Below are 144,179 nucleotides of genomic sequence, written 5' to 3'. Positions count from 1 at the left end.
GCTGTACATCTTACAGCGAGTACTTGTACAACCCAAACTAGCAGAAGTATTATTACTGCTACCATGTAAGCAGTAGATGTCTATAGTGAGACTGAGGCGACTTAACCTGATAATTAGAGTGGGTGTCCACATAATTTTGTTAATGGTGGACCTGTTGATCACTAAACCATCTAAACTGTGTTGCTGCTGAACTCGCTCTGATGACTCAATAACAGACAGAAATGGCTTTAGGACTCGTGTTGTAACAAATGATTCTGGTGTACACTGTTTACATAAACTATACCTTGCTGACTTTGCTGCTACTAATCACACCACTGTGTCACTCTTACCTTGTCATTTCACAGTTTTTATTTTATTTCTATTCAAATCTCTTTTTTACTTACTTGCTTATCTTGGATTTTCACTGTACCATTAACCTGTTCATTTATGAGCCTTACCGTTAACATCTAGACAATTCTGGCATAGTGTATTTTTTTTTTGCACCTTATTGATAATCTTTACAGTTTATTTTTTAGCTTTATTTGCACGTTATATATTTGCACCCTCTTCTTCTTCTTTATAGTACAACTGTTGTACAACAAATTCCCTCTGAATAAACAAAATACTATCTTTTTACCTTCTCTATATATCTGTAGCTATGACTTTCTTTCTGCTGCTGCAACACCTGAATATCCCCTCTGGGAATCAATAGAGGCTTATCTAATGCATCATTTTATTATGGACATTATATGTAGAGTAAATTATCAACAGCTTGTTCAGCTAATCACTTGGTTTATAAATGCAATGCATCATTTTATCAGGAGGATTCTGGCAGCAGCAGCTGATCAGCACAGAGACACACAGACAGGTGAGCTGCAGGCTCTCAGGTGAGCTCTGATGTCATCAGCTACCTTCAGACTGCAGGAAAATCACATTTGTTTCTCAAATCAGATCCTGAAGACAGACTGTCTACACTGTAATCTGACACTAATCAGATTTAAAACTACAAGAGCCAGTAACTAAGTGCCACGCTCCTCGATTTGCCATCCATCCAATTTTTACCGCTTATCCGGGGTCGGGTCGCAGGGCCAGCATCCTAAGCAGGGAAGCACAGACTTCTCTCTCCCCAGCCACTTCGTTCAGCTCTTTCTGTGGGATCCGGAGGCATTCCCAGGCCAGCTGGGAGACAAAGTCTCTCCAGCGTGTCCTGGGTCTTCTCCGGGGTCTCTTACAGGTGGGACGTGCTCACACTCGGCTGCGAACCGATCCAGTGAGAGCTGAAGGTCACGGCCTGATGAAACCAACAGGACCACATCATCTGCAAAGAGCAGAGACCCAATCCTGAGGTCACCAAACCGGACTCCCTCAACATCCTGGCTGCGCCTAGAAATTCTGTCCATAAAAGTTATAAACAGAATCGGTGACAAAGGGCAGCCCTGGCGGAGTCCAACCCTCACCGGAAACGAGTTTGACTTACTGCCGGCAATGTGGACCAAGCCCTGGCACCGGTCATACAGGGAACAGACAGCCCGTATCAGGGGGTCCGAAACCCCATATTCCCGGAGAACCCCCCACAGGACACCCTGAGGGACACGGTCGAATGCCTTCTCCAAGTCCACAAAGCACATGTGGACTGTTTGGGCAAACTCCCATGCACCCTCAAGGACCCTGCCAAGGGTCCAGAGCTGGTCTGCAGTTCCACGACTGGGGCAAAAACCGCATTGCTCCTGCTGAATCCGGAGTTCGACTATCCGGCGGACCCTCCTCTCTAGTACCACCAAATAGACCTTACCAGGGAGGCTGAGGAGTGTGATCCCCCTATAGTTGGAACACACCCTCCAGTCCCCCTTCTTAAAAAGAGGGACCGCCACCCCAGTCTGCCAATCCAAGGGCACTGCCCCCGATGTCCACACAATGTTGCAGAGTCGTGTCAGCAACGACAGCCCCACAACATCCAGGGCCTTGGGGAACTCCGAGCGGACCTCGTCCACCCCCGGGGCCCTGCCACCGAGGAGCTTTTTGACCACCTTGGCAACCTCAGCCCCAGAGATAGAGGAGCCCACCCCCGAGTCCCCAGGCCCTGCTTCCTCACCGGAAGGCGTGTCGGTGGGATTGAGGAGGTCTTCGAAGTATTCCTTCCACCGATCCACAACATCCTGAGTCGAGGTCAGCAGCACCCCGTCCCCACCATACACAGTGTTGACAGAGCACTGCTTCCCCCTCCTGAGACGCCGGATGGTGGTCAAGAACCTCTTCCAAGCCGTCTGGAAGTCGTTCTCCATGGCCTTACCGAACTCCTCCCACGCCCAGGTTTTCACCTTGGCGACCGCCGCAGCTGCATTCCGCTTGGCCTGTCGGTACCTGTCTGCTGCCTCCGGAGTCCCACAGGCCAAGAAGGCCCGATAGGACTCCTTCTTCAGCTTGAAGCCACCCCTTACCGCTGGTGTCCACCAGCAGGTTCGGGTGTTGCCGCCCCGACAGGCACTGACCACCTTACGGCCACAGCACCGGTCGGCCGCCTCAGCAATGGAGGCACGGAACATGGCCCACTTGGACTCATTGTCTCCCGCCTCCTCCGGGACATGGTCGAAGCTCTGCCAGAGGTGGGAGTTGAAGCTCCTTCTGACGGGAGACTCTGCCAGACATTCCCAGCAGACTTTCACAATACGTTTGGGTCTGCCAGGTTTGACCGGCGTCCTCCCCCACCATCGGAGCCAGCTCACCACCAGGTGGTGATCGTCCGACAGCTCCGCCCCCCTCTTCACCTGAGTGTCCAAGACATACGGCCGCAAGTCCAACGATACAACTACAAGTCGATCATTGAACTGCGGCCTAGGGTGTCCTTATGCCAAGTGCACATATGGACACCCTTATGCTTGAACATGGTGTTCGTTATGGACAATCTGTGGCGAGCACAGAAGTCCAATAGCAAAACACCACTCGGGCACAGATCGGGGGGGCCATTCCTCCCGATCACGCCCGTCCAGGTCTCACTGTCGTTGCCAACATGAGCGTTGAAGTCCCCCAGCAAAATGAGGGAGTCCCCAGAAGGAGCACTCTCCAGCACCCCCTCTAAGGACTCCAAAAAGGGTGAATACTCTGAACTGCCGTTCAGAAGGCAGAGGGAGGCTACCCTCTCATTGACCGGGTAACTCAATGTACAGGCACCGAGCCGGGGGCAATAAGCATTGCCACCCCTGCCCGGGCGCCTCTCACCAGTCACAACTCCAGAGTGGAAGAGAGTCCATCCCTCTCGAGAAGACTGGTTCCGGAGCCCAAGCTGCGTCGAGGTGAGGCCGACTATATCTAGTCGGAACTTCTCAACCTCGCGCACCAGCTCAGGCTCCATCCCCACCAGAGAGGTGACATTCAGCCCCCAGAGCTAGCTTCTGCAGCCGAGGATCAGACCACCAAGGTCCCCACCTTCGGCTGCCGCCCAACTCACATGGCACCCGAACCCTATGGCCCCTCCTATGGGTGGTGAGCCCATGTGCAGGAGATCCCATGTCACCTCTTCGGGCTGTGCCCGGCCGGGCCCCATGGGTAAAGGCCCGGCTACCAGGCGCTCACCATCAAGCCCCACCCCCAGGCCTGGCTCCAGCGGGGGGGCCCCGGTGACCCACATCCGGACGAGGGAAACTCTGGACCATTTGTTTTCTTCATCATAGGGGTCTTGTGAGCTACACTTTGTCTGGTCCCTCCCCTAGGATCTGTTTGCCATGGGTGACCCTACCAGGGGCATAAAGCCCCCGACAACTGAGCTCCTAGGATCACTGGGACACGCAAACCCCTCCACCACAATGAGGTGGTAGCTCAGGGAGGGGCCTCGATTTGCCCTCCAAACAATTTATTCTGACTGAGTGATGTCACAGTAAAGTTGACCTTTGATTGTAGCATATCTGTTCTACCTCGCCTTTTATTGTTTGTTATTTATTTGATCACTGCTTTTATCTCACAATAGTTGCACGTGTTTTTATCTGTTTTAATTTTCTCATGTTTCTGCACATTTTTTAGTTACACCCCTGTATAAAGAGTGCTTAATAAATAAAAAATTGATTAATTTTATCATTACTTAGCTTAAAAAAAACGGCTAGTGAATTTACTGTAGTACTTGACAAATATATGCTTCCTGCTGTTCACATACTAGTTTTACAATCTAACACTGGCCTGTACTTTTTACTGTAGCAACAGAAAAAAAACTATACATTTTAAACTTTTTTCTTTTTTAAAGAAAACATAAAAAGAAAAAACTTGATGGCATACTTATCATAATTTATGTAAGATAAGATATTTTATTTATTAGATTCTAAAATTTGAAGATGCTGTAAAATAAACTTTTCAAAACATGTGTTAAGAAATTAGGGAAGTTTTATGAATGATGAATATGCTAATGCGTTTTAATTGTTTTTGTAGATGGGTTGTAACTACTGAGTAACAGTTACAGAAGTAACAGAAGAAAAACGCTTTGAGTTGGTCTAACCCACCATAACCAAGACTTATCATGACTCAGTCACAGTAACAAGAGTAAGAGAAGGAAAGAGCTTCAGGAGGCTCCGCCCACCCTAACCCTAACCCTTCAGAAATGTTACATCCAAACATGGTTCTTGTTGTTTAGATGATAATTAGCTATCAAACACTAGTTTATTATCTAGTGTTATATTGTCTCTAAAAACAAATGAATATCAAAGTAACAAATGAATTAGATATTGTAAATGACAGCATTAGAAGAATTACTTCAGCTTAAGTTAAAAGGGTTTTGAATGTAACATTTTATTAAGACCTTCCTGAAGCCTTCTCCTTCTTTTACACTCTTCTAATATATATTTGAAGACATATATTTTGGGTTTTTTTTTAAGAAACAGAGTGATATGACAAAGGACATTTCATTACTTGTGGACATCCTAAAGCTTTTAATATAAACCCTTAAATTTGTAAAATTAAATGCTTTTTATTTAAGAAACAGTAAAAGAAATGGCAGAGAGGACTTATGATAACTCAATAACAGTAACAAGAGTAAAAGAAGGAAAGGGTTTTAGGAGGCTCCGCCCACCCTAACCCTAACCCTCTGGAAATGTTCCATCCAAATACAACAAACCAACAACAATGTAAAACTGATCTGTAAACTTTTAAAATTGCTTTGAACTTATTTTTAATTCAAACACTGAGATGTCAATTTAAATAAAGACTATAGATACGTATTTTGAAAGAATATTTCTTGTCCTTTCTTGAGTAATTATAATAACCTAAATGGTGCTTTTAAGTTGAAAGAATAAATGGAACATTTCCTGGAGACCCTCCTGAAGCCTTTCCTTCTTTGACACTTTTCAAATTTATTTTTGATGAAACTTTTAAAGAAAGGGGAAGAGGATTAAACAGTTATGACACTTATCTTTACTATCTACATTTTTTTAAAAGAGGAAAGACGAAGACTTCAAAGTCTTTCAATAACTTACGTCTTAAACACACCATTACTTATCTATAAACTCAACTCATCATTTATCTATATCCTTAACTAATAAATACTTTAAAATAAATACAAAAAATACCATTACTTATTGATAACCCAAACTTAACAAATGTCCATATCCTAAACTTAACACAATCTTATTAATAATCACACTAATACTTATGAATTTTGTTAACATTTATGGCACTGTGTACTTTTTGGACCTTACTGATAATCTGTATTATATTTTAATTTCTTTGCACTTTACATATTTGGACTCTTTCCTACTTTTCAATGCAACTGCTGCAAAACAATTTCCCTCTGGAGAAAGTACAATCTCATATTACTTTTATTAATTTATTGTTTAGTTTCTCTGTTTACCTGTAATAATTAGACTTATCTGATCGCATTTTATTTGTATGGGTCATTATGTTATGGGAATGATTTGTAAGGTAAATTAACAACAGCTAACCCATTGTTCTTGATATACCTGTTATGCTATTTGTTGCTTTGTTATTTATTTAATAATTGGTTTTATAGCACAGTTTTTGCCCTAGTTTTGAATATTCTTTTTTTCTGACTTACGTTATATTTTCATTAATAATGTGCAGTGTAAAATATATACAGTCAAACAAAAATGACTACACCTCCATCAGAAACAATGGAAGGAGGAGCTCTGGAGTAAGCCAAAACTCAGAAATTATGTTCAAATTAAAGAAAATCACTACACAGAACCTTATTTAACATCAAACTTAAGAAAGGGGACAGAGGCCCCTGTGTGCTCAGTTAAGATCTGGTAGCTTGCCTCTGGGTGTGATATGTTGAGTTGGCTCTTTAAGGACAAGATTTACGCCTTAGCCAGATTCATTGAAATGCATGGACATTACTCCAGAAAACACTGTATCCGGTATAATTGTCTATGACTGGTTTGTATATTAAGAAATGCTCCTTGTATAATATATATTTTGTTCTGTGGACGTATTAGAAAGGGCTACGCGACCATCTTTGTATTGTTTTTGTTCTGTATTGTTATCGGCACAATTAAGTCACAACACTTAAATTAACTAATCAATCAATAAATATCAATATTACATGTACTATTATGCACAGATTACTTTTGTGTTTTCCTCAGTTCAGTGTAAGCTGTTTTCTGTGCTGGTGAACTCGCTCTAATGTCTCAGTAACAGAAGCAAAAGGGCTTTAGGAGGGTCCAACCTCCCTAACCCAAACCCTTTGGCAATGTTCCATCCAAATATCTGCTTCCTGTTGTTCAAAATGCAATACTTGATACCAACCAGGGAAGAAAATGCCAGAAGCAAAGCAGCCAATCAAAGTGGTTTTTACAAGTTTCAGCCACAAGAGGTCAGGAGTGCTCGGTACAAGCTCCATAACAGGTTCCCAGTGGAGTTACTGGTCACTGGTGGAACTATGGAGCATGTTTTGATCACTGGGCTCCAGTTTAGTTTGTGTCTTGTGCTCTACTAGCATGTGTAAAAGTACATATATGTACGTGAGTGACACCATACACATTTCTATCGTCCAAAAAAACAAATCAATTCATATTACTGACCTGTTGTGTAAACATGGATGTAAAAAAGTGCAAATTCACTACAATCAATTATTCAGTTCCCAAATATATCTTAATATCCAAATTTACATTCTCTGTGATGATGATGACTGAGGGTGACAAGACTCGGAGCTGTTTATTTAGTCTCTGAGTCAGCTGCACAGCTCAGTATCCTGATGACTTTCACAATAAACTGCTAAGATTGAACTCTACTCTGACAAAAGAGTGCAGGCTGTGATATTAGTGAATGAGACCTGTGAACTCCTGACCTCTTGTGGCTGAAATCAGACTAACATCAGATCAAATACACATCAAATTTGTTGCATCATGGGAAATGATTTCTGTTCAGTCATGACATGAACATAATGCAGTGTAGACGATCCTAAAGTCCTTTGACTCTCTTTTTGAAGTCAATCTTCAGGTTTCTATTTCTGTTTTTGTAGTTTTTTGTAATTACAATTTTCTACATGTAAACTAATCTCAGATTGATGACGTATGTCCCAGTAACACGGAACAAGGTTTTAAAGTTATACAGATCTAATTCTATTATTATTAGAATAACAAAAAATATCATATTATTAACACCTTTTGGTAATGTTCTATCCAAATATCTGTTTCCTGTTGTTCACACACTAGTTTTACAATCTAACACCGGTCTGTACTTTTTACTATCTTTAACAGAAAAAAAACTCATTTATATAAATCTAAAAGATCTAATTTATAGTTAAATATATGTATATATATATATATAAATATATATATAAGATTATAATTTTATTAAGACATTTTACACTCTATTTTTAAAGATGTTAAATAAACTTAAATAAACAAAATATGTGTTAAGAAATTAGGTAAGTTTCATTAATGATGTATATGCTAATGCTTTTTAATTGTTTTTGTAGATGGGTTGTAACTACTGAGTGACAGTTACAGAAGTAACAGAAGAAAAACGCTTTGAGTGGGTCTAACCCACCATAACCAAGACTTATCATGACTCACCGTACCGTACGTCACAGTAATAAGAGTAAGAGAAGGAAAGAGCTTCAGGAGGCTCCGCCCACCCTAACCCTAACCCTCTGGAAATGTTACATCCAAACATGGTGCTTGTTGTTTAGATGATAATTAGATATCAAACACTAGTTTATCTTCTCTAAAACCAAATTAATAACAAAGTAACAAATGAATTAGATATTGTAAATAACAGCATTAGAAGAATTACATCAGCTTAAGTTAAAAGGGTTTTGATGGATGAACATGGTGCTTGTTGTTTCGAAAATTATTTGCTATCATATGCTTAGTCTGTAGTTTCTGAAAATTGTTTTCAATTAATCATCAATAAAAATGAAAAAATGCTATTTATTTCAACAAATTAATTTAATATTGTAAATAATGACTCCGGAGGAATTACATCAACTACAGTGAAAAGAGGTTTGAATGAAACATTTCCTTGAGACCGTCCTGAAGTCTTTTCCTTCTTTTACACTTTTAATCAATATGTTTTAATATATACATTTTTAAACCAGTTAAGTTAAAGATTTCCTTTTACCTGCAAAAATCCTAAAGTTTTAACAAATATATGTACATTTGTGAGGAGTGAACTGAAAGAAATGGCAGAGGAGACTTATGATAACTCAGTAACAGTAACAAGAGTTAGACAAAGAAAGGGTTTTAGGAGGGTCCCCCCACCCTAACCCTGACCCTCTGGAAATGCTCCATTTAAATTTAACAAACCAACAACAATATGAAACTGCTCTGCAAACTCTTAAAATTGCGTTCAACCTATTTTTAATTCAAAACCTGAGATTTAAATTTAAAAAAGACTACAAACAAAGATTGTAAAAGAGTATTTCTTTCTTAATTAAAATAGCCAAGACATAGCTTTAAAATTAAAAAATGAATGAAACATTTCCTGGGGACCCTCCCAAAGCCTTTCAGTCTTTTATATTTTTGAATTTTTAATTTTTAAAAACTTTTCAAAGAAAGTGGAGAAAAAAAGATTAACAACGCTTAACTTTACAATCTACAAAGAAGTTTCTTGTTTTTGGTGAGAGGAAAGGGAAAGAGTTGAAAGCCTTATAAGTAGTTACTTATATCCTAAACTTACCATTACTTATTAATGACCTAAACTTAACACTTCACACACAACAATATCTAAACTTATCATGATGTATTTACAACCTACACTTTTCTATACTTGTCAATATCTTATACTTAACCTTACTTAGTATTTACAACCTGCACTTATCACTTATCTATAACCTAAAATAATCAATACTTATCCTTAAACTTACCCTTAGTTACTTTAGTTCTTATCCAAAACTTATCAGTAACTTATACTTACTTATATATACTTATACTTGTCACAACTTACAGCATAAACTTATCACTTATCTATAACCTAATCTATATTTATATCTTAAACTTACTATTGAAAATTTTATACATATCAATATCTTAAACGCATTGTTACTTATTTAGAACTTAAACTTATCCCTTACCAATAACTTAAACTAATCTATACTTGTCTCTTTAACTTACATTACTTATCTATAATTAAAATTTAACAGTTATCTATGTCCTAAAGATACCTATTAATATCTTAAACTTATCATTATTTATCTACGACCTAAACTTATCACAACTTATCATAAACATATTACTACTTATTAACATCTTATCTTATTAAATTATCAATACATCGACATACTTTTTTTTTTTTTTTTTTTTTTTTTTATAAAGCAGGAAAACAAAGAGCTGTAGAGGAAGATTTATAAACGTGTGTGTGTGTGTGTGTGTGTGTGTGTGTGGCGGTGGAATTGCCACTAAGTATACTTTACCTGATGGTGCAGTAACGCACGCCCTTTACCTGAGAGGAGTTTCACAGCTCCACACTGTAAGGAGAGTTAACCCACCAACCCCAAACCTCAGACATCACCTGAGACTGACTAGCAAGTGGAACCCATGTGGGCATGGCCACAGTAGGCCTGCCCAACACGGAGAGTGTTACCTGCACATCAAAGCGGGCGGTCGCGAGGTCTGCGTCGTCCTCCGGCAGGTGGCTGGTGGCGTTGGGCGCCTCTGAGGCGCTCTCTCTCTGACTCGGCCCAAAAGGACGCAGCTTTTAGAAAGATGGGCAGAGGGGAAAAGAGTCAGAAAAAGCTCCAACGAGTTCAGTAAGAAGAATCAGACGAGTCATTTGGGTCGAGGCAGGTCGTGGAGGTCACTCTGCCGACAGAAACACCACGACCATTCACAAGTCAGCCCTATTTTCTTGAAGGAAAAGTAATCCCTCCACACGAACTTTCTCACGTTAAACCATGTGCTCGAAAAATGCCTACTGGAATTCTTCTATGAGTGATTTCCTGTATTTTCACAATCACTGTATTACTCCACAGAAGGCACTTCTCTGTGTGTGTGCACATTTACAGCAGAGTGTTAGGATGGACTACTTACTCCCGTCGGGGCAGCCTCCTGCTCTCCACCCTGTGGGCCTGAGGTGGACGGCTGGGGGGTGGAGCTCCTCTCTGGCGGGGCAGCGTTCACCTGATGGCCGGAGGTGGACGGCTGAGGACTGGAGCTCCTCTCTGGCTGAACAGGGTGCACCTGTGAGCAGGGGTGGGGAAAAGAAAAGGTTTTCTACATGTCTTGCAATAAAAACATGGATGATTTGGCACAGATTCACAAATGTCAAAAATCAGAATTTAAATTTTTCATTCAGTCGAAAATCATTTTGAATTCAAGCCTACACCAACTAAACAGAATCAAACCGAGTCTTGAGGCTCCTTTAAGATTCCCATCCTTACCTGTGAGCCAGAGGTGGAGGGCTGGGGTCTGGAGGCCGGGGGCTCCTCGCTGGATCCAGAGCTGCTGTCCTGCTCCCTCTTCCTCTTGTTGGTTGGCTGTTATTGAGACAGACAGAGAGAAAAAAGGAAGGTTAGGTTAGGTTGAACTCTTTAAGTTAAATCCCTTTGAGACTGATGCAGTAGAGTGGCACAAATCAAACTGATCATCATGTTAGGATAGAGCAGGTCTGACTGTACTGACTTTGTATTTTTTATGCTATCAGGCTCTGCTTGTTCCAGTTTGTTATTTGCCATCAGCTCCTTTCTGAAACATTTGATTGTTTTCTGTTTTCTTAAATATTTACAATTAAAAGTAACTGGTACTGCAATAAAATCAAAAATATATTCTACAAAGCTTTGTTACATCCAATCCAGTCCAATTATTAGCTTCAAACAAAGGTGTGTTGTGTATTTTTGTTTTTAGGATTACAACAACTATGAGAAAATGAATATTTTTTGTGACCAGCCGCAAAGAAAAATCAAGCCACAAAATACATCTATTAATTTTCGGGCAAGATACTCCAGACATCCGTCTCCCCGGCAGCGCCTTCCAGCTCCCTCTGGGGATCCTGAGGCGCTCCCACACCAGATGAGGAGCTATATAATCCCTGTTCTGGCTCTAACCCTGAGTCTCCTACCAGTTTAATGTGCCCAGAAAACCTCTAACAGGAGGCACCCAGGACTGTCAGGACGCATCCTGATCAGATGCCTGAACCACCAAACGCATTGCTTTGATTTCTGTGGCTGTCAAACAAGACTTATAACAAAGTTTAACATCACACATCTGATACAAAAACCACACAGTAATACAACTGAGCTGAACTGAGATTTAAAATACACTTGTTTATCTTCATTGCAGGAACCATCACAGATATCATCCAGTATCGGATAAACCGGTGGTTTCAGTTAAAAACAAAAAAAATCACTGGTTTCTTTTCTGCGAAACCACAAGGCATAGCATTAAAAGTGGTAATATGAAAATTAGATACTTGTCTAACAGGAAAGTTTTTTAGGAAAAAATCCTGTGATGCATAAAACATTTTATGTTCCAACAATTTCATACCACTTTCTTTTCTTGATAAAAGTACTGTTATTTACAATATGCTTACCATACACGCATGATTTTTTTTCTTGTCATTAAAAGGTGCCAAAGTAAAATTAATACTGTTATTTGCAAAATGATCATTCATTTACCCAAAGTGGTGATAAAATTTACACTGTCAGTTTACTTGTTCAGTTATTTTTGCAGGCTTGTTTTGTCTTTTTTCAAATTTCAGTTTTGTTCTTAATGTTAGCTTATTAATAGTGACACTACAAATTGAGTAGAAACTTGAAATTTAAAAAGCCTTAAAGGACTTTCAAAGCGTTTAAAATGAATAATCCTTGTCTTTTAACTCTATCTTAATTATTTTATGTTAGGGTTGGACTGAAATATGCTAAATAGAAACTAGAATTCATGAATTCCGAGCTAAAATTAAGTTAAAAACCAACTTTACACAACGAACATGGGACTAGCTAATGAAAAAAGACCTGCAAAAAGCATTACATTTATTTAAAGCGGTTATATACTTATATTTTCCATGTTGACATTGTACCGCTGAGATTGTTCGCGGAGGTTGTTTTTGCAGTTGAAGCTTTAAGCTAGCAAGTATGAAACTTTGTCACCTGCTAGCTAAAATAAAGTTAGCAAACAAACTTTACACAACGACCATGGGAATATCTAAGGAAAAGAAACCAATTACATTAATTATGACTGTTAGATACTTATATTTCCCATGTTGAAATAATACAAATTAGATCATTCAGTGGTCTGTGGCGGTTGTTTTTGCATTTGAAGATTTAAGCTAGCGAGTATGGAACTTTGTCTCCTGCTAGCTAAAATTAGGTTAGCAAATAAGCTTTACTTGAAACAAGCATATTTAATGAAAACAAAACTGCGAAAAGCTTTAAAACGATTTAAAATGGTTATTTCTTACAGTTTTCGGTGCAATTTAAGTCTGTCACTGGTCCTTTGCGGTCGTTTTTGTGGTTGAACGTTTTAGCTAGCCAGCCTGAACTTTGTTAATGCTAGCTAAAATTAGGTTAGCTAACAAGCTTTGCTCGACGAATAAAGGCAAAACTAAAGAAAAGTTTCAATTTATTTATAACGGTGCATATTCTTACCTTTTCCATGGTGAAAAGTAAAACTGGTATCAGTTTCTGGTGTCTTTGGGGTTGTCGCTGTGGTCTTTGGTTTTATCTCGCTAGCTCAGTACTTCTCTCTCTGAAATCAGGAGTGAAATGGTGCCGAATGTTAGAACCTCCAGTATATATATGCATTCCATAGAATCCCAGAATCCCACATCAAAGCAACTATGATGACGCGCTATTGATGTTTTATTTTTATCTGAACACCACAGAGGTTTTACAATAATTGTACAAATGATTCCCTCACTAATATAAAATATTTAACAGTAACACTGTGTGTTGCATACAATCGTTAATATATGTATTGTTCAACATGTTTTCTCGTGCTGCATTCAGACACCTTTCATAGGCTATTTATTTAACCCTTTGAAACCTGAGCAAATTGGTGTGCTTTCTTCTAGAAACATGGGAAAAAGGCAATGAACAAGCCAGAAATGTCGCAAAAATTGCAAGAAATAAGTAAAAGTTGATGAAGAAGAGTAGTTTTAAGGGGGGTGTTAGAACCTAAAAAAAGAGAAAAAATCAACCAGACAAATGTCCAAAAAACTTAAAGTTATTATGATATATTTACAATGATGTTTCAGGAAAGAAGCATACTTTTTAAATGTTTTGCACTTTTTCCTGAGGGGTGAGGAATTATATAGTTGTTTTTTTATTTTACCTTCTTTGCTCTTAGGTATTTTCTTGTTGTTGTTTTGTTGTCATTTTATGCCATTTTTGGGCTATGTCTTGTTAAGTTGCTTATTGCCGTCTCCTTGTTTTTTGAGAGAAATCATACCAATTTGCTCAGGTTTCAAAGGGTTACGCAAAACTTGTACTAGAATCCCACAAACGGATCATTTTGTAATCGCTTGACAATTTGAAGTCATGTCAAACATTAGTTTTGCTCCCAAATACTGTATTACGAGGAAAAATCCCATTAAAAAACAACTTAATTTGTGAATCTTCAGTGTCTCTTTAAAGCTCAAGTTCACACCTTGATCTGAAGCTGGATTTTTCATGTGTCTGATGACCAAAGGTACACACTGTTTCTCAAGTTCCCAGCCCACATCTGTCAAGGATCACTAGTCTGGAACAGAAAACATTTCTACACAAACAGCCTTAACCCCACAAGAGCTTCAGAAACATAGGCTGGCATACTGTGGGATAGTGTATGTTAAAACATGATTCAATAAACATGGCCCTTTACATTCAGATGACATTACAACCATCATACCATATAAAAATCTTCCACAATATGTCTGATGCTCATACTGCCCCCCAGAGGTGACTACACTACAGTACACTGACTCCTAATTCATGCTGCTGTCAAAGCCATATTTTAGTGTTATAGGATACCAGTCACTCCTGTGGAAACTTTGATAGAAATACATTTCATTTTTTTCTGTTTTGTTTTAAGTCAAATGTTTGTATTGTACCTTGCTTGTGTTGTATGTTTTTCTCTAATGGAGTTTGAGTCTGACAATAAACATGAACTTAACTGAACTCATAAATTTGGCAGTCTGGGAAACTGTTGTGAGGTGAGCTTAGCTTTTAGCAGGAGGGCTTCACTTTCTGCTCTGTCCTTGTTTAACCCTGATACTTAATCATTTAATGCCTAATTCTGACCTTTAACCTTACCCTGATGGAGGCAGAAATATGTAGAAATAGAAAGCAAATCCAAGCTGAGGACCTCAAGGTTTTCATTTGATTATCAGGAAACTTCAACTGCAGCCATCAGGTTGAAATTCAAACTTTTCCTAAAGTGGAAAATATTGAATGACATGTTTTAGATGAGAAACACACACAAACTTATTAATGAAAGCTCACAAGACCAGGTTAATCATTTGGCTTGATTTCTTTCGCAAACACTGGGAGAAGGCAATGAGTAACTTGACATGGAACTACTCAAGATTAGACAGAAATTTGTTCAAAGAAAATTCAAGAAAACCACCTAAAAATAACAAAAAAAGGAAAAATAAGTGAACACGTAAAATAGTCAATGCACTTAAAAAGTGCTAATATACACAAACATATACATATTTCTGTTACATTTATGGACACTTCCCCCAATTTTAAAAATGAATACTTTTTAATAACTTTATCTCTCCTAAATTAATCTTCAGGTTGTTTTCATCTTCTCACTGTTTTCTAATTTCTTGCAAAATTAGGAGACAAACTTCACCGTCTTGTGAGGCATTTGCTGCTCATTGCCTTTTTCCCATGTTTTAAAAGAAACCAAATGAACACAAGAAAACAATGTCAACCTAGGTTTCGAAGGGTTAAAAACTAATATTAAGCCTTTGGTTCCTCTTTAAAAAACGAACACTTTTCCTCCTTTCACGGAAAGAAATGCATGTCCATCAATAAACTGCCATAAAAATATGATGGACTAACATTTCTTTATGATTTTCTTTGTTAAATATTTTAACCAACTTCAGTGCTGATCATACCAAACGTTAGTTTTCAGAATGTTAACTCTTTAAATGCCAGTTTTTTGTGGATACCACTGATGTTTTTAATGAAAAAAAAAACCCACACACACAAAAATGATTTTTTAAAAAAATACTTAAGTCATGTCAGGTTTTTATTTTTATTTTTTTGCAGGCTTGAATATATTATTAATTAGCAGTATCGTTGATTTTGATGATTTAATATTTTGTGTGCCATGTCAGCTTTTCAAAAATACTTTACACTCTTCCCCCTTACATGCAAAAATGCGCCTGTCAATAAACCACCATAAAATGTTATGGATTCATATTTTCTGATGATTTATTTTGTAAAATGTTTTAAACAACTTCAGTCCTGATATAACTACCAAATGTTTGTTCATTTTAAGAAGATGAACCCTTTAAATGCCAGTTTTTGTGATGATACCACTATATTTATCGGAGGAAAATATAATATACTGGAAATCTATTAATATGCTTGAGGGTAGGGGGATTTCTCTTTCATAATTGAAGGTTTGATTATTTTTCTGATTAACAACCAAGTATTTGTTAATATATTCAGAATTTTGACCATTTTTATTGTAGTATTTGGGACGCCCTCTAAGAGTATGTTACCTTATTTGTCACTGGAAATAAATACATCATTAAAAAAGACAAAGATTTGTTCTTTCAACATTTAACATGAAATTCAACACACGAAAAATTCAACCTGAATAAATCCAGAACAGAAACTGTAGTCTATGTTAAACAAAGTGAGGAGCAGGCTGACTTTTTTATAGTTTGTCTCCATGCTGTGCCTTTGCAGCACTGCAGGTTCCCCTGCTGCTCTAATGGTTGCAGAGGTCATGTTGATATGCATATGACTAATTCAAAGGACTATCAATATATGCATCAACCACTGTTTCATTTAGGGGATTTGACTTTACTCTTTACAGGCAACCTGATAGAATCAGGACTGAAAAAACATGTAGGACTATCGTAACCACACTCGCTTTTTTCTGTCTTTCTCTTTCTCTCACAAACACATATACACACACAAACACACACCATTGAATCAACTAAAAATGAGCAAATATCTTGAAGTAAATATAAGGCATGACTTTATTTTGCAAGGACCACAGCATAACAAAATACAGATTTTTATATGGGTTTATGTTAATTAAGCATAGAGGATTTGAGTGTCTGTATTATAGCTACAAACACACACACTCACTAATTTATCAATACACACATACACACCACACTCTAACACTCATACCAACACACCCACACAGTTGAATATAGTGTTACTTATCATATTAACCTGCAGTAGACAATAAAACAGCAAAACTGGTAACCCTAAGTAACTTCAGCACAGCCGGCCCAGGTGGACTGAGTTACTAATTAGTGGAGCTGCAAGAGAAGCACAGGTTAGACGCCCCTACTCCTACCACAAATCCCCATGATGACGCCTCAGGGGAATCCAAGCGGCCATGTTTTCGGTCGGCCTGCCCAACTCGGAGAGTGTTGCCTGCACGCCCAAGTACAAGTTGCCAGGTCTGCAGCATCACTCCTGCTCCTTCCTCCCTCCTTGCAGCGGGCCAGAAGCAGATGGCTCGTGGCGTTCCAGCTGCTCCCCCGGTTCCTCCGTCTCCATCTCAGCCTCCTCGCACGAGGCTGTTAGAGAGAGGGGCAGAGGAGGAAAAGGTACAAACAAGTCAAACAACTTCAGTGAGAAGAATGAGACAAGTCATTTGGGTTGTGGCAGGTCCATGAGGTCACTCTGACAACAGAAGACCATTCACAAGTCGGTCGTGTTTTTTTTTTCAAGGACATAAATACATCCACGTCAACTTTCTCATGTTCAAAGTCTGTGCACTAAAAATGCCGACTGGGATTCTTCAGTTAGTCATTTCCTGTATTGTGCTGGAGAGGATACTTCTCAATCTGAAAGACATTAAACATCGCAAATACTACTGCAATACAAAATTCACATGTACTACAAAGTGTTTGCTAGAACCTGTGTTAAAATTCACAGTTTTACCTTCTGATAAAGATATTTTCTTCTGTCTTGATACTGGCCTGTTTCCAGCTTCAGAGAGTCAAATTCCTGTGGCAGCAAACCTCCTGCGCCTCGCCGTCCACTCATCATCAGAACCATTATTATTAAAATAACATTTAAAATGACCTTGCTAGAAAATGCTGTCCACTTTTTGTTGCAATAATGTCAGGATTTAAGATTTGCCATTAAATAGAGTCAGCTAGCAAGTGTCATTTTAATCACTCAAAGCGACAGTAAGTGCCTGTAAAATATATAAAGCTACCTCTATGTTTTGGACAGTGCTGCTCGCTAAAAAGAAAGAGATAAACAAGAGTTTAAATTTGTTGGAACATGGTTAAATTATCACATCAATTAATATAATATAATATATATAAGAAATAGTTTTCAGACATTATATTAACAAAATGACTGTAAGAGAAAAGTAGAACAGAGTCAGGGTTGGAAATTAACTCAAATGTGGATATCAAAATCTAGCAGCCTCTCCATAGATTACCATTGTTTTTTTGTCTGATGAGTAAAGCAAATCTAGCAGCCACTTGTATATTTTGCCAGCATTTGGCTGGTGGCTGGTGCTAATTTCCATCCCTGGAGTGTAGCCAGCAGAGCGTCCTAAAGTCCTTTCCCTCTGTTATAAAGCCATTACAACAGCCTCTCTTACTGCCAACACTGCTCCTTCACAGCTTCTATTGATTTTACTACCAGGACTAACTCTGCTGTTAACTTGATACCAGTGTTATTAGCTCTTATACTTAGCTCTGATGCCGTACATCTTACAGCGAGTACTTCTACAACCCAAACTAGCAGAAGTATTATTACTGCTACCATGTAAGCAGTAGATGTCTATACTGAGACTGAGGCGACCTAACCTGAGTATTAGAGTGGGTGTCCACATAATTTTGTTCATGGTGGACCTGTTAATGGTGGACCTGTTGATCACTAAACCATCTAAACTGTGTTGCTGCTGAACTCGCTCTGATGACTCAATAACAGACAGAAATGGCTTTAGGACTTGTGTTGTAACAAATGATTCTGGTGTACACTGTTTACATAAACTATATCTGACTTTGCTGCTACTAATCACACCACTGTGTCACTCTTGCCTTGTCATTTCACAGTTTTTATTTTATTTCTATTCAAATCTCTTTTTTACTTACTTGCTTATCTTGGATTTTCACTGTACCATTAACCTGTTCATTTATGAGCCTTACCGTCAACATCTAGACAATTCTGCCATAGTGCATTTTTTTTGCACCTTATTGATAATCTTTACAGTTTATTTTTTAGCTTTATTTGCACGTTATATATTTGCACCCTCTTCTTCTTCTTTATAGTGCAACTGTTGTACAACAAATTCCCTTTGAAAAAACAAAATACTATCCTTTTAGCGTCTTTATATATCTGTAGCTATGACTTTCTTTCTGCTGCTGCAACACCTGAATATCCCCTCTGGGAATCAATAGAGGCTTATCTAATGCATCATTTTATTATGGACATTATATGTAGAGTAAATTATCAACAGCTTGTTCAGCTAATCACTTGGTTTGTAAATGCAATGCATCCTTTTATCAGGAGGATTCTGGCAGCAGCAGCTGATCAGCACAGAGACACACAGACAGGTGAGCTGCAGGCTCTCAGGTGAGCTCTGATGTCATCAGCTACCTTCAGACTGCAGGAAAATCACATATGTTTCTCAAATCAGATCCTGAAGACAGACTGTCTACACTGTAATCTGACACTAATCAGATTTAAAACTACAAGAGCCAGTAACTAAGTGCCACGCTCCTCGATTTGCCATCCATCCAATTTTTACTGCTTATCCGGGGTCGGGTCGCAGGGGCAGCATCCTTAGCAGGGAAGCACAGACTTCCCTCTCCCCAGCCACTTCGTTCAGCTCTTTCCGGGGGATCCGGAGGCATTCCCAGGCCAGCTGGGAGACATAGTTTCTCCAGCATGTCCTGGGTCTTCTCCGGGGTCTCTTACAGGTGGGACGTGCACTGAACACCTCACCAGGGAGGTGTCTGGGAGGCATCCTAATTAGATGCCCGAGCCACCTCATCTGGCTCTTCTCAACGCAGAGGAGCAGCGGCTCTACTCCAAGCTCCTCCCGGATGACTGAGCTTCTCACCCTATCTCTAAGGGAGAGCCCAGCCACCCTACGGTGGAAGCTCATTTCGGCCGCTTGCACCCGCAATCTTGTTCTTTCGGTCACTACCCAAAGCTCGTGACCATAGGTGAGGGTAGGAACGAAGATCGACCGGTAAATCGAGAGCTTTGCCTTTTGGCTCAGCTCCCTCTTCACCACGACAGATCAGTGCAGAGTCCGTGACACTGCAGACGCTGCACCGATCCGCCTGTCGATCTCCAGCTCCATCCTTCCCCAACTCGTGAACAAGACTCCGAGGTACTTAAACTACTCCACTTGGGGCAGGACTTCGTCCCCAGTCCGGAGGGGGCACTCCATCCTTTTCCGGCTGAGAACCATGGCCTCGGATTTGGAGGTGCTGATTCTCATCCCAGCCGCTTCACACTCTGCGAACCGATCCAGTGAGAGCTGAAGGTCACGGCCTGATGAAATCAACAGGACCACATCATCTGCAAAGAGCAGAGACCCAATCCTGAGGTCACCAAACCGGACTCCCTCAACATCCTGGCTGCGCCTAGAAATTCTGTCCATAAAAGTTATGAACAGAATCAGTGACAAAGGGCCGCCCTGGCGGAGTCCAACCCTCACCAGAAACGAGCTCGACTTACTGCCGGCAATGTGGACCAAGCCCTGGCACCGGCCATACAGGGAACGGACAGCCCGTATCAGGGGGTCCGAAACCCCATATTCCTGGAGAACCCCCCACAGGACACCCTGAGGGACACGGTCGAATGCCTTCTCCAAGTCCACAAAGCACATATGGACTGTTTGGGCAAACTCCTATGCACCCTCAAGGACCCTGCCAAGGGTCCAGAGCTGGTCTACAGTTCCACGACCGGGGCAAAAACCGCATTGCTCCTCCTGAATCCGGAGTTCGACTATCTGGCAGACCCTCCTCTCTAGTACCCCCGAATAGACCTTACCAGGGAGGCTGAGGAGTGTGATCCCCCTATAGTTGGAATACATCCTCCGGTCCCCCTTCTTAAAATGAGGGACCACCACCCCAGTCTGCCAATCCAAGGGCACTGCACCCGATGTCCACGCAATGTTGCAGAGTCGTGTCAGCAACGACAGCCTCACAACATCCAGGGCCTTGAGGAACTCCGGGCGGACCTCGTCCACCCCCGGGGCCCTGCCACCGAGGAGCTTTTTGAACCTTGGCAACCTCAGCCCCAGAGATAGAGGAGCCCACCCCCGAGTCCCCAGGCCCTGCTTCCTCATCGAAAGGCATGTCGGTGGGATTTAGGAGGTCTTCGAAATATTCCTTCCACTGATCCACAACATCCTGAGTCAAGGTCAGCAGCACCCCGTCCCCACCATACACAGTGTTGACAGAGCACTGCTTCCCCCTCATGAGATGCCGGATGGTGGTCAAGAACCTCTTCGAAGCCGTCTGGAAGTCGTTCTCCATGGCCTTACCGAACTCCTCCCACGCCCGGGTTTTCACCTTGGCGACCGCCACAGCTGCATTCCGCTTGGCCTGTCGGTACCTGTCTGCTGCCTCCGAGTCCCACAGGCCAAGAAGGCCTGATGGGACTCCTTCTTCAGCTTGAAGCCACCTCACCGCTGGTGTCCACCAGCAGGTTCGGTGTTGCCGCCCGACAGGCACTGACCACCTTACGGCCACAGCACCGTCGGCCGCCTCAGCAATGGAGGCACGGAACATGGCCCACTTGGACTCATTGTCCCCTGCCTCCCCCGGGACATGGTCGAAGCTCTGCTGGAGGTGGGAGTTGAAGCTCCTTCTGATGGGAGACTCTGCCAGACGTTCCCAGCAGACTTTCACAGTGCGTTTGGGTCTGCCAGGTTTGACGGGCGTCCTCCCCCACCATCAGAGCCAACTCACCACCAGGTGGTGATCGTCTGACAGCTCCGCCCCCCTCTTCCAATAGCAAAACACCACTCGGGCTCAGATCGGGGGGCCCAATCCTCCCGATCATGCCCCTCCAGGTCTCACTGTCATTGCCAACGTGAGCGTTGAAGTCCCCCAGCAGAACGAGGGAGTCCCCAGAAGGAGCACTCTCCAGCACCCCCTCTAAGGACTCCAAAAAGGGTGAATACTCTGAACTGACGTTCAGAAGGCAGAGGGAGGCTACCCTCTCATTCACCGGGGTAAACTCCAACGTACAGGCACCGAGCCGGGGGGCAATAAGCATTGCCACCCCTGCCCGGCACCTCTCACCAGTCACAACTCCAGAGTGGAAGAGAGTCCATCCCCTCTCGAGAAGACTGGTTCCGGAGCCCAAGCCGTGCGTCGAGGTGAGGCTGACTATATCTAGTCGGAACTTCTCAACCTCGCGCACCAGCTCAGGCTCCATCCCCACCAGAGAGGTGACATTCAGCCGAGAATCAGACCACCAAGGTCCCCACCTTTGGCTGCCGCCCAACTCACATGGCACCCGAACCCTATGGCCCCTCCTACGGGTGGTGAGCCCATGGGCAGGAGGTCCCATGTCACCTCTTCCGGCTGTGCCCGGCTGGGCCCCATGGGTAAAGGCCCGGCTACCAGGTGCTCACCATCGAGCCCCACCCCCAGGCCTGGCTCCAGGGGGGGGCCCCGGTGACCCACGTCCAGACGAGGGAAACTCTGGACCATTTGTTTTCTTCATCATAAGGTTCTTGTGAGCTACACTTTGTCTGGTCCCTCCCCTAGGACCTGTTTGCCATGGGTGACCCTACCAGGGGCATAAAGCCCCCAACAACTGAGCTCCTAGGATCACTGGGACACGCAAACCCCTCCACCACGATAAGGTGGTAGCTCAGGGAGGGGCCTCGATTTGCCCTCCAAACAATTTATTCTGACTGAGTGATGTCACAGTAAAGTTGACCTTTGATTGTAGCATACCTGTTCGACCTCACCTTTTATTGTTTGTTATTTATTTGATCACTGCTTTTATCGCACAATAGTTGCACTTGTTTTTATCTGTTTTAATTTTCTCATGTTTCTGCACATTTTTAGTTACACCCCTGTATAAAGAGTGCTTAATAAATAAAAAATGTATTAATTTTATCATTACTTAGCTTAAAAAGAAACGGCTAGTGAATTTACTGTAGTACTTGACAAATATATGCTTCCTGCTGTTCACATACTAGTTTTACAATCTAACACTGGCCTGTACTTTTTACTGTAGCAACAGAAAAAAAACTATACATTTTAAACTTTTTTCTTTTTTAAAGAAAACATAAAAAGAAAAAACTTGATGGCATACTTATCATAATTTATGTAAGATAAGATATTTTATTTATTAGATTCTAAAATTTGAAGATGCTGTAAAATAAACTTTTCAAAACATATGTGTTAAGAAATTAGGGAAGTTTTATGAATGATGAATATGCTAATGCATTTTAATTGTTTTTGTAGATGGGTTGTAACTACTGAGTAACAGTTACAGAAGTAACAGAAGAAAAACACTTTGAGTTGGTCTAACCCACCATAACCAAGACTTATCATGACTCAGTCACAGTAACAAGAGTAAGAGAAGGAAAGAGCTTCAGGAGGCTCCGCCCACCCTAACCCTAACCCTTCAGAAATGTTACATCCAAACGTGGTTCTTGTTGTTTAGATGATAATTAGCTATCAAACACTAGTTTATTATCTAGTGTTATATTGTCTCTAAAAACAAATGAATATCAAAGTAACAAATGAATTAGACATTGTAAATGACAGCATTAGAAGAATTACTTCAGCTTAAGTTAAAAGGGTTTTGAATGTAACATTTTATTAAGACCTTCCTGAAGCCTTCTCCTTCTTTTACACTCTTCTAATGAATACATATTTGAAGATATATATTTTGGGTTTTTTTTTAAGAAACAGAGTGATATGACAAAGGACATTTCATTACTTATGGATATCCTAAAGCTTTTAATATAAATCCTTAAATTTGTAAAATTAAATGCTTTTTATTTAAGAAACAGTAAAAGAAATGGCAGAGAGGACTTATGATAACTCAATAACAGTAACAAGAGTAAAAGAAGGAAAGGGTTTTAGGAGGCTCCGCCCACCCTAACCCTAACCCTCTGGAAATGTTCCATCCAAATACAACAAACCAACAACAATGTAAAACTGATCTGTAAACTTTTAAAATTGCTTTGAACTTATTTTTAATTCAAACACTGAGATGTACATTTAAATAAAGACTATAAATACGTATTTTGAAAGAATATTTCTTGTCCTTTCTTGAGTAATTATAATAACCTAAATGGTGCTTTTAAGTTGAAAGAATAAATGGAACATTTCCTGGAGACCCTCCTGAAGCCTTTCCTTCTTTGACACTTTTCAAATTTATTTTTGATGAAACTTTTGAAGAAAGTGGAAGAGGATTAAACAGTTATAACACTTATCTTTACTATCTACATTTTTTGAAAAGAGGAAAGAAGACTTCAAAGTCTTTCAATAACTTGTCTACGTCTTAAATACACCATTACTTATCTATAAACTCAACTCATCATTTATCTATTTCCTTAACTAATAAATACTTTAAAATAAATACAAAAAATACCATTACTTATTGATAACCCATACTTAACAAATGTCCATATCCTAAACTTAACACAATCTTATTAATAATCACACTAATACTTATGAATTTTGTTAACATTTATGGCACTGTGTACTTTTTGCACCTTACTGATAATCTGTATTATATTTTAATTTCTTTGCACTTTACATATTTGGACTCTTTCCTACTTTTCAATGCAACTGCTGCAAAACAATTTCCCTCTGGAGAAAGTACAATCTCATATTACTTTTATTAATTTATTGTTTAGTTTCTCTGTTTACCTGTAATAATTAGACTTATCTGATCGCATTTTATTTGTATGGGTCATTATGTTATGGGAATGATTTGTAAGGTAAATTAACAACAGCTAACCCATTGTTCTCGATATACCCGTTATGGTATTTGTTGCTTTGTCTTGTTATTTATTTAATAATTGGTTTTATAGCACAGTTTTTGCCCTAGTTTTGAATATTCTTTTTTTCTGACTTACGTTATATTTTCATTAATAATGTGCAGTGTAAAATATATACAGTCAAACAAAAATGACTACACCTCCATCAGAAACAATGGAAGGAGGAGCTCTGGAGTAAGCCAAAACTCAGAAATTATGTTCAAATTAAAGAAAATCACTACACAGAACCTTATTTAACATCAAACTTAAGAAAGGGGACAGAGGCCCCTGTGTGCTCAGTTAAGATCTGGTAGCTTGCCTCTGGGTGTGATATGTTGAGTTGGCTCTTTAAGGACAAGATTTACGCCTTAGCCAGATTCATTGAAATGCATGGACATTACTCCAGAAAACACTGTATCCGGTATAATTGTCTATGACTGGTTTGTATATTAAGAAATGCTCCTTGTATAATATATATTTTGTTCTGTGGACGTATTAGAAAGGGCTACGCGACCATCTTTGTATTGTTTTTGTTCTGCATTGTTATCGGCACAATTAAGTCACAACACTTAAATTAACTAATCAATTGATAAATCAATCAATATGATCAATATTACATGTACTATTATGCACAGATTACTTTTGTGTTTCCCTCAGTTCAGTGTAAGCTGTTTTCTGTGCTGGTGAACTCGCTCTAATGTCTCAGTAACAGAAGCAAAGGGCTTTAGGAGGGTCCAACCCTCCCTAACCCAAACCCTTTGGCAATGTTCCATCCAAATATCTGCTTCCTGTTGTTCAAAATGCAATACTTGATACCAACCAGGGAAGAAAATGCCAGAAGCAAAGCAGCCAATCAAAGTGGTTTTTACAAGTTTCAGCCACAAGAGGTCAGGAGTGCTCGGTACAAGCTCCATAACAGGTTCCCAGTGGAGTTACTGGTCACTGGTGGAACTATGGAGCATGTTTTGATCACTGGGCTCCAGTTTAGTTTGTGTCTTGTGCTCTACTAGCATGTGTAAAAGTACATATATGTACGTGAGTGACACCATACACATTTCTATCGTCCAAAAAAACAAATCAATTCATATTACTGACCTGTTGTGTAAACATGGATGTAAAAAAGTGCAAATTCACTACAATCAATTATTCAGTTCCCAAATATATCTTAATATCCAAATTTACATTCTCTGTGATGATGATGACTGAGGGTGACAAGACTCGGAGCTGTTTATTTAGTCTCTGAGTCAGCTGCACAGCTCAGTATCCTGATGACTTTCACAATAAACTGCTAAGATTGAACTCTACTCTGACAAAAGAGTGCAGGCTGTGATATTAGTGAATGAGACCTGTGAACTCCTGACCTCTTGTGGCTGAAATCAGACTAACATCAGATCAAATACACATCAAATTTGTTGCATCATGGGAAATGATTTCTGTTCAGTCATGACATGAACATAATGCAGTGTAGACGATCCTAAAGTCCTTTGACTCTCTTTTGAAGTCAATCTTCAGGTTTCTATTTCTGTTTTTGTAGTTTTTGTAATTACAATTTTCTACATGTAAACTAATCTCAGATTGATGACGTATGTCCCAGTAACACGGAACAAGGTTTTAAAGTTATACAGATCTAATTCTATTATTATTAGAATAACAAAAAATATCATATTATTAACACCTTTTGGTAATGTTCTATCCAAATATCTGTTTCCTGTTGTTCACACACTAGTTTTACAATCTAACACCGGTCTGTACTTTTTACTATCTTTAACAGAAAAAAAACTCATTTATATAAATCTAAAAAATCTAATTTATAGTTAAAAAAAAACTTTATTAATATAAGATTATAATTTTATCAAGACATTTTACACTCTATTTTTAAAGATGTTAAATAAACTTAAATAAACAAAATATGTGTTAAGAAATTAGGGAAGTTTCATTAATGATGTATATGCTAATGCTTTTTAATTGTTTTTGTAGATGGGTTGTAACTACTGAGTGACAGTTACAGAAGTAACAGAAGAAAAACGCTTTGAGTGGGTCTAACCCACCATAACTAAGACTTATCATGACTCACCGTACCGTACGTCACAGTAATAAGAGTAAGAGAAGGAAAGAGCTTCAGGAGGCTCCTACCACCCTAACCCTAACCCTCTGGAAATGTTACATCCAAACATGGTGCTTGTTGTTTAGATGATAATTAGATATCAAACACTAGTTTATCTTCTCTAAAACCAAATTAATAACAAAGTAACAAATGAATTAGATATTGTAAATAACAGCATTAGAAGAATTACATCAGCTTAAGTTAAAAGGGTTTTGATGGCTGAACATGGTGCTTGTTGTTTCAAAAATTATTTGCTATCATATGCTTAGTCTGTAGTTTCTGAAAATTGTTTTCAATTACTCATCAATAAAAATGAAAAAATGCTATTTATTTCAACAAATTAATTTAATATTGTAAATAACGACTTCAGAGGAATTACATGAACTACAGTGAAAAGAGGTTTGAATGAAACATTTCCTTGAGACCGTCCTGAAGTCTTTTCCTTCTTTTACACTTTTAATCAATATGTTTTAATATATACATTTTTAAACCAGTTAAGTTAAAGATTTCCTTTTACCTGAAAAAATCCTAAAGTTTTAACAAATATATGTACATTTGTGAGGAGTGAACTGAAAGAAATGGCAGAGGAGACTGATGATAACTCAGTAACAGTAACAAGAGTTAGACAAAGAAAGGGTTTTAGGAGGGTCCCCCCACCCTAACCCTGACCCTCTGGAAATGCTCCATTTAAATTTAACAAACCAACAACAATATGAAACTGCTCTGCAAACTCTTAAAATTGCGTTCAACCTATTTTTAATTCAAAAGTGGAAATTTAAATTTAAAAAAGACTACAAACAAAGATTGTAAAAGAGTATTTCTTTCTTAATTAAAATAGCCAAGACATAGCTTTAAAATTAAAAAAATGAATGAAACATTTCCTGGGGACCCTCCCAAAGCCTTTCAGTCTTTTATATTTTTGAATTTTTAATTTTTAAAAACTTTTCAAAGAAAGTGGAGAAAAAAAGATTAACAACGCTTAACTTTACAATCTACAAAGAAGTTTCTTGTTTTTCGTGAGAGGAAAGGGAAAGAGTTGAAAGCCTTATAAGTAGTTACTTATATCCTAAACTTACCATTACTTATTAATGACCTAAACTTAACACTTCACACACAACAATATCTAAACTTATCATGATGTATTTACAACCTACACTTTTCTATATTTGTCAATATCTTATACTTAACCTTACTTAGTATTTACAACCTGCACTTATCACTTATCTATAACCTAAAATAATCAATACTTATCCTTAAACTTACCCTTAGTTACTTTAGTTCTTATCCGAAACTTAATAGTAACTTATACTGACTTATATATACTTATACTTGTCACAACTTACAGCATAAACTTATCACTTATCTATAACCTAATCTATATTTATATCTTAAACTTACTATTGAAAATTTTATACATATCAATATCTTAAACGCATCGTTACTTATTTAGAACCTAAACTTATCCCTTATCAATAACTTAAACTAATCTATACTTGTCTCTTTAACTTACATTACTTATCTATAATTAAAATTTAACAGTTATCTATGTCCTAAAGATACCTATTAATATCTTAAACTTATCATTATTTATCTACGACCTAAACTTATCACAACTTATCATAAACATATTACTACTTATTAACATCTTATCTTATTAAATTATCAATACATCGACATACTTTTTTTTTTTTTTTTTTTTTTTTATAAAGCAGGAAAACAAAGAGCTGTAGAGGAAGATTTATAAACGTGTGTGTGTGTGTGTGTGTGTGTGTGTGGCGGTGGAATTGCCACTAAGTATACTTTACCTGATGGTGCAGTAACTCACGCTCTTTACCTGAGAGGAGTTTCACAGCTCCACACTGTAAGGAGAGTTAACCCACCAACCCCAAACCTCAGACATCACCTGAGACTGACTAGCAAGTGGAACCCATGTGGGCATGGCCACAGTAGGCCTGCCCAACACGGAGAGTGTTACCTGCACATCAAAGCGGCGGTCGCGAGGTCTGCGTCGTCCTCCGGCAGGTGGCTGGTGGCGTTCGGGGCGTCTCTGAGGCGCTCTCTCTCTCTGACTCGGCCCAAAAGGACGCAGCTTTTAGAAAGATGGGCAGAGGGGAAAAGAGTCAGAAAAAGCTCCAACGAGTTCAGTAAGAAGAATGAGACGAGTCATTTGGGTCGAGGCAGGTCGTGGAGGTCACTCTGCCGACAGAAACACCACGACCACTCACAAGTCAGCCCTATTTTCTTGAAGGAAAAGTAATCCCTCCACACCAACTTTCTCACGTTAAACCATGTGCTCGAAAAATGCCTACTGGAATTCTTCTATGAGTGATTTCCTGTATTTTCACAATCACTGTATTACTCCACAGAAGGCACTTCTCTGTGTGTGCACATTTACAGCAGAGTGTTAGGATGGACTACTTACTCCCGTCGGGGCAGCCTCCTGCTCTCCACCCTGTGGGCCTGAGGTGGACGGCTGGGGGGTGGAGCTCCTCTCTGGCGGGGCAGCGTTCACCTGATGGCCGGAGGTGGACGGCTGAGGACTGGAGCTCCTCTCTGGCTGAACAGGGTGCACCTGTGAGCAGGGGTGGGGAAAAGAAAAGGTTTTCTACATGTCTTGCAATAAAAACATGGATGATTTGGCACAGATTCACAAATGTCAAAAATCAGAATTTAAATTTTTCATTCAGTCGAAAATCATTTTGAATTCAAGCCTACACCAACTAAACAGAATCAAACCGAGTCTTGAGGCTCCTTTAAGATTCCCATCCTTACCTGTGAGCCAGAGGTGGAGGGCTGGGGTCTGGAGGCCGGGGGCTCCTCGCTGGATCCAGAGCTGCTGTCCTGCTCCCTCTTCCTCTTGTTGGTTGGCTGTTAGTGAGATGGACAGAGAGAGAAAAGGAAGGTTAGGTTAGGTTGAACTCTTTAAGTTAAATCCCTTTGAGACTGATGCAGTAGAGTGGCACAAATCAAACTGATCATCATGTTAGGATAGAGCAGGTCTGACTGTACTGACTTTGTATTTTTATGATATCAGGCTCTGCTTGTTCCAGTTTGTTATTTGCCATCAGCTCCTTTCTGAAACATTTGATTGTTTTCTGTTTTCTTAAATATTTACAATTAAAAGTAACTGGTATTGCAATAAAATCAAAAATATATTCTACAAAGCTTTGTTACATCCAATCCAGTCCAATTATTAGCTTCAAACAAAGGTGTGTTGTGTATTTTTGTTTTTAGGATTACAACAACTATGAGAAAATGAATATTTTTTGTGACCAGCCGCAAAGAAAAATCAAGCCACAAAATACATCTATTAATTTTCGGGCAAGATACTCCAGACATCCGTCTCCCCGGCAGCGCCTTCCAGCTCCCTCTGGGGGATCCTGAGGCGCTCCCACACCAGATGAGGAGATATATAATCCCTGTTCTGGCTCTAACCCTGGGTCTCCTACCAGTTTAATGTGCCCAGAAAACCTCTAACAGGAGGCACCCAGGACTGTCAGGACGCATCCTGATCAGATGCCTGAACCACCAAACGCATTGCTTTGATTTCTGTGGCTGTCAAACAAGACTTATAACAAAGTTTAACATCACACATCTGATACAAAAACCACACAGTAATACAACTGAGCTGAACTGAGATTTAAAATACACTTGTTTATCTTCATTGCAGGAACCATCACAGATATCATCCAGTATCGGATAAACCGGTGGTTTCAGTTAAAAACAAAAAAAATCACTGGTTTCTTTTCTGCGAAACCACAAGGCATAGCATTAAAAGTAGTAATATGAAAATTAGATACTTGTCTAACAGGAAAGTTTTTTAGGAAAAAATCCTGTGATGCATAAACGCGCATGATTTTTTTTCTTGTCATTAAAAGGTGCCAAAGTGAAATTAATACTGTTATTTGCAAAATGATCATTCATTTACCCAAAGTGGTGATAAAATTTACACTGTCAGTTTACTTGTTCAGTTATTTTTGCAGGCTTGTTTTGTCTTTTTTCAAATTTCAGTTTTGTTCTTAATGTTAGCTTATTAATAGTGACACTACAAATTGAGTAGAAACTTGAAATTTAAAAAAGCCTTAAAGGACTTTCAAAGTGTTTAAAATGAATAATCCTTGTCTTTTAACTCTATCTTAATTATTTTATGTTAGGGTTGGACTGAAATATGCTAAATAGAAACTAGAATTCATGAATTCCGAGCTAAAATTAAGTTAAAAACCAACTTTACACAACGAACATGGGACTAGCTAATGAAAAAAGACCTGCAAAAAGTATTACATTTATTTAAAGCGGTTATATACTTATATTTTCCATGTTGACATTGTACCGCTGAGATTATTCACTGAGGTTGTTTTTGCAGCTGAAGCTTTAAGCTAGCAAGTATGAAACTTTGTCACCTGCTAGCTAAAATAAAGTTAGCAAACAAACTTTACACAACGACCATGGGAATATCTAAGGAAAAGAAACCAATTACATTAATTATGACTGTTAGATACTTATATTTCCCATGTTGAAATAATACAAATTAGATCATTCAGTGGTCTGTGGCGGTTGTTTTTGCATTTGAAGATTTAAGCTAGCGAGTATGGAACTTTGTCACCTGCTAGCTAAAATTAGGTTAGCAAATAAGCTTTACTTGAAACAAGCATATTTAATGAAAACAAAACTGCGAAAAGCTTTAAAACGATTTAAAATGGTTATTTCTTACAGTTTTCGGTGCAATTTAAGTCTGTCACTGGTCCTTTGCGGTCGTTTTTGTGGTTGAACGTTTTAGCTAGCCAGCCTGAACTTTGTTAATGCTAGCTAAAATTAGGTTAGCTAACAAGCTTTGCTCGACGAATAAAGGCAAAACTAAAGAAAAGTTTCAATTTATTTATGACGGTGCATATTCTTACCTTTTCCATGGTGAAAAGTAAAACTGGTATCAGTTTCTGGTGTCTTTGGGGTTGTCGCTGTGGTCTTTGGTTTTATCTCGCTAGCTCAGTACTTCTCTCTCTGAAATCAGGAGTGAAATGGTGCCGAATGTTAGAACCTCCAGTATATATATGCATTCCATAGAATCCCAGAATCCCACATCAAAGCAACTATGATGACGCGCTATTGATGTTTTTTTGCATATTTTTATCTGAACACCACAGAGGTTTCACAATAATTGTACAAATGATTCCCTCACTAATATAAAAATATTTTACAGTAACACTGTGTGTTGCATACAATCGTTAATATATGTATTGTTCAACATGTTTTCTCATGCTACATTCAGACACCTTTCATAGGCTATTTAACCCTTTGAAACCTGAGCAAATTGGTGTGCTTTCTTCTAGAAACATGGGAAAAAGGCAATGAACAAGCCAGAAATGTCGCAAAAATTGCAAGAAATAAGTAAAAGTTGATGAAGAAGAGTAGTTTTAAGGGGGGGTGTTAGAACCTAAAAAAAACCAACCAGACAAATGTCCAAAAAACTTGAAGTTATTATGATATATTTACAATGATGTTTCAGGGAAGAAGCATACTTTTTAAATGTTTTGCACTTTTTCCTGAGGGGTGAGGAATTATATAGTTGTTTTTTTATTTTTCTTTCTTTACTCTTAGGTATTTTCTTGTTGTTGTTTTGTTGTAATTTTATGCCATTTTTGGGCTATATCTTGTTAAGTTGCTTGTTGCCGTCTCCTTGTTTTTTGAGAGAAATCATACCAATTTGCTCAGGTTTCAAAGGGTTACGCAAAACTTGTACTAGAATCCCACAAACGGATCATTTTGTAATCGCTTGACAATTTGAAGTCATGTCAAACATTAGTTTTGCACGCAAATACTGTATTACGAGGAAAAATCCCATTAAAAAAACAACTTAATTTGTGAATCTTCAGTGTCTCTTTAAAGCTCAAGTTCACACCTTGATCTGAAGCTGGATTTTTCATGTGTCTGATGACCAAAGGTACACACTGTTTCTCAAGTTCCCAGCCCACATCTGTCAAGGATCACTAGTCTGGAACAGAAAACATTTCTATACAAACAGCCTTAACCCCACAAGTGCTTCAGCAAACATAGGCTGGCATACTGTGGGATAGTGTATGTTAAAACATGATTCAATAAACATGGCCCTTTACATTCAGATGACATTACAACCATCATACCATATAAAAATCTTCCACAATATGTCTGATGCTCATACTGCCCCCCAGAGGTGACTACACTACAATTCAATTCAATTCAATTCAAAAAACTTTATTTGTCCCCAGGGGGCAATTCAAGGCACACAGAGCAGCATGACAAGCAATAAGGTAAAGATGAAAGTAAGACGGAGAGAAAAAATAGAAATCATAATAAAGATAATTTAAATATTTGTGTATATACAGTATATAGGTGAATAAAGTATAATAATAATATAATAATAATAATAAGGTGCATGTAAAGGAGGTAATTGTGCTTAAAAACAATTTCACAGCACAATTACCTCCTTTACACTACAGTACACTGACTCCTAATTCATGCTGTTGTCAAAGCCATATTTTTAGTGTTATAGGATACCAGTCACTCCTGTGGAAACTTTGATATAATGTGTTTAACATTTTTTATGTTTTTGTCTTAATTCAAATGTTTGTATTGTACCTTGCTTGTGTTGTATGTTTTTCTAATGGAGTTTGAGTCTGACGATAAACATGAACTTAACTGAACTAATACATTTGGCAGTCTGGGAAACTGTTGTGAGGTGAGCTTAGCTTTTAGCAGGAGGGCTTCACTTTCTGCTCTGTATGAGAGGGAGATCCTTGTTTAACCCTAGTACTTAATAATCCTTTGGCCTGATTTCTTTCTAAAACACTGGGGGGAGGCAATGAGCAACTTGACATGAAATTACTCAAAAAAAGCAAGAAATTTGAGAAAAAAAAAATTTAAGAAAATGACCTGAAAATAAGCCAAAAGAACAGTAACAAGAAAATTACCTAAAATATAAAAAAAGGACAAAGAAATAATAAATTAAATAATCAAAGAAAGAAAGAAAATAATATTAACTAGAAAAGTGCTAATCTACACAAACATATATATATCTCTGTAACATTGCAGGTCATTTTCCCCAATTATAAAAAAAAAAAACCATTATTTTAAATAATTGTATCTCTCTCTAACTAATCTCCAGGTCATCTTGTAACTATTTCCTAATTTCTTGCAAAGTTAGGAGACAGACCTTATTTTCTTGTGACGGATCTGTTACTCATTGCTTTCCCCCCGTGTTTTAAAAGAAACCAAATGAACTTTCTCCAGTCTTACACTTTTTTACCTTTAAATCATCACATCTTCTGTGTGTTGGTAAGTACAACCGTAAATGTACAAGCTTACCAAACTACATACACAAAATAAGTTTAAAAGGACAGGTTTGTCACACTTCAGAGCATAACGTCTGTGCAGCTGCTGGGCAGCTCTCAGGCATCCTCATCCTCCTCCCAACAAGAAGACTGCCTCCTCAGCCCCGCCCACATTTTTGTATGTGTGCGCCTTGGATGACATCACGGCTTTAAATATTCCCGTTGCTCCTTCCCACCCGTCCTCATCACCACTACTCAACCAGCGTAAATAGCCTCGCACTTCAACGATGTTTTTGTAGCTCAGCTTAGTTTTAAGTTATACAGCAACGAGACAGTAGTATCTGGCAGACACCGCTGCCTCCTCGTCCGCTTTGTTAAACAGACTTTTGTGCTAGAGCACCGGGTCCTCCTTGGGGAGAAAAGGCGCCGACTGGGCTCCAGTGCGGAAAAAAAGAAGAGAGGTGGAGAAGAGGACCGAGCTAACTCGGGCGTGGTAGCGAGAAGAAAAACTCATCTTTGTTAGCAAAACTTGAAAAAGTAGCACCCATAATGTCGCTGTCGGTACCGCAGAACGGAGTAAAGGCGGATAACGAGCCCGTTATCGAGCTGTTTGTGAAGGTAAGACCTCAACACGAGCCGCATGGGACAAGTTTTTTTTTTTACATTGTGAGTAACTGAAATAAGCAGTTTATTGTGGTTGTGAATACTCGTTTGTGTCGCAGAAAGAAGAGTAATGCTCGATATTCTCTTTACAAATTAGTTTTTTGTTTAGCTAAAACAGCAAGCGAACGTTTCAGTCATGGGGCTTTCTGACAAACAAACAAAAAAACAGAAGAGGATTTCATGTCGCATTGAGTTTAATTTTTAGGGTTTACATCCATAACCCACTTTGCCATTGTGGCCATGTGGAGCCTGCAGTGTCACAGGCAGGGCGGAGGCAGCTTTGCTCCCATCGTGGGGAAAAAGAGGCTGCCATGCTGAGAACTGGGCGCTAATTCGTCCACTAAAGCTCTGTAGTAGTGGACTATAACAGGCGATTCAACACTGGCACATGTGCTCTTACTGTATTATAAGTTGATGCTTGGCTTCCCAGAGTGGTGGATTATAGTAAACGTGCTCATATTCGTTAAATCCAGCCATACGTGGATACTGGTGAATACTCAAACCAGCCATTTGAATGTTGAGTTTGATGTTTGGTCATCTTGTCATCACTCAGTCTGCCATCAAAGATATCTGCAAGTTTGGTGGTGATGTTGCATGCAGAAATTCCCACGTTATTTTACTTATGGATTATGAAAGAGAGTTGTGGGCTACTGTATATTGCATGTGTCATCAGTGGTGTTCTTGGTACTTGTTATTAAATGCCATGCAAGCTTATTATCATTCAGAATTGATGATAGATCAGGGATCTGGATGGATGATCATATAATTGTTATTATTTTTTTATATCAGCTCAACAGCATCACTGTGCCTTCCATTAAACTGTAATCTTTCATCCAATTTTGCCTCAGCAGTGAGGATGGTGATGGTGTAGGGTTGTGAATGGCTGTTTTCCTTTCTTCAGCCTGCTGCTTTACAGGGCGGGAAAATGGCAAAGAAAAGAAAAAAGGGGGAGCCTGTGGCTGGGGACAGGGGGAGTGGGAGGGAGTTGTAGTGGGGTTCTTTTTTGGGAGAGGGTTGTGGGCGATGGTGCAGTGGGGTGTTATTGACTGGAGGAGTGAACACTTTATGGTAATGGTGGATAGTTGCAGTAGTAGATAGATTTTGAATTCTACAGATCGGAGTAATTATGGCAAGTCCAATAAAAAAAGAGGTTATTTGAAAATCTACTTTTATTTGAACTTAGTCGAACCATGCTTGTAGTAAGAGACTGTTCAATATTCACGAGAGGTAGGAGTGGGGGATAGGATCGCAATATTTTGCATTGTAATATTATATCAATCCACAAACACCAAGCAGCGATTTTCTGGAATAATAAAATCTTTTTTTATTATTCAAACACATACAATTTTCTGTAATAAAAATGATTTAAGTGAGGATCTTTATCTTATTAGATACAACAGATGACAGATGCTGACTTAATTTTACTTTGGGGCATAATTTACATTTTTTAAAAAGGTTGTAAATCGTATTATATTGCAAATTATGATATCACAATATTCAACATATTGTGAATCATTTAAAATTGGATTAATATTGTATCATGACAAAAGTATCAAGATTATATTATATTTTGGGGCCTGTTGTGATTGCCACCCTTTAATGACAGGGAGGATGTGGGGCAAAACACAGCACTAAGGAGGGAGTTATGCTTTTTCATTTGGCTCAGGGGAAGGACGTACAGCGTGAAATGGTTGCATTTTGTATTTATTTTAAATACCATCAGAAACCCAAAAGCAGCATGTGAGTTTGAAAGGCATTTTTTCTCTATAAATCTCCAAAATCACATAATTCATCACAGCGATAAACTGTGAAATATGCTTATTTATGGAAAAAGCAGGGCGACGCACTTTCCCCCAGTCACTCAGCAAGGCTTAAGGAAATGATATATACATATGAAAAAATAAAGTCACACCACAGCCACCTCCCTACTTTGATAAAGTACTGTCCCTAACCGTGTGGACCTAACCACTGTCTTGTTAGCACAGGCCTTTAAAAGTTGTACACTTCAGTTTCAGTAACTGAATTAGTCATAGCCAGTTTTTCTGATTCAATGGAGTCACAAAAACCCTCTGTCCTGCTTGTTTGTACTTTGTCCTTGTTGACTCCTTTAAGAGAAGCCTTTGTAGTCAGACATTGATGAGACTGAACAGCAGGCCCCCACAGTGTAGCAGCCGAACAAACGGAGCTATACTGGCCAGCACCATTTCTTCTAACTACCCCTCTAAGCCTGCAGGAGAGGTTACATCATCCTCAGGCCTGGAAGGTTTACACATGTGGACAGCTCTTCCCTCTCAGCCCCTCCCTTACTCTGGACTGTGTTGCCTTTTGTCTACAGAAGTTTCTTCCATTCTGTGTCTGTGTGCAAGACAGCCTTTCGTCTCCATGGCTCTAACATTGCTCTGTGTTGTGTGTGCCAGCGTCCGTCATGTCCACATCTATTATTGAGGCCGTTGTTCTCACCGTGCTGCGTTAAACACAGTCATGGGAGACAATGGCAGGCATGCAGGTTGCCATAGGCACGCCGCTGTGAGCTGGGCCTCTGGGAACAGCTGATAACGAACTGAGTGTGCTCTCTACACACAGCAGTGTCAGATCTGTTAAGGCACCGCCACATATCAAAGCTGATTAATTATGTTTCTACAACACGAGTTGTCTGTAAAAATTTAGCAGTGACAACAGTTTACCCATTGAAAGTAGCTGACTGTGCCAGTTTAGAGTTACTTGGATGATCTTGCAACCTTTCTACCTGTAGTGTTTATAGCTGCAGTTGTCATATTGCTATGGGAACACTTTACATTGCGTTCATCTTTTAGGGTGTGGACATGAAGTTTGCCATCGTCAGTTTATATTGCTCTCAGTTGCAAATGAGCATGATATAATGACTTTTTTTAAGAGGGAGGATCGACCCTTGACCTCATCACAGTGCTGCAGTTTAGATATTGTTTTGCACACATGAGTAGTAATCCATGCTTGTGTGCTGCAGAGGTAACTTTTTAGCATCCACCCATGTCTGTTTCACTTGGCGCTTCCACACATCACATGGCTAAGTGGTAATATGAAACCCTAAATCTGATTTTCTTATGTGCTGTGACAGTCGGGAAATGTATTACATGAAGCTAAAGGGAATGAAAGGGCGCAGTTGCATATAATTATGTAGAATTAGTGAGTAACTGAAATATCTCTTCTTCTAAACCGAGGTTCATCTATCCTTCTCTATTGATTACAGCACTACCTTATTGAATCAGTGATTTCCTCGAAAACCATTCTGACATCATGTTGGGGGTTGTCTTGGTTACCTCTAAAGCAGGTATACTCAATTTGCTTTGCTGAGGGTCCCCTTTTACAAAATGACAGGAGGCCAGGAGCCAGTTAATACACAAACATTATGATATTATCAGTACATACAATAAATGAAATGCCTGGTTTCAGCCTTTTATTATTTCACTTGTTATATATCGGATATTGTCAAAAAATCCTATTTCGTGCATCCCTACATAATTTACATTAAAATTGCAAGGAAAATTCAGTGTCAATCAGTGTGTTTTATTTTATTATAAATTAGAAAATAGTTTATGTGCCACCTGGCACCCTATAGCGGGCAGTAATTTGAGTATCACTGCTCTACGGGATGGGATGGTGTTGTTGTTAATATGCATTATTGCTTGTTTTCGTTCAGTTTTCCCCCAAATTTACAAAGCTTCTTGGTGAGTCAGTCTCCACCAGCATATGACTGGAATGTTTGATGTTGAGCAGAATATAGATGAGTCAAGACAAGCAGACAGGCTCTTCTTGTGTATGCGTCTCTTGGCTGCAAGTGTGCCAAGGTCACGCTACCGGGTACAAAACCTTCTGCTGCCTCCAGACTTCCACAGTGCTGCCAGCAGTAAGGAGCAGAGCCAGTAAACATGTTGAAGAAGTGCTTTCAAGTCTGCAGCCTGCCTGTGTTTGTGTATGTCCTCTAGGACAATTCCAGGGGATCCATGGAGATGGAAATGTGCAACATGCCAAATACAGGTTGCAACAAAACAGCACCTCTGCAGGGATGATCAGGGTCTATTCTCTGTAGAATAATTCAGTGCTGAACAGTAAACCCACATCACAAAGCCCACTCAGATTCTCAAGTCTCCGTTCCCTTGACATGAGAAAAGATCTCATGCTTCATGTGTCACACCCTGAACTCCCAGTAGACATGACTCTGTCCCTTTTAAGTTTATTCTAAAGGCCTTGGGAAGAGCTGCATGTGTCATTGTACTATCACTTGCAACATGTGACAATCAGATGTGTGCCTTGTGATGCACTGTTTTATGAAAACACAGTGACCTTTTTCAGAAAATACTGTGCTCTATCAATGCTGTCACATGAAATAACATGCAAGGAAATGTGTTCCCCTCCCCTTGGGTGATATTCTAAGCAACTGAGTACAGTTTCTTTTATAGTAAAATCAATAGAGCAGTTTATTTTCCTAAGCATATAGCAGTGCTGCAGTCAGCATCATGAGTTAGGGGACAAAGATTAATGGCTTGTTACTGTTGCAGAGTGCTGTGCTGTTGCTGAGAGCTGTTGTTTCTACAGCACCTGGCCTGTCACTGTTTCTTCATTGTATGTGTGGTTGAGTGACTCTGGACACCGGCCTAATCGATCTGGCATTGTGTTATTACACAGTTTGAAGAGGAGCTATGCGATCAGTCTTTGCGTTTTATGGGTCCATTTCATGTTCTTGTTAATAGAATAAATGCTGGGTCGTTTCTGGTTGTGTCTGAATAAATATGTGCCGTATAAAGTCATGTTTTTGTAATATATCCTGAGGAAAAGTTTACTTCACCATGTAAGGAGGAGGAAGTGCTTGTCTCGTTTGTGCTGCCCGACCAGGAAGCTAGTGGCTAATGAGGCATTTCTCCTGTAAGCTCAAGGACAGGAAGTGAGGCCACCCTAGAACAACACGGATCTGAGACTTTGAAGGTTTAATCCCAACAGAGAGTCTCGTTAGTACATGGATTGCTGCATTTTACTTGTGAACTATTAGGGCTGTCAGGTTACTGCTGCAATTATAACCTAACCAGATCAGGATTCAGAGGGAAAACGAACCTCTGACTCCTTCTTTCTGTTACATCATCCTCACTGTCAGCAGAGGTGTGTGACCTCTTAAATGAGGAGAATCTGCTCTGCTCGCACATGTAACTCAATCAGTCTCAACATGATCCAGTCTGCTTGTGTTTCACGTGCCAGAGGAGCCAGCTAATGCGGGTATAACCCAAAGTGTACTACCTGAAAGTGGAGGATAGGATGACATAAGCATCTTTCCTGACTCATCATCAAGGTGCACAGTGTACTGTCCCAAATACAGTTATATACATATGTATAATAATAGTTTTAGTTCTTGTGTATTGATGTTGATTAATGTACATCGTAGCCTGCGATTCTGCAGGAGTTGTCATCATACAGTCTGCATACACGTAAATTCACACAGTGTAATTTGTATTAAACTTGTAAAATTTCTAAAATCTCACAGTCTGTAGGAGGCTTATTGGAGTACACTTGTTAATGTTAACATTTAAATCATGGCTGCACAAGGGCTAAAAATAATGATTTATTGAAATTATAGCTGAAATTAATTTAAAGAGATAATTTAACTGCATCATAAAGGCTACTTACATTGCCACTATTTCTACTGCAGAAATACCAAATAACATGTCTCAATACAAGTCTGTTACGCCACCTTATATCATACATGTGGTCATATATACATAAATGTACAGTCCACACCCATGCAAACGCAAAGGCTTGTGCGTGAGCTGTTCCTCAACGGTTTTGCATGTTTGATTTTTATGATGTGGAAAGCCAGGCAGCACGTTTGTTCCAGGCTGGTACTAAAAAGCAACTCGACTGCATGTCAGAGTGGACGCAGCCAGAGAGTTGCCAGAGAGAGACGCACTGTCTGCTCAGAATTACTGATCAGGCCCGTGTTTGTGTGGCCACAGGGCAGGCTTTCGCTGCCATGCATATCTGGCATGTGTGGTAACAGCTTGGTGGCATTGTGTCTGTGCCAAAGGGTGGTTCACAGCTGTCTAGACGAGACATATGTCCTGAAGGAATTGCTCCAGGATACACTTAGGCTCAAGATGATTTTTTTTAAATTTATGCACAGAGAAATTGGATTTCGAAGAAGTTTTAGATATTTTTTGGTCAGCATGTGGAGGCTGGTTTTCATGTTATTTCCTATGCAAATATGAGGAAAAACAAGGAGGTGCAGGTTTTGTGTATGCAAGTGTGAATACGTGAGTCTGCCCCAGTCATCACCCCGGGGTCTATGAATGTGTAAGTGGATGGAGAGTTAGAGCTGTTGCAGACCTCAGTATGCAGCACGGTGTTTGTGTTGGACACTTGAAACAACAGTGAGAGCAGAGGGTGATTGTTGGTTCATTCTGAGCTCACACATGGCTGTCTGTTTGTTTTTCCATCATTTTGGATCTGTATTACTCATCACCAAACACCCGTCCCATGCCTTTAGAAACCCTATCTGGCTGTTTGTCTTATCTTTCCCACTCTGAGGCTAAATACAGTAGTTATAAAATCATTGACTTGGCTTACATCATTACTGTAGGATGGTCATGCAGTAAGCCTCTTTTAGACTTTAGTCTCCAACTTTCCACAGAAACTGCTGGTACTTAGACAGCGCTCCTGCACTCCAGCACAGTAGGCCTGTGTCTGACGGGAAGTGTCGAGGTTTCCACTGAGTGATGTCAGCTTGAATCAGAGCCACACCAAGGATGTGATGACGTTTCCATATTCCAGCTAGATCTGACTCCTCTGTACACTCATCTCTGAATGTGGTTGGACTCAGGCTCTCTCGCCTGAGTCACTCAGACATGGGGCCTAAATACCTTTTTGCAAATGACTGAAATCTACCCATAGGACCGAGTATTGAAAACTTTTGCATATCAGATGTAGCATTTAGATAATTGGGTGAATTTTTGCTTAGGCAGATTCCTTAAAAGGCCACTTGGTGTTTAGATAAGATAAGGATAAGGCTTTTTTTGTAGAAAATCATCCTTGTATTCCTCAATAAGTTAAGTTAAGATAGAGAGAAAATAAGTTTTGTTTCTGTATAGGTACTGTAACTTATTTGCACTAGTGTAGCACATTTTCAAGTGATACCCAGCCAGGCCTGCAACCAAGGCTCATTTGTAATTTATATTCATATGCTGATTTGCCCAATAAATTGATAAATTGCTCGGTTAGTAAATTGTCAGAAGATTTACTATCCCATTAGGCATTGTTTCCCAACCATTCTACTTGTGAACCATTGAAATAAAGCTTCACCTACATACAGCCTCTCAACACAGGAGTACTCGGTATGTCAACAGTCAACCAAGGGGAATGTGTTTGATCGGTTACACATGTTGGCTATTGGTTATTTTGGCAAATGAGCAGGACCAGTAGCTAGCTCCCACCTGACTGCGGTGGTGCGCAGTGCAGAGCAGTCAAGGCTAACCTTGGCCAACCAGTGGAGACTGAACGGTGGGCATGGGTTCTATGTTCCCATATGTTCATGTTCTAGCCATCCACGTGTTGGTCAGCGAGGCCAAAATAAACTAAAATAAAAGGTAAAACATTTACATCACAAAACATCAACATTTTATCACCTGTAAATGGATAGCACTTTGAAACACAGTGCTAAAGCTCACTGAATCAGTGGAGCACCAGAAAAAGAAAAGAAAAGAAAAGGCCACGTCATTTCCGACTTTTTTTTTTTTAAGCAGTTAGTTCACTAGCTGATGGATGTCAGAAAATCGAAAGCAAAAGTAACTGAAACTTACATCTCTAATTTTAAGTCATACGTCTTAGCCACTAAACTTCCCAGATTGTTTTTTTCAATACATTTTCCTAGCACCTATTAGAAGGGGTCTTGACCTCCAGGTTGGGAGTCGCTGACACAGGATAGCAAATCTTCACAATCGAGAAGCTGCAACCAGAGAATGGATGGCATTTTTGCTTGAAGAATGACTTCAAGGAGTGATTGATTATCAGAATAGTGAACAGTTATTTTGTTTTTGATTGATTAATCGACTGTCAGCTCTATACTCAGTCCTTTGAAAGCTTGTTTTTAGTCTGGTTGTGTTTTCTCGTGGCCTGAAATTCTGAATATTTGTCTTTATTCAGGTGTGTAAACACTGGAAATACATCAGCAGCTTGAGCCTAAAATATTGTTAGCGGCCTTCAAAAACAATGTACCCTGCTGAAGTGCCTTTTAGCAAGGCATTGTAGGTTTAGGGCTGCTGTTCTGTGGCTTGTCTTGATCTCAGATCGGCCTTTGGTGTCAGACAAATGAAGTATAGGTACTTATTCTCTCAACCTGGTTCAGTTCAGCAAAGTCGACCACAGCAGGCCGCGTAAGCATTCAGCTGCTCAGTATCGTTACAGTCCGAACTCAGGTCCGGACTGTGTACTTGTCCAGCACACAGGGAGAGGCGTTGCCATGATGTTACCATGGCTGCCTCCTCTCCAGCAGACATTCCTGCTGTGCGTCAGAGCAGGACAGGAGGAGGAAAGCTGCGGCGCTCGTTACATCGTCAATTCCTTATTCGGTCAAAGTGTGGCTTGAACTTGCTGAGCAGCCCACCCAAATTAGAATATGAAGTGTGCTGGGGAGGGGAAGGCACGGCGGCCACGTTACTAAAATTAGACTGTGAGCAGAGCCTGGGAGGACCGGGCTCAGCCTGAACAGAATCCATTGTCCCTGAACGCTGACTACTGTAACTGTGGTCTCACATCACCCATCTCAAAAAAAAGTAAACTTCTGTCATAAAGAAAGATCTTTTGTAGAAGTATCTGTGAATGGCTGAGAAAGTGGGAGGATAACAGAAGTAGAGGTTTAGTTGAACAGCTCTTGGGTTTTATGTGCCTGCTTGTAAATTGTTATAGGACTGGACTTGTGAGGAGGGAACCTTTTGTGCTTGTTGAAAGTGCACATACCTTAAAGTGCTTTTATTATGTTCAAGCTAATCAGTTAAGGTGTAGCATATACTCATTTCTCCTGATATATGTTAACTTGGTCATTACATCATGAGCACAGTCATAGGGGAAGTGATAAAGAGGTATGACGACCTCCCTGTTGTGTATGTGTTTTGAAAAGGAAAAAGTGTTTTAAAGACACTGGCCCCCTTGCTGACTGAGGTCTCATTGTTCTGCTGCGGGGCCACGCCGTCCTGGACACAGACTCCTAGATAACATCCGACTGGAGCATGACTCACACCCTCCACTGGACAGCTGTGTGTGTTTGGCATTAAATAAACAAGCATCTGTTGACTTACGGTCCGTCCATTGAGCCCTAAATAAAACTTGAGAGCCTGTTAGCAGTAGTCAGCTGTCGTTGCTACTGTGCCCCGGACTTTATTATAACCGCCTCACATCCAGGGAAATCTCTGTACCAATCTCTGTGGAAGATGGTGCAACCGTCTGCAAGAAGTGAGTCATTTTTGACACAGGAGGCAAAATAGCAGGCTCTGCACTGGGTACTATTAGTGTTCCTGTGAAAACCTGCCTTACTTCTTGGAAAAAAAGGGGAATTTTTTCAACTGATGTGCTTTGCCTTATAAGGGCCCAGTCAAAATAATTTCTTGCCTTGCTTATGTGTTTTATTGGGGCGTTTTTCCCCCCTGTTGCTAACTGGTGACGTGCCTCAAACTCTACAAACAAAAACGGCTTTGTGTTGTTGCTGTATAGAAGGTTCTCCAGCAGCCCTTTCCTGAATGTCACACTGTAATAGTGGCACTCTGGAAACTTGCTTTCCTTTGGGGCCACTTTTGCAAAATGGCAGGTGGCCAGGGGCCAGTCGCAGCAGCCCCATACATCTTTCTAGGATTTTAAGATGTTTCTAGGATTTAAGTGCATTTCTGGGATTTTTAGGACATTTCAAGGATTTTAGCATGTTTCTAGAATTTTAGACAATGTAGGATTTTAGCACATTTATAGGGTTCTAGAACTTTTCTAGGTTTTTACGATGTTTCTGGTATTTTAGGATGTTTCTAGAATTTTTGGACATATCTAGGATTGTAGGATGTTTGTAGCATTTTAGGACATTAGGGGCTTAGCTAAAACCTCAGGGGATACAGGGGATCCTCCATTGGAACTTTATTGATGAACAAACTCTATTTTGATTTATGCACTGTTTTTATTGTGAATTTAAAAAATGGTTGGGGAGCCACACATCACCCTGTCAGGGACCAGATTTGGCTTGCGTGCCATAAGTTGAATATGACTGGTTTAGAGGTCTGCTTTTCTACTCATTTTGTGTTGTTCATGCCAAACTGTTGTTTTCATTTTCATTGACCCACTGAGGTTATTCTTCAAGGTGCTACCTTGAAGTGTTATACAGCACAATAACTGCTGAATACCACTTTGGTTGTGAAATGTAGGACAGCCCTGCCTTAACAGAGCAGCAGTTTATGTCAGCAGAAACGCAGCTCCACCAGCATCATCACTTAAACTAAACAAAGCCCCCTCTTCCGCGGGAGTAACAGGACATTTCTGGAATAGTTTCTCCCTCCTCCCAAAATGCCCCCCCCCCCCGACTCTACAGAGGGGCCCAGGATAAGGGGAGAAGGATAAAGGGGAAGGAGGAAGACACAAGCAGCGTGCCAAACAGCGCGCAGCCTCTGAAGCTTGCTATCTTAAATGCTATCTCCCACTTAAAGCATCGATTACTGCTTGTTCTCCTTCACGTCTATCATGATCCATAGTTTCCTCCTTATTTACTGTAATATCACTCTCTCTAGCTGTCTGTCTTCCCCTGCAGCAGATAGTTGCTTTCAGTGTCTTGGCAGGAAGCTGCGGTCTGCGCTGCTGCAGACTCCAGAGGGTAGGAGCACTGCCATGGCTCTGAGGACAGACTGGGAGAGAAACAAAAGTGTGAAATGTCTTTCTCAGCTGCTATGGCCTTCTTCTTTCCCACTTGAGACATAAAACTTGAGCTCAAAATGCAGCTCGTTGTGTTGAAGTACAGTAAATGTCTTTTGATTCACAATGACATTGTGTCGTGTGGTTTTTGTCACTACAGAAAGGGAGCTCACTTCAGGCGGTTCACCTGTGAATTGGTAACCCCGTACACACTGTGTGCTCTGCTTTCCATGTCATATTAGTCTGGCCATTGCCATGGGAACCGTTGCTGCGCTGCATTGCCACCCTTAATCCTGGAGTGAATGGCTCTCTGTAGGTGCAGCACTGTGGGGGAAATGGAGTAATCATCCCACTGATGTCTTTCTGATCCGCTATGGATCAGCTAATGCTAGTTTAGCCTAGTGATGGCCGTGAACCATGATACCCCCCAACACTTCATGGCTGAAGCTTTATTTTCGAATTGAATCATGTAAGGTGAAAAGAGGACTTTCATTTGCTGAACAAAGGCAGTGATCTAATCCAAGCTTTTCAGATATTGAATTCAGAGGGAGGGAAGAGGGAGAAGGAGAGGGACAGCCGCAGTACAATGGGAGCCAGCAGGCAGATCAAACAGAGCCATCCCACTGGGCGTCACACAGAGGACAACAGCAACCAGCCTGTCCACACCAGCAGGGAGCTGCCGGACTGACTGAACACTCCAGAACAATGTCCACTATTGAAGACGGTGCAGAACCTGCACTTCAGATAGTGTTCTGTCAAGATAGCGTTTGAGTTAAAACTGATTTGGATCTTATTTTCATTCAGTGCTCTTTGCAAGTCTGTGTGAAAACAGGTAATTTGTGTAGGCTTTTTTGCCTTACACAAATTACCTGTTTTCTTTTGCATTACACATACCGTATATTCACACTTTGCATATCACCTCTGCAGGATGATGCAGGAGTGCAAGGGGAATGAGGAGAGACTGACAACATTAGAGGCAGAGATATTCAGAGGCTCTGCTGCAGTTATACACTGAATGAAGACGTGCATTCCAGAGCACCGATACTTGAATGACCTCCATGCTTGTCCTTGTGAATAGATGAATAAGGTGCATTCTTTTTTGGCCTGCCTTGCCGGGATAATGGCATACCTCAACAGGCTTGGTATCCACAGGGCCACGGAGCTCTGCACCAAGTCTGTAGCTCTCTTCACACAGAGATCACATTATAGGGGTCCCTTCTTTATGCTTTCTTTGCACTTTTACACAGAAGCAAACAACCAAAGTCTCATGCCACTCCAGTGTGTGATTTTAGACAGTGAGCTGGCATCACAGAATCGAAAGAGGTGTGGCATTAAGAACAACAGCATTGGCCTCTCGTGTGACATAGGACATACATGTCAGCAGCGCCTTCTAGAGGGTAAATAGTCCTGAATCACATCTTTCCCACAACTTGCAGACATTTTCGGCCACTGTTCCTCTTTTTTGAGTTAGCCATTACCTGCTACTAGCTGACTTTTATATCTCCAGCTGTGGTTCACACACATAGACTGTAGATATGGGCACTGCCATCTTGAAATGGTGATGTCATTGAGAGCCTCAGTCTGCGCAGTATACCAATATACTCCTTCAGTGACAAAAACCATTTTTTGGAAAAATATATATGGTGTGTACTTTTAGTTTTTGGTTTGACCAATGACCCATTCATTAACATGAAGGGGTGCTCTTAATAACCTATATTGCAGGCAGACACCAGGGGGCGATCAAGATTAAAAAGCTACACTTTGGGGGAACTGTAATGTTGTCCATCTTTATCTACAGACTAAGGTTGCATGCATAACATGTAGTCACACCTGGGTGACTGCCAACGGTCGTTATTACAAAGACACTGTTTTGGCACTGTTTTACACACACACACACACACACATACACTATCATACCTTATATACAGAATGGCGAGGTTGAATAGTGGTACAGTATTCCTGTCCTGAACAGGCAAAGTAAAAGGGGGCTTATTATAAAGGTTGTGATATATGTCTGGTGGTGCATTTAAGAAGTAAATCAGATTGTCATCATTGCACCAAGAATGAAAAAGTAGAAATAATAACAATATCTGATTTTAGTTTCACAGTGATTACTCAATTTTGCCATTTTGTGGCTTAACTAGAAATTAATTAGGTTTTCTTGGCGCAGACGTTACTGTGCCGCAGTCAGCATGGCAGATTTCATTAAGATACCGAGCAAAGCTCTGTTAATCAAATGAAATGCCAATTCTGCCTTCTGATGTTGAATCCAAACCATATTTGTCCTCTGCTACACCCTCCTAACTCCATACATGGCTGTAATTTAGAGAGTTGGAAAAGAAAGAAGAGAGCGTGACAAAGAGATGGATGGTTGTGGGGAAGGCAGGCGATATCTCTGAGAGTTTGCAGCACCCCTCCCTTTGCCTTTCTGTTTACTGCTGTGTGTGTGGCAGTGAGACAAAAATCACAGCTATTGTTTTTTTTCTCATCCTGCATGGAGTGATTGGACTGTTCTGTCACTTCAAAAAGAACATTTACACGTTGTGTTTGAAATCTCAAAATGACCTTTCAGTCTCCTGCTGATGAGCGTCCATCATTAATTTGGAGGACACGCGCCTCTTCCATTGATACAGTTCCCAGCGCCACAGCTCAGCCTTGTGTTTGTGCAGTCTAGCAAAAGAGGAAACAAGAGGCAGTCTGAAGTTTAATCACTCCAGAAGTTTCCTCTTACACTTAGACAGTAGTTCTGCAGATTAATGGAGGGGAAGTGTGCTGAAGTATTAAAGACAAGGGGGTCAGTTCTCCACTTTCTCCCTCCTACTTAAGTCTTTTCCAGGGCAGCTTGTAATGTTTATGAAAGAGTCATTGTCTGAAATGGGCCCTCTTTGGGTGAGTGCAGTAAAATGCAGCGGGCTGTAAAGGTTGATGTGATCTCTGTCGAGATTGTCGGGTTGTTTCAGTCTCAGCCTCTAGCCAAGTGCTATCAAGACTAGAAACTTGTTGCAGATGTTTTTAAAATCTTTGTCTGCTGTCTTGTTTTTTTATGCTTGCAGTAAATAGAAATCTGGGATGCTTCTAACCCGTGTTTAATGTTCTCCTTAAGACACTAACTAGGGGTGGACAGATTATCTGCCTGGCCGATTATCGGGGCAGATATTTGTCATTTTGCAGATAATCTGTATCAGAGTTAGTGTTGGCATGGGAGGAACTTTTACTTTGTAAAACCTCAGAGTGCTATTTGTATTTATTCTTTTTTTTTAATTTAAATTTTCACTTTATTTAAAAAAAGTTGCTGTGAACTTGCTGTATATGATGTTGAAAGTTTTAGTTTTGGTTAAACATTGGCCAAAGGCATTTAAACAGAGTTTTGTGTTAGAGTTTGTTATATTCTAAATTTTAAATTTTGACAGGAATATTTTCATTTTTATTGAAAATACATGTCGGTTACAAATATCTTACTGACTACTCATAATTGGTATTTGCCTTGAAAAACCAATATCGGTCGCCCCAAATAAAAACTGGTGCCATCTTATGTGTACTCTTCAGTAATGTTTCCTTCATATTGCTGATAGTTTATCTAATCTAACTGTGCTATCTGTGTGTTTATTTAAGGCGGGAAGTGATGGAGAGAGCATCGGGAACTGCCCCTTCTCCCAGAGACTCTTCATGATCCTTTGGCTTAAAGGAGTCGTCTTCAACGTCACCACAGTGGACCTCAAGAGGTGAGTCCGACTCCCATTCCCCAACCTCCTCTCTCCTCTTCTTATCTTCCTCCTCTGCAGACTTCATTGACTTTTCTTTGAAGAGTTGAAAAAAAAAAATAAATACATTTTTTTCCAATCTTTTTTCCCTTTGATATCCTCCTCCTGTTTTCTGGGCGTTTCCACAAAGGTCTTAGCGGCTTCGTTACGCTTTGATCCAGCCCCACCTCTGACACGCTCACTGCTTCCCCACTGCTTATTTGGTTTTCCCATGACCCTTTCTCAGGCTGGAGAAAATCAGAGGAAAATAAACATACAGACTCCTGAGAAGCTATTTTAGGCTCTGCTCACTTCCTGTCCAAATTTTGGTGGGCAACATGTTATTTTTCACCACAGGCTTAAAAAAAGTTGCAATTCTGACTGCAAGGGAACGTGCTTTCCCACGTGTATTCCTGCACCAGAAGATCTTTACCAAAACCCACTGTTTCTGTGTGCATGATTCATCTAAATGCTCCTTAAATGTTTTTCCACGTGTTACAGGCAAGTGCCAGTTTATTTTCAGACACGGTCAGATGGATGTTTGGTTTATATGGTCTTTCTTTGTCATGTGTGACTCAGACTCGAGATTTTTGCCGTTTTTGTTCCAAAGCGTGGTTCATCAGTATGGCAGCTGGTTCCTCGCCGGGTGCCTCCTCCCCTGGGACATGGAGACCACTGCTTGTTGGCAAAACACTACAGATGTACTTGATAAATAGCAGGCCTCCTTTATACAGCTAAAAAAGGAAAGCAGTGTCCATTTGACTAGTCCTTTCCCGCTTGCCTGCAGATTCAAGATGAGTGTGTTTGGTTTGGGTATATTTGCATATATTTTGCCTAGAAGAGGGAGAATGGACTTAGAACCGAGCTTGCCGATGTCCTCCAAAAGGCAATGCAGGATGTCCACCTGCTAAGCAGTGTCTGTTTACCCTGCGTTCCTCAAACAACCCTTTGTTCAGCTGAAGTCAATAGTTCGTGCTTCATTTCTTTAATTTTGATCCAGGATTTGCCTTTTCCGGGCTATATTTAGAGTATCTGCAGGTCTTTAAAATGTCTTAAGTTAAATTATATGAATGTTAGGCCAAGAAATAATAAGTAGTCTTAAATTTGAATTTCTGAGGCCTTAATTTCCATCAACATTTTATTTAAATTAATTTATCCATCTTTTAATTTCTTTTTTCTTTAAATGAGTTTAGCTATTTTATGCAAAAGTCCACATTTCTGATGTTACAAATGTTTAAACGTACCACAGAACATGATACTTTGTAATTGCACTTACCTGTTGATAATTGTAGATTAACTTCCTTTTTTTATCCTTTGTACCTTTTTTTTCATTCTGTGTCTCATCCTTAAATTGGGACGTTTTTGCGCATCCGTGAACGCAGTACAGGCTGAACCTGTCATGGGTTCTTTTATTTCCTCAGCAGCAGTTTAAGGAGTCTAAGTTATTGATATGTCGATCACGGCTGATGAGATCAATGGATGAGAGGAGCAGCTGCTACAGAGGTGTGGAAGTTTTAGGCCTAGCGCAAAGAATGGTAAAGTTTCATTTTCATTGCGCGTGACGTTCAACTGCTTTGTCTGTGCCCAGAGTATACTCTGCGCTCGGAGAATGTGGTACAATAAATAACCAAATGCCGTATATATTCCAACGGAGCTCCTAATAAACTGTCTGGCTCTAAAACTGTAAAATCATTACGTGGCAGAAAATAATTTAACTGTGACGGGCTGCCATAAAAATATGAATGTGTGGGGAAATCCTGCTAACTTACCACTACTTACTTTTATTTAATCTGCAATGCTGTACTAACAAAAAGATGATCTGTATTAAAATCAGTCTTAAATTTGCTCAAAAATTTTCTTGAAATTTGCTTTTAAGGCATAAATTTAAAGGGCTGTTACTTGCAGCCACCATATACGTAGTGTTTGTAACCCTAAGCAAATATAAAGCATTTGTGTATTGCAAAAAAAAAAAGGTGTGTGTTGCCATATTTATGGCTTTTTTATTGCAGTATTTATATGGAAGAACAGTGCACATTGTTACACCTGTGGAAGGACATGAGTGTCACATTTCACGACCATAAGTCAGAATGTTTTATCCTGCCTGAGTCTACATCTTGTCTTGGGTTAAGGCTGTCATGTTAATATTCATTTCTGTGATGAAAGCCTTTTATTCAGAAGGCAGTTTGCCACCCACTCCTCGATGATATCACTGGGGTAGGGTGCCACTTCCCTTTTGCACGCCAAAGAGTTGAAGTCATTTCCCCTTTTTTTATTTTTTGGTGCCCTCAGATGGCTTGTCCCAAAACTCAGTCACCATGGGAATAATTTTCATACTAAAAACCTGGATTATTTCAGGGTCTCTACAGATGCATGTTGTTGCTAGTTACATGACATCAAAGAGGATTCACACCGTCTGCTGGCTTCTGCCAGCCTGTTAGACTCTAACTGACACTGCTGTGTGTTTAGTTGTCTTCATGCTCAAGGGGTTTCAGCGTCTGGACTCTGTCGATTTCACAAGGCAGTTGTGTTCACACTACTCATTCAACACATGCTCATTTTTGTTTATGTGTGCGTCAGTGTCATCTGCCTGCCAGAGACATCTGGTACATAATGTGCTGGTTCGAAGGCCGCAGAGAGAAAGGGACAAAAAAACACTCATGGAGACAGACAAACACACACGTGCACAGTTAAAGACAGAGCACTGAGTGGCTGTAGCTGGAGAAGAGGGCTGGATGGCTCTGAAAAATGTGCTTTAAGTGCAGCAGATTGTCAAAGAGTCACAGCACTGTTGACCGTTGATCTTGCTTGAAATCTTTGAAGTGAATAAACAGTTTATACATGTTTTATCAGGAAACAGCAAATCAGTAATGACTCCTGTGTCTTATTTACATTGCTTTAATCTCTTATTTGTGAGATTAAAGGCTACTGCTACTAGCTATGAATTATAAACAAATATTGATTGCATGGCTTCATTCTGTTTGCTTTTATCCACTAAAGTGCCTCGTCTTCTCTTCCAGGAAGCCCGCAGACCTCCAGAACCTGGCCCCGGGAACACACCCACCCTTTATCACCTTCAACGGCGAGGTCAAAACTGACGTCAACAAGATAGAGGAGTTCCTTGAGGATGTCCTCTGCCCACCCAAGTTAGTGTTTTCTCATCCCCGTGATAACACTTCAACACGCCTAAACTCAGAGCAGCCCACACTGCTGTCATGAGTACACTATTGGCTTTTAACTGCTGTTAGCACCTAATGAATGGTAGAGGCCTTATATGAATTTTAATACAAATGTTTGCAATATTTCAGATTTTTTTTATTGTCGGCAAATCCCATGACCAAAGCAAAGTGGCACTCAGTCTCTCTGTGTCCATTTGTTTCTACTTTAAAATAAAAAAGCTGCATTTTTGGGCTAAAACAGCTTGGCACTATATGATTTTTTAGCAAACTTAACTGAAACAGGAGTAACTATTTTCTGCAGGGAAATAATAGACATTTGGTGCTCTCGTAAATATTTGCAGCTGCAGGATGTGTTTGTCGTATTTACCCCAAACAACCTATTGTTATAATGTTCATGGTAATTTTTGGACAATGACTCAGGCCTGTGACATAGAGAAATATGTTATACTAGGTAGTGTTGAGTATCGGCACTCTATGCCTTTGAGGTATCAGCTGAAATAACCCAGGACCAAGCATTAAGCACCAAGTACGAAACATTTCTAGTCAAACCATACCTCCATCTGATTCTTTTTGCACTGGGAGTCTGGTCCCAGACAGTCCAGACTTCTCACCAGATCAGCAAACTTTCTATAGCTGCAGTCTGTGGAGCAGCAGGTATCCTCCTGGTAAGCTGTCAGTTCAACACCTGGCTGGTTAACACGAGGTAGCTCACCAGTCCTGGCTAACATCCACCAACGAGCAGTTCTTCAAACTTACATGGAAATGGCTCGACTCTGTCGATAAATCCGTTAATTGTAAGGTAGTGTTAGCTGTTTGATGATAACACATACCCTGTCAATGTGTATGTGCAGCCGGGCATGTTCTCTTTCACCAACTCCTTTGCAAAAAGCTCACACTCCTGTGGCAGCAGCTACAGCCCATATGCAGTCTGCAGTGTGGTGAAGTCGACTGCGGCGAATTGACAGAGTTGGCATCTCAACGTTCCAAGATGCCACCAAAACATTTGACAGTTTGGCCGCTCAGTTCACATTATGGGTATTGAATCACGTATTCTATTGGCATCTACTAGTTACTAGTTTTGGCACTGGTATTGTAGGTTTTGAGACAATACCCAGCCCTAATACGAGGGTTTGGCTCTACAACTAAAAATTAATTAATAGGATTAAGTTATTGCTCATTTTGGTCTTTTCTTTGTAATTGGGTTTGTTTACAGTAACAAAAATACACAATATCACCAGAATTATCCTTTAAGCTTAATACATACATACATACATAAATACATGTATACAGTATATTCAACATACATACATACATACATATATATGCTCAACATACATGCATCCATCCATCCATGCATACATATGTGTATTTACTTGTGTGTGCTTGTGTGCAGGTACATCAAGCTTGCTGCAAGACACCCAGAGTCAAACACATCTGGTATGGACATCTTTGCCAAGTTTTCAGCATTCATTAAGAACTCAAAACCAGATGCAAATGAAGGTAAGTTACCTGTATTTTTCTTTGACGCCCACACACACACACACACACACACACACACACACACACACACACACACACGCTGGTAAAGGCCACAGATACAGAAACCTTCCATTTGTGTCGGCAGAGCGCTGGCTGCTAGGTGACATCGGTAGCCCAGCCCTGATTGGTGGTTTACAGCCTCACTCAGGAACACAGAGCTATTGTTCCTGTTGTCCTCATGCTCCCATCTCACCTGGTGGAGCTCTCTGGAAAACCACAGAGCAGCTTTCCTGAGAATAAACCCACAATCTCATCCTTCCTGTTTTTGATTCATGTACCTCGGACCCCGCTGCAAGAGAGGGCGCCATATCACAAACTCAACAAATAAGATTATGGCAATGATATGTGAAGTATGTAATCTATTGTCCCATTGATTCTCTAACATCTTGGGTGAAACTGTTTTGTACAATTGTTTCCCTTTAAGGATGTTTATAGTGCTCATAAAATTCCAAGATTTAGTATCATGTTTTAGTTGGCTGTTCTCCACCCTGGGAAAATATTGAACCACGGGGAGCTCGATGTGAAAGTCAAGGCTGTGTCAACAGAGTTTGAGGCTGAATCTCATGGTTCAATGATAAAAGCTTTCCCAAGTAACTACTGTTGAAACACTGGATCGAACATTCATGTAATATTTTTTAACAATGCAATGAATTGTTCATGAATGATCTACAGAAGGATGGCTATAGGGTGAGGTCAAAGTATACCACCTATACTAACTTATGCAATCCACTGACACATGGAGGGTAATAAGCCTTAAATCAGGCATTATTTGTGACAGCAGAACACCACTGAATTGCAATCTATTGGGCTGGTGTCCATGATGTGCTTGTTTCCTGTATTTATGCTGCACATACTGTACATTTACACAGAGCTATCTCCTTATCAAATGCTGCCCCCATGTGGTTGATCAGCATATAGGCGTAAGGGGAAAACCAACATAATTTAACACTGTTGAAGGTTCTTTGCTTATACAGAATATACATTTAAAGTAAAATGAAAACTATTGTGTCGTTTTCTCATATCTCTTGTGTCACTTTTTAGCTCTGGAGCGCGGCCTTTTGAAGACACTGCAGAAGCTGGACGAGTACCTTCGCTCACCACTGCCTGACGAGATCGACCACAACAGCATCGAGGACGTCAAAGTGTCCAACCGCAAATTCTTGGACGGTGATGAAATGACCCTGGCTGACTGTAACCTGCTACCCAAGCTGCATATAGTCAAGGTGAGCAAGGGAGTGTTTGAAAACATCACTGAATCATGGTCTTGTTATCTGTGATATGTTGCCATTGAACACTTAACTTTGGCTGAGTTGGTATGCAAGGTCTTAATAGGCATAAGGTCACTTAAATTTATGAACTGACAAAGGCATGGTAACTCATCAACAAATGTATCATTGGAAAATATTTACCTACTTGGAGGATGGGGCACGAAAAAACATTTACTTCCAATGGCCAAGCAAATTCACATATTTGCATCGCGTGGAGTTCAGTTATTTGACCGGCCAAATCACAGCCTCAACCAACAGTAAAGACGTATGTATGATGTTGGCCATGCAGCATGCGAACTACCAGACATGAGATATGTTGCCTGGCTGGCAGTGAGTCAGGAGAGAGGCATGGAATGTAAGAAAAAAGAAAATGTACAGATATTTCTCTTTATTTACAAGAAATAAATGACCGACTTTTATTAGGAAGCAAGCTAGCTATCAAATACAACTGTCACCTGCAGCACTGCCTGCATTCAGCATGAATGTTGCCTCAACAGGCTATGATCACTCGTGTGTGGCCATGCCCTAAGAATGATAAAGGCAGGCGTTCTCTCACCCAAACTGGTGCAACAAACCAGTAGGAGGGTGGGGGCAATATTAGTCAAGAAATTGAGTCATCACACACCCACATTCTCCCTAGAGGGAATTTAATTAGGCAAAATATGTGAAAAATCCCTGTGTTAGTGGACATGTGTTACTACAGGTAAAAATGTAGAAAAGTCTTTCTTAAAATAATGTTTTATCAAATGATCAGTTATACATTTGTTTTTAAATAAATAAATAGTGATTATAATCATTCCAGCCCTGCAAATACATGAGAAGAGCGAGATGAAGTACTCAGGTCTTGGTGATCACTACATTACAAATATAATAAATACCTTTTTTTTCGGATTTTATGCAGTTTTTATTTGTGTGCAGTGAAACTGAACTGAACTTTACAGTCCACAGGAAAAATAAATATTTAAAGAAATGCCTTGAGGACTTTAAATAAAAAATATATAATTAAAATATTAAAATTACAATTTTTTTTCCCAGTCTCCCAGTTAAAGCTTTCAGATATCTTGTTTTGTTTAAACTGCAGTCTTAAACTCAAAAGATATTCAGTTTACTATCATAACAACAAAGAAAAGAAGCATATCTTCACCCTGGAGCTGGAACTAGTCAGTCGTTTGCATTTTCTTCTTCATAATTGACTTAAACAATTACCCATCTGTCAAAATTGTTTGTTGATTAATTTTCCCTTGATTGACTACTTCATTAAATGATTAATATCTAACAATAGTGGTGCCATGTTAGCAATTTTGAGTATATTTAATGATTAGTTAACAAAATATTAGTAAAATAAATATATTTATCATTAGTTAAATATGTCACATATTTAAAATTCTTCCAAATATTAAACAAGTTTAATTTCTTGATGGATGATTTTTGTCTTAGGTCTTATTTTTTCTGATGCTCTGAGTTTATGAAAGAGTTCTTCATTCAGCTGGTGAGATTTCTAACTTGTACTGTCTTTCATCAGGTGGTGGCCAAGAAGTACAGAGGCTTTGAGATCCCCAAAGAGATGACTGCCGTCTGGAAGTACCTGAACAACGCCTACACACGCGAGGAGTTCACCAACACCTGCCCCAGCGACAAAGAGATCGAGATCGCCTATGGAGACGTAGCCAAGAGGCTGGTCAAATAAACTCCTTGACCCCGACCTCTTCCCTCCCCTCCATCCCTCACCCCGCCACCCCACGCCCTCTCTACACACCCCTACACCTCCCCCTCCCCAGCACCGGGACTGATGTGCTCGTTCACGAGAAAGAAAAAACTCTGGACTTCTTTTCCTTCTCTCCTCATCTAGAGCAAACCCCCAATGCATGAACGTTTCTCGATTCTCTTTTTCTTTTTTCCCCTGCGATTTTTACAAAGACCTATTTTTAGTTGATTCGGCAATGTTGTTCACCTTTCATCATTAAGTGCTTTTGCTTTTCATTTGCTGATGAAATGTTGTGAGGCGTTGCAAGACGGCAAGGCGACGGAGAAGCAGCCAGACTAGTATCAGCGCTTATCAATGTCAGGAGCCTCGTCAAACACACTCCCTGATAAGTGACCTTCAAGCTGACCTCCTGTCTGCGTGCGTGCAGAGGGAAAGGTCACACAAGCTGTTGTCGACTGTGTGTTTATTATTGAAATAGCTCTTTCTAGGATCGCTTTAAATGAACACTGAGAAGCCGTTTATTTTCCTTGTCTTTTGGCTTATTAAGAGGCATTGTAAACAGTGTTGAAGCTTCAGTGTTTTTTGGCTCAAGTATTTGACAGGTTTAAGTAGAAGCTAATCCAAACCTGACATATCAAGTGAGAGATGCTTTATTTTAATGTCAAGCTGTTTAAAATAAATCAAACGAATTGTAACTGCAGGTAAAAGCTACCTGGCATCTATGCTCTGATTTTCTCGTCGCCTCAAATAGGCAAAAGTAGCTCAGCTCAGTAGAATTTTAGGGAATTTCCTGTCCCGGCTGCAGAATAACAACTCAGGACAAATCTAACCTGAGAAATATTCAACTATATGTAGCGCACAGATGTTCGAGGAGGTGTAGATGTCTAGGATGCCCTTTTGTTAATCAACCACAGAAAAGCTCACTGACTCTTTCTTCTCTTGTGAAGCATGAAGGAAAGTCGGTCGTGCTGACTGTAGCGATAGTTTAGATTACACATGGCGGACCAAAAAGGGGCACATTATACTGATCTCACTGTGGATAGGATGACTCCGGCTATGTAAACGGGGAAAAAAAAAAGACACACTCTCACTGTAATATTCTCCATAGTGCACGGAATGAAGGACACTAATGTGCAAGTCAGGCGACATGAAAGATATTTAAGAAAAAACAAAGCAGGAGAGCAGCGATGAAAATAATCTCTCCTCAGTATGTAGATTGATCTCTGAGGTAGTGAATGTACGTTATCACACAGTAGCTCCAAAAGTGCTTTAGTGCATTTGCCATGGGTTTTTTTTCCAGAACATTTGTTATGAAACAAATTTGATATTAAGAAAAAAAAGGAATTGTAAATATTTGTTTTGATTGCTCGGAATTTAAATGTGTAAATTTTATACATTTCATCTGAATATGAGGAAAACGGGCTCATTTCTTGCCTGCTTGGATTTTACTTCTAGAAAAAACCCATCTCCTCTTTTGCCTTACTTGTTTTTCTCTCTGCGGATGTTGCAGGAGGGTTTTTCAGAGTTCATTTCATTTAGTTCAACATGAGTGTGATGTTGTACAAAGAAAAGACCCAAGCTATGTCATGGATTTTTTTAACAATATTGACTGAATTGAAATAAAGTTATTGGCACTCTGACTTCTGTTTTTTTTTTGTTTTTTTTTTTTAAATATATAATATTAAAATGCTGACAGTCTTGTCAGAGACATTGGGTTGCCTTTGTCCCAAATTTCTTTTACTGCTTCGATGTTTTTATATTACCCATACTAATATGAAAGTTACCCCTTCAAATTTTAAAAGAATAGTGAAAGCCCTGACGTGCAAAGTGTTAAAAGTCCAGGGGCATCTATTGGCAGAATTGGAATGTGATATTCAGAGGTATGTTTTTATTTGTTAATAATCATCTAAAAATAAGATTTCTGTTTTCATTACGCTAGAATGAGTCATGACATAGTGGCTGTTGTGTAACTACAACTAATGCCATGGCATTGTGTTTTCAGGCAGTCTGTCCATATATCTGTACATCCTATTCTTGTGAATGTGATAAACGGCTGAGGGCCAGCTGCAGCAGGCCTGTACATGTATGCAGGGGCGTTACTAGGATTTTAGGACACTAGGGGCTTAGCTAGGACCTCTGTCAGGGGGTGCAGGGGATCCTCCACTGGCACTTTTTTTGACAAAGAAGCTCTATTTTGATACTGTAGTAAAACTAAATAATAATGTAAATAAAGTTAAAAGTAAAGAAAAAAATAGAAAAAAAAAGAATTCCCAGTCCAATTCACTTTATTGTTTTGTGAATTAGAAAATGGTTGCCGGGTCTAATCAGTCTCCTGTATTATTTGCATTAAAACCATTGCATAGGTTTCTTGCTTTACTCACTGTTGTTAATATCTTAGGTCGTTAATGCAGAAATACAGAAAAGTTTGGGAACCCCAGCCCAAAGCATGTTTGTTTACAGCTCTGTCTCTCTCTCCCAAAGAATGTCTCATGTGGGTGTCCACCCACTGTGGGCTCCACCTCCATCTGAAGACACCCTCTGGCTGTCAGCTCCATGGTGCTTTCCAGCCAATTCCCTACTGTTCTGAAGCACAAACAAGTCTATTCTGCTGTGCTGATTGCAGCCAAAGTTTCGCAAGAGATTGAAAGAAAAAAAGGTGCGGGGGCGTTTGGTTTTTGGATGCTCTCCAGATCATTAAAGTGTCATGTTTCAGCCCCAGACATTCTCTACTCCCTTACTGGTGAATACTGAGACACGGTCTCCACTTGTAATTCACAGGGAGAAAAATCCACCCATAAGCAAACAGACAGACTTGTGTGTATGCGTGTGTGTGCGTGTGTCAGCGTGAGGTAAGAGAAAGCACAACAAGGTTGGCTATCATTCAGACCACACACTCATTACAAGTGTATTAGTGTAATTGGGTAATGAAGGTGAGGCCAGGAGGGGCTGAGTATTGTTTCTCAAACATGTTGACTGTGAGTGTGTGTGTGTGTGTGTGTGTGTGTGTGTCTGTATGTGTGTGTTCAAGAACATGGCTATATTACACACCATGAGAGGGAGCCAACAAGTCAGTTAAGCTGTGAACACACACAGGTTACAGTCCCAGTTATTTCCTTGGATTTTTCTTTGTTGCGATGAGAAAAATATGCAGCCTGAGTGCTGTTTATTCCACCTTTGATATTCATATTTTGCCATCATGCTTTCACTTTAACAGGTAAATCAATTAGCTGTGTATTTTTCACAACTCAATATTCTCAGCGGAGTCTTTCCAGTTTGGCATCGACTCTTTCTCTGCAGTGCCAGTTCAGTTTGAAGCTTTTACACAACACCCATTTATACAGCTGACTAAATATTTACTCTGGTAAAGTAGCTCGCTCAAGGGTACACAGTGATATCCCAACTGGGTTTTGGGCCTACAATGTGTGAAAACCCTTCTTTGCATATGGACCCTGTGCACCTGACATTTGATGTGGGTACATAGGTTGCTTTGTACTTGGTTTACGCTTTTGTCTGACAGCACACAGGCCTATATGTCCAAAATTCATGGCTGCAAGAATAGTGGGATTCTCTTAACCCTTTGAAACCTGAGCAAACTGATTTGATTTCTTTCAAAAACATGGGGAGAAGGCAATAAGAAGCTTAACAAGACATGGCCCAAAAATTTGCAAGAAATTAGTAAAAAAGAAAAAAAAGAGATGTAAAAACAAAACAAAGAAGACCATAACCTGAAAAAGTGCTGAAAATAAAAAACAAACATTTTTTTTCTGTAACATAATTTAAAAAATATCATTAAAATTATAAATTGAGTTTAAAAAACAACCTTTTTAGAGCCCATGTTGTTACTGTTTTCTGACTGGAGCACTTGAATGCGTGTAAGTGTTAATTACAACTGCACAAATAGGAAGATATTTCCGAGGAGCACATGAAAGCAGCATAAATGTAGATGGTGCTCCCCTGATATACGAAAAATACATTTTGTGTAGTAGTACATCTATCTATATATCTATCTATATCCACACACAAACACACACATAAATGTATGTATATAATATGTACTTTGTATATACGTACATATATGTGTGTGTGTATATATACAATATATATATAGTAGATAGATAGATAGATAGATAGATATTCATATCTTATCTATATATATTTATCTTTATATCCTCATATTTCTCAGCTAAAGGAAAGATATATGTAATGTAAAACAGCCAGAAGCCTAGCTCGTGCTTCATATGGCACAACTTGAAGCAAAATAAAAAGTTTGTCTAAACACAGCACACTTGTGTTACTTGTAAATGAACTAATAACATTAATGATGGCTGTATTCCATTTAGGTGTGCCAGTGGAAGAGTTTTGGTATTATACATGCTGGCTCAGTGGCAGGGTACTGGCACACTTAAGTGGAACCAAACCGCAATTAATGTTATTGGTTCCACCTGTGCTTTCCCTGTGCTCAGAACTAATACTGTGGGAAAGGTCTAGAAAATATTTCAACAAAAAATGACACGACAGCATTATAATTACATACACGGCTGCTCGTTAATATTCATAATTAGCTGCTGTGTGTCCACAGGTGCGCATGAATGTTGCCACAGCTAATGAGCCAATCAGAGCGGAGCAGCAGAGAGGCAAACCCGGCAGCCTGGCACGGACCACACGCCGTGTTGTTGCTGTTGTTGGCTCGCGGTGAGCTTCAGGCATTTCTGTCAAGACTACCTCAGTACCGTCGACCTCACCGCACCCATAATGCTCTCCATGTCCTTTATCTGCTACTTACATCTTCAGCAATGTTGGCCTTTATTCAGAAAATATGTTGGCATCAGCTCGCGACCTTCGAAGCACTCCTCGTCTGCGACTAGTTAGCAGGAGCGCGAGGCCTGCGTCGACCCTCCAAAAAGGTGTGTTTTTCTTGCCAAACTTCAAGTCATACAAGCTGTCATTGACCCATCATGTTTTTTTGGCAGCAATAGAGGGGTTTTTTGTCTGGTAGGCATATAGTTACTCATAAATAGGCCTCTACACTCTGATAGCTCTGAGAAACACATCACAGGGCTAAGAGTGATGCGGAGTGGCACACTACAGGGAAAGCATGAAACTCGAGAATATTCCTCGATGTGTTGTGTGTTTAAATGGGTTTCAAATGCAATGAGTCTCAATAGTTTGGCAATTTATCCCGTGTCAAGGCTAAAATGAAGGCGTCAGAGTCATAAGAAGTGTATTTTAAAGTTTCAGTCCACCCAAATTACAGAAAACTATATTTTCTCAAGTAATGTGATGTTCTCTGCCACTCCAATACAAAGCAGGTGACAAGAATTGTGTCTATCGTGCTCCCACCTTTTAAAAATCACATGTATAACTACAAAAGCTAACAGTTTTCCATAAACTGCGTCCGTATTACTCTGGATAATCCACAGAACTATGAACTAAAAGTTGTAGAGAAAGTCTTCAGATATTTGACTTGAGTTAGTGCCAAAGGGCCCAAAAATAAAAACGACCTTACCACAAGTTAAAGTCGCTTGTGTAAAAGTAGGCCTTATTTATTATCAGTAAAATATAGGGGTCGACAGATTATAGGTCTGGACGTTTATTGGGTATGATATTTGGCATTTTGCCTATTGTCTGTATCAGCTTTTTATTTTAATGATGGCTGATAAAAGTAATTACTAATAAAGTGGGCATATTACACTCAACCAACACCAGGGAAGGCAGTCTGCAATACATGCAATCAAAGTGTCAGCATGGGAGGAACATTTACTTTGTAAAAACTCATGGAGCTATTTTTATCTTTTTATTTTTTATTTAGATTTTCTGTGAACTTTTTAAAAAATAGTTGCAGGAAAATTTACTGTATATGATGTTGAAAGTTTCAGTTTTGATTCAACATTTGCTAAAGGCATTTAAACAAAGTTTTGTGTTGGAGTTTGCTATGTTTCAAATTCTTAATATTGACAAAGATTTTCATTTTTATTGTAAATGCATATTGGTTCCAAATATGGGTTATCGGTCTCATCAACTACTAATAATCAGTATTGGTATCGGCCCTGAAAAAACAATATTGGTTAACCCCTAAAGTAGACCTTCCTATTTATTATCAGCAAAATGTTGATAAATTGTTAAAAGAAGTTACAACAACTAGGAGGGCAGTTTGCAATAATGTTCTATGTATTTTACATGAATTTATGAATTCTGTGATATAGCTGGATAGACTAAAACATCAACAAAAGTACTTTTTGTTGAAAGTTTAGAGCTCTAACACACAAACTCAGCTAGTTACAGGTGCTTGGACAAAAAAGTGTTACAACCATCCCTGGGCTCCTCTACTCAATGCAGAAAATGACCTCTTTGAGAGCATTTTTTTGTTTAAGTTGATCCAGGTAGAGCTAATAAACTAACTAAACTGGACTTTTTCCACATACTGCTTTGCAGTCGATAACAAAGCATCAAGCTGAACTCAAGTAAAGTGCATGTACCTAAAATCCTTTGCTTAAGTAAACATATTTACATTCCACTACTGGTGAGCTGTTTTTATGTAGTTTTTCTTTTGAGCTGCATATTTAAAATTCCACTCTCCTCCTTTGTGTCGAGGTTGATGCAGAAATCTCTGATGGATATCTCATAACCTGGGCAAAGAAAACCACAAGTACAGTTTCCGCACAGCGAGATAGCGTCATGTAGTTGAAAAATTTGTGTTAACTTGCATAAACCGACCCTTTAACTGAAGTTGACAACAGTTTCAAAGGTGGTCAGTTTCAATTAAAAGGAAGCTCTACAGATGGTTGCTCCAATGTGTATCCTGTTTAAGATCCACTCTTCCATTGGGTGCACACTCCCTCTGCGGCAAACGCTGTCACTCATTATTTGAGCTCTGTGAAGGTCCTACATTGCCATACGAGTGGAGTTCATAGTTTTGTTCATTGTGGCATCAGTCACCCCATCAACTCCCAGACCACCGAGTAACAGCCCTGCTTATCTGCCCCGCTCCAGTGCCTGCAGTCAACCAGTCAGGGTGGGTTTTGTGTGCTCACATTGTTTATTTTAGCCCTCATTAAAATGTGGTGGGATGGCTTTCTCTCTCTGGGGCTCGGCGGCTACTGTGGTGGGGAGATAGGGGAATGTGGTGGACCCCCTTGGGCGGCCCACAAAATGCTGCCTCACCCCCTTCCCCCTGCTTGCCACTCACCCCATCTGGGTCCTGCAGTCACACCCTGTGGCAGAGCTGCGGTTAACTGCGGCTGGTAAAGAGGCACAGTGAGGGTTCAAGGATGCAAATTTAAGCAGGAGAAGTGCTATTCACCATAATCACCACTAGAGGGTACTCAGCCACAGAGAGCGGGCAGAGGGGGAACGCTCAAAGCTGGCGGTGACTATTCTCCCCAGGGTTTGTTCTTATCTGCTCTACATGGTCAGCACTTTTTCACAGGAAGCATGAGGGAGGTTGTGTGTGCGTGATGAGGGATAAGGACAGATGTGGGTCTTAAAGTTAGTGTTTTTGAAGAGAAAAAGAGCAACTATTAGTCCTTGTCAGCTGTGTGCGTTAACCCCTTGAAACCTGGATCAGCATTAGTTTTCTCGTGCAGCATTCAGACACCTTTTCATACCTCTGAACCCAAAGCAAAATGGTTTGATTTCTTCCAAAAAACAAGGGGGGGAGAAGACAACTTGGCAAGAAATACTCCACAAAGTGTACGAAAATGACTTAACAGTTAATTTAAAAAAATGGAGAGGATTATTAGAAAATGATAAACAAAATGACTAAAATGTCAAGAAAACTAAAAAACTTTTTAAAAAATCATGTTTTTTAAACATTTTATATAGATTTTTTTCTGGCTTTTACTGCCTTATTTTGACAGGACAGTGTGAATGCGAAAGAGGGAGAAAGAGAGGGGGGGACATGCAGCCGAGGGCCGAGGCCAGAGTTCAACCCGCGGCTGCTGCGGCGAGGATACAACCTCTGTATATGGGGCTCTTTCCACTGAGCTACCAGACACCCCTTTATATAGATTTTTGATATTTATATATTTTTTTAATTTTTTAATTTTTAATTTTAGTTTACTTATTTATTTCTTATCAGGTAATTCTCTTGTGACTTTTTGTTTTTAAACTTATTTCTTAGTAATTTTGTGCCATGTTTTCTTGTCTTGCTGGTAATCCTCTCCCCATGTTTTTAAAAGAAATCAAGCCAATTTGTTCAGGTTTTAAAGGGTTATAGACACCTTGTGATGTCAGATATGTCATCCCTCCAGGGGCCTTTGCCCAGGTTGTTTAGTCTCTTCATAAGACTACAATAGTAGCCTGTTTTATTTTGTCTGTGTTGGAAAAACTATTAGACATAAAAGGGTTTGCTCTGTCAGCAGCCACACCCCCACCTTAGCTCCACACAGAGGAAGATTTACCTCGCAGTTTATGTTATGTTAGTGTGTCAAAGCCCGTGGCGAATATCTGTCTGGTATGTGGTGAATTACTGCTGTGTCTGTGCGGCTGTGCATAAGTGTAATACTGCATGTCTGCATGTGTGTATTTTCATAACCAAGCCATAGTGCTGTTGTTCCTTTTAAAAGGAATCAGGAAACGTCTGCTGGGTGTGCTGATAATCCCAGGTGTGTGTGTGTGTGTGTGCATTGGAGACAGTGCGCCTGAATGTCTTTGTGCTAAAGTGAACTAGCAGGTTCCCTTTCAGAGCCATGTAGCACATCTAGGGGGAAAGAGAGGAGGTCTTTGAAGTTTTGGTTCTGCCATCCGTCTCCAGCTCACAGGCTTTCTTTTCATGCCAGCCATTGCAAAGGCCAGGCCTGTTAAAGAGAAATGCCCCGACCGGCTCCTCCCTGCCATGTCGCCATGTCGCCATGGTAAAATGACAACAGACTACACTCATGTGCCCCTAAAGCTCCTCTCTGTTTTGATCTTGGTGTTTGTCCTGTCTGTGCTGTCTTTAAACTGACTCACAGTTTTTCAGAAGCAGCTGAAGTGCACAACCAAGATTAGAGATGTCCCAATCGGATCGGAAGGATCGGTATCAAGCCCGATCAAGGCATTCTTTAATTAATCACTATTGATTATTTTGAGCCTGCAACCCTCCGATCCTTTGTTTACATCCGCCTTTCAGTGTTGCCAAATTGGAAATGTTAAACTATCGTACCAGAAGCCCAAAATGATCGAATTTTGAGAAAAATTGTCGTACATCAGTCACGATCATGAGAACAAATAAGTTACATTTATAAATTCAATACAAGTATTTAAACTTTTTGACACACCTTCAAATCTACGCACACCAACTGCCTTAGAGAGAAGCTATTTCTCAGTCCATATGGCTCAGCCCGCAGCTGACGTCACATTCATGTCATAATGGCCAACACCAAATGCCATTGGCTGTAAGGAAAAGTGGTGCCTGCGAACAGATGTAGGAACCAGGAAATGATTTAAAATGAGATATGTAAACTAAGCTAAGAGCTTATTGTAAGGTGAGGTGTCATTAACAGAGAGCATGGTTTATTTTTTTTTTAGAATATTTTTTTGGGCTTGTATTGTCTTTAATGGACAGGGCAGTTTTAGCGTGGGGGGTTGGGGGAGATGGGGAGACATGCAGCAAAGGGGTCAAGGCTGGACTCGAACTTGAGGCCACTGCAGCAGGAATACAACCTCTGTATATGGGGCGCCGCTCTATCCACTGAGCCACCAGGCGCCCCAAGAGAGAGCATGATTTGCGGCAGCTATTCAGGTTTTATGGTAAAGCTGCTACTCCAATAAATAGACACTGATTTTTTCATGATCAATATAAGATACTACACCTCTTTAAGTGGAAGTGAAATTCCTGTTAATTATTAGTGAACTAGTTTTACTATAATTCTGTAATAAGCAACATTGTGACCAATTTGTATTTGTTGTGACTGTGAATGTTGAAGTTCAGCTATAACAATGGTTATAAGTGGAATTGTGATCATATTACTCATTTATGGTCTTGTGTACTTTTATTAAAATACTAAACTTATTGGATTTGACAGCAATTTCTGAGGACTTTTAGTTTACTTACTTGGTTATTTTATTTTAAAAATTCTGCACTATGTGGAATTGTAATAAAAGCCATTTAAAAATAGTTTGTTTACTTTGCTGTTTTGTAGAAATAGAATTGAAAAACAAAACCTTGTGGAACAGTTTAAATGCTGACATTTTTTTCTTGTATTGCATTGCAAACCCATTAGACTTGACAAACATATGCTCTCGATTGAGTTTAATAACTCTAAAGTATTTGAAGAGTGCATTGTGCAGCTGTATTATCCAGGTAAATACAAGTTAGGGATCAGGACTCGGTTTCGGCAGATACTCAATATCAAATGACTCTGATCGGGATCAGGGGCAAAAAAAACTTAACTGAGACATCTCTAACCAAGACGCATCAAAGTACAGCAGAAACAATGAAGCAGAGAAGCCTTGAGCAAAAGGCAGTTAAATTGACGCCGACATTAATGGATGAACGCGCACATGCTGCAGGTGCTCCATCCCTTGTTTCTCTCTGATCTAAACCCAAGTGTCTCCTTTACGTGCCAGCAGCCATAGAGGATGCTATGACATTTAGCTTTAACACTGGAGGAAGAAAAGAGGAGATGTATTGATTGCCCTGAGCTGCTCCCTCATAGCCTGCGTGTATGGTTTGTATTGGCTTCGCCCTCTATCCTAATGGCTTTTAGACTTCCATTAGGTCGTTGCAGGCAGCAGCGTGGTTTAAGTAAGTAACAAAAGGCTCTGTCAGAATGCTTTAAGCATTAATAAGACGGTCAGTGTTACTTCTCCAGCCTGTCAGCTCATCAGGAACGCACAGATCAACATCACAAGGCCAAAATGGCTGGTTTACTGTCGTCATTTCGAGCGCCTCTTTGGCCTCACTGTTTTTTAGTGAGCCCAGAGCCGGATTTGGGAATTTGTTTCGACTGAGCAGTGAAAGCTGTGGCTCACTCACCCTGTAAACTTGCAGCGTCCTTGTGCAGTAAAAGTCCTGTCTCACAGTGACAGACGTGAAGAAGTGCCAGGAGTTCTGAACGTTTGTACGGTCCACTTAACGAGGAGAGACCTATGGCTCGATTTTGGGAAAGGGGCTCAGCAAAAACAGGGGTTAGAAGTGCAGCGTTGGTGTTATATGGCAACGGAACCACAGGCCCTGAAGCAGCATGAAAGGCAGAGTCTGTTTGGTTTTGGGGAGCTTTTTTTGTTGTTGAGCTGTTTTTCTGTTCTGCCTGTAAAGCCATCTTGTTTTTATAAAAGTTGTTTATTAGGAGCAAGGTCCCTCTCTTTTGCGGAGAAAGGCGCTGTGGCCACACTGTTTCAAATCCCTGTAATTATTGGGTGGGTCTGGCTTTGATGGTGCACACTGGCATTTTGATATGCAGAGAAGCTGCTGCATATATCTAATATGTGTATGGGTTAACAGATACCCCCAAATATGTTGAAATACATGCACATATGCAGTTATTTCTCCAACTTTGTGAGCATGGATCACATTAGTCTTTGTGTTTAAAGCTTCTACAGTGACCCATTTTGCCCAACAAACTCCTCTGCCTTCTGGATATTGTGTGTTTCCCCCTGGTCTGCCTGTCTTTAATGCCACTGTGTCCCTGCAATCCCTCAAAGTCCTGGGCTTTAATGCATCGGTTACCATATTTTTCCACCGAGATGACTGTCGCTTGCCGGGAAAGGCATCACGTTTGTGTGTACGTGCATGCACACCCTTGTGCCATTTTTGGAAGAGTCCCTGTGTTCTCTCTGCACCAGCGCTACGGAAGCCTCCTGGGCCCATTTCTGCTGCCCACATACCCCAGAATCTTGCTTTGGTTGGATGTGCGTCTGTATTTTTTCCAGCCATCATAAAGAAGACAAACTCCTCTACTGTCTCCCCATCCTATATTAACAAGCTGTGTTTGGCCCTGGACTCACCAGAACAAGTCAGCTCTGGGTTGCCGCTGGCTACAGTAAAAATCAACACCTCCTCTACCCCAGACTGAGACTTTTCAATGTGTGGATCCAGTTTCCCCCACAAATCTGTAGGTTTCAATCTCAGTTGCTTGCTTTGTAGACTTGATCCAATTTGACGTTATGCAATGATAGACTGAATGTCACGCTCTGGCGCCCACTGAGCTTTGCCGCCTACCTTTCATCTGTATTTTGTCCTTACAGTGGTGCATTTGCTGGCACTGATTTTTCAGGATTAGCCCTTTACCATCAGTGCCACCTGAGGAATATCTCAGAACTCCTCCATGACGAGGACAGATCTTGCTGGGCTTCTTATTGGCTGGCTGCTCTCTGGTCTGCCAACCAAGCAGGAAACAATAGAAGGCAAGAACAATGAGCTGGCTGCAGATCAGTAGAAGCCCGCTTGGCTCTCCCAGACGCTACGTCTTATTTCCTTTTTGATTACTCACGCCTGCCTGATGAGCGGCACACTCACACTCCTCTCTGTCTGCCTGCCCGTGAGAGAAATCACAAAGAAAAGGCTTTTTGTAGGAGACTGGTTTTGATTTGGAGGCTGGAATGCCTTTGTGATAATGTCGCAAGATTTTGTTGGCAGTGGTGTGATAGATGTGTGTGAGACAAAAGGAGAAAAGAGTTTGTGCAGGGGGGAGAGTTATGATGTGTGTATGCTTATGATTTAGACACATTCAGGTATTAAGAAACTACATATCTGAATATTGTGTGGTTGGGTGTGCTGGTGTGCTTTTCTGCGCTGATTTATGTCAGTTTCCACTGATGGGCTTCCAGGATCTGCTCATAAACAGCCTTTAAACAGGGAAATAGTAGTGCTGGCTCTGAAGTCCAAACTGCACCGCCACCCAAGCGTGCAGATCACCCGCTGTGGGCTGGGTCCCCTTTCGCCTGGCCCGCAGCTCACTAGCTCCCACCACTACTCGTTACCTCCTCCTTCACCGCCAGGCCGGAGGTAGGAAATCAAACCAATTACGGTTGTATTTAAAGAAAATTGGAGCAGGGCCGGAAAAGTGGGGGCATTTCCAAAAACCACAAAAAGAAAACTGCAGGGCCGCTCTTTGGCAAAATACAGGGTGACTGTGGAGCAGCAAAATGGCACTTCTCTCAAAATACAAAGATAAATCTACTGTTTGATTTAGTGTCTTTATCTAAATAACACATATAGAGGCACTGCCATACCTCACCAACTACACACCTACCGAAAAACTATATAAATCCTTTCGATGTCCTCAATAATCTCTCTGTGTGTCCGTCTTAGTGAGTGAGATTGATGGACTTTGCTTCCCTGGTGGACTTATTTGATGGATGGTTTTTAAGGACTGACTGTGTTTATGTTCAGGTCTGCTATGCCCCGCTGCGAGAGGCCTGCCAGAAAGGCCGCACCTCATAATGTGGCTGAATACGCCAAGACATCCCAGAGCCCAAAATCCTCCTTGGCTCGCTTAGCTGCTGCAGACCCTGCTGAGGTACAGTATAGGGCCTCTCATAAAGCACAAACACCTGTAGGCTTCAAACTGGGGGAGGATGAATATTGGTGTGCATGTGCGTGATCCTCCCCTGGCCAGAGTGTGTCACAGTCTGGAGTCATCTTTACAGCCAAAAAATCTTGTCTGGGATCAGTGTTGTAGTTGCCACCCCTGATCTGATGTGCTCTCTCTGTTTTACCTCTCTCACCCTCTCTGATCCTCCTCCTCGCTGTCATCTCTCAGGAAAACCCCCTCATTACTAGGCCCTGAATGTAAATGCTTCATTTTCCATCCCCCCACAAGCCCTCTTTGTTCCACGGGCCATTTGGCTGTTATATTTCAGCACTTAAAAGCAATTATTCCTAAAAATGAATGCTCCCATAACAGACATCTCCAGACACTCAAAAGGATATTATTCTTCCTTCATCTTCCTCTCTGCCTTATGGGCAAAAACAAAAGGAGGAGAAATCAAGGTGTCTGGTGTCTTTGGTGCATGGCTGTGTGTGTGTGTGTGTTTTAACTTACACACGCTTACACACTCATACCTCATGATATGCCTTTGTCCGTGCAGGTGCATGCACAGAAAGGAAAAACACACACAAACTGTTTACTTCACACGCACACACCATAAAGAGTGTAAGATGAGCTCCCATTAAGGATGAAAACAAACCAGTGAGTGGGAGGTGTCCCCTGAGGAACTCCACAGTCGCTATAGTGGAACCATGGAACCATGGGAACTGGTTAAAGGAGGCCTGCAGGGCAGCCACAGCCAGACACGGGGGTGTATAACACTGCCACACACACACACACACACACACAGTGCAGACAGGAGACAGAAACACTAAAGCAATGGCTTTTAGTCACCTCACCTGTCTAATAATAACAATAGCTGACACTTTTTTGGGTGTCAGCAGCAGTTTGATTTATTCAGACTTTGATTTTCTCGATGGCAAAGTTTTACGATCAAAGCGCCAAAATAGCAACAGCAATAAAAGCAGCTGTTAGAGAAAGAGTCATCATACAAGAGAGATGACGACAGACATTTTTTGAGGAGCCCTTGTGCTCAGTGACACTTGAGAGGATTAGGGAGAAGATGTTTTTAATGTTGTCACTCTGACAGTTTATGGGTCAGAGGAGGCTGTAGGTCTGTGGCGCTCCAGCGGTTTTCACTGATTTCTTCGCAGCCACATGAGGCCTCACTAGTGAGAGGATATTAGTCATCTAGATGGGGGTCAGTCCCAGAATAACATACTTTTACAGGGACAGAGAACTTGGCAACAAACAATTGAAGGCATACATTTATCTGATTTGCTGCTTTCCGAGCAGATAGTGGGAACAAGACAAGAAGGGACGATGCAAGCTTTTAATGACTGTTCATGTTCCCACGTGATCCAAAACAGACTTAAGCAATCATCCTTTTTTTCTTACTCACTACTTGCGTACGTGGATGAAAAAAGAAAGAGATAGAAAGATAGAAAGTGTGTATGTGAACCGCCTATTTGGCGTGTTCCCCTGCTCGAGCAGGAAGTGAACAGAGACCTGGTCCACAGGGATCCCCGTTTCCCCCTCTCCCCACCCCATTCAGGACCCCACCGTGATGGGGGAGAGCCTGGCAGAGAGCTACAGTGTGTGGTGTTTGTGCTCTGTGAGTGTGCTCTGTGTGTGTGTGTGTGTGTGTGTGTGTGTGTGTGTGTGTGTGTGTGTATGTTAATTTCCTGTTTTATAGAGGAAGCAGTGTTCGCATGTACAGATCGTTATTCTGATTTTCTCTGTGAGAAAAAAGGACAGAAAAAAAAGATTGTGTCAATTCTCATGAATCTGTATGGGAAACAACTAGCATTGTTTCTGGGAAGCTGCCCTGCTCTCTTAGTAGAAACATATTTTTGTTCACTGGTGAAGTCTTTTTGCAATGTCTGAATCAAACTTTAAAAAGCATGTCACACTACTATTCCAGTCAAAGAAAAATCCTAAAACACAAGCTATTATCCTCTCATAAATGTTATACTTCGACCTACTAATCAAATTAAGCCAGATTGGTCAGACGCAGAAAGCTGTGGTCATTATGCTACGACAAGAATCTAAATCCAAGCCATTAGAGCATCTAAATGAAAGTTTGCTGCTGTGGTCTTAGCCAGAATACCCTCTAACCATGGTCTGGGCCACAAGTCCACCATGCAGTGGTTTGTTGGGTTTCTGCATATAAATGTATAAAGGCGTCCTTCTGGTTTTTACTCATTTACATGTCTTAGTTTCCTATGATGAGATATGTGAGGAAGGATGAGTCAGCCAAAGTTCAACAGAAGATTGTTTAGTGTCGTCCTTTACTTATCAGTATTATCCGGATGCGTCTTTGTGTGACTACTATCTAGTCAATTAGGGTGCTTGTGAAATTCTTTGAATGGCTGCTGCGAGATAATAATTAAAAGAAGGCATTGTGCAAGTCTGAAAAACTCAGTTGAAATCATTTCCAAAATAATTGGATATTTTGAAGCTAACTGATAGATGCACTTTGCAATATGATGTTGAAAAAGGAAGTAAATGTAAACACTTTGCAACCTCATTAGACATTTTTGCTAGGCTTGGGGGGTATCACGGTATTACAGTATAACAGGGTATTCAAAGATCTCTAAGGTACAATTTTATATATTGTCAACAATACAGACACCCCTCTTTCTATTAAACCAGAAGTGTCCAATTTTTTTTGAATGGGGGCCAGATTAGATTAGTGAAAAACTCAGGGGGAGGGGGCAGGTGCTTCTAGCATAAAATCAAAAAAATCAAGTACAGAGTAGAAAAATGCAACTGTTTTTATTTCATATAACTCCTGAAAGTGGTAGCCATCGCTGTTGATGCTGTTACGCTTCTTTGTTATTATCGTCTCTCGATGAAAACACACTAGTTCTGCCTGCATAGTTCCTACCTGGTGCATGTCCACAACTGTATGATACTCAACCCATGAGCAGAAAAAAAACCCATAAAAAAACCCAGTGGTCTTGTTTGATTAACCATTATTGTGTGGCGGACCACATATAGTACATTTTCAAAGACAAACCATGGGCCATTTAAAACCTGTCCTAGGGCCACGATTGGGCCCCTGGCTGGACTTTGGACATGCCTGTATTAAACTGATATGGAGATTTTGAGTTGGGGCGGGGTCAGTTTGTATAAGCCCCTGGCCTCTTGACCTCTGCTGACACATTTATTTTTATCCATCTGTTTTACGCCTTTTTAAATTGAGTGCAAATAAACTAAAAGTAAACTAAACTAATGCATAACTTATGTCACCAGAGGTCAGTCCCTACAAGTGGAACAGGCAATTCAGCCGAAAAAGACGGTGACTACGAGCGTTGGGCAAGGCCATTCAATGAAGGCTATGTTATGCTCTCTGATCTTATTGGAATTATAGGATATTGTAAAACTTAATGTCAGTTGAGCTACAATGATGACAGGTTACAGCAGACAGCTCTAGAAACTAGGTGACGGTGTTGCTCAGGTGCTCTTTGGATGCATTCTTTTAAGCCTCTTTTGGTACTGGCCTGATGGATGTTTTTGGATACGCTTGATGAGATAGCGGCTGATATAAAATAGATTGTTTTCACATAAAAAGCATTTGTTTTTTGCCTTTTCAATAATGTACTATAACTGCAATTCTCATTCATACCTCTTTTTTTCATATAAAATATATTCTGACCCAAGGCCCACTGTGGAAGGTCCAGTGAAATGTGTCAGTCATCCCCATGTTCTATGACAGTGCCCTTCCATTATGGTAGGGATAACATTACAGGACTAGTAAAGACGAAAAAAAGCCTCTTCCCCTGTTTGGGACTATTGCCATATATAAATTTATCTTTAGATGACTTCCTCCAGTTACAAAAGCAGTGTATTGGCCACATAATTTCATCAGCACATCATCCCGTTCACTGATGTGTCTATCCGCAGCAGCAACAGGAGTCAGCAGGTCCTCCACCAAGAATGGCTCTTATTTCCTGTGTTTTCGTTATTTTGTGGACCATAAATATTTAAACCCAAGTAAACTAATTGCATATTAGAAACACATCATTGTGACCTAGACAATGACATACCTGCTACAATGACTTCTGTTGCCAGCAGCTCAGGTTTTACTTCTTTTTTTGTTTACTCACGAGTACCATCGTACTCCATAAACTATGGTGATAGAAGGTATTAAAAAATTCAAATGGCCAAATCTACAGACTATTTTAAAAGTTCATGGACTGATGGTTTGGTCTATAAAATGTAAGAAAATACGGAAACATGCCTTGTTGCAGTTTCAGATAAAAACCAAGGTTACTTCTTAAAACAGTCCAAAACTCAAAGATATTAAGATAAGTTCATATTAGACATAGAAAAACAACAAACCCTAACAACTGAGAAGTGAGAACTGCAGAACATTTGCGTGAAAAATTATTTAAAAAAAATAATCAATTAAAATAGTTGCAGATTAATCCTCTGTCAGTTGACTTATCAATTATTAGATCAATTGTTTCAGCTCTATTAGTCTTAAACTTTTTAAAGTGGCATAGCTTGCTGTGAGGCTGTAGAAAAGAACAGCTCAAATGTGCAGTGGTTCTGCTTTTGGCGTTTTTCAGATCTGAAATTTCATCTTTTAGTGGTCACACAGCAACTCCATCTCACACACTATGGTGACTTTGAATTTCTGCTGGCAGCTATGTAGATCGACCCGATAGTGAGACTGTTTCTGCAAGTGTCTCTCGTAAGCTTTCAGTGATCCTCTGGGTCTGAGCGGGAACCCAGTGCTTGCCCCATGGAGAGGTGCTCCACTGTGGGAACTGGGAGCTGCCTGGTGTATTGTAACACACAGCGGTCTCTGTAGACCCAACATGGATGAGAAACTACCTTCACTGGGATCCCTCTGAGCGAGGAGAGCCCTCTCTCTCTCTCTCTCTTTCTCCATATCCCGCTCCCTGTCGGCGAGGCAGCACTAGTCATCAGTGTGAGAACAGTTGCATCACAGCTCTCGCGGTTTCTTAGCCCCTGGCCCCTGTGTTTCTCGGTCAATCTGTGGGAACCCTGATTTTGGACGGCAGCCTCTGTTCCCACCACCGGTCTGGTTAGAAAATAGACTTCTGGTCATGTACCAGGCACCCAAACCAAGCCGGTTCTAGCCCGCTCCTTCTCACGGGTTTGGGGGAGGAGAGGTCAGCGGCTGCAGTAGAGGCCCTAATGGGTTTCGTATGCAGGTACCGCAGAAGCGACACGGGATACTGTGCTCATGAGAAATGAGAGGGTTTTAACGATTCTGTGCTCTTTCCAAAACACTCCCTCTCTCCTCTCTGTCTCTCTCTGTTTTTCTCAGTCGCCTGCATCTCTCCCTCTGTCTGTCTCTCATTTGAAATTATAAATAGCACTTTAATCTTTCTCATCTTTCTGATTAATTGTGGATAAAGTCGTGTGAGGGACAAGGCTCGATTTTGTTATAGGAGAAATCAAAAGACATTGTGCCGTTCATCAGAACACATGATTGACTCGCCAAAGTATTATTTTTCCTCAATGATTCTCATTGTTTTCTTTCCTGTGACGTGCACAATCATGCCTCCAGTTCTCTTTATACTTCATCCATTTAAAAAGCAATTTTCATTGTCGTCCTGTAAACCAATTTATCATGCCTTTGACTACAATTACATCCAGACAAGCAGCCTCATCTACGTTTTCCCCTCTTTCCTGGAGAGTTACAATTTTCGGAAGAAGAGCAGCATAGCGGGAACAGAGAGGAGATGAAAAAAGCAGGCAGGCTCACGTATGTCCACGACAAAGCCGGAGCCAGATGAGAGCTCCTCTGCTCCCCACATGTGGTCGAGAGAGCTGGGTCTCACAGAGTGTGTGAAGACAGCTGGAAAATTCCCTTGAGCCCGGTCTAATTGAAAGCTTATCATCTTCTCTTTGTGCTTCCTGAGCGGCGGGGGGATCAGCAGGGAGCGACGCAGAGAGCAGCTCTGTGATGAGAGCTGGAGGACATAGTTGGGAATGTTTTAAGATGGTGTGGATCTGTCATACACTCACACTGTGAAGTGGAGCTCAGGCTGTCTGGGCGGAGGGCGGTGTGAGATCTGTCAGCGGGGGATTGTGTGTGTGTGTGTGTGTGTGCACGTGTGTGTGTACGCGAGTTTCTTGTGCGTGCGTGGAATGCTTTGCAGAGTTAATTGAATACAGTGTGTATCAAGGCTGCGTGTGTGCATCCTGAGGCTTTGTTGTTCTGCCAACACTGCCCCCATACAAGGCCTGACGCAGACAGAGCAGAAGCCATACAGAAGGAAAGAAAGGATGAATGAGAAGAAAGGATGAAAGAGATGAGGAACGAGTAGAGATACACTACAGGAAAGCATAAACAGGGAAAACAAAAGAGGGACTAATTTGAAGAAGAAAAACAAAGCGTTTAGAAGTGAAAGCCCTTTCATCGTACATCAACAGGTGGCATTAGTTTAAGAGGGAGGAATTGTGGGTATTGTATTTCAGGTTAACCACATGAGACATCTGAAATCAGACCACCCCACAAGGTAGCATCTCAAGTGTTTAATCTTGTGGCTCAGCTTCAAATGGGCCAAACAGATGCCATCAGCGCCACATAAATTAACAACCGCATAGCTGGTAAAAAAGACGGCCGACATTCCAGACTTCTCCTGTATTGTTTTTAACAAGTGACAACTTGCCGACGCGCGCTAACATGGAGGCTGCCAGGGCGGTGTTGGATTCCTGAGCTGCGCTTTATTTACGCTCAGGGTACCATCGTGTTGACAGCCGAGGCATTTTCAAACCCCTGAGAAGTGTGGTTAATTGCCAGCGAGAGCCGCACTAATACAAGAGAAGAGGATAATTATTAAAGGGAGGTTATTAGGAATGAGCTGCCAGTGAACTGCCAGGGTGATGAGATGGAGGCAGAGGCATGTGTGGCATTCACTGTACGAGAAGTTAGAAGAACAGAAATTGTTGGATCAGAATGTGCTGGCATGAAGTTGGGTCCCATGAATGTTTATGATGTTTTTTGTCTGCTCATTTGTCAGCTGATGTGATGGTGTCTGGGTTTCTGGAGGTGAATTATACCCTGCGTCTCCTCGTTTAATGTTTTCACTCTCAACATCTCCCCGTTAAACCATATAAGACCTCACAATCCAGACTTTTTAGCATTGAGTCTCAAAATTAGAGAACTATTTTGGTATGTAATAGTTTTTATAGTAAAGCGAGTAATGTTAAAGAATGTGGCCGTAAATACTAAGCCTAAATGTGATGTTGGTTGTGATTTTCGTGAGAGGGCAGGCGGCATCTTTTTAAGCTGAAGGAAAAATGTATTGTCATGACTCCTGGAGTTTCTGTTTTTTTTAATTTTTTTTTTTAAAGTAATTTTCCGTTGATGGTCCAGCGTGTAGGATTTAGGGAGATATATTGACAGAAATGTAATAATTATGTTTTCTTTAGTGTATAATCACCTGAAAATGAGAATAGTTGTGTTTCTGGGGTGCCAGGAAGCTCACCTGGTAGAGCAGGCTTCCCATGTACAGAGGCTGTGTCCTCAACATGACGGCCAGCAGTTTGACTCCGGCCTTGGCCCTTTGCTGTATGTCATCCCCTCTCTCTCCCCCTTTCACGCTTAGTCTGTCCTGTTGATAAAAGGCCAAAAGCCCCCAAAAAATAATCTTTAAAAAAAAGGGGGGGGATAGTTGTTTCTATAATCCTAGAATGAGCTGTTTATATCATATTTACAAAGGGAGAGGCAGAGTCCGCCATTTTGCACTGCCATGTTTCTACAGTAGCCCAGAAAGGACAGGCTAAATACTGGCACTAGATACGCCTTTCTTTTTTTGTTGTAATTTTGCATTCTTGCATCAGCCATTGCTGTTAGCAGCTCCTCCGCGACAGGAGCCAAACAGAGTTGTGAAAACATTTACTTGTAACATTAAGCTGCTTTAAGTGTTTTAATCAGCTGGCGAAGCCAAATAAATTTGACACAATTTGGTTTCTGTTATTATAGAAAGTTCTCATGCAGATGTTTGTTGTTTTGGTAAGTAAGGTTATTAATTCATTATTTGATGCAATAAAAAGGGGATTTGATGACAGGATTGATAGCTGTGTGTGCAAATCAGTGTTCAGTGCTGCTGCTTGCAGTTGATCAGAGGGCTGTTAGGGCAGGAACTTGATAAGGAGGTGCTACCATGCTTCAAGTTATGTCACCAGTACAACATGGCAGCGGACATATTCAGAATATTTTGGCTTCATTTTTGTACAGTAGGGCTATGTGGTGACACAATGTCCATTTTTATATACATTCAATGCCACTAAATCCCACACAGTGTTCCTTTAAATAAACAGCAGCTCTGAAGACAAAAGTGAGACACATGGTTTTTTAATTAAAATGGTTAAAAACTACATTATCCGCAAACTTTACAAGCACTCAGTATGGAAGCATTAACGATATCATTACATACATAGATGAGATTCTTAAATTAACATATCAGTTTCAGATGTACATGCTTAGAGCATAAAGAGAAATGAAAGGAGCAAAGATGAATTAACATTTTTGGTAAATGAAAAAGAAAAGGGGCATCTTGTAAAAAGAAAACCAAGGAAAAACGTAACATTGTGCTCTGCAATCCAATATACAATAAAATACAACTCACTTGTACATTTTGGCTTCCTAGTTTTGCATAAAGAATGATGTTTGAGATTAACAGAGACGTCCTCTTTCCCATCATCATGACAGTACTACAGGCAGTTTGTGAAGATCTTTGGTTTGATTTTGAAGGAACCACACAAATATAAGTACACATGTGGTTTCTCTAGCTGCATGATTTTTTTAGCCCATAATAAAGTAAGGTCCTCTGCTGTATAAAGTCTTCAGAGGAGAGAGCAGGGAAACGTTTCCTCTAAATGAAAGGGAGATAGGAATGAGACATTGTTACTGATTGTTTTAAAAAGAGGAATAAGGCAGAGGGTCTTTTGTGAGATCTATAAAAACATTGCATAACTTATTTGGACCTGAGCTGCAAATGCAAACTTTTTTTGGATTCACTTTGAAATTAAATCTCACTTTTGTAGCAACTTAATCCTCATCTTTCAGAGTCATGGATGCTTCCTTATTGTGGAAGACTTTTCTTGTAGATATGAGACACCTGATACCTGATATAAACACCTTTTACACAGCTCACATCCAGGTAATCTGTGCAGGCGTTTGAGTTATTGGCCGAGCCGTGAGCCCCTGGCACCAATGATCCGTAAATTAGACATAAAGGCTTCAAAGCACTCACTGATTACCCAGAACAAAGGGACCTGTGCACAACAAGGCACGTTTTTTTTTTGTTGCATAACTGCCCTTGGTGTTGGTAAGAAGATACCACTCTGACCCCAGCTCCTCCCTTCATCCTCACACTCCTCCACCTCCTCCAGGGATCGAGAGATGACGTGTAGCTGTGGGGGAAAGGCCCTCCGGACAGGGGGAATGTGCACACACACCTGTGGCGCAGGAATGTGTGTGTGTGTGTCTAATCATGACATCATTAATTACTTTGCGGAGGATTTGTTAAAAGGACACTTTTAAGTGTATTCTGCAAATAGAAGTGAAGGAATATTTATTATTCAGTTCGGCAGAAATTCAGATATTTGTAAATACATAACCAAAAAAAAGAGAAATGAAAATTCAAACATAGTGCAAAAATTAAGCGAATGGCTTATTTAGCGCAGAAAGGCAATTTGGAAAAGGATTACAGCTCTGGATACACCATCTCACTAACAGAATCTGTTGGGCGTGGTTCATCAGGAATAAAAGTTTTTAGTGCATCAAAGCTACATTGGAAGACAAAATAATTACATTAAAGGTTTTGTTTTTTTCATAATTTAGTAGCAATATATTACACAAATTCCAAATTTATACTTAACAACAAAATAAGGCTTATATACTGTATATATAAAAAAAGAAAAGGTAGAGAGAAATGCTTAAGGATTTTGGGTATATGCACACATTTCCTCACAATTTGGCTCAAATAAATATCAAAAGTAAACTGTGTCATCCAGTTAAAAAATACCAGACTAGGACTTTTTTTTTTTCTCCAGAAAAGGCCCTGGATAAGAAATGTAAGGAAAAAGTAAAGAGTAGACACAACAGGACTTAAATACTCCTGCAGATAAAGAAACCAATAAACACTCCTCTGCGTTAGTCTTTTACATTCCTCATAATATCAGCCATTGTCCCCTTGAAACTCGATACACTGATGACACAGCAGAGGAGAATTCATGTCTTTAACATGTGAGTCCTGACACATAAATGCTTTTCTCTCAAAGATGTAGAGATTGTGTTGAAACTGCATACCGTAGCACCAAAGGCTAATGTGTCCATTTGGATAATAAATTAGGCAATAAGATACTGCATGGGCACATGAAAAAAAAGCCCTGGCTGCAACTGAAGATGTGTTCACAGCTGACACAATGTTTTCAATTTTTGCAGAAATTAAAGCTTAAAAAGGGCCGATTGCTACAGCAGAGCAGCCTTGGAGGGATGTTGGAGTCACTCAGGGAGCAAACACCCAGTCCGACTGCTTGTCCCCACCAACTAAGTGAGTTGGATCGCTCTGTCTGATGCCGTGGTTTTTCAGTTCTTCATTGATTATACCTCCATTGTCTTTTGTTCTTTCATGAGTACCTCAAATAATCCTGAAACGTTAATATGGCTTCTCTGGTTTTACCCTCATGTCTATTTACAGTTTCAGCTGAACATCTTCTCAACTTATATGGCTTTTTTAGTCCTTTTTAAGAGTACATGTTTTAGCACAGTGCAGGAGTTTACTCAAAATGTACAAAATACATGGAAGTCTCGAGTTGGTAAAACAGAAAGTCTTTAAAGCGAGTGCCGGAGAAATAAAAGACAAACATGCAGCTTTTTTCTTTTCTTTTTTTTTGCTTTCAGTGTCTTTTTTTTGTTCATCATCCTCTTTACTTTTTCCTCCCTCCCTTCCTCCTGCAACCTCCGATTGTCTAGCTGTCTGTCAGTCAGTAAGGCCTCCACACGGACTCATCCAGCCGGCCTGAGGCGCTCATGGCGGTGGGGGAGTTGCTGTGACTGCCATCGGCCTCCACGCCCTCGCTCTGGTTGTTCAGACCCGGATTCATCAGGCTGTTGGTCCCTCCAGCGCCTGTGGCCCCCGAACAGGACAGCAGGCGGGTGGGGGAGCGCTCGCCCCCGGTGTTGCCCGGCGCCACCATGGAGAACTGATAGGATCCAGAGCCTGTGCCGTAATACAGGTAGGAGTTGGACTGGAAGTTCTGGCTTTGGTTGTTTGAGTAGGGTGGTGGCAGATAGGTGTGGTATCTAGATGAGGCTGACATGCTGAGGCCGCTGATGCCGGTGCTGGAGGTGTTGGTGGAGTAGGGGAAGGCCCCGGGATAGTGCATTCGGGGGTCTGAGAAGCGAGGGTCAGTCAGCGGCGACAGAGACGGGAAGGTGGTCCTCTGGTTGAAGAGATCTGTAGTCCCTATTGGCAGAAACAAAAGGTTGGAAAGCGTCAACAAACAATGAGCCATGAACGGAAACTGCTGTTGTGATTATAAACGAGGGGCTCAGAGATTTCTCATTTTCTATTATTCTAAAAAATCAACCCCCTTCTCCAGAACCTTTCCAAACCCCCAATTCTGAGCTCAGATTTCTTGCGATATGTCCGTCCATGGAAATGTTTGCTCAAAGTAATGAACTGAGACATTTTTTTGCTTAATAACAGTCATCAAGCACTGACAGCACATCATCCCACAGCCCCGTGCACAAGACTGAAGTTATGAAAAGGCCCCCTCTCCACAGCCCTCCTACCACTCCTTCAAAAGGAGGGCAACGTACAGTATTCTGTCTCTCTCATAGCAATGAAAAGAGGCATTGTCAGAGCTGAGGGGTGCTTTGTATAAACACCGACGGCTTGTTGCGCTGTTGTGCAACTCATAAATCATACTCAGAGGCAGACAGTCACAATCGGAGACAGTCAGAGAAGGAAAAAAGAAAGAGGGAAGGAAGAGAAACAAAGAAAAAGTGTGTTTCTGTGTGAATATCCTGTAAGCTAATGTGTATCACAGTCCAGGACCTGTCAGAGTTAACTGTGGAGTGTAATCTCACAGGTAACAGAGCGCTGTGAAGCCAGCTGTTAGGACTTCAGTTTCACTGCACACTTTCTAATTTACTCAGCTGACAAAAGGGAAAAAGAATTACTGCTTGAGGGTTTGACTTGGCAGTTTGCTTTTGAGATTTGGGGCTGCTACTGTCACCAACTTAGTTCCTTAACTGAAACACCATATTGCCCCTCTTACTAAACTGTGGTATTGGCTGATCTTACATCCTGAGCTTCGGATATGAAGCTATTCACAGTTCTGCAGGAGTGTGGGACTTCTAAATGCTGCCTGCTGCCATCTTACTGAAGTATAATGGGTTTGGACCTGCTTGCAGGGACAATTACGCTCTGTATTTCTGCTGTATTATGTAAGTTAGATGTCACTGAGGCAATGTTTAGTGATATCTGTTGTTTTTACCTGTCCTGATTTCTCAAGTCAGTTTGTAGTTTTTCATCAAAAAGCAGCTGTCATGATCACACAGTAGCCGTTCTGGGTCTACAAACACTACATTTTAATTCTCATCTTGTCTGACAAGTCAAGCATGTTGTGTCTTTGCGCTTAAAACACTCAGATATTTTGGAAGGAGGTCAGGTGGCCAACGGCCAGGCCGAAATACCCTGGAACTGTAAACGCCCTTAACCTGGTTCTGCGCCATAATGACGAAGCAAAGTTCCTCATACCTGATGTCAACATACAGTACGCTCCTTCCACACCTGCCGCTTGTACACAACACACTCCTACACTCACACACACGGCCGGCCATGGTTATTTGTTTGTCCGCATGTGGCTTTCATGGGTCCAATGTGGCCACATGACTGCAAGTGTAAAATGTGGATTTGGATGGCAGAGAAAAGAGAGCTTGTATTTGTGAAATAGCAAGCGCTTGCACGCCACAGCCCTGAGGGGGGAGAATGCCAAACTTGCGTGCCACAGTCTCGTTGAAATGTCTTTTCCCTATGTCTGGAGAACTGGGTCCATTTTCAGCTACAAAAAAATCTGTTCCTTTGCAATTTCCATGGCCCCTGCTATACTTTTTTTTTTCTCAACAACACACTTCTGCAGTTGAATTTCCTCTTCTTTTTGGGATGAGGGAGTTTGGTGGTGGTGGGGGGGCTGTTTCTTTTTCCAGAGTCTACCAGGCACCAGCTCCATATCTGATTTCACGCGAGGAAAATCCAAGCCCTCAGCTGCTGTTGATTCGGGTGAAGTGGAGTCGGCCCACTAATTCCTACCGGACTCCCAAAAGCCTTTGCTCTCTCTCTCTCTCTCTCTCTCTCTCTCTCTCTCTCTCTCTCTCTCTCTCCTCTCTCTCTCCCTTCATCTCTCTCTGTCTGTGCTAAATTTAGGTTTCAGGGTAAAGCTGTGGGGTGGGGGGGGGTGTGTGGCGTGGGGACTTGATGGCTCTGGCTGCCGCGGCCCACCCCGCACATGATCTCCATTTAATTGGAGTCGGTGGAAACGTGTTGGCTAAACTGCGGTGGGGATCGACTCCTGTGTTCTGTCAGGGGAAACTGGACCGGACACTTATCACAACACCTTAATGGGCTTGTGCAGTAACAAGCACTTGGCTGTGAGCCAGGAGGAGCTTGCTACCACCTTGAACCCTCCGCAGTACAGTAGCTCCCTCTGGAGGAGAGGGCTCAACTAACTGTTTTGTAGCTGCAAACTTCTGCAGTCTGCTTTTTCTCCATCTTAACCATGTTGCATACCTTCCTGCATCCCCACCCTCCCCCACCCAGTCTAAGTACAGACTGCGCTGTTGTGGCTGTGGTAACAGTGGTGTATCTTTGGCAGAGAGGGTCTTCCTTGCTGAGCCTGGTAGTAGCTGCCTGTAACCTCTGCGGCCCAAAACCACACATGATCTCCATTAGGCTCATCTGAAACGTGTTGACTAAATTGCAGGGACAGGAGAGGGGATGGACCCCAGAGGGCTCGCTGGCACAGTCTGCTGTCTGTGATGTTCCCAGTCTACGAAGCGGGTAGCCGGGAATCAGGGCTTTTATAGAGAACATAGTGTTCCAGCGCTTTCTAGCTCCCAAACATAACGCCATGCACTTATTTAATTCTGCAACACTCCACGGGCGGAGTTGTCCTCCTCCTTTCTGCTCAGCTCAAGAAGTCCACTAGTCCACAGTCAAGCGTGTAACCCAGATATGACCGGAGGTTTGCCTTATTTGCATATGGGAGAAACTGATTTTGTTTGTTAACATAAGAACATGTTTGAGGCGGCCGTGTCTGTGTGTGTAATCGTGCACAGAGTTGTTTATGTGTGCGTGCGTGGCCGCCTGTGGTGGCTCTGGCGATGGGGAGATGCAAACACAGACGCTCACCTGTGAAATGTTTACTCAGGCTTGATGCAAACTGTGACGGCCAGTGCTCAGGGAATGGTGTCTCAGGCAAATAAGTGGAGGAGAGGAAATGAGAGAGTGAGAGAGAAAGACAGAGAGAGAGAACCTGCGTTCAGCTCCACACACGGCGCTGTGCAGTGAGATTGTTCTCCTCAGATGATCCCGAAAGACACACTGCTGCACGACAACTCTGAGGCTTTTGCTTTGATTTACCGACTGGTTTGGGTGGTTTGAGCGGTGTATGCCATTAGGGTGAGTAATTATTGTTGATAGCAGGTTGATGATGACAAGGCAACACAATGCCAGGGCAGAGCTGCCAAAGAATAGGAGACCCAAATGAACACAAATGATCTCCAGGTGTTTTTTTAAGCGCCAATGCTTTGGGGCCGGAGCATCATGTCCGATGCAAATGATAATCACCTCTGTCCTGTGGCACCATGGTCACCAGCCCCAAAGCCTCATCCACATTAGGCACTTTATCATGTGAGCACAGAGGACTTTGCATGTTGCCAACTTGTGACATACAATACAAGCAAGGGGAAAGAGTGTTTGTGATTACAAAAAACCCTGAGATTTTCCTAATGCTTCAACAAACAAGGTGACATGATTAACATGTCTGCTTATTAAGTAAATCCTTCTCTGAGAGATATGATACTTCCTTAAAAAGCAGTCGGTGTGGTGTGTTGTAGACCATGCATACTGTTATTGTTAGGATAAAGGTATTTGAATACAAGTAGCACCATCATTTATTACACTTTCTTGCATCTCTGCCACATTTGCTTTATCGTCTGGATGTCTTGCCATTTCCATTTTAGGCTCAGACATATGCTTTTACTAACGGTCGCTGTCAATCACATTTTTCACCCCATCATGAATGTCTTGCTCTGCAGCGAATCTGCCCCCTCACAAGTAGTAACACATGTAAATATGTAATTCCCCACTCTCAGCTTCAGGCATTGTACTATTTCTGCTTAACTGTAGAAAAAAGCAACATCAGTGAGAATCTGAAAGTCTTTTTATTCTTTCTTCCGTGTGTGTGTCCTCAGCACAGCGTGAGTGGATGACTCAGCATGTCTGGTGTGGTGTGGTGGTTTCTGGGTAGGGGACAGATAGAAGACTGAGGGGGCTGCTGGAGTGAAGCAAAGAGCCAAATCTCCAAGAAACAAATAAAAGAAAGAAGGAGTGGGAGGGTATAAAGAAGAAGACGAAGGCAGGCAGGGTGGTGGCGTTCTAGGAATGTAATGGGGTGTAGTAGGGCCCTACGGGCAAACGAAACAGACTCCAAAATTGTCACAACGAATGGCACACCCTGTGTAATGCCCGCCTCTCCCACTGCTCCTCTGCAGCGTTGCTTGTTTCAATTTGAACGTCTGTCGTAAAATCTAATTAAACAAAATAAGTTTGCCGATCTTCAGTTTGTTCTGAGATGGATGTAAAGATGAACCATTTGAAGGTGTGAACGCTCCTTGGCAGTCCACAGTGCCTCAATTATCTCCACTGTATTTTTCAGGCCTGTTTGCTCACACTTAGTAATTAAGGCCATTACTTAGTAGTGACCTCACCCCTCACGCTGTGTGTTGATTGGGCCTCACATGATGATTACGTCTTAGCAACTAACAAACACCCTTCAAAACAATTTTCTCATTCACACACACAGAAGTACAGATATGCACGAATGTGCACTTTCCTCAAATTCACATCAAATTTGTGGTCAGACTTAATGCGAGGAAAGAATTACCTAAAGCAAAGTTACACTGACATCTACGGTGTGGTAAAACAGTTATGAAGATGTCTCACCTGGCCATGGTCTCAGGTCCTCCTCCACCTTGCATGTCTTCAGAGCGGGGGTGTCCATTTGCTCCTGCCACAGGGCTGTTATAACACACAACAAAAACAATATGTGAGCTCTGGGATCTGATTTTTAGAAATAAGTCAGCGAAGGAATTTAGTTTGTGCAGGAATGCAAAATCTTTTTATTTATTTATTTGTATGTTGATCATATATGTTTGTCCAAAGGCCAGATTTTTTCTGAGCAGACACTGTTGGGAATGGATTTTTTTTTTTAAATACCAAATTAGCTTGTCATTGTTTAATTATTAAAATGATAATTGTTGAGTAATATAATACAATTATTTCAATGATAAATTAATGGTAAATAAAAGGAAATGTTAAAGAAGAGCAGGTGAAAAAAAAGGAAATTTTAAACCAAAAAAAGGGGGAAAAGTAAGATGAGGGCTATAAACTAATTCCCATTCTTGCACGAAGACATGGAACCAACTATTCCAGTTATAAAAGATGTAATTGGATTTTTGCTCACCTATCTAATCTGCAACATGCAACAAGCAAAAAATATGGGTTAACCAGTCACCTGACCTCGACCCAACTTTATGCACTATAGAAGCACAACTGGGAGGACTGAAGACAGACAGGGACAGAGACACAGACTCAGCACTCCAGCATGAGAGAGAAAGAGGGAGAGAGTGACAGAAAGAGAAGGTGGAACGACGACTATTGCACACAGTGTTGATGTAAATTATGAATAGAGTAATTAATAACCCATGATATTTTCTGGTAATCTTAACTTAATCTACCCCATGGCTGTGGGACAATGAAAAGCAAATAATAAGATGGCCGATGGATTTATAAAGTAACCGAGGGCCAACTCACATAAGTAAATCATAATAAAATTATTTCCATCCTGATTTTTTCAGGCAGAAAAGAAGTGCTAGATATCATAAATACTGTGATGTTTTCCTCCACAAATTTTATGAATTTAGTATTATCTGTGAGCCAGTTGGGAAGCTTTGGTGTGGGCTGTATGTGGGCTGCGGGCCACCATTTGTCGATTGCTGGTGTGCAGGGTAAGGAAGTCCCTGCCTGTGCTTCAGAAATTTGAAGCAAGATCCAAAAAAACCCTCTTCATGCCAGACCTGTCAAAATTGTCTTGACATCTGGCGGTTTGGAGATGTGTCTTCCTGTCACAGGTTGGCCTCTGCTGACGGAGCAGTGAAGATTGGGAAGAGGAGGGGATGGTTTTCTCACCACAGTGAGACCAGGCTTGGAAAAACATGCTTGATGGGTGCATGGGAGATATTTTTGGGTCTTTCAGGCGAGACACCGGAGGGGCAGCGGGGACCTGTGAAGTACAGGACTCTCGCTAGCCTGTCCAGCCGAGCTGTCAGGAAGTGAAGGAGGGTCAAGGACCTCCTGGCCCAACGCGTGGGACCCTGCTTCACACTTAATGGCCACACCGCACGAGGGCTGACACAAACAGGGGGCTGTTTGCTCTCAGTCTGAGAAGGTGCAGATGTTACATGACAACCAGCACGGAGCTTTGTGGACATGGTCAGCACATTGATTGTGCAGAAGTCTGCTCTCGAAGCCTCTGAACAGTGTTGATAAAAAAAGTACTCAGTACTAAAGACAGAACCCTACATATTATATAACTACATCTTTTCTCATAGCGCTCTGCTTTTAATGACAGCTGCAGTCAGCCATGTGGTATCACTATGACTCTGCCCTCCGCTGTTGAGATACCGCAATATAGTAAACTCCTAACCTCCTGTAGTGGCAATTAGGACGGAGTAGGATGCCAGAAGCAGAGGAGGGGGTGGCGCTGCTGGGCTGTTCACCTATAGCCGCACTGGGCTCAGCATGTGTAAGATCTGTGCTTCCCCTGGAGCTCCTCCACTTCCTTTGCGAAGGCCCAAATCAGCACTCAGTCACCGAGAGGTCCCGCACTATACCTCACAATGGCAAATTCTTACACATAAATGGCCTTATTCAGAAAGGCTTGCAAGCAGCTGGTGCGATTCGCTCAAGAAAATAAACATTTCCTTCAAATATTTTGATTGGCCAGCAGACAACGTCAATACCAGAGGCACAGATTACCCCTGTTAATAAGAGGACCAGCCCCCTGGGCGGAGCTGAGGAGCAGGGAAGGCAGGGGGCTGGGACGGGAAGAAGCGACGACTGCGTCACTAATAAGTAGCTTTGGGGTGGTGCCAGTGTAGTTTTGGAGAAGGACACAAATAAACACATGCACTGCTTTTGAAGTGCATGTGTAGATGAAAGGGCTAGCTGAGAAGATGTTTGAGCCAAAATGGCGTCCATCCTCGTGACTCCGGATCCAGCAACGCCTCTGAGACATGTAATGCGCCTGCCGTAATGAAGCGTGTCATTGAGACACAGTGAATGCCGGTCCTTGTGCTGGCTTCCTGTTTCGCTTAGGCCTTAGGCGTCGCAACGGGGAGAGAATGTGAGAGAGCAAGCAAGAGAGAAAGACAGACGCCAGCGAGGGAAGGAGAGAGAAAGAGAGCGTGTTAGTGAGGGGAGGAACACGGCCTTGGCTCAGCTATGTGGGACATTTGATATGTCTTTTGAGCCCTCACTTATAACGTGAGCAAAAACAAACACATGGGCTGAAAAATCCTATGTTCTCTTTGAGAGCTGGTCGTCCTCCCACCCTTCCCCTCTCCCCAGACTCAATAGAGACTGTTCATGGCACACATGTAGTTTCTGTAATTGCTGAAATGTAAAACTCAGCCCGACTCTGATGTGAAATTATAACTTACACAAACAGTTGAGTCTGGTAAAAAACAACTTGCTCTCACTTCTCTTTTTCTTTCTCTTTTTTTTTTCCACCAAGGAGGCAGCTTCAAAAGAATCTTTTTTTGTGCTGAAGAACAAAAACATTTTCAGTTTGAATTATTCATCTCAGGGTCACAAAAAGAGAGTAACCACAAGTGAAGCTTTCAGGCACCATAACAAATAAACTCCGTGGCGGCCATTGACATATTATGTAAATACAGGAGTGCAGAAGTAAAACAGAGTGTCTAAAGGACTGGTCCAGATTCCTTCTCGTTTTGGTTGTATTGGCCTCGCAGGGCCAGCTTCCTGCTCGGGTTTGGCAGAAACCAGCATGAAACCCAACTAGCGTGACGGCTACACTCTAAAGTCCACACCACAGCTACCTGACTGGGCTAATTTCCTGTCTCGCTCTTGCTTCTAATTGGCTGATCATGTCATTCTGGATGTGTGAATTAGTGTGAGCCTCTCGGCCACGGCGGTAGCAGAGTGCCGCCTCGGACCTTGGGGGGGCCGGCCAGCTTGTTTACGTGGTGTAAACAGTGTGGTCACTGTGGACGAGGCGGGAGGGGCACGGCTGCATCAAACAGGACTTTCTCAAGTTAAGTCCAGTGCAGAGGCCACAGCCTGAACATACTGGACAACAGGGCCAAAGCACAGCTGCAGCAGATGTGTGCCAGTTGTGCAGGAGGAAACCACAGATACCAACACTTGTGGAAGTATCATTAATAGAAAAGGTTTGCGTTTTTAAAATAGAACTTGCAGGATAAATGCTGAGCACATTTTAGAAAATGAAACGTGTATCATATGCAAGATTTTTCTGACATTTTTAATAACATCACCACATGGGTCACACATTCAGACAGACAGAAACACACACACACTTTTGGGCCCTCATCAAAGAGGCGAGCACTTGACTTGATGGCGGAACGTTATGCTAGTATCTGATATTCATCTTCACAGAGGAACACACAGGTGTTGGAACAAATAACATGTTAAATGATACCACCTCAAAAGTGCCAGGACTTTTTTTTCTGGATGATTAAATTGCTGCTGTATTTCTTTTTTCCCCCCGCTCTCACTGTTAAAACACATTTAAGTTAAAAGAGCCGCTTTCGTCTCGGCTGTCTGTTAGAGGCTGTGCCAGGGGCTTGTTGAGTTTTGTCTGCATTTAAAATGGAACAAGGTAAAACTGGGATCTGTTTTCCACCTTGAAGAAAATCAAATTTTCATTCATCTGTTTGCTTTTCTTAAGAGTGGAGAGAGCTGTGTGTGTCTTATAAATGCAATGTCACAGTTAGATGTTGGAGGATGAACTACACTCCGTATCAGAGGAGAAAAAAAACTGCCACCCACAGACACGTATAGTATACACATGTACCTCACTTGAGGTTTTGAAAACCAGAATAACAATTTAGTACTTGATTGTCTGAGTGTCAGATTTGCTTGACTGCACTAGTCGAACCACGCATTTTCAACCACACACACACACACACACACACACATTCCCTCCACCCTCGCTGAGAATCATTCCACATGTCTAGCAGGCTTACCTGTGGCCACAGGAGAACAAAAACAAGCAGCGAATGCAGCGTCTGCCAGCGTGCAGGAATCCTGTCACTGCATGCACTGTAATGAGCTCTTAATTACCCTGTCTGTCTGGGGCACTAGCAGAGAACTTGCAACACTAGCACACAATTGTGTATGAGTGCGTGTGTGTGTGTTTTGTATTTTCATTGAGTCTATGGTGCAATCGTCTGTGTGTGTGTGTGTGTGTGTGTGTGTGTGTGTGTGTGTGTGTGTGTGTGTGTGTGTGTGATTTTAAGAATCAAGGGTAGCATTGAGCAGATGTCTGGAGAGGCGTCCTGTTGACAAGAAAACTGAGACAGTATTTCATAGCTCAGACAACAATATGAAGCAAGGAGGCTTTAGGAGGAGATGACACTGTATTTTCTTATTTAGCTGTCTTCAAGGTGGGGGAAATGCAAAGGTCCCAGCTGCGGATAATGGAAAACATCTTTTGTAACAGCGAGGCGGGAATCCATTTAATTATAACGTGTTGATGGGCGATCTATCACCCGGCAATTCTCAAACAAACAGGCCCCGGGATTTAAAGTATCTGCAAAATACAACATTGTCTGGTAGGGCTGCCAAAAGCTGAGACGTGTGTGCTGTTGATATGTAAACACTTCCCTGTGTGTCTCTGAATGGGATTTATTACAACAAGTCTATTTTTGTTTGAGCTTCGCTTGTAATACTGCAGCGGTGTTGTCTGTGCGTGATTTCTACACATACAGGAGCGCTGTGTGTGATTTGTGTGTATGGGGACCGCGGCAACAGATAGACAAAGTGTGAGGGAGAAGGCCCTCTCTCGCTCTGTTATTTAATTATTTTACCACTCTTGCCCTGCGGTATGCCATCATGATGGTAATACCACAGATTAAGGTGTGTGGTTTTTACAGCCCTTCCCCTTCGTCTGCCTCGCTCACACACACTTCTTATAGACGGCCTCCAGTCACTGGCAGCTGTAACCTGAAGCTCAAGGCCTTTACTGTCTCTGACAGTTCCAACTGATGTTAATGTGTTGTGTCTGTTCACCGTGTATGTACTGTACATGTGTGTGTTGCGACATGGCAGCCCTTTGAAGCCTGACAAGCCTATGACGCTCTAATTCCTGCCCTAATCCCGTGCGAGGCAGAGCAAAGAGCTCCTCTTCGTCTGCTGTCTGGACCAAGTCTGTACACCTCTCCCTGCCGACCGGTGTCCCCCCCCCACCCCCACTCCCTGCTCCTGTATTCAAGTCAGCGCTCAGAAACTTAAAGCTCCCAGTATAAGCTTAGCTGCAGGGGGCTTTTTATTGGCAGACAACCGACAGAGCTCACGCCAAAATCTAACCCATCAGAAAATTATCATCACAGTGGCTGTATTGTGCTGAAGCTCCACTGTGTTTATTTTCAGCGTAACCGGTCGGCGGTGTTTCTAAAATGGCTGATATGCTTTCTCCATGGTACAGGCTGTGCAAAGGAATCAGTATCATAAGTAAGGACATGGGGGAGCGGGGCAAAAGACCCTGTGTTCTCCACAGTCAGCTGTTAGATAGGCCCTTAGTGGTGACTCAGCGCTGGCTAAGCTAAGCACAAGGCCAAACACTGCCGTGCGGCCGTGATACACACTGATAGAGATCCACCCACACACGGCTCCCAGCTCCTAAACAAGCCCTCCTGTACACAGCAACATGCTGATACAAAGGTAATGAGGTTCATTAGGTGGCATGAGAACTAGAGAGTGGGTGGGAGAAGAGGGCATACTGTGTGATTGTGTGTGTGTGTGTGTGTGTGTGTGTTTAGTCTGTATTCTTCCAGACATGGCATCCTGTTAAAGAGTCTCTGACATATGACGGAGAGTTGAACACTCATCCTCACTCCAAGCATCTCCCACGCAGCTGTCCCACAGCACACACACACACACACACACACACACACACACACACACACACACACACACACACACACACACACACATATGCATGAAACAGCCCCCTCCCCTCCATCCCTCCATTGCACCACCTTAGTCTGAGTCTCAGCCCCCCCTTCACGCCCACACATTCGACCGGTCTGAGAGTGACGTGATTGCCAAGGTAGCGGGCGGCTGCTACATTCCTGAGGCTGTAGTGTGCAGTGCACGGAGGCCAGCCTCAGCACCCAGGCCAAGCTCGGTTGGCAGCACACGCCATGCCACCTGGCCACAGACTCAACCCTGCACGCTGTGGGGCCCAGACCCACCAACGCAGGGCATCCGGGGACAGAATTGACACGAGCTTCCCCCTCTGACGGCCAACATGTATAACAGCTCCCAGATTAGTGGAACAGAACTCGAAAGCACCACGTGGAGGAAACACACATGAAGTCCTCTTGGCTCAATGCAGGGTGAACTGCATGTACTATGTTGATGTGTGTCTGATTTTTATTACGGATTACTTACCCTCTGGCCAAATAAAACTAAATATGTTTGTTGAAGGAGGAAGTATTGAAGGAGTTATTTACTTCTAGGTAATGGCAGTTAATGTGAGCAGACTTTACAGCGTTGTGGTGGTTTGGATGTCCGTCAGGGTTAGGGTTGCAACTGATTGAGATTTTCATGGTATGATAATAGTTTCAGGAAATACTGCAATTTCAGGGAATCACAGTATTACAGAATTAAAATTGTTATGAGTTACAATGACATTTAAAGGTCCAGTGTGTAGGAATTAGTGGGAGATATTGACATGAATGTATTATATTATTCATAAATATGTTTTCATTAGTGTATTAGACTAAATTTGAAACTAGGAACTGTATTTCGTGTCATTACAATGGGCTGTTAATCCACATACGGAGCGAGTCCCCTTCCATGGAATTTGCCAAGTTGTTACTACAGTAGTCCAGAATGGACAAATCTAACTCTGGCTCTAGATAGGGCCATTTGCATTTTATGATTTTCCCTTTGGCCATCACAGTTTTCCTATTCGTTTGGCTATTGGCAATTTGTTTCCTCACCACTAGATGCCACTAAATTCTGCACACTAGACCTTTAAAGGAATGAAAACCAAAGTTTTTTTTTTTGAGCAAATCTTTTATTACTATGGTTGTGGTTGAATGTATCAGTGGTCCTCACCTTGTGTGGTGCTTAGGTGGGTTTGGTGGCTGGGGCGGGGGTTATTGCTCATTGGGCCTATCCTCATAGACCGCTGGTAGCGCTCGATCTCTGACAGCCTGTCCGAGAACTGCATCTTCTGGGGGTCCTCTATCTTCACTCTGTGCCCTGAAACAGCGACATGAGGAGGACGGGTAAGAAAGAAATCAAAGACTTGCCAATTTACCACCTACACAACCAGGAAAATGGCACCTTATGAGTTGTACAAAAATAGCACAAACAAATAACAAGAGTCCTGCTGGAAAACCTTTCCTTCTCCCAAATATTCTTAATGAAGCCTGGCATGTTTGACACATCCTGGCAGACAACTTCTCTTTGCCTGTCTAAACTGTAATTAGTGTAACATTGACTCGGACTGTGAGGACCATTAATATCCTTCAGTTTGATTCACAAACACTCAGACAGGACGAAATTATATAAGGGGGCAGAGAGACACTGTCACCATGTTTTCAGCCTCCAAATGCAAAAATATTATTAGATTGTGAGCAGACCTTGACATACATCGGCTAGACGCTAAGTGTTACCCAAGCTGCACCTGCTGCCGCGTCATCCACAGATAACGACGGCGTAAGTGGTTGTAAATAATTGCTTTAGGAATGCTGTTTTCCCTGAACTTCAAGTCTAAGAAATAATAAACTCTGGATTGTGACATTAGGCATTTCTGTGAACTGCTGAAGCAAGGTGATCTTATCTTTTCACCTTGCTTAAAAAACAAGAAACAGTGAGTAGACCTGCCCCCAATATCCGCCCCTGTCTAACACACACACATACACACACACACACACACCCCCACACCTGTGGACTCACACACATTTAGGTCTGACTGACACAGCACTTAGTCAGAAAGAAACACCCAGACAAGGCTACCAGACCATGTAGTCATCAGTCTTCAACATAACGGATAAAGAAAGAGAAAAAGAGCTTTTCTGGCTATGTGTGTGCAGGACGTGAGAATTAACTAATAAGTGAAGCATATCTGCTGAATCTCTTTTGTCCAGACCGGGAAAACTAACCAACACACTTAGCGCCCTTATCACTTTGATGTCCCGTTCGGGGAGATGGTAAGAGAAGAAAAAAAACCCTCTCTGAACATGCCTTTTATGTAGACACACATGTACACAGACATGTACAAATACACATGTTCCCACACACACTCGCTTACAAGCACATGCTCTACATGTGAACACACCTTAAATGTCAGACGTGAGTCCGGATGAGGGCTATGCCTCTAATGGGAGGAAGAGATTTTAATGTTACTATCAATGCACCAAAACTGTGTGTGAACCGGCATGTATACATTCTGTGGTTTTCTCCCTGGCATCTCTACAGAGTAGCCTAATGTGAAGTAATGGCTGGATTTGAATATTTTATCACTATATAAAGGGGGCAAGGCAGACGGACCAATATGGATTTTGCCCGTCCTTTCTCTCCACTGACCCATGGGCAATATATCTTCCTGCGGAGGCTGACCCATGGGTAAAGTTTCCTCTCGTTTACCGCTCTGTCCATTTGTTTGTGCCCACTGCCTCCCCTCCATCCTCTCTTTACGAACTATATAGAAATATCTAGCATTGACAACCCCCCCCCCCACACACACACACACACACAACAGATGCGCGCACACAAAGGGGACGCACACTGATGCACAGACACAGTGTCTGAACACAGACAGCCAGTGAATACACTCCTGTCCGAAGTCGAAGTGCAGCACAGAATGGTACTTTTTTAAATTCACACCCACTGATCAACACATCCGTTGGACTTTTATGTTTGTGAGAGACTCAGTCATGACTAATCTGTCTGAGCAGAGACAGCAGTTCTGTTGCTGCTCTCCAGCTGTTTGTTTTCCCGAGCATTAAGACGTTTGACGCCAAAGGAAAGGACGGGTGTGTGTGTGTGTGTGTGAGTGTGTGAGAGAGAGAGAGAGAGAGAGAGTCCACCCATTGGCCCACCAGTTTGCTCCGTGCCGTTACTCAGGAACTTGGATGGACACACACCGACACACACTCTGTAATATCTTTTTTATTCACGCTCATATGCGGCCAGTCTGCGTTCTCTTTAAACTATGATGGAAGGAATGAAGGCCTGCGTTCTCACTCTCTCTCTTTTACACACACACACACACACACACACACACACACACACACACACACACACACACACACACACACACACAGCGCCAGGTCCAGTCTCCATCACCCACATAGACACTGTGGCTACTGTCTGTTCCAGGCCAGAGCAGGGGCGGCCAGGGGGAAGCGGCCCTCCAAATATAGCCCCTATATGTGTCCTTGTGTAGTTATTAAGAGATTTACACCACCTCAAACGGCTGAGGTCAGGGAAATGATACATCCCACCGCTCTCTGGTTGGAAAAAAAAAAAGACAGACGGCAGGGGGAAAAAAATGATAATTGGTCAGTTTTTCTGCGGCCAGTGGTGGTCTAAGATGAATTGGCTGGCTCTTTAGGGATGAAAGTGATCATTCAGCTGCCCACAAACACACACACACACACACACAGTCAAGCTGTGGATCCTGTGGCGCAGTTCCAGTTGGCAGGGACACACAGCGTTTGGCGACATACTGTTCGAAGCTTCCAGTAGGGGGTTTAGTGGGCTGCGAGAGGGTGATTTTTTTTTTTTTTTTTTTGGAGTAGTGGAGGGAGGCTTCATTAGAACTAGGCCTGGAGCTCATTAACCCTGGGCCCCACAGTTGCTGTTAACACCGCTAATCAACTGGGAGGTGGCTCGAAACTTTCTTTTCCCCTCCTTCTTTTTCGTTCTCTCTGCTTTTGTCTGTTGGTTAAAATCAGGAGGGCAGCAGATATTCTTCCCCTCATCTCACTTTGTTATGATTTTTAACCATAGCTACTAAAAAAGTCAACTTTTTCCTCTTTTAATTAGTATCTGTGTACATTTCAAAAGGGATTCTAGTCTTTTAAGATTTGTGGCTGCTACAGACTATAATTCCCTCTACTTTATGTGCATCCCAAGATTGGCAAGTTAATAGGCTTGTTAAAAACCATAATGAATCAAAAAAGAACTATTTTATAAATATTTTTTTCTTTTTTCTTTATAAGCATTACAGTTAAATCTTACTTTTCATGTGGATACTGGACACATACAAGTTCTTTAAGTTAACTATTTGTTTTTCATAAACATAAACCTGCTTGTGTGTCCTCGTGTATCAGTCTGTGTCCCCTGTCTAAATTCTGAGGTTCTTGCCGTTCCATGATCGCAGCAAAGGCGGAGCTCCTCTTTTTTTCCTCAGCAGCAGTTGTGGAATTTTGAGTTGCGGGATGGATAATTGATAAGTCGATTCATTTAGCGCTGATCAGATCAGTGGATTAGAAAAGCGGGTGTTTGTGAGTGAAATGCAAACTTTTAAACCCAGCCAAATGAATGGTTTTACTTTCATTGTGTTTGATGTTCTGCTGCTCCATCTGTGCCAACAGTACGCTTTGCGCTCTGAAAATGTGTAATAAATGAGACATGTATTCCAAAAGCACACCTAATGTACAGTCCAGATCCAAAAATAGAAAATCAAATGTGGTGGCGGATGTTTTATTCGTGGTGGCCCACAACAAATAAATGAATGTGCGGGAAACCATGGTAAACCTATACTGAAAGTTAAACTTTTTGCCTCTTTACTCTGTACTTACTGTAGAAATTTTAAATTTAAATTTTTTATTTTTTTTTTTTACTGTCTAAATCATTACAGTCTCTGCGCTGTATTATCGGAGTGGTTTAGCCTGTATCTTCCAGTTAAACCTTGTGTTAATGCGCTCTCTTTGGCCGGCTGACCCTGCCTCCAGCCACAGTGTTTCTGCTCCAACCGCCGAACATTTGACTTCTACTCTGCAGGTCCGTGGGCCAGAGGGGTGCCAGCATCTCCACACTAGCCCCATTTTAGAGGGGTTTCTGTGGTCGGATGAATATTTAATGTGTCAGGGTGCACTTAGGAGAGAATGCCCTTGTTTTTTCTCTCTATGATATCATAACCACAAGATAGAGCTGGGAGATGGGGGGCCCAATGCACACATGAGGCCTAAATAGCAGCGCTCAATAAGCACCCAGAGTCGAAATGGATGCTAAAGGTTGTAGATTTACTAGCCTCCTCTCAGAGTAGCGGTCGCATCATCTGAAAGCATTATGGAAGTCTATGAAGAACAAATAAAATGCTTGATATAAAATGTCTGGTATTAACGATGTACTGAAAGGCAATGGCTGTGTTTTGAAGAAATGGGTGTGCCACTCTCAGCCCGCTTTGTTTTGTGAGTGTGTATGTATGTGTGTCTTTTTATTTCCTGATAGTGTTTTATCTCTGCTGCAGAATAACTTGAGATGTTGCTTTGCTCTGTTGCTCTTGTGCTTTGAAGCACATGCAGATAAGTTTATGTGTGATGTGAAAAGTATGAAGCTATTTTTCACGAGATTAAACTCAGGGTTTTTAAGGCCAAACCACATGAACAGCAAACTCCACCGAATCTTACCCGGCCTTTTTTTTTCTCCACAAAGCCCATATCAGCTCAACACAGAGACGCTGTTTGCTCAGTAAGGTGACAGCCGGGCCTTAAACACCAACGCCACAGCTGAATGATCACCCAATACGACCTGTTTCCTCCCCTCATCCCCCACTTTTTCTTCTGCTTCTCGTGTCTTTCTGTCTGTCTGTCTCTGTCTCCATTGAAAGAAAGAAACACATGTTCCTGTCCAAAGGGAGACACATTAAACACAAGCTCTTTTTAGTAAAGGGTTGGGCGCTTTTTCAGGGGCAAAGTGAAACTCTATCTGGACGGCAAAGGGCAATACGTGCCTTGGCCCCGGCCCAAGTCTGCACTGAATATATTTGAAGTGTAAATATTTGTATTCAACGTATAAATGGACTTGATAGGCCCCTGATAACAGACTAGAATTGATTCGGAGTGCATGTATCTCACTTAACACTGAAAACTATGTCTGGACTGTAAAGTCTGTGTAAGTGTGCTATAGTATTACAAACAAAAATGTGTGGGCAGTGTAAGAAGCATTTGTAAGTCCTGTATGAAGCTATTGTGACAGCAGCTGACTGATATATGTTTGAATGACCTTTTTTCTAGTGCTGATGAGTCAAATCAATAACTTCAAAATGCATCTAGCTCTCCTTTTTAAGCCTATGCGTTGAAATTGAAGTGTTAAAAAGATGCAGCCTCCTTATCTGACTTTTGAGTCCCCACAGTGCGATGTGGGGCGACAGTTGAACACATGTTGCAGCGAGGCCTACTTGCCTGCAAGCAAACTTCCGTTTGCCCTCAACAGACGCTGGGGACGTTTCAACATCTGTTGAGCAAAGACTTGTACACCTGTCTTCCTCTTCCTCCTTGCTAGCAGACCTGAACCCCCAACGTTTTCGTTCCCACCCTGAGTCTTTCCGCCGCTCTGTCTTGAACTTCCCTTTTCATTCTATAACTGGCACGGTAGCTCATCTCTGCAGCAGAGTGTTTGGTACCAGCGTGTCCCAAGGCCACCAATCACACATTTGGGTATTTACAGTGGGACAAATCAAAGTTCTTGTTTTGAGGCTGACCCTGAAGGATGTGGGTTTTACCCTTGGCTGGTGATTGTGGCTGTCTCGTCTGGGCCTAAATGAATCGAAGCTAGCCACACGCAGACATTACACTGCTTTATGCTCATTTACATAATACTTTCATAACACTTTAAGTATGAATGCATTAAGTTTTATGACTATATTAGTACTGTGGATTGAATGCACAGACTGTTTATTTCCTGGGTTATAAACTACGTGTGATTTGACGTCTGTGTCATAAACATGGCAGCACGGAATACAGAGGCAAGTGGGGTTTTTTGGAAACATTATTTTCATTTCGGCTTTCAGGAGGTGGTCAGCAAAAAAGTTTTGGCATGCTTTTATCAGCAGTTTGCCCCCCTCTGACCACAGCTGGGGGATCATCTGGTCCCTCAGGCAGATGCATCAGTCTCTCTAGGGACATCAGCAGTGTGAAAATCCCCCTCGCAGGTCTGAAAACAAGCTGCTCACAGCGGAAGTTGCTACATGAGACTGTTTGAGCGAAGAGCGCAGCCTTCCTTTTCTGATAAGGGGATAAAGCTCTTTGCGTGTGTGTGTGTGTGTTTCTGTGTGTCTGTGTGTGTGTGTGTGTGTGTGTGTATGTGCGCGTAACAGAAGCAGTGCCACGCAAGGACAGCCCTACAGCGAGGCAGGTCGAGGCAGGCAGAGAGAATGAAGGGGTGCCAAAATAAGACCCAATGCACCCGGATTCTCTGACAATACAGCAGGGCCCGTAGCACATTGAGAGCAATCATCCCTCTTTTGTCCCTCCATTCCACGTGTGTGTGTGTGTGTGTGTGTGTGTGTGTGTGTGTGTGTGTGTGTGTGTGTGTGTGTGTGTGTGTGTGTGTGTATGTGTGTAACTGTCTTCCACTCTGGAGTTGAGGCGTGTTGGGGTTGATATGAGCGCTGTTTTTTAGCCCTTTTTGGCGGCTTGCCTGCAGACTTCATAGATTTCCCAGTGCTGCTGCTGCTGCTGCTGCTGCTTTGGCCTTGTCGAGGCACAGAAGGCCTATTTGGCTCCGGTGACAGATCATATTAAAGCAATAAGCTGCTTCGAGTGTGTTATTTTAGCTCTAATGGTGAATGGGGGTTGTTGTGCGTGTCTGTTTGCGCATACGTGGTAGTCAGGTTGTTGTAAGCAGCGAGGTGCCGGGGGAAAGGTGGGGGCCTCGCAAGGCTGTGGGAAAGGAAAGCAAGCTGCCGTTGTCACATACATCAATGCAACGCCAGCAGATGTGTCAAACGGCTTCGCGTTCACACCTTTGTGCATACTAGCTCGCACACAATAATGTGCAACAAGCATGCATTTGCCCCCAGACACACACACACACACAAACACACACACACACACACACACACACACACACACACACACACACACACACACGTAGTTCCACAGAATTGATATTCCAGGTGGGTCAGAGTCAATGTGTGAAATGTCAGATGTGTGAATTTTCCACTGTGAGGGCATGCACTTTGAGTACTTTCTATATCATGTTAGTGGACTGCTGTAGTAGTAGTGCGGAGGTTACAAAGATTGACCTCTCCTCCTTTTTTCTGTGATGTTTCCAGCCAAGGCTTCCCTCTGTGTTTACCCAGAGGATTACAACCTTCCTTGCTCCTGGAAGCAAAAGAAAGATCTTGCTACACCTATTATTTGCTCACTGTTCCTAACCATTAAGACCCGAAGAAATAAATATCCAAAACCGCAGGGTGGTGGTACACAGCGTCTTTTCCAGTAACCAGCAGGTGCCTTCTTCCCACAAACCAACGCCCCCCCCAACACATACACACACACACTCTCCACCCCCGTCCCCACTGCCCCAACACAGAAGACGGTTTATTGTCATAATGCAGCAGGGGAGAAAATATTCCTCCACTCATGGGCCATTTATTTTTCTAAATGCAGAACGGAACTTTTATTGAATTACGGCTGAAAGGTCGTAATGGCTCCCTCCTGTATGGGTCAGTGTAAATAAGGAAGAGTGAGCACACACAGAGTGGGCATTTTACTTCCCTTCATAGGTAGGTAAACAGGAAAGACGCTTGGCTGGTGAATTTAGAGGGGAGCGGGTGTGGGAGGGCAGCGGTGACATTGGCCGAGCTCGGCAGTGATTCTGAGAAAATGTCTTCTCCTTGCATCATCAGAGCGAATTAGTAGCGCTGTCTGGGACCCTCTGTAAATAATTCGGTAGTAGACCCTGCTGCTCTATCTGGCGTCAGCGAATACAGGGTGGAAATTTTTGTCTGAATGGAAAAAAGAAAGGGCATTTCGCCCCGAGGCTATTGTGTGTGTCTTTGGCAGTCATCAACTGGCCTGAGGAGGGGGACATCTCGCTGTTTCGAAATGTTAGACAATGTTGTTCTTTTTTCCTGTTTTTAGTAGCAACTGACGCCGCAGCAACATGCCGAAGAGCGAACAGAGGCAGCTAAAGGGAGGAGAGAAAAAAAATAGACTACATTTTCTGTGTTTATATCTCTGTTTAATTGAGGTATTTAGACTAATTAGCTCTGCATTCACAGGGAAGCCTAAGTACAAAAGCCTAAGTAGGATTACCAACAGCTGTGTGTGCACATTGTGTGTGTGTGTGTGTGTGTGTGTGTGTGTGTGTGTGTGTGTGCAGCCTCAAAGCTTCTAGATGTGGTTAAGGTGGCAACAGTGGTCAAAGAGCTTCCCATCTCAGTCCTTTATTTACCCTCCCACAACAAAATTTGATTATATTACAGATGCTTTCATGTCTGTCCAATTGCGCGTTAATGACTCTGACAGCAACAGTCATGCATTCATTTATATCCAACGATAAAAAGACCTCAGAGTAGTTTCAAAAAATATTTTCAATAAACGACACAATGCGGTTGCTCGTCCCTAATACATTTTGCACAACTACCGGAGGAAACTGTCCTCATCCGCCACCCGTCACAAGCCTCAGACCTCAGAATGTGTTTCCCCTTCTGAAATCAGTCCAAACCTATTCAATATGCACTGCTGCATTCCAGCGGATTTATCAGTTGGCCAATATTTACTCTGCTTCTAATCACTGAGGCCAAGTATGACGCGTCTTGAGTGACCCCAGGGAGGAGGAACGTCGCGGTCGACGGCTTCCAGTCACTGCAGACGCCACATAGCGTCATGTCTCTGAAGAAGACATAAAATCTCCCCGTTATCTGCCCCCATCTGTCTGTCAGTGGTACACTATCTGCTCCACCAAATCATAAATGAAGTGGTCATGAGTTTAGTTGATGAGATTAATCTCTGTGTGTGTGTGTGTGTGTGTGTGTGTGTGTGTGTGTGTGTGTGTGTGTGTGTGTGTGTGTTTTCATGCCGCCATGTCTTCAGGTTATTCGTCTGAGAGTCATGGCGAGCCCTCAGGAGTCAGGAAAGCACCCAGCATCAGACATGCCACTTTTTTTTCCCCCTCCCCTGGCACTGATACACCTGTAGGCCTTTCTTTCAAAGACACCCATCTCCATTTTCAAACATCAAAGTTGCCTTTGAGAGAGCAATTCGCACCGAGGGTGAGCCCTTTCATGTGATTTGTGGAGCATGGGCGTGGTTCTATGGGGGCCGACTTAAAGAGATGGACGCACCTGGCAGGTGTATGAGCTGAGCACCCGCACACGCAAATCCATATGCATGCTATCTTTTTGTTTACTCTGCAGAGAGACTGCAATATCACAGGAAAAATAACACAGCAAATGTCATTGTTTGCTTATTTGCATACTTTGTACAGTCTGTGTGCCAAATGCAAATAGAATCAACCCGCCAACTCCAACATGCACCCCCGCCGGCCCCGCTCCCCCCTCCACCCCTACGCCCGCCATTCTCCTGCTGGAGCTGTGCGAACACACCCAGCCGAGCAAACAGAGGCAACAAAACACGACAGCGCTTGTGTGTGATTTCGGTGGATGCGTGGGCCCATGGGTGGGGAAGTGCGTGAGCTTGATCTGCATGTATGCAGGTATTGCATGTACACTATATAATTGTGTTAGCGGTTAGGGTGTATTCATGTGTATCATTTTCAAAGCTCATCAGACAAATTGCCACTCTGACCTCAACGTACAACAGGCTTCCACATCCTCAACATTATAACAACTGCCTCTCCTTTCTATGTCTTTAACCTCAAAAACCCTCAGACGTGTGGGTGCGAACAAAAACAGTCTGCAAGAACTTTTTTCTGAAAAAAATTTGAATAAATAATAAAAAATAACCAAACACATGCCTGATTTGCGTCAACGTTTTGAATGAATTTCAGCTGGGTTAAAAAATAAGCTTTTTATTTAATCAATCTGATTCAGCTGTAAAAGTGTTCCTTGTAACTTGAGCGTCACACAGACTTGAGCTTTGAGTGCTGATTTTCACACACAGATAGCAGCTTTGAGTCTGTCCCCAGAAATTCACAAAAATAACTTTATCTAACCTCAGTTTCAAAATCATTCATACACAAACTTTTTCGTACCCTCTTAATTATTTTCTTTATCTTAAGATTTACATATCTGTAAATGACATCTCTATATTTGTAAAAAAACATTTCCTTTATGATCACAAAGACTTTTTTCACACATTTAAATACTTTTGTGCTAAATATTAAAAAAAAACAAACCCAACCACTTAAAAAGAAGACATACGTCCCCGCACTGCGCAAATTATTTCTGAACATCATTTCACAAGCTCAAAATATTTCCCTTTTTTTTAATCTCTCTGACCTGTGGTGAGTTCATCTTTTCTTTCCGGGGACAGATTAATTTCAGGTTGAGAGATACAGAAATACAAACAGCCCCTCCCCCTGACTCCGTGGGTAAATAGGCAGCAGCTGATGTCATCTATAAGTGAGGGAGTGAGAACGACACCAAAAATATAGCTGTGGGATTAATTGGTGAGAATAACCCTACAGGGGAGCATCAAATGTGTGAGCGGTGGTGAGGAGGAATCTGATAACAGCGACAAACAGGGAGGGTCCTGACACTTATGTCATCTGCTTTCCTTTTTCTGTGTTTTAAGCTCAGCTCTTGTCGTTAGATGTGGCATGTTTGTTGAAGCTGCTGCTCAGACAGAAGTGGTGTGTTCAGTTGCAACAGTTGTGCTTCCAGTTTGGCCTCAGCAGAAGTTTGATAATATAGTATGACAGCTACATCTGGGGGGATGGTGGTGGTGGTGGTGGTGGTGGTGGTGGGGGGGATGATGACGAATGCCGGATGTGTGATGAGGAAATCAGCAGCAAAGGAGACAAAAATACTTAGCTGAACATTTCGCCTACTTTCTGTTCAGGAACACAGCCCTGCCTGTGCATGTTTATATCATTTACATGTGTATGTGTGTGGGCATGTAAAAATACATTAGTGTCCACATTTGTGCCCATGTGTGTCTATGTTGCAACTCGAGTGTTTTCAGAGGGCCTGGTGTCTCTTTGTTACATTGGCACAGGCGAGCTGCCACCGCCGCTGCAGGCCTGTCCATCAGGTTCTCCTGACTGGATCAGTAAACATTAATAAAACCTCCTCCCTGTGTGCCAGCTCCTGCCGCGACTCGGCTGGCAAGCATGCAAATGCCGGCCCTACACAAACAGCACGTAAGGCCGGCGGACAGGTGAGCACAGCGCGGCCAAGTCTGGCTTCAGGCTGTCTGCACTCGATGAATGATAAAGCTGAGAGTGCAAAGGCAACATTATGCAGCATTGCTGATGAAAACTAAAAAAAAATGTGGAATTAAAGCAGTGAGAATTGGGTTTGTAATGGAAAAGTGCTGTGAGTTTAATGTGTTGGCAAAAGTGCCTCTCTATTTTGGCTCTAAATGTCTTACAGCAGATATGATGCGGTGCCTTGTGGTTAGAGAAGAATCTGATTATTTTTATGGCCCTAATAATGACTGAATGGAAGTGTGTGTGCTCCTGTGCTTTGACGGTGTTGGGATGACTGATACGCTTTTAGAATGTGCTTCTTGTTTAAATAAGAAAGCTCCTTTATCTCATCTCACCAGTGATTTCTTTTTTGAGGCTATGAGTCTTTCAATAAGCGGAATTGGAGTGAAAACTCATCTGAGGCTCAGATCTGACAGCCGGCTCAAACCGACATAATGAACAATATAAATGTGCTGCATTTCAAAATGCTTACTCTGTTAACTGTGAGCTGTTTCCTGGTTTGGCTGGATCTGTTTTCACTGCCCAGTGACTGAATGTTTTATTCATTTTTCAGATAAGCTTTTACTCAGTATTTCAGCCATCTTAACATCTCCACAAATCAAATGATCTCTTGTTCCAGGGGGCTACACTGTAGGAGGTACATATTGAAATCATACTTGCATGCATTTTTTTTTTCAAATCGGCCTTTGCAAAAGTTTATTTTCTGTTATTCTACCAATTCCCTCTCAGCAGCGTGTACTAGAGTTTAATGGAGCCCTAAATTCCTCCTGCCCTATATTAAACAGTGTCACTTTATAGCACCCAGCGCCAGAGTAAAAGTAGCACGGGCCACTCTGACGCCTCAGCTGGAGCTGCAACATGTTGACAGACAGACATGGAGACAACCTTAATGTACACAGTTATTTCAAGCTGAGACACTAGCAGATGCACATGAGAATGCATTTCTGCAGACACTTTTTTTTTTCTTTTAACAAAAGACAAATTGAAACCATCTACCCCCCCCCACACACACACACAGTTTATAATTATCTCCCTCCTTTGCAGTCACTATTCTCTTTAATGCCTCTGCAAATAGCGTCCAGTCTGGCAGGTGGGGGGGTTGATGCCCCTCTCTGTGTGCCCCACGGCTCCCTGTCTGCCAGCCTATATCCCCCCTCATGTGGCACTTGCTACCACTCTCTCTTGCCCCTGCTGTGGTCTGTTTTGACTGGGCTAGATCCCCCCTGTCCCAAATATCCCCCTCAACAGACATGAGCACAAGCCCCAGCTATCCGCCCGTTCACAGACCTTTAAAACATTGCAATCTACAACATGATCCCCTCATAGGGCGATCATGAAACCCATCTCTTCTATCCAAACTTGATCTCATGAAAAAATCCACGCACAGAGGCCACTCAGCCCCCTGACTCATGTAAGTAACACTCCACCATCCCTCACAGCAGCAGCATTAAACCACATGAGAACGTAGCTGTGGCTGTACGGTGGCGCTAACAGCTTTAGCACGCCGGGCCTCCCTGCCAGGCCTAACAGTGGCCGGAGTCTGCCCTGTGTTAAATCAACGAGCCACTTATGTGGTCGGTCAGGTACGACCCTTCTGACCAGCACAGGGGAAGGTGAGGAGGAGGAGGGAGGAGGGGTCGACTGAGCTGAGCCACCTGCGGCTTGGAGACTCACTCAGCTCCTCTTAGTGGTCTTTGGTTTTGACTTAATATGCTTTACAGTTTCCTCTGACTAGGCCAGTCCATGTGCCCCTGCTGCACACACACACACACACACACACACACACACAGACACAGACACACACATACTGCACTACTGACTTGTGAGGACAATGTGCTGCCCTGCATTCATTCTCAGGAGTCTTACCATAACTGCCGCACACCCATCCCCAACCTTAACCTAGTTTTAATTCTAATCTTAACCCCAAAACCAAGTCTCAACCCTAAAATACCTCTAGTAGAAACCGAATTTTGGCAAATATTATCGTGTGAACAGATTTTTACCTCAATTTGATGGATACGCACACATGCACACACAGATGCTTACAGTGTTAGATTTTCATATATCATCTGCATATGACTCATGCAGTTGTTTTAGCATGCAGAGATACTCACAGCCCCCCACACACTTTCAGAACCAGGAATAGCTGCTTTTGACTGGGTGGCTCTGCAGCATTCACATCACGCCACAGAGCATTGAAGCAACAGTGTTGGTGGGTGTGTGCGCGCGTGTACTCACTGCGCGGTTCTCGGGGTCCATCCACGGTGACTTTGATGGCGCGGTGATACGTGGCCACTTGTGGCGGTCCGGTGAACACGGTGATGGTCAGAGTGAAGCTCTTTCCTGCAGCACAGTAAACATATCCATTAGATTTATGCAAGACATGTCGTGGCCCTTTCGAATTATCTCTGAACTATGTCTTCGCAACAATACTTTGCTTGTTCAATTTGAAATCATCCCCGGCTTTTGTCCCATCCTCCTTTGAATTAAGGAAGCAAAAAAAGAGGAAGGGACCACCTCTTTTGATGGCTTGGTATGATTTAGATTATTGAGAGAATGTGTTCCAGATTGTCCGAAAAGGGTTTACAGCGATAGTTTATTGTTCAACAAGGCAGGATCTTGCTCCCATCTGCATCAAAGTCGATGCAGAGGGAGGAAGGCTGCGCCGTGCAGCGGCTCCGGTGCTCGGTAAAAAGGCAGCTCTTGTTAAAAAAGAGACTGAGTAGGTGGAAAGAAGAAAAAAGAGCAATCCTCGGGGTGGGTTAATTGACCGCAGAAATAAAAGGTATTGACTACATTTTTTTTTCATTTGGCGAAAAGATCAATTTCGCATTCATAAAATCACAGCTCTTTATTTAGCATTCAAATTGCATCTAAAAGGCCAGAAGAGGCTTTGGGGGGAGTGAGGGAAATTCCTCATCTAGTTGAAGATTTTTTAATGAACAACCATGCTTTTAATGTTATTTTTATTTCATTTTAGTATTTGTTCCTGAAAAATACATAGGTTTTAAATCTGTCACAAAAATGTCGCAGGCCTTTGGAATTACGACAAGCATTCCATCCTGCAACAGGCCTTCATGTGTGATTTTTTTTTTTCCTTTTTTCATCACATAAATTAAACACAATAGAGCGCGATAAATAGTGCGTATTAGGCTTTAAGCTTTTTGGTGTCGGAGATAGTTTGACAAATCGCCCCAGGACGTGAATTGCGAGGTGGTTCTTTTATCCATGCCTCAGACTTACACTATAATTATTTGTGTTCCCCGGGATTTAGAAAATCACAGACACATCGACTGTTCACCGTGACGCAAGCCAGATGTTTCGGATGACACCCATGGACGTTAGTTGGCAAAATGTGGGCACTAAAATGATTCCAGATCTGTACTTTTTAATCTTTGTAATAGACAACAGATATCTGAAAAATATTTCAAAAGCCATATTTGAAGGAGTTTCCTATGTGTGTGCAACATATCTGGTGACCGAGACGTTTAATATTTTTTTCACATTCAGTAAAAAAGTAATAACATGCTTTCACTTGTCAGTCGTCCGCTTAGACGCAGAAATATGATCCATTATATTTTTATAAGCGCGTTTCCAAATGTTGCTGCAAATGGCATTACAAGCAGTTCTCGCAGTGTGTGTGTGTGTGTGGTGTGTGTGGTGTGTGTGGTGTGTGTGTGTGTGTGTGTGTGTGTGTGTGTGTGTGTGTGTGTGTGTGTGTGTGAAAGAGAGATTGAGACAGAGACTGAGAGAGTTTGAGCTCACCTCGTCCGCTCCTGCCCACAAAGCGCAGGTCGTTAAAGCGGGCCACCTGGTTCTTCATCACGGCGGAGGCGTTCCTCAGCTCGGCCGAGTAGTTCTCGTCGTTCCCGGCCATCACGGTGACCAGAGTCCCATCGGGGACGTCACCGAGAGCCACGACCTGCACGGGAGAAAGCGGGCGGTCACTCTGGGTCACCAAACCAAATGTACACACCGCGCGTAAAACCGCATCCGACTCCCATAATAATAAGCAGGAATAACTTAACAATTTCACCAGCGTGTCAGCAATAAAACACAAATCATAAAGGCTGTGGCTTTCATTACACCCTCCAATGTGTGCTAAGACATTTAAATATAGATGATTGCACATGCGTTTCATCATCTACTCTATTAATATTATTTATTTTCCTTGTGCTCTCATCGGATCTGATCCAAATACATTATTTACACAATAAAAGGCTTAATATTCACATAAGCCACACATATTTCCCTATAAAGCATAAAAGATATAAATACATAAGACAGAAAAATATAATAATAGAAAATTAGATGTTTTTCTGAGACTTCTTGTAATTTCAGACTTCTCATCTGCAACATTTTCTGACCCAATTTAGGATGTTATTATTTTGGAGGATGCCATTGGAAGCCAATAAAAGCAGAGCTTATCTAATGATTTAACATACAACAGCAAAATGTAGAAACAAAAAAAAAAAAAATCCACAGCCAACTCTTATTTATAAGAATAAATTCAATTAAATGACTAACTTAAAAGGCATGTAGCTGGACTACAGTCATGTTTTTTAAAATAGTCTGTTCTCATTTTTTCTTCCCACAGTTAGAAAACCACAGTGTGCGTCATTTAAGTAAAATGAAATAAAGTCAAATTAGAGGCCATTGCGTCTTGCCTTGAAAGCCACGGGGAGCGTCTTGTTGCACCTCCAGTGAGACGGCAGCACGGAGCAGAGGAAGTTGGGGCTGTCGGTCCTGACCAGCTCGCCGGCGTGGTCCGCCAGGACGTCCACCACGTTCCTGGTGTCCGGTCTTGACCTGAGGGGCCCCGGGGTGGCCATGGCCCCGTTGCCGTCTCCAAGCTTACTGCAGGGGAAGGACGTGGAGGGCGGCGTGAACCGTCTGGTGGTGGGCGGCTCTACGGGAATATGCATCACAACAGTTTGGGTCAGTGCCACCTGGCCGGGTTTATCAGAAGAGCAGGACTCTTTTCTTGGAGGACAAAAACAGTTTTTGAAATGTCTTGTTCCTCAGACGCGGACGGTCTCAGGAGTCCACTGCAGGAGCGCAAAGGATGGAGGCGAGAGCGCACTGAAGACTGAGAGCTGCGCTACCTTAAACAGAAACAATAAACTGTGATGACTGCGTGTTAGATCATCCGCACAGGATGTGTCAGCCTGAGGAGCATCAGGGTTCTCTAACTAAACGCACAAAGTGTCCAAAGTCTCTCACAATGCTGAACTTGTGTCTTATATCTGTCGCACACTTGATGGACAGTTTGAGCCGCGTGTTTACAAACTATCAACACTTTAAAATCAGTCAGTAGATCTTTAAAATCAATTATAGCCGATCAGTGGCGATGTGTTGGCAGTGATCATGTAATCCAGCCGTGATGCAGAGAGTTAGACAATCCAGCTGACTCTTAAAGTTTAAAATAAATTCGACTAAACAGCCAGACTTTGCCAGACGCGTCTTCAATTCTCACCAAACTCCGCTGAAAAAAAACGCCTATAACTAAACGAATATCGACAGTCAAACTTGTACGATACACCAGTGTCCTTTTGTTGCATAAAAGTTGTCGGAACTTTATCCTCGTTGGATCTCTCTCCACAAAAGCAAGCGTTATTCAGTTGCGTCCTCTCCAGCTGAGTTTCCTTTAAAGTTATCCTTTAGCGCGAGGGTTATAGGGCGCGAGAAGGAGCCGTGAGGCTGAACGGAGTGCAGAGTGCCGCGATATTATTTTACCCGAGTCATTTTAGTGTTTAGTGGTTGGGAGTGTGGAGATGATTTCCACCAATGAATCTGCTGGGTTGGGCTTTCACCAGACCAATCAAACTGTGCGCCTTCTTCAGCTCTGTATACTGTTGTCACACACGAGCCGAGTTATTGATACATATCTCTGCTTTTCTCTCTGCTTGTGTGTGTGTTTAAAAAAAAAACAAAAAACAAAACGAATATTATATATATATGATAGACGTTAACATGATGCAGGGAGAAATTAGGAGTTAAAAGACGGGACATGTGGTTTTTACTTAAGTGCATGAAAAATGAATTATTTGGACATTTTAAATTATTGCCAGTAACATAAGCAGCGTTGGCATTAGATGAAGGAACTCTAAAAATGGGAAAGATATTGGATGTGATGGATTTAAAACTGTAAAATAAGTGATTCTGGTTTGGTGCAAAGCAGCCTTTGTGTTGTGTGGATTTATGACAGTTTAATTGATGGAAATAAGATCTGCATCACCATCACACTTTGACCTATTTTTCTCCAGTTGTTTATAATGGATCTGAATAAGGTTTTAGACTACAGAGACCTGTGGTTTTACTCCCATTTATTCATTTTGATGCTGTGTGGAGGCTTCACACCTCCTCTCCAGGTAAATAACATTTTCATAAGTGAAATTATGGGTGGCAGACAGATCCGTATCACTTTAATTGACTGAATTGCATTAATAAGAGAATTATAATAAACAGGCAAACGTGTTGTTTCCACATCAAAAGGCACGACAGACAAATAAGTGTGTGTATGTGTGTGTGTGCCAGAGGCTGAATTCATTAGTAACCTTAAATGTTGGGGGTTACATTAAATGACGGCACACCCTGAACAGCACCTCCGCCATGCTGCTTTCTGACACTAGTTGGCGCATTTGCCTTTTCAATCGCTGTCAGCTCAGACAGTCTGAGGCAGACATTTCACATGAGAGGAGAAAAAGAAACTTTTATCTGTGCTCGGAGATAGTCGGAAATCTGGATTAATTTAAGCCACATCAGTTAAACGAACTCCATTGTGAAATATGTGCGTCGTTACAAGAAGTGACATTTTTACGCATCCAGATTTGGGTTTTTGTTGATTTACAAACATCTTCATTATTGTTGAGAAATTGAATTACGTTAAAAGCACTGACATTTATTCGTTTAATTGCCGCGCACTAAAGACATGTAATGGATCGCAGTGAATATTCCCGTTTCAAAATATAGAATTTAAAGAATTCGATGGTGCATTATTTTGTGATTTTTATTGTAAATTCATGAGCAGGTTTCCAAACATTGCTTACAACACTGTATACACGGTTATAATGCTGGTTCCAGTGAGCTCTGACAGTTAGTCATTGATCATGATAGTATAAACATTATTCTGATATTATTATTATATTTTTTTTGCGATATTACTGATTCAGAAAGTAATTTTAAAAAATCTGTCAGATTTCATCTAGAGTCATCAAAATCGCTCCAAAACATGACAAAATGATTTATGTTTTCAGTTCAATTATTTTACAGGAAATTGACGGTAAAATAATTATTGAACAAGTCATGAATTTTCGTTGAGGCGCATTTTAAAATGCGTTCAATCAGTCGATGTTTCATTTTAATAATAACACAATTTATTTTCGCATGCGCGCGCCTCTGTGTGCGTGCGTCGGTTCTTAAGTTGTTTACTCGCATGAGAATAAATTAAGTGCAGTTAAGTGGCGTGAGGAGTCATCGGAGTGGCTTCACATTTTCCCTTAATTTCCCCCCATCACACTAAATCAGAGCCAGAGAGAGAGAGAGAGACGGAGAGAGATGCAGGGAACCTTTTTAAAAGTTAAAAAAAGACGGTCTCTAATTACAGCAATGTACAAATAATGCAGGACTATTAGAGCTTATTTTCACAATAGCTGTTTATGGGATCAAACCTGCACAACACTAACATAACACCTGGTGATGTGTCAATGCAGCATGTGCAAACACACATAGAGGAAAAGCAGAAAAAAATCTGTTTAAATACAGTAAGCTGTATCTGAATTATCTGCTGTGACTCCTATAAATCAAGTCTACATACATGATCTGTGTGTCTCTTGGCATTTTTATTATTTTATTGTTTTCTTTATTTTATTATATTTTTTTTACATGCCTCCAAAAAAATCTTTAATGCCAAAAAAATGGGAGATGAGTTTTTCCCTTATCTGCTGTGAGGGTCAGAGGACAGAGGGATGTCCTATGTTGTAAATCCATATCAGGCAAATTATGATTTGTGATATTTGGCCTGAAATATACAATTTAATTGAATTAAAACATTTTTAGGGGCCTTTTTCTTTTTAGGTCACAGAAATATTAACCTATAGGCTTGTGTAACACTCTGACACTTGTTTGCGGTTGCTTGTTATTTTGGTGAACTAGGACAGTGGTTCAGTGGGGTGTGGTGACACATTTAAAAAAAATCTCACTATTTTACACACTAAAAAGTATTCCTATAATTCTGGCGATGGAGCCATTGCTATCATCCCATCAATTCAGAAAACAAGAGAAATCGCTCTTTATAAGCAACACCTGATGGTCCATGGCCTGATGTGTTTCAGTTTTTCTCATATTGACTTGAAAATGTCAGGGGACCCCATAACACACAAGCATATTCCACTGTTAAACCCAAATCTCTCCATCTAACAGCAGCAGCTACTGTAAATCCCCACAGTCCTGAGTGCAAAAATCACCTCTGATCAGATCACCTATCATGAGGCCTCTATTTTTGCGTCCAGCTCATCTGGGACAATGACAATGCCGGTGATATTTTAGTCGTTCTCCTGCCTTGGTTCATTATTAATACGTGACCACACTCCCTGGCTATACCCTCCTCAGCCGTAATGTTGCGCTCCGGGCGCCTGTCACATTTAGACCTCCACATTTCAACATGCAGTTTCTTCAGTTTCAGCCGCACAGGCATTGAGGACGGAGCCCGCCGTGCCCCTGAACGATTTTTAATGATCCGGGAGGGTTAGGCCTGAAATCAAGACAGAACTCGTGGAGGATATGTGAAACCCCTGGACCCACCTCAAATGGACCTCAGCATATAGTATTCTTACCAATGAAGGTTAAAAAGAAAATAGATCCTTCAGATATAATCCAAGCTATCACAGCATTGTTTACTGAAAACTTGTGACTGAGAGGTAGCTGTATTTCAGACCTGAATCATAACGTGCTCTCATAACAAAAAAGGGCTTCCCTGTGGTATTAGAAAATGGTTTGTTGGCTATAAAAACACCATGAAGCAGCAGCACGCTCAAACGCTTCTAAATGGGACCTGAACAAAATGTTCAAAATGAAGTTTAACTAATGTTTCCTTAGAGTCTTTACAAAGCAGCACTTCCTCTTGTGTGTGTATAAAACCAAAGGAAAGCTACTTCAGGTTTTATGTGTAATGAGTCACATTGTAAAGACTAATATGAGTATGATCCCCATTAGCAAAGAAACCAGTGGAAGCCTTTGGGGTGTGTAAATGTATACCTGACTCCAAATGCCACCCACACTGCCTTCAGTGCCACTTAAAAGTCACTTTGAAGACAGGGACAGTCTCTGATTCGTGGAGATGGCTTTAACGTTTTTCATCTTTTTTTTTTTTTACCGAATATGATCTATTAGGCTGCGTAAACTCCCGGGCTATTTTCAGCCATGCACACATAAGCCTTCGGATGGGTAGCTATTCATTTGGAAAAGGGGGCTATGGGGGCAATTAGAAATAGTTTGAGGTTCGGCGATGACATAAGACAAAGATTTCTATCTTTAGAGGAGCTGTGGCGGTCACACATTTCTGTACATTCACAAATTACAGGGCAAGCTTTGGCCCTCAACCCACCGAATGCATTCCTTCCGAAAAGTGTCTGCTCGGATTTCAGCCGGGGGTTTCTGCTCAGTGGAAATATGAGTGTTCTGAATGGACGACTTCTATGAAATGGAGTTTTATTCCTCTCGGATTAAATTAGCTCTACTTTGGGGCTCGGGGTATTTTTTTGTATGAATGATGAATTCTGCGGTGGCTGTGGAACGCCGGGCTTGTTTACCCTTCCCTCCTCTTTTTTGGGGGGGGACGTTGCTTGCTATGAAATGGACTTTTTCTGCTTGATATGACAAGAGTGTCTGTGATTAGACTTCCAAGCATGATGTAAGTCACCAAAGCCATTTGTGCCAGTCCCCTCAAAGCCAAATCATATTCTAGCGTTGGGAGTGTTTATATACACAAGTATATGGAGAAACTTTTAAACAACAGTGAGTGGGTACAGACTGTTTGGGTTTTGGGCTCTCGCTGCTCTGATGGCTGATTCTCTCTCAAATTTTGATTACATAATGTGTCAGCACATCACAATTGGTGGTCATTTTTGTCCATTTTGATGTTCAGACAAGAAAATAGGAAACACATTGAACAATTTTGATCATATAAATGTGTATGTTATTTTTTCTTCACCAGGGCTGTCTGTGTTAGTTTTAATGATCACTGGAATGCACTTGTGTACTCAAACTTTGTTTGAGCTCTTAATTACCTTTAAACACTTTATTTTTATTTAAATTTCTATAGTTTTCTTATATAATTTTCCCCTTGCAGTGCTGTATATACCCACTAACTCATAAGAGAGTCAGGCCCCAATTCCAGATCCTTGAAGGCGTTGAGAGTATATTATTATCCAAAAAATGATGAAGAGGATGGTGACATTTCCAAACCCAGCAGCTAATTACTATGTAAGCGTGATGAGTTGAGACGCAGCAGTCACCAGAGGAGACAATGAGCACATTCATCTCATGCATCTTTAATATTCAGCTTATATTTTATGAAAGGTGAAGAGCGGAGCCCTGGGCTTATAAAAGCCCTCTGAATCAATTGAGCAGCATAATAGCAGCTGGGGGACGACTCCAACTGCGTTTTTATATCTGTCTGCTGAATGTAAATGGACTTCTTAAAGATTACATTCATTTTTCAAACATACCAAGCATGTATTTGTCTGTCCGACACTTCATTTCATATTGAATACATTATGGGATGAGTTTGGTAGTGGTGCTGCTTTACAGCTCTCAGAGCCTCCAGACTCGTGGTAGAAAATTGCTGAGTATGTTTAACTCAGACTTTTACTTGAGTACCTGTACTTTTTACTCCACTAGATTTGTATGACAGTTTAAGTTATTATTACTTTGCGGATTAAGATTTGACCTTTAGCAAAAGAAAAGTATGATAAATCTATAAAATACAGCACATTGAAGATTAAACTAGTGGTTTGCAATGTTTTTGGTTTGTGACCCCTTAAAGAAGCAGTCTATGATTTCAGATATCAGTGAGTTGTTAGCAGGAAAAAAAAAAACAAAGACAAAACAAAGACAATAGTTTTAAAAAATGAATACAATCATGTGTTACCAAAAGCCAGTATTTTCATTTTTTGTACCTCATTAATAATTTCACGCCCCCTCAGATCTTGCGATCTTTTGAGGCGGGCTGATTATCAGGTAGGAAACCCCTTTTTGATTAAACTACCTGAATATAAAGTCGGCAAAACCAGATCCACCTCAGACTCCTGCAGTGTGGCCATTATTCTGCATCATGATACTTCTGATCCTTTTAAGCAACACTATGTACATTGAAAGAGAAATTTCTCAGTTCAACTCACATTCATAAAATGCAGCCTTTCTCGACTCAATACACCAGTATGACCAGTAGCATATGGTGGCTAATGCTAGCCTACTCTGTATATATATTCCTTTTTAACTGACATCACTGGTTCAGTCATGTTTTCTGAGTTTCTGACTCTACTCATGCTACTGCTACACTTTTAAGTTGCACCATTTACTGTATTTATCCTGTAATAATCACAGCTTGTATCTAGAGGGGCCGCTGTTCAGCAAACTTTACTTTACTTTTAGTACTGCACAGTTTGCCGCTAATATTTGTGCACGTTTATTTAAAGGGACTATTCACCCCAAAATCAAACATATGTGTTTTTGCCTCTTACCTGAAGTGCTGTTTATCAGTATAGATTGTTTGGGTGTGGGTTGCAGAGTGTTGGCGATATCGGCTGTAGAGATGTCTGCCTTCTCTCCAGTATAATGGAGCTAAATGGCACTTGGCCTGTGGTGCTCAAAATGCCCAAAAAAATACATATGAAAAACTCAATAGCATTGTCTCTTCCCAATAATCATGACCCTGTTACTCAAGACCTTGTTGTAACAGTTTCATATAGGAACTATTTTCTGTCTACCGTACTACACCTGCCAATCGTATCACCGTGCAGAAGGAGGCCTGCATCTACTCATGGACAAGAGGCTTGTGTTAGTGACAGCTCAACATGCAAACAATAATTTCAGCTGAGCTGCAACATTAGCTAGCTTAGTGGTACGAGATGAGCTTGCAGTAGCTGCGCGCTTCCTTCTGTGCAGTGATACGGTTGGTGGGTGTAGTTTGGTAGAAAGAAATACTTCTTACATTAAATTGCTCACAACGAGGTTTGTGGATTATATTGAATAACTAGGTCATGATTCCTGGAAAGAGACAATGCTGTTGAGTTTTTAACACATTCTCACATCCACTGCTCAAGTACTGACGTTTGATCAGTTGCCCTAAAAGTGAAACTATGATGCTTTAGGTACCCCATCTGTGTCAGATAGGATGTTCAAGGACAGCGTGCCAATGTACGCTTGTTACATGCATTGTGTCTTTTCAAAATAAACCTGTTTTTTCAGGAAATTGTTGTTACCCTCTTTAAAAAGTTTGCAGTTTTCAAAATAAACTTAAACATAGATTAAAAAAAAACTTGAGAGACTGTTCATTAGGTTTTGGCAACAAAAGCACGTAGTAAAGTTTAGAAAAAAATTGGTTTCTTTGTTTAACCCTTCCACCTCATGCAGACTTTCATGCCTCTTACACTACAGCATTAGTTCAGAGCATCAAAAATGCTGGTGCGTCTCATACTGACAGTAAAGGTAGCCTTTGTGCGATGGTCTCTGATGCCAAGGGCCACTGACACTAACTGTTGCTATTTGACAAGTTAGAATGATGTTGATTTTTTTTCAAATGTACTTATTTTTTGGCGCTTTAAGCACTACACTGCCATCTAGTTCCATTATATTGGAGAGAAAGCAGACATCTCTACGGCCGATATCTCAAACACTTGGCAACTCACTAAAACTATCTAGATCGATAAACCAGGTAAGAGGAAAAATACATATTTTTGATTTAAGGGGGTGAACGATTTATGTAAGATTTTAAAGGCATTAACTACTTCTTACCACTAGTATTGTTACTTTTACTTAAGGATCTGAGTATTTCTTCCACCTCTACTATATGTGTGCATGTCAACAAACACACCTGTTTTTAATACCCAAAAATCAGGACTTGCTTCTTTCCTGTTCACAACAACCAGAAAAGTCCTGAAACACACAGTGAGACACTGATGGGTTCACTGTGATCGGTGTTTGGGGGTTGTACGCGGTCAGGCCCCCTCCCTGTCCTTTCAGTGGCAGTTCAATGGCACACACCACACCCGAGTCAGGCAGGGTGGGGGGAGAACTCGCCGTAAACCCCCGTGTCACGGTCGCTCCGCCCTCACATCATCCGTCGGGTACACTCACCCAACGATGACAGTCAGCAGTCTGTGATGTGGTTGCTGGGCCTGTTTATTCTTTGGAAAACCCACTAAAAGTAGCATTGGATGGTAAGCTCACCAAAAGGCCCCAGTGCTATTATAGGAGCACTCTGGGTTGAGTTTTGATCTGGTGGGTTTGTAAATAGGGCCTTGCCTTGCTGCGGGGCACCACTTTTGGGCTATATTGTTTAGTGTGACCTGAAGGAAGCTTTTTGATATTCAGCGTGATTTGTAACCTGGAACAAAATGTTAAGTCCAAAATTGATATGACTTGTGGCATTTAGGGTTGTGTACTTTATGAGGACATCAGTGTATGGTTTTCATAATCTTGACGATGATGGACAAAGGCCTTCGAAATGTACCCTACTCTACTTTTCCCTGTGTCACTGAAGGACAGATTGAATTTTTTTCCCTGGCTCTTTAAGTCAGTATAACTTTTAAATCTAAATGAGTCCCATAAATATGTCAACTCCCCCATTTTTTTCAGTTGTGGTTTTTAGTGTGAGCTATAATCATTTCTCATCTTTCTTTGTCTCCGTGTCTGTCTGTCTATTTGTGTGTAACAACACACATACACAAATCCACATACACACACAAACGCGCTGTGTTTCTCCTTTTCTAGCGAGAGCTTCTGATGCAAGGAAGGCAATCTGTAATCTGTAGTAATTGCATGTTGCAGAAAAACATTTTTCCGCTGTGGTAATCGCTGCAATATGTGCAGTTGCGTTGCCAAAGTGACAGCACCCCCACCCCCTACAGACACACACACACACACACACACACACACACACACACACACACACACACGAGTATCCTGACTCACTCTGACTCTGCCAAATGTGTCTAGCTCAAAGATTTTGGAGACTGCTTCTTTGGATGGCTCAGACACAAAGACATACAGACAAGCAACTGTAGCATTGTGACAAACTTTGGACTGGTGTGCACTCACACACACCTGTGGTGCTGTCGTGCTGCGTTCACCTTCTGCAAAAGATTTACTGTTCCTGCCAGTGACAGTTTAACTGCCATGCAGCCCCGGTGCCGGAGCCCTGCCAGAGCCCAGCTGCCACACACAGATCAGGAGACGGATCTCTCACAAGAGCCACATCAACTCGCTCTCCCAGCTCCCTTTTAACAGCTATCACACAGTGCGAGCAGATGATGAAATTAAATCTAATACTAATCTGCTAATAATACTTGTAAATACATCCTAGTGAATTGAGTCATTTGTCAGAGTTCCTGCTGATTAGTGGCAGTTGTAGCCACATTAAATGTAGGGAGTGTAACAACGGTCTGTGGCTTAACCATTGATGCATACTTATCAAACCATTGTCTACCATTTCACCACCCTGACAGCAGCGTCTACTCGGTTAGACTGCGGCGCAGGTTTATGAGGTCATCACCACCATGACACTGAGGGAGAACTATGGTGTGTGTTGAAGAAGACAGCACATCTCACTTGCTCTTCACACAGCCTCTGCAAACAATCTCTCTCTCTCTCTCTCTCTCTCTCTCTCTCTCTCTCTCTCTCTTTCTCTCGCTGTCATTGGAGCTTAGCAGCGCCGCACATTTATGATATCATTATCCACTGCGTCGTCACCCCTTTGCCCAGCAGAGCCCCAAAAATATGTCAGCCCAGTTGGGCTTTCGTACGTTGCACTCGTCAACGTGTAACCACACACACCTAGTATAAGGACAAGTAATGCTCAGAGACATTTATAGATACACAGCGAGACACCAAGATTGCAACCAGACTGCGTGTGCAAACCTTTTCCTCTCTGGGCTGCTACTCTGACTGCTGAAGCCATCCAACCTCCCAGCAGTTGAACTTCCCTGTGTCTCTAATGGAGTCTCTGTGTCAGATCAAACAGCTCGTACTGACGAGGAGAGGAGACAGATCGCAGTGCTGGAAGCCTTTCAGTCTGACAGCCCGAACACGTTTGACTGGCAACGCAGCCTGTGTCTACTCTTCCATCGCTAGAGATCCCACACAAATATAGTAGCGCCACCAGAGAGGGGAAGAGGGGGTGAAGAGCGAGGAGGAGGAGGAGGAGGAGGAGGAGGAGGAGGGGGTAAGGGAGCCTGAAGCCCGTCGGCTCAGAAAATAAGTTGTGAGGCGTCCCTCTCACACAAAGGCAAAGCCCCATAGCTCAGTCTTTTTCAAAATGAAATCGCATGTGAGTCGAATATTAGGAAGTGCGCATGGCTTCCAGCAACCACCGAGCCATTATAGCGGAGCCTGTAAACCACATTTTCACCAGCAGACAATGCCCCTTTGTGCTTGTTGTGTGGCTGTCCCCATCTCACTGGAACCCGAAGAGAGGCCGTTAAAAAAATTGTCGTGATTAGAGTGAAGATGTGAGGAAAAGCGATGAAGACCAAGTGTCAGTTTTAGATGTCTGGTTAATTAGTGGCAGTCATGTCAGAGGGGGCGAGCAGGACAGTCTGCCCTCATTTAGCCCCATGGCGAGGGGGGACCTTTGATGTGGTTGCACATGGAATGCTGTTGTTCATTCCTCTCTGCAACAAAAGCCACATGTTTTTATTTTTTGAGACTAGGTCCCTGTTACTTTGGACTATGAAGGAACATGGTGAGGTATGCAATGTATGAAATGAATGGCATGAGCACTAACCAGCAAAACACAAGTTGGAGATGTCTCTGCCAACCAGGCACTGGGCCAGATGTATTGTTCTTGGCTGCATTGTGTGTTTGTATGCAAGTGATTTTAAGGAGACAAAGTTTCTTAGTCATCCCTGCTGGCTGTGCACATCTAACGCCACTGCACACACACATTCAAGCATCGCCTTATGTAAACACACACAAGTACACACCATGTACACATCTCCAACTTTTCAACTATTGTCATCAGTGTTTGTCCCTTTCAACTCCTTTCATCGCTGTTAAGGGACTCTTTCAATGGGGGTCATTCCAGGTTCTGTCACACTCATTCAAGTGCAAATGGACTTCAAAAAGCCCCCAAATATTGAATTTGCATTTATTTCCCTCTTCAGAGGGGTTCAGCCTCCCCAGCACCATCTGACTCACCGCAGAATCCAACCAGATTCAAGCAGGAACCCGGCGCTGGTTTCCTGACAAGTGTCCATGCCACTTTCCTCTGCAGACGTGAGACAACTCTTGGAAAGTACTCGGCCGGCCCTTCAGGCTTTTTCATCCTAAGGAAACAAGGGTGTGGCGGCTCTCAGCCTGCAAGCCCAGCAGCTCAGGAGAGCACTCAGACACATACTGTTGTCACAACCTATAAATCCAGTCTTTTGCACAGTAAGTGATTATTGTCAATCATCAGATTGATTTCAGATTAAATCAGAAGAAAATGAATCATCTCCAAATGTCCTTTCTGCAGCGACTGCAGAGAGTCTCTGTGCTGCATGCAGCTCTGTTTCTGTGAAGAGTTTGGGCTTGATTCCCAGTTCTAGATTAAGCAAACCTAATTGGAGACTGAAACTTATTTTCAATGGAGTCCCTCCATTCAAATCATTGCCTGAGTCAAGGACTTGGCTTAATTGGAGTCCGGGAAACCACCCGTGTGTCCGAAGTGACTGAATGTTTCCTCTCATCATCTCCGTCGCTAATCAGTAGTGGCGTTGCCCATGTACAGTTAGCACCCTGGCCACGTGGAGCTCACATAGTAAGGCAGGACTTTCCCCTCTTTGACTCAGAGCCTGAGGCGTCCATTGAGGCTTTGCTGTAACTGCACACTAATCCCCTGATTGCTGTGTTTAGGCCCGGCACGTCGCTGCTCCACGTCAAGGCGGCCGCGGCTAACGACGAGCTAATGACAAAACGATGACAAGGAGCGTTTGTAAACCCAATCAGTAGCCTGGAGTCTGGCTGCCTGGTGATTAGGTTAATCAAACTCTATAGTGGCTGAATGACTGGCTCGCTGTCTGCCTCTTATGTCATCACGCTGATTAAAGGGGATAAGTTGTGTTCAGGTCCGTCAGGCCCTCCTAACACAAACGTCTCTCTGCCAGGTTGGCAGTGTTGGCTGTCATGCTATAACGTGGAGACCTGAAAGGACTCCAAGCTTAACTAAGGACTTAATTTCAGTGTTATTTTGCTCTTTTAAACATGCCAGAATGTGTAAGGATGCTGCACATCTAACAACAAAAATCAAGCTTCTTTTTGTGCTAGTTGTTACTTGACATGCAAAAGTTTGAAATAACTTTCTGGGTCACACTTAGATTTTGTGACAGTTCATTTAACAAGGTTGTATCTCACAGGAGAGGATCACTGGTTTGAAACTCTCCCTCCTGTCCGTACATGTGTAACCACAGCAGTCGGTTAAATATTTTTTTAAGCACAAGACACAAATTGGTACTTTTATAAAATCAAGAACGCAGCCACTGATATTTTTCAGTTAAGTCCTCTGCTGTTTAGTCACCATGTGGGTAATTCTGCTGGACTAAGGCATCCGGAGACCATATGTTAGTCCTGACCAGCTATTACAGTGAGGTCAGACAGCATTTAGAGGGGGAGAAACGTCACGGTCATCATGTTGACATGCGCTACTCTTCTCTGACTCAGCACGAGGAAAAGACTCAGGCAATGGACTTCTGTGTGTGTGTGTGTGTGTGTGTGTGTGCAACCTATACCCGCCAGAAACAGTGTGTGTATACCGTAACGTCCCCTTTGCGTTTGTGCTCGTGACGGCTGCAATCGCGGGAACCGTGTGTGTAGCAGGCGGAGTGGCCACACAGCAGACAGACTATGGAGAAGAGATGGAGGGGCCACTTCTGCTGCACAGCTGAGGGGGAATCCCTGGCATGGTGTTTCCTACTGAGCCAATACAGAAGTGAGCAGCTGTAGAGAAAGCAATAGCTCACTTAAGTTTACTTCAGGGCAAAACCTGCTCCAATACAGGGTGAATAGATCACTGAGTTCAGCATGAACTTTTATAAAGTAAGAAAGGTGGCAAAAAAAGCAAACTTGGGATTAGAACATGGAAATGTGAGCATTGGAGAAGGAAGTAGAGAGTGGATTTTTAATTGATTACACCTTTTTTTTTTTTTTGGTTTTGGGAAATGTTACATGTGTGATTATCGCTTAGCTGTGCGCATGATTTCTTAGAGTTTTGTTCTACTTCATGGGGTTACTCGGCCACCAGCACACAGTCCCTCCATGAGACATCAAATTGACATTTTTACACTTCGGTTTTTGTACACATATAACTAACAAGATATAAAGTGTTAATTAGTGAGCTTTAGTCAGATTTTGTTACCTATGGAAAGAGCAAAGCAATTGTTTCCCCCATTTCCAGTCTTAATGCAAAGCTAACTGGCACTGGTCCACATTTAAAGGAAGGCTTCAAATGACCATTTGTATCAGTTATTCACCACATTGTCTTAAATTTGTAAAGAAAACTTTGTTTAGCTTGTATGCCTCCATGGTGAATGGAGAATCCAAAAAAGTTTTACAACAGTAAAACTAAATCGAAACATTCTTTTTTCAAACTCTCACACAACTCTTGCACTATAATCCTGTTCTCTTTTAATTAGTTGTATGCTCAGTATTTTCCAGACACATGCATTTTTGCTACAATGTTACATTACTCTGAATGTGGAGGCATGCAAGGAAAGCAAAGTTTTGTTTACAAATTCAAGGCAGTGAGGAAAGTGCCTTTGCCACAAGGCAAAAAATAAACCCCTCTAACACTCGCAAACATCTGGCTTTTGTATTTAAAGGTAACAATTCAAACAGCATTCACTCCCAGGATAAATGACTCTGCAGCAGTCACAGATATTCATCAGCTCCACCTCCGATGGGCTTCGATCTGAACCAAATCCCTTGCCCAACCCCAAACTACAAAGAGGGGCACTGCACATTAACAGGAAGGAAACCTTACTTGAGGGGGGAACACATTTTAATAGAACATAGGTGTGATGAGCCACTAAAAAATATTGTCTGTCTCCATTTAAGCAGCACTCAAAAATAGTTCAGTTTTTTTCAGGCAACTTGTTTTAAAGAGAGACTGATGAAATATAAAAAAGAAGTAACCACTGTAACACTGTCACTGGCCTCCATGCTGCTACCCACCAGTAAAAAACAATGAAAAGGCATACTTGTCTACTGGCAATGGGAAAACAGTCTATCGCTTTTTTTTAAACACATTTTCCTGCTTTAAATAAACCTACATGTGTGGAAAAATTATATGATTGATATCAAAATGGTCATTTTCTGGGTGAGGTGTTCCTTAACTGACTTGAGAGTGGTATCAGTTGTTCATCTATTTCAGGAGGAGAGCCAGTAAGCTTATTTTACAAAATGTCCAAATATTTTTTTCTCTCATCTTTCAGCAGGAACATAAATGATAACACTAAATGCTCAAACTATCATCCCTTCTCTGCAGTACTGAGCCGAAAAGCACAATTAGGTGGCCCATTACTGATGCAGTCAGCTCAGTCCGTTATTTATTTGTACCCCCCAAAGATTAGACCAAGAGAAAACAAAAATCCCATTTTTGAAACGCTGTTGCCACAAAAATCAATTCCCTGCGGTTAAAGTTATGTTTGCGGGGAGGGAAGAAGCAACCCAAAAACATGTTTTATTGCAGCAACGACAATTAACTGTATGTAAACAAGTTGAGGGGAAAAAGAAATTCTGGGAAAATAGAGGAAAATAGAGAATCAGAAAACATTTCATAGCCGGCAGCCTCTCACATCCTATCATTATCTGCATTTTTCTCTACCGTAATTACGATTTTTTTCTTTATTGCTTATGGGAAGAGGGATAGGCTATAAGGATGTTTTGAGGATGATTAAAGTTGCTCATAATGACGTGAAGATTCAGTCTGGAGGAAGGATATTTTGTCTGTGAAAAACATTCCTCTTAATCCTTTGATGGTGACAGAATGAGTTCCTCTCTGCCTCAGATCTCTGCTAAACTTTCACACATGATAAAATAAAACCCTCTGTTCCTCCTGTGTTCCATCTTATGTACAAAAAATGAAAAAAGCTGTGTGCTGATATGTTTCTGAACATGTGGGATCTCCATAAGTTTGAGTCATTTTATGTGCTGCCGACCAGACCCATGCCCGCCCATTAAAGTAATTTGTGGCTTAGAATGCAACTGTAATGTTAAAAACAAAAGTGCACAGCAATCGTCGTCGTGCTTAGTCACAGGCAAGTTTTTTGCTTTTCCTGCTGCAACAGAAAGGATGTTGTTGACAACATCTGTTTAACGATACAGGGAGGGGTCTAAACAATAAGTCTTCTTCATCTGAGTCAAATTCGGGTCACAGCTCTTTAATTGTAGCCAGAGTTACTGAAACCTGTGATAACACAAATGTTTTATTTCAGCTTTTACCTCCGATTGTTTACCTTATTTCCAGTTTTGCCGAAAATTGGAAGCAAATTCCATACACCGGCGTAATTGCTGCATAAATTTAGGTTAATAATACATAAATTAGCTTGCAATAATACTTGTGCTTTTTCTCCAACCCCAGTCTTACCATGTAATAAGCTGTGGAGCTGGCCTGTGGTTTTTAGGGCGTAGCTTTAAAACAAAATTAAGAAACAGAGAATTGCGAGAAAGGCTTTTCCTTAATTTAGTCGTCCACCATGCAGGACGAATGAGCTCATGAAGAGTCTCATAACAGTAATGTGGGTTTGATCATTTTAACGTAAGGGTTTATATGAAATATTATCAGCTCGTAAGTGAGGCAAATGAACCATAAAGAAGTGAGTCATAGAAACAGAAGAGCCTCATCCGGTATATTTTTTAAAAATCAAACTAAAGAATTTGATACAGTGATCATTTCCACCTCGTTATCCAATTACGCAAGCAAAGTCTGCATGTTCTCCTGCCAGCATGTTCCTGTTTCAATTTCTTTTTCACGTCAGACAGTCGCAGTTAAAGAAGCTCGTCTAGACGTTATGAATTCCTCTTACATCACTTGCATCATATTTGGACATTTGTGTCCTTCATAGCAATTATTTTCAGCCGCCACTCTTTAATTATCATGTAAGACTATAGGACAAAGTGAATGTGTTCAGCATACATCCCCGTGAGTCCTCACAGCTACCAGGCACAATCAGATCACAGAGTTTAACACACAGACTAACTCTGGATGAACTGTGTTAAAGGGGGCCGAGACGCCGACTATTCTTCCTGCCTGCTTGGCCCGACACCAGGCTCAGATCACATTCGCTCCTCGCCGCTCCGGAGCAGACGCACCTACAGTTTACTTTCCAGCAGAATTACAGAAACAACCCCCTACCCTCCTGGAGTGTTTGTTGAAAGAAGTTGCTGAACCTTTCAGAGCACTTTTTTTTCTCCCCCCCAAACCTGTACGGCATAAATCCATATTATCAGATTGGCTGAAAAGAATCTGGCCCCTGTGGTTGCTTGTCGACCACCAGAAAATTGTATTTACTACTACACTTAGCGCGACTTTAACCTTGACCAACGCAACGCCGAGCATGGTGGTTTGAGCCAAATCGTACAAGGGCGGAGGCAGGTTTGGGATTAGTCGACCACATAATCAGCACGCCCCTCCGCACACACTCTACCTGGAAGCCATCTTACTGGCAACCCCTAAAAGTGTTCCCCCATAAAGTCGTGTTGACAGACGGTGAAAACGGCGAGACGGACCAAAAAGTAAATAAGTACCTCCAAAAACGTTTACAGCCCTAATCAAGTCCAGAGCGTTCCCTCTATCCAATATGCCTTCAGAGTTTTATAAATAGATATTATACTGGGCTAAATTGGAGACAGGGTTTTGCTGCTCTGTGGCTGTCATGAGTTTTCTATTATTTTCTTTCACTTAAGAATATTGAAACTCTTAATATCTGGTTACAGATTTCAGCCCGCTCAGCCAGTCTTCATGTTTTGGCGTCACTCAGGGGCCTCACACTCAGCAGGACTTTGAACAGGCTCCAATCAAGCATGTTAATTTCAGAGAGGGCGAAAAAATCTTCACCATATGATTTTGTTATTAATAAAATCACCAGGCAAGTTGTGTGTTCTGTCAAATTTATAGCCCTTCTCTTTGTTGAGCTACTGTACAGCGCCTTTTTCATTTGTCAGTGGTTCTTAGTTTAAAGTTGAAGTTTTATCCCCCTGTGAATGATTCATTTCGATGCATTTTAAAGTGTCTTTTTCCTCACACTATCCGTGTGTCTCTTAGGGCTTTTTTCCCCCTCCCAGAAAGTTGTAGAACAAACCAGACCACCTCCCAGAATCCTCCAAAATAACCTCGCTACAACTGTGGTGAGGCACGGCGCGTTTCTCACACACAAGCCCTCACTTCCATTCATGCAGCGCAATAAGCCAAACATATAAAACCATTCCCACCCTAATAAACCGGGGGCCTTTTTCTCTGCCACAAAGGGAGCTGGCTCCCAAGAGCGTAACGCTCTAAAAAAACGGACCCCTGTATAAAACAGCCTGCAGGGAACACGGCGGCCCTTCCAAGCGGAGGGGAAATGCGGTGACAGAGAGCGAGCCAAGGATATGACCCACCACACAGGCCCCAATCACAGCTGCTATAAACCAGGTACCCCACCTGATGCAAGCGCTGCCAATGTGTCAGCATCGGAAAACTCAGTAAAGTTTATACAATTCTGCTTCACAGGCGGAAAGTCCGGTGCTTTTTTTGGAGCTTGCTGCGTCTTTAAAAAAGTTGCTCAGAAACGCTGCTCTCTGGTGAAATAGTGGTGCTGCTGTGTGAGGGTGAGCAGGTGTATAGCCTCATTGTGGTTATTATCAGTGAAATGCAACAGCACTATGAGTCTGCAATAGATTAACGCCTCGTTGACGCAAAGCTCTCCATCCCAGTTTCTCTTTCTCTCTATACTACCTGTCAAACTATTAGATTTTTCTCACCAAATACCTTATTGGATGCCATGAGAGAAACTGCTGCTCTGTCAGTTCTCTGTGTGACTTTAGAGTGTATCTGTCATATGTTATATGTGTGTGTGTGTGTGTGTGTGTGTGTGTGTGTGTCTGAGCTTTAGCGAGGGACTGAGGTTTCTGAGGTGAGGCGTCCTCTCGCTTCTCACGCGAAGTGCATCTGATGTTGCACATCACATGCTTACATGTGTTCTCTGTCTGCACTGTGAGATAGGCTGAAACTATAAGACTGTACCCATCTAATACCTACAGCACACACTGATAGTGTTTGTGTTGTGCTGGTATTTGTGACGCTGGTGTCTTTTTTTAAATCACAAAATGACAAGTTAGCAAAACTTAAACAAGATGTTATTACCTGAATCATTTTATTTACAAGGATCTACAGTTTTTTTTTATTCATTCAGAAACTTTAACGGGTGTGTTTAGTGTCATTTTTCCAAATGAATGAGATGACTTTTGAACAGATGAATGCTTTATTTCCATGTCGCCTGGTATTAAAGTCAGCTCGAGGAGCCAGACATTTAACAGTCTCCTTGATTTTCTGTAACCGTTACTCTTAATTTCAGTTTGATTCGAGTCTAAAAATGAGAACGTGCCAAATTGCTTTGCCTGTGTAATGCAAGTTGTTAAACTAACCACCGGGGTATTTTGCTTACATGAGGTAGTCCCGATTTGAAATGCTTTCAGATTGAACGGGCGTATTTAATGACTCTTGGCCTTTGTTCTCTCGCTGTTCGGTTTCAGTCTCCTGACAGAAGGAATTGTAAAAGGATATTGCATATTCACTAATGATTTCCAATGGATGATTACAGCTTTAAATGCTCGTCTCTTTTTTCCCCTCTTGACCTACTGTCTCACATCCCGTCTCGCTGCTCAGCTAGGGCTCAAAATCAAAATCAGGCGCCCAAATGCACATTTCGTTAGATGAAAATGGCGCAAAAGCCTGATAGACGGCATGTATGAAACCTGAGGTCACTGACACTCTGATCTGTAAACAGTGAGGAGATAAAGGGATCCAGCGGTTATAGAGAAGAAAAGAAGGGAAAAGACTTGAGCCTTGTCAGGAGGAAACTATAAATGCCTGAGTGTCTGTAGAAGCTGCAAGAACACTTGAACATCATCCCCTGTCACTGCGGTTCCACCGAGGATATCAGAGGATTGTTCTCATGTGAGACACAGATGTGTGTATATGTGTGTGTGTGTGTGTGTCTGTTTTTGTGTGTAACTGTCTGACTCTGTGTGTGTGTGTGTGTGTGTGTGTGTGTGAGAGAGAGAGAGAGAGAGAGGCTCCAGAGATTTTAAGATATACTCTGCAAACAATTAGGAGCTGGTAGTGCTTCTCCCGTGGCTGTCTCTAATTAACACTGCAACGAGGCCTTAATTGGGAAGGAGATTTTTTTTTCGTGCTGCCTTTCGGTGGCTGTCTCAGTGGTTATGTGATGAACAGGGGGAACAACTGGCCGCCATCAGATTAACAAGACTGACTACTTCATGTCTGCGTTTATTCAAAATGAAGTGAAGATCAGAACAGCGCTCTGATTTGAATTTTTAATTTTGCCCAAATTGTCACTTCAGGTAAGACACCCTTGTTCAGCATGTATACTAACAATCCTTGCATTGCCAGAATACATGCAAAAGAAGGACATCTTGATACTTGCAATGTCACTTTCATTGAGGGTCCAGCACCCAGTCTAAAAAAGTTTAATCATGAGTGAGCGTGTCATGTCACATTTTATTTGTTTATCAACAGGAATAAACTCAACAAGTAGTTCAAGTCAGGTAAAAGTTTCAACCTCTCATCGTCTCCACACTTAAGAGCTTCGCTATTTGCAAGTAAAAGCCGTCTGATTGGAATTGCCATGACAACAAATGGCTCCTTCATTGAAGCAGCGTCGCCTAGTATAGTGCACTCACCTCACCACACAGACCAAAAGTACCTCCTGGAAGTAAAGCAGAGTGAGAGAGCCTAATATGTTTTTGTTTTTTTTTTCTCTTTTCTCTTTTATTGTATTGCTGGGTTCCAGTAAAGGGCCCAGTCACATGGAGCCTGTGAGCTCGTATTTGCACTGAGAGAGCGCCAAGTTTCACTTGATAATGAATGTCTGTGGTGAGAATCCCATTATGGCGCTACTCCATCAAGCCTACAGAAAACACAGGAGCGCAGAGGCAAAGGCATTTAAGGGCCATATCAGTCAACTAGATGGCGTGCAAATCAGATCCTCACTCAGAGTGTGTGGACAGAGAGATGAATGCATTCACACTGCAAGAAGCTCTCACGTTTGAAAGGAACAAGTTGTCAAAGCTGTACATTCAAAACTAAAGGCAGAGGGTGGGATGGTTTTGGGAGGGAGGAGAGGGGGGTGGAGAGGGGAGGATCAGCACTCACCTCTGAGTAGACTGCTGCTGTAGTTGGAGAAGGAGTCAAAGATGCTGTTTGATGCCATGACAGGGAAGCCAGAACGGTTAGGAGCCGGCACTGCAGTCGATCTCCACCGACCTTGGAGGATAAAAAAAAACAACAAAGAGGAAAAAGTATGAGCGTAAGAAAGGAGAGCAGAGAGGACAAAACTCCTGGAGCCCGTTTGCAACCAAGAATCTAGGGTTTGTGACTACCGCAGGAATCCCAAAGCCACAAGCCTGCAGAGAGAGCAGCAGCATGTGTTAGCAGCAGAACTAGGAGACGTTTGAGACAGAGAAGAGGGAGAAAGAAGCTGAGAGAGTTTAGACAGCATTGGTGTCTCCAGGTGTCGACTCACCAGGGCTGGAGATGAGAGGGGGCCCAGGTAACGGAGGCCAGTTGTTGTTGTTGGTGGAAGCGGGCCGGTGGCGAGGGCTGGGCTTGTGGTCCTCTGTCACGCAGCGGGCTGAGGGTCTGAGGTTAGCCAGCTAGCTTGATAGCGTGGTCTGCCTGTCTCTTTCTCTTCCACGATGGTGGTGGCCTGACTGGAGCGTCAATGCTAGTAAAAGGCTAAAAGCCACAGTCTATCTGCATCCTCCTCGCCATCCTCCACTCAGAGACACACACTCCCCTCCGTGAGTGGTGGAGCCCACGTCACATGTCACGTGAGGTCACCGGGCCTCTCCCTCCCACCCTCTCCTTCCCCTCCCTCCCCTCCCACTCCTATCGTCTTTGCTTTTTCTCTGGTTTCTTCTGCATCATTTTTTTTTCAAACTTTCCATGCTTCTCCTTCTCTCACTCGTCTTTGCTCTCACTTTTGATTGGCCGCTCAAGTTTTGGAAACATTCTATTTTCTTTTGAGTTCAAACCAGGCAGCGGCCCGCGCCACTGTGGCTCACTGAGGTTTGCAGAGAGTGCTGAAACCACTGCAAAAGAGTCGCAGAGACATTAAAATGTATTAAAACAAACACTCACCCAAAAGAGAGCGAAGGACAGGAGCGAAGCAGATGAAGAGAAAGAGAAAATGAGAGATAGCTGTGGCTTCAGCCGCTGCTGGGAGGCAGGAAAGTGTCAGTCTAAGTGAGCGTTTTGTTCTTCACTGTATATGTATGTCCTGTGCTAGTTTTATGTTTGTGTGACTCACAGCACATCTGTGTTTGTAACAACCGGTGGTTTTTGGCTCTGCAAAACCTCCACCCTCCCTTACCACTTGATAGTATCATAATCTTAGCCTCATTAGAAGCAGCTCTGCCAGTTGCTCGATCCTGCTTTTGCAATATCTTTCAGGTTTTATCATCCATTCCTCCGATTTTCCTCCATTGTGTCTCAATATCTCTCTAGGCTTATTTACATTTATTTTACTTCCAATTCATTTGATTTTGCTTTAAAAACGTACTGTATTTGGGATTTTTCCCCATGCCCCCCCCCCAAAAAAAGAAAAAAGTCAGTATTTGTGGCCTAGCGTAGTCTTTGCCTTCCCTGCGAAAGTGCAAAGCGAATTAACCTGATTGTGGTTTTCACACTTTTTAATTTTCTAGGTTAATTTTCTACTGGTACAGTGTCAGCCTGAGATGGGATTTCCTAAAGTTACTGCATTTTCTTTTTCTGTATTTTGTAAGCTATTTATTTGAAAGTTACTTCTGCAGTGAGAAAAACAGGAAATGATTCATATGGCTTCAGATTCATAAAGAAATGAACTGAAGAGCAGCATGATATACGTGCAGTCAGAGAGAAAGACTAACTGTCTGCTGTGGTGCTGCTAACCTGACAATCTTGCAGTACATGTGTGTTTCTGCCTGTTTGTGTGTGTGTGAGCACACAAATCACTGGCATTTGCAGACCTGTGGTATCCACACTTCCTCTCTCCTTTCTCCTGTCGCGCAGTGACACATTGACCATGTCTGGCCACGGGACAACAGACCCAAACCACCGTCTGGTCACTCATGTGACCCGGTTGCTTTCCCTGGAAACCTGTGTGTCTGAGTGTGTCTGACCGTGTGTGTGTGTGTGTGTGTGTTTGTGCGTGTGCACATTTCTGTTCTGTTGCTGCTTCAAACTGCTTTGTGTAAGGACGTCAGCCCACGATGTCCTCTACTAATTGGTGGACAAAACTGCTGCATGGACCACAGCATGTGTTTGTATGTGTATATACAGTACCATGTTCTGAGAGTGTGTGTGTGTGAGAGAGAGAGCTTGCCGCTCTTCCTGGTAGCCCGCACTGCCCTGTAAATGAGCAGTTGCCGTTGAGTTAGGCGGCAGCGCGGGCTAAATGACACGGCGTGTCGGCAAGTGTGGCCGAACGCTGAGGCCACAGCCGCGGCCCCAGGGCTTTTATCAGTCCGTCCACGCGGCCACTACAGGCCTCTGACTTAACCTCACACACAGCGAGGCTTCCTCTTCTAACACCTCTGCTGCCTCCTAACATGGCCTCGGCCCCGGCCTGCCAGCCCAGGGACAGATTACAGCTGTGTGTGACTCTCTGCTGAACAAGAGGTAGCCTACTGCTGTCACACAGGCCCGCAGGGAAACACTGCTCTCTGTGAGGCCGCGGACACCAAGGCTGAGCTTAAACTTACATTCAAGGCTTCTTATGACCTTTTCATGATGACTTTAAACTAAATCTAAGACAAAAGTTGGGACAAATTATTTTTTTTCTTATTCAAGCATTGCAGAGAGGTATTAAGGGAGGTATGAGATCCCATGTAGAGGGATGTTTTTAGCAGGGTTAAGATTGGTGGATTGAGTTAGGTTCATCTTAGTTTTGCCAAAACATAAGTGCAACTAAAAAGTATTAGGCTCTGCAGTTTTAAAGATTTGTAACATGAGAAATGTGGACTTTCACACAGAAGAGTTTGATTCATTTCGACAAAAGAAATCAAAAGATGAATAAATTAAATCAGATAAAATGTTTGTGGTAATTATTATTAATAATAATAAGAACTTTATTTGCAGAGTTTACAGAGTGCTCTGACAAGCAAAGCAAAATCAGAAACGGGACACTAAAACCAGGGTAGAATTAAGATAATTACAACCTCTTGTTAAAACAAGACTACAAAAATTGCAAGATGCAGGATGAAAAATGTCAAAATCAAATCATAATTAAATAATAAATTTTTAAAAAGGCAATAAAAAAATAAAACCACAAATAAAAGGATTTAAAATGAATAAAACACAAAATAAATAAAACAATGGCATCACATTAAAGGGTCTATAAAAATTAGTTTAAAAAGGAATTTAAAAGAAGTCACTGATTCTGCCAACCTTATCTCCTCAGGCACAGTCACCTTAACATTTACTCCGGCCAGAGGGGCCCCACCTGAGGATCTAAGGCTGTAAATTGCCTTATATGGAGTCAACATTTCTGTTATGTAGCTCAGGGCCAAATCCAGCCTTAAAAGTGATCAGTAAAATCATAATATCAGTTCTAAAACAAACAGGGAGTCAGTGGAAAGAGGCAAGGACTCAGGTGATGTGATGTCGTCTGTTAAACCAGTGAGAAGCCGAGCTACTGCATTCAGGCTTAAAAATTCAATTTTAAGACTATTTTATGGCTTTTAAAGCCTAATATTTTATAATTAATTATAAAAATTATTTAAAAAAATTATAATTAAAAAAAAATATATAAAAATTAATTATAATTAATTTAAGGTACTTTTATAAAACACATTTAAGAAAAAAATTAGGTAGTTGAGTGACTAAAGCAACTTTGTTTTTGTGCTTTTCCTCAGGTCTGCTGCAGTTTGTTGGGCTCTGCTCCGTCTCATCTGTGTTTGTTTAGAAAGCAGGATGCTCGTGAGCTCTGCTGTCAGAGCACAGGGGCTTGTGGTTGTTTCAGTTTATAATCATTTTACTTGCATGTATTTGTGCAAGTGCAGCATGTTGCTGGTAATAATTCATGTTGTTTTGTTTTTTAGATTGAATTTAAGTGTGTAGTATATATTTCTGCTAGCTGTTTTCACAAGGGGAGATTGTTTCAGATTATTGTCAATTTCCTTATTTTTGTCCATTTGTGGTGAGAGACATTGCATCTGGATTTTCAGCGAGGAATAGAGAAAAGTAAAACAAACACGGGACCGTCCCACAGTATTGTGCAAGAACGGGAATTGGCTCCATTGTAGTGCAGTCCAAAGTTGACATTTGAAGAAAGCGTTGGAGTCAAGGCCTTTTTTCTCCGTCCTCAGTGTTTTTTCTTCTTTGTCTAGGTAAACATCTGCTTCATGTTTTGAAATGTATCTCATGGCTTTGCACTGCCCATGACCGTGAGGGGAAAATAGTCTGAAGATCATTGTGGCCGTCTTTCACTCAATTCTTTTTTTTCCCCTGCCCAGGCCTTGTTTATCAAGCCCCTGTATTTAAGCTTAATATAACTCCTGTTTTGCTGAGAAAACTGTGGTGGTTTAATCACTGTCAGTGGTCCTACGCCTCTCGGGTGTGGCTCGCGAGGCAAAAAGGACCCAGTGCGGTCGTGCGTCCAGCTGCAAAGGGGCTTATTTTGTGGTCTAAAAATTGCAGGCTTCCCCATATGTTCCCTATAAACGTGGAATGCAGCGTGGGACTTGAGGAGGCTTTTATAATGAAGTGGCCGTCATTGCATCAAACACCATGGTCCTGCCTGCTTCTAGGATAGGCCATGGGAGCCCGTTTTAGGGCTGCATGCACAGGTCCAATGTCCTACATGCTCACTCACACCTCATACTGGCCATATACTTCTAATTATATTACTCTGCTCATTCCATTGAGTTATGTTCGTGTCCACTTTCAGTACACCATACCTGCAGTCTGTTTTTGTGATTTATAACACTGCAGATTTAATTTTTAAACAGAGTGAAAGAGTACCCATTGACTTTACATATAATTCTCTTTTTAGAACCATCAACTCCTCCAAAGAGGAAATAGGTACGAGACAGTGTAAGAAACAAAAAATATAAAACATGTAAAAAATCCTAACTTGTCACGTTTTAAATGAACTGGTGTTAAAACATCAGCTGAAGCTAAAGCTGCAACTTTCTAAAAAGTAAGATCCCTTATTTTAAAGGGATCTTACTTTTTAGAAAGTTGCAGCTTTATGAGAAACTAGTTCCCTGTTGTCGTCCCAGCATTGATCCGTGTGTGCGTCTACATGTGTGTCCGTGTTGTTGTTTGCATTGTAAGCGAGGCACTCCCAGATGCAGTGGTTTCAGCACGCAGTATCACGGTTGGAAGTGATCACCCGGCCCATTATTTATTTATTGGCTCCAGCAGACATGGAGACTTGACTGTGGTAACCACACGGAGAGGAAGGGAGTGGGAGCGCCGTGTTGCCACTCGCCACACACTAAGAAGGCCGTATCCCAGAGTTCCTGAGGAGCGTTTTGCATGTGTACAGTAACCTGTGGCGGGACTGAGGCAACTGCAAGTCTATGATGGTCCGTAACAGTAGGAGAGCTTTGTTAATGCAATGTGGATATTTATAGAGAAAGCTGACACAGCAGAGATCACTGTTGGGAGCAAATGATCAGAGATGAGCTGAGCACAGATAAGACTGAAGATTATGATTAAAGCTATGAAAATCTATGAAAATAAGTTTTGTCATATTTGCTGAAGCTGTCATCCACATAGTATTACATGAGACATATTCCATGAAAAATACCACGTCCCTCTCCCTCCTTCTCTTCCTGTTGCCTTTAATGGCATTCATTAAAATCGACCGCGACACAGTGAATATGAATCATATACTCAAATATGAATCAAGATTCTGTAATGGCATTGTCTATTTCTTGCCCTAAATGTTTTCAAAAACATATTGGAGTGCAGTGTTTAGCTGTAAAATGAGAAAGTTTGTGACCAGGCCGCTTAGAAAAACTAGAAAAATAGTTGAGTGAAAAATAGTTGAGCGACGCACTTAGCACTGCCCACTGTTCGAAACCACCACCCACAGCCCACTGTCCACAGCAATTATCTAATTTTACAGCTAAATTGTACACTAAAATATGTTTAGAAATTGTTAATGTGTCTTGATCAGTATTTGATTAGCAATATCTACCTTGGTAATTTGATCAGTTAATAAACAATTATTGACATGACTGACAGCTGCGTTAGACTCCTCAACTCTGGTTGTTCCGTTGCCGTGCAGGAAGGCCATTGGAAGCAATATGAGGAGGCAGCTGAATATGATTTTTTTTTTTTTTTTTCACGGATTATCTGACTCATGTACTGCTTTGTGGATATAATGACAGTTTCAGCAAATATGACAAAAAAGTTAATTTTGTAAAACTTTATTGTATCTTTAAGAGCACAAAATCCTGATGGCTGCTGGGCGAGGGATAAAGCCGTATTCCTTCAGCGCAATGTTGCACCTTTGGCACCTGCTGCAGCTCTTTAGGACACATTTACCATGTTTACATGCAGAAAACCCTCCATCCTACCCCCTTCACCCGAGCTCTTCCTGTTATTCAGAAACTGTGCCAACACAAAGACCGAGCATCCAGCTTCCTTTACAGCAGGTTGATTCAAAACCCTCACAACCTGGCAATGAGCTATGTGGGTTTTTTTGACAATTTATGGCTGTCAAATACTTACTCACTGTGTACCTTTTGAAACATGGCCCAAAATAAATACATCCGCCACATCATATCACAAAGATTTAAATGTTTAGATTATGTGAAGGAAAGTAATCTGTGCTTTTTTTTTTTATAAGAATGTATATTTGCCTGTAATGTAATGGTGGTTGAAAAAAATACTTGAATATTTTATGAATATTTCTTTAGATGTGTATTAATGTAGATGACAGTGGGGCATACAAACTGGTCAACTCAAAAATAACAAATGAAAATAATAACTTGTATCCTGTCTGCTCTATTCAATAATTTATACTTTTACTTTCTGCTCTAAAATAATAACTCATAGTAAAAGTCTACTAAAGAACACAGTTTCACAGAAAAAAAAAAAAGTTAATGCAACCAAATATTTTCAAGAAAGGTTTACTCCCAATAATTAGTTCAACCAACTAAATATTTCTGTGTAGCTAGTTCCATTTTTTTCTGTTTATTCCAAGAAAACTTAATAGATTTAGTTTTAGGTGGTGGCAATTCTTTACACATAAAAACAGCAACACACACACAACATAGTTTTTCTTATCTCAGACAGAGGTGATTTATGTCTTTTTTTAGAGCAGTCAGATTGTTTTGTGGAACTCTTGTAGTCTTTTTTTAGGGTTTACTCTTTCTCTTTATCTTGTTTTTAGATGGAACAACGCTGCTTTCAAGTGTCAGTGATAAGATGCAACATGTGTCACATATCAGCTGCTAAACATGCGTCCTATTTTGTTGCTATTACTCTGAAAATCGAAGCCGGAAGACAAGTGATAAAACAAACTAAAGCGCCTTCTGGGTTGATCATGTTTTGGTTCCCAGTGCTTATCACATTGTGCCTGTGTGTTTTGTGAACCGCTTGTCTTCACCAGAGTGGTAAATTTACACTCCGCTCTGAGGTACACAGAGGCACCACATCATGGCAACAGAGCAGCTGGAGGATGAAGTGCTGCAGCCTCACATAAAAGCACCCGTAAACCCGAGACCTCAGTTACCCCAAATGCCCCAAAGCTCAACACACACACACACACACACACACACACACATATAGAGCTCAGTCCCAGCCAGACCAGAATAGAGCAGACCATGGTCTTGCCACAAACCCAAGTGATCCCGTTGACCTCAGTGCATCATCAGGATCTTTTGAGCTAACACAGGTGGAATGCTGCAACGTTGCAATTTTATTTTCAAAATTTGATCATACTGCTAAAATGTAAAATGTGTATTTTCTCCGTGTAGCCGAGGATTTCGCTTTGCAGAGTCACATTTAGAATATCAGAGTGCTACTCTCATTGTTTTATTACCTGTGTCTAAATTCGTGCTTGTGTCTGTGTCTGTGTCTGTATCTGTGTGTCTGCATACGTATTTCCTGTGGTTCAGACATGGTTTTTGGATGTGACAGACGAGCCTGCTCGTCTGTGTGGGGCAGGATGTTCCTCTCCAGCAGATGCACAGTGGTTTACTTAGACACTGCTTGCGTGTGAGCATGTGTCTCTGCACCGCTGCATGGGACAGTCATATGTCCAGTGTGCATGCAGTGGTCTTTGTCCACATTGTAAAAAGTGACATTAAAATAGTTCTGTAGCAATTAAAGATGTTAAAGTTCTCCGTTTTCTAGTTACAGTTTGTTTTAGACGTATTGAGCGTATTTATTTATGTAAAAATTGCAAAAGAATATTCTATTTCAAGTTAAAGTCCTACATTTACATTAAAGTACTTAAATATTATTTTTAAATGTACTCGAAAGAAAAAGTATGCAATATTCTGTCAATATTCCCTTTGTCATTCTCACTTTATCATACATAATAAAAAGTCATTATCATTACTGCTACATTTATACCTGAGCAACATTGTTTGTCGCTCTGGACATAATTGTAACTACTTTACATTCTGCTGAGTAATTTAAATAGTAATAATGTATTGGGATGTATAAAGTAATGAGTTTTGTATGCAAATTGTTATTTTTGACAAGCCAGCTATCTGTAGCTGTCAAATAAATGCAATAGAGTAAAATGTATCATATCTTCCACTAAAATGTAGTAAAATATAAAGTGGCACAAACGGATCCCAAGTAAATCATGACTTGTACATTGTAAATGTACTGTCAAATCCCTGTATGATGAAGAGTTTGACGTCTTGTACCTGACGGTGTTTGTTTTTCAGTCTCATTTGGACAAAGTAACGAGCACAGCATGTGAGAGATAACATGAGAGTCTGCAGCGTGATAACACATGACTGACTGTGTTTGTGACACACAAGTAAATACAGCAGATTTAACCAAATTGGTGGTGTGACTTATTGTTTGCCCACATCTGAAACTAAAAGCTAAATTAGTATTAATTAATTAACTAAATTAAAATGTAAATTAAAACAACAACTGAAGAAATATTGGTGTTTCTCACTTGTGATGAGCAATTTCTTTATGTCCATCAGTCATTTTTAATCATGTACTTACATTGACTGATCGTTTTAAGGTAATAAAGTCTTTGTAACTCTGTTAAACACAGATTTACTCGTGATCTCCATATTTAAACATTTAACACATTTCATAACTGTAATAGCTTTTTAATGGCTGCCATCAAATTTTGCAATGTGAAAACATGCATTTTGTGAAGTTAACCAGTCAATATATATATATTATATGATAATAATAATGTATAATTATATACAGTAGAAATCTCTAGTGTCTGTGCGGGTCAAATTGGTCACTATAAGCATATGGTTACTATAACTGATTGTTTTTGTCTCTCGTGCAGGTTATCATGTAATTGACAGTTGTGTATTTGTTACACAAATATAAAGTTATAAGTGTGTATAAGTGTGTTTGGACATTATCACTCTACTTGATGAGGGCAGCTTCAATCGCAGGTGCTTTCCCCGCGTGCATTTGTTTTCTGTCTCCAGAACATTAAATTTCACTGCTGCATCTCGTGGCTTGTCTTTGGCAAGCTTCAGGGGGAGTATGTTTTTCTTAACAACAGAATGACTTTGTTTTCTGGTCGTGGTTTCAGTGTTCAAGAGCACCATCCTCCTTCAGGTAGCCACCCGGAAGCAGAGGGCTCACTGCGAGGCAAAGTATTATGGGAGCAGTGTTGGAGGAAGTACACAGAACTTTTACTTAAAAAATTATCATGTTACACTGATACTGTTACTGTCCTGCATTCAATTATAAAGTATTAGCATCAAAATATACTTTGAGTACCAAAAGTAAAAGTACTCTTTATACTCTATAATTGTATTGCAATAAGTGAGCATTAATGTGTTCATCACTTAAATGTTGCAGCTGGCAAACTACTTTAAATGCTGCTGGGTATCTTAATCCGTATGAATCCACTCAAATTTATTAGTTGGTTATATTCTGTATTTAAGTAACTAAAGCCATCAAATAAATGTAGTGGAGTCAAAATACAAGATTTGCCTCCAGGGCGTCCAGTAGCTCAGTTGGTAGAGCTGGCGCCCCATGTACAGAGGCTGTATCCTTGCTGCAGCGGCCGTGGGTTCGATTCCGGCCTCGGCCCTTTGCTGCATCCCCTCTCTCTTCCCCTTTCATGCTACAGCTGTGCTAGACGGCAAAAAAGCCAAAAAACATAAATAAAATAGAAGTATGGTTGTACTAGCTCCCCCTCCCCCCATATGTTGTCACGTATGAAAAGACCCAAAATGAACAACACAAGTGGAATGCTTTATTACCATAAGCACATTATTTACGGTACTTGTCCAGTCTGGGACCCAGTCCATTGCTCTTTGAGCTAAGGGGTCCTTGTCCTGAAAAATATTGAAAACCCCTGATTGAAATCTTCACCAGGTTAGAGGATGTTACTCTACACATGTTGAATTAAAAAAAAAGCTGCCTTCATCTTCCGAAGAGTTTTGTCACTCAGTGTAAAGAGCAGCCTCAAAACCATACTTTGTATCCATCACTCTGCCACTGATTCATGTGTTTGTGTGTGTGTGTGTATGTGTGTGTGTCTGTGCATGCTTGCAGCAGTGACCTGCTTTTGTATGGCAGCCCACACTTTTCAGTACCTCGGTGGTTTTTACTGACCTAGAACAGGGGAAGGGGGCTCAGGAAATTCACGGCTACGTCTGAGTGTGAGTCTGTGTGTGTGTGTGTGTGTGTGTGTGTGTGTGTGTGTGTGTGTGTGTATGTGTGTCTGTGTGTGTCCGTGTAACTGTAAATGCACGCATATGTGCATAAGCTTTTTATAGTCTTTTGAAAGCCAGTAACATAATAGTGCACTCCATTTTTCTCCGAAATGTCATTCTCACTTTCTCTTTCACCTCTCCCTCGCGCTGCCTCTCTTTCATTTGTCTCTCTCTTTGACAAATAGAAGCGACGTCCATTAGGATGTTTTATGAGGTGATGGTGACACGGGGCACTCTTGACGGCCCCTAACATTGTCTCAGCTCCTCGAACACACACACACACACACACACACACACACACACACACACACACACTTTCATGTCTCCCCGTCTCCCTCTGCCTCCCAGTTCATCCTCTGTGCTCTTTAATATTGGAGGTCATTGCTCTTTGTCATCCATTGCAGTGCGTGCCGGCACTGTCTCTTTGTGTGTGTGTGGCTGAATCCCTCGGCTCTGGCGGGCCATCCTCACAAGTCGAGAACCAGACTCAGCAGAGGCTACACTTTTCTGATCTATGATCCAGGGCTGGCTTTTATTCTGAGGGAGACATACAGTGTTTCCTTTGTGGGAGGGGAGTGTGTGTGTGTGTATTGGGGGGTGCTGCTCCTAATGAAGGCCACTCAGGGCGGCCTCTCCCCTGGCCTCTAATGCATCCCAGGCCCCCCGGACTCACTAGCAGGCTGAAGGACTGGTGGGGCTCAGGGGTGCACACCAGCAGAGTAGATGTTTTGCATGGACCTGCTTCACTCATCCTCTCACACTGCTCCCCTCCAGCCTGAAGACAAATGTGCTGCCTGAGTGTCAAACATCATCTTGAGACTGCCTCTAATGAATCACCTGCTCAGACTGATGTTTGTGTGACTTGGACCCAAGTCACAAATTTGATGACTCTAGACTCAATTTGACGCCCAGTAGCTCACCTGGTAGAGAAGGTGCCCTATGTGCAAAGGCTGTGTCCTTTCCACAGCGGTTGCAGGTTCGATTCTGACCTCGGCCCTTTGCTGCATGTCATCCCCTCTCTCTCGTTCCCTTTCACGTTAGACTGTCCTGTCCTATAAAGCTGGAAAGCCCTCTAAAAAACCATTTAAAAAAACCCCCAAAACAACAGTAACTCATGACTCTACTTGGACTTGACACGGAAATAATTGATACCTTTCTCCTAACAAAATGATTAACCACCAAACTACAACATTTTATAACATTTATTTTTACATTATACAACAAGACAAACTTCATTCTGCAGTGGCCCTGCTTAACAGTGCTACATGCTGTGTAAGTGCAGTGTCAGCACTACTTTTTCTCTGATTCAGTTCAGCGGCATTTGTTTTAATGAACATGTTTTAACAAATAAACATTTTAAAAAGCAGTAATTATCTTTGTAAATTTCCTATATTATTACTGTGGTTAAAATGGCAAAAAAACTTCAAATTGAAACTCATAGGTTAGGTCTTGAGACTTATAGCCTATAACAATGACATGGTCTTTGGGGAGGAATTTAGCTGTTAGAGAACCATCTTAATACAGGGATTTCCTCAGCCACGAATCCTAAATTATCATGGCATAGATCTTGCCCAAAATTTAAAATAACTGCCAAAATTGCAGCAGTAGTGTTGTCAGGTCCGTATGGACGTGCCAGTGAAGATGGGGAACAACATACCAAAATAAAATAACTGAAAAGCTCCTCAAACCATATGATAACACTTTAGTACTTTTACTCTCAATAAATAATTCAAATAATTGGGGTGGGGCTTTCTCTCCACTCTCCAATTAGTACGAAAGACTCCTCGTGCTAAAATTGAACGCCTGTCTTATTTTGTTCATGACAGCTAGGAAACCACTGAGTGAGAGCCGTTGATATTATGGTTTGAATAGCCTGCTGGTACTTTCTAATCAAAGATACCTGCAGTCTGTGTACATTTTATACATAGATACAGGCATGACAGGATGAGTGTCTAAAGAGGCAGTGAATTTACAGTTAAATGATGGATTTTTTGGAGTTAGGATAAGTTAGGAGGTCTGAAATGGGATAATTCAGAGCCATGAGTTTAGGAACTGCTCCTTTAATAGAGATATAGATTTTTTCCTATCTTTGAAACACAAAATAGAACAAGCAGTTAGGATATGTAATGAGGCCGCAGGTCTGGGTCCAATTTACTTTGTCACACAAGAAGATAGTAATTTATAAAACACAATACATTCTAAACCCCGGCTGCACACTGGTTGTGGTTTACATTAAGGTCACAAACTTCCCCCTTAAAAACTTCAGGTAAAATGTCACTGTGTTCTTGACCCTCAGCACGTACAGACAGCTGTTTGGACAGCAGGTATTGATTCCATGTATAACAAGTATTGTCTGTGTCGCAAAAGGCTGACAGCTTATTTTTCTGTTCTGGAGATCTACATTGTTGACCAAAAACACATCAGTGAGTCACGCTGTTGCACTGGGTGACGTGTTCCTTCACGGCTGTGAACATGGGAAGTATAGTTAAAAAATAAATAAATAATTATATCTCATATAATAGTT

At 41.7% G+C, this 144,179-nt stretch overlaps 2 protein-coding genes across 2 annotated transcripts; one reads left to right on the top strand and one right to left on the bottom strand.

Annotated features, from left to right (window-relative positions):
• Window positions 1–34,154: 34,154 nt before the first annotated feature.
• Window positions 34,155–58,559, top strand: LOC121953787 (chloride intracellular channel protein 4). Its single transcript, XM_042501007.2, has 6 exons — window positions 34,155–34,550; window positions 49,104–49,213; window positions 52,249–52,374; window positions 53,801–53,907; window positions 54,988–55,169; window positions 56,737–58,559. Exons 1-6 carry the CDS (start codon window positions 34,482–34,484, stop codon window positions 56,899–56,901), a joined length of 759 nt encoding a protein of 252 aa, XP_042356941.1. The 5' UTR covers window positions 34,155–34,481; the 3' UTR covers window positions 56,902–58,559.
• Window positions 58,560–78,719: 20,160 nt separating this feature from the next.
• runx3 (RUNX family transcription factor 3) lies at window positions 78,720–131,561 on the bottom strand. Its single transcript, XM_042500672.2, has 8 exons — window positions 131,299–131,561; window positions 130,929–131,039; window positions 109,969–110,210; window positions 109,067–109,223; window positions 107,540–107,644; window positions 94,061–94,207; window positions 86,618–86,692; window positions 78,720–81,853 (listed from the first exon to the last, which is right to left on the bottom strand). The coding sequence occupies exons 2-8, from the start codon at window positions 130,984–130,986 to the stop codon at window positions 81,372–81,374; spliced, it is 1,266 nt and encodes a 421-aa protein (XP_042356606.1). The 5' UTR covers window positions 130,987–131,039; window positions 131,299–131,561; the 3' UTR covers window positions 78,720–81,371.
• Between the last annotated feature and the right edge of the window lie 12,618 nt (window positions 131,562–144,179).

Source organism: Plectropomus leopardus, chromosome 14 (assembly GCF_026936395.1).
Source record: "Plectropomus leopardus strain MGB_pleo_1.0 chromosome 14, ASM2693639v1, whole genome shotgun sequence".
Lineage (NCBI taxonomy): Eukaryota > Metazoa > Chordata > Actinopteri > Perciformes > Serranidae > Plectropomus > Plectropomus leopardus.
This window is presented reverse-complemented; position numbering and strand designations above follow the sequence as displayed.

Bases quoted from the DNA above. Each gene is read 5' to 3' on its own strand.
- LOC121953787 (XM_042501007.2), top strand. From the start codon at position 34,482: ATGTCGCTGTCGGTACCGCAGAACGGAGTAAAGGCGGATAACGAGCCC. The intron at 53,908-54,987 runs GTAAGTTACCTG...GTCACTTTTTAG, and splicing joins AAAACCAGATGCAAATGAAG to CTCTGGAGCGCGGCCTTTTG. The intron at 55,170-56,736 runs GTGAGCAAGGGA...GTCTTTCATCAG, and splicing joins CCAAGCTGCATATAGTCAAG to GTGGTGGCCAAGAAGTACAG.
- runx3 (XM_042500672.2), bottom strand. From the start codon at position 130,986: ATGGCATCAAACAGCATCTTTGACTCCTTCTCCAACTACAGCAGCAGT. The intron at 86,693-94,060 runs GTGAGGACCACT...GTGTTATAACAG, and splicing joins CCACCTAAGCACCACACAAG to CCCTGTGGCAGGAGCAAATG. The intron at 81,854-86,617 runs GTGAGACATCTT...TTCTGCCAATAG, and splicing joins GGACCTGAGACCATGGCCAG to GGACTACAGATCTCTTCAAC.